The sequence below is a fragment of the Heterocephalus glaber genome, unplaced genomic scaffold, assembly GCF_053883595.1.
Source record: "Heterocephalus glaber isolate CG9 unplaced genomic scaffold, H.glaber_assembly_v1.0 deba00001429, whole genome shotgun sequence".
Classification (NCBI taxonomy): Eukaryota; Metazoa; Chordata; class Mammalia; order Rodentia; family Bathyergidae; genus Heterocephalus; species Heterocephalus glaber.
Genome location: NW_028258294.1, coordinates 6,748,262 through 6,892,440, shown reverse-complemented (window position 1 = coordinate 6,892,440; position 144,179 = coordinate 6,748,262). Strand labels below are relative to the sequence as shown.

The 144,179-nt window shown below is 38.5% G+C and overlaps 2 protein-coding genes, 1 long non-coding RNA gene, 1 other non-coding gene and 1 pseudogene across 8 annotated transcripts; 2 read left to right on the top strand and 3 right to left on the bottom strand.

Moving 5' to 3' along the window:
- Positions 1-24,991: 24,991 nt before the first annotated feature.
- On the bottom strand, positions 24,992-26,106 carry LOC101724420 (L-lactate dehydrogenase A chain). The gene has a single exon (XR_002390357.2). It is a non-coding gene; the product is annotated as an L-lactate dehydrogenase A chain (transcript).
- Positions 26,107-45,240: 19,134 nt separating this feature from the next.
- On the bottom strand, positions 45,241-46,757 carry LOC101722187 (PRAME family member 12-like). Its single transcript, XM_021247210.1, has 2 exons — positions 45,901-46,757; positions 45,241-45,820 (listed from the first exon to the last, which is right to left on the bottom strand). Exons 1-2 carry the CDS (start codon positions 46,755-46,757, stop codon positions 45,241-45,243), a joined length of 1,437 nt encoding a protein of 478 aa, XP_021102869.1.
- A 7,740-nt stretch (positions 46,758-54,497) lies between these two features.
- LOC147827859 (uncharacterized) lies at positions 54,498-67,533 on the top strand. 2 transcript variants are annotated; one of them, XR_015451602.1, is made up of 3 exons: positions 54,498-54,771; positions 55,598-55,652; positions 60,810-67,533. It is a non-coding gene; the product is annotated as an uncharacterized LOC147827859 (long non-coding RNA). The 2 variants fall into 2 exon arrangements; XR_015451601.1 differs by having other exon boundaries at positions 55,598-55,664.
- Positions 67,534-80,329: 12,796 nt separating this feature from the next.
- On the bottom strand, positions 80,330-138,557 carry Folh1 (folate hydrolase 1). 4 transcript variants are annotated; one of them, XM_087212264.1, is made up of 21 exons: positions 138,386-138,557; positions 135,889-135,997; positions 134,460-134,646; positions 129,112-129,194; positions 126,172-126,273; positions 125,423-125,447; positions 119,107-119,232; positions 118,187-118,373; positions 115,701-115,794; positions 109,925-110,023; positions 109,565-109,650; positions 108,170-108,289; positions 105,947-106,029; positions 104,309-104,372; positions 99,578-99,645; positions 96,669-96,760; positions 88,690-88,780; positions 86,283-86,547; positions 85,925-86,006; positions 83,203-83,295; positions 80,330-81,582 (listed from the first exon to the last, which is right to left on the bottom strand). In XM_087212264.1, the coding sequence occupies exons 1-21, from the start codon at positions 138,501-138,503 to the stop codon at positions 81,393-81,395; spliced, it is 2,364 nt and encodes a 787-aa protein (XP_087068390.1). In that variant the 5' UTR covers positions 138,504-138,557; the 3' UTR covers positions 80,330-81,392. The 4 variants fall into 4 exon arrangements, with proteins under 4 accessions (XP_087068390.1, XP_087068391.1, XP_087068392.1 ...); XM_087212265.1 differs by lacking the exon at positions 129,112-129,194 and having other exon boundaries at positions 138,386-138,540; XM_087212266.1 differs by lacking the exon at positions 125,423-125,447 and having other exon boundaries at positions 138,386-138,501.
- LOC147827858 (small nucleolar RNA U3) lies at positions 97,305-97,391 on the top strand (annotated as a pseudogene).
- Positions 138,558-144,179: the final 5,622 nt, after the last annotated feature.

Sequence of the window (144,179 nt, the reverse complement as noted above, 5' to 3'; positions counted from 1 at the left end):
TCCTGTAATGATGATTGAACACAAATCGCTTAAGAAGCTACACAAATGCTCTGACACCAAGCAAAAGAATTCCTATTTCACTCTTTCTTATTTGGACAGATCTCATTACCTTGTCCAGCTACCTTCAAAATGGCAAACCCACTGCTTCAGCTTGCCCAGGAGACAGGATTATAAGCATGTACCACCACACCCTGGTGTACTTTATTTTTTTTCCTGAAAAGTGTTAAATTTAGGCTTTTGGCATACTTCCCTGGTAGAAGAATCACACAACCTACAGTAGGCATAGAATTACTAGTGTATAGGGCCACTTCTGGCATATAAAACTTTATGTAATGAAATAACTGATTGAGTTCATTTTTTTTTTTTTTTTGGTGCAATCTGTGTGCTTTGGTTTAGGCCTGTATTTTCTCCAAAGCCTGAGGCACTCACAAGTGGGGCCTTTGAGAGGTGACTGGATGATAGGGTGTGATCATCACCACTCCTGAGTCTACAGTGAACTGTGATCTTGGGAGGTGGAACCTGGCTCAAAGAGATGGGGCACTGAGGCTGTGTCCTGGGAGACACAGCTCCCTCCCTCGCTCCACCCCTGATGCTCTTTGCTTCTGGTCCACCAAGTCTGGAGCATAGTTCCTCTATTGTGCCCCTCTCCCATGCTGTCCTGCTTCAATGCCACAGGACTATGGCCTGAAATGTGAGCTAAAATAAACCTCTCTGTCTTGAAGTTGTAGGTATTGGGTACTGTGTCTCTACAACTTGAAAATTGACTGTCTGTCATCTTATTTGCATCTCACACCAAATCAATGTATTCCATGGTGTCTCTTGAACTCATTCACCAAAGTGTAATCTTTAGTCATTCCCATTCTGCTGAAGACCAGAGCTAATCTCCTGACAAAACTGGGTATGGTGTCTTGTCAATTTCTCAAAGTGGGAGTGGCTTCCTGTCAATTAGCATAATAGGGCGATGCTGGGGGGCGGTTCCTCTACTTAAAGAGCACCTTTGCCCTCATACAGCACTACTCCTCCCAGGTTGACTTGGCAGCTGTTGAGCTTTGGAAACCTGAGAGCTTCTGCGGACCTGATACTGAGATCCTGCAGAGCACCAGTCCAGAGAACACCCTTAGGAGACTGTGGTCAGTATACAATATTTAAAATGTATCTTGTGCTTTCTTTCTTTTACAAAAATGCATTTGATTTACTTTTTTGTCTCCATGGCTGTTGTCTAAGTCAACAAGCACTTTTTCTTCTTAGAGAATATACCATCAATGTTCAAAATTTACATACACAACTAGAGCATTGGTAATATTATTTCTTTGTGTTACAGCTGAGAAATTTTTATTTTCCCCCCCTCACTGTACTGGGGATGGAACCCAGAGGTCCTCTACCACTGAATTGCATCCCCAGGCCTTTTAAATTACTTTTAGTAGGGGTTTGCTAGGTTGTTCATTCTGGCCTCGAAATTGCCAACTTCTTGCTTCAACCTCTTAAGTAGCTGGAAGTACTGGAACTCATCATAAAACCTATATAGGAAGTTTCATGCTACTGTTTTATGTGCTGTGTGATTTTGAAGATCGTGATCAATGTATTTCTGCAAATTGTTTTTTTTTTTTTTTTTTTTTGGTTTGGTTTTAATCCAGGGGTTGAGCCTATCATCTTTGCACTAAATTTTATGTAAGCACCTTCTTCTTTTTCTGTTTCATCTTTCATTTTATTTCTTTCTTTTTTCTGATATGTCACATTTTTCCTAAGCTGGGCTCAAACTTGTGTTCCTCCTACCTCAGCCTCACAGAGTGCTGGGTTTATAAGTATGCAACATCCTATTGACCTATCAAAGTTTAATATAGTCTACACAAGAAAAATGATGATATTGCAGTTAGTTCACTAACAGGAAATATTAGAAATAAAGATGAATCTACCTTGCCTCCATTAACTCTCTGTCTGAGTATTCCAAATTAGAAAGCAAAGCCAATTCTCATTATTACTTTTGTTTTCCTTTAAATAATGATAGCGTAAGTGTGGCTGATGACTGCTGCAGAAAAATGAACCATTGAGAAACATGAAGCTGCTGTGATGTTCTGAAATGATTCTGGGAATGTTTATTTTCTTTAAGAGACATAATTGATCATTTATGTGTGCATCTGTATGTGTGTGTGTCTCTCCCTGTGATTTTGGCAGTGGTGAGTCTTACTTATTTTTGTTTTTTGGTACTGGGGATTGAACTTGGGACCTTGCACTTGCAAGGCAGGTGTCAGAACAACTGAGCTAAATCCCCGGCCCAGTGGTGAATCTCAAAGACAAGCCCTTGGCTTTCAAGGAAAGTGCTTTATCTCTCTGATAAAATCCAAGCCACATATTTTCTTTCTTTCTTTTTCCTTGATTCATTCTTTTTTTCTTTTTTTCAGTAGTGGGAGTTGAACCCAGAGTGTTTATATTGAGCTATACCCCAGACTTCTTTATTTTTTTGCATTGGGAACAGATTATTCCTACCACACTAAATTGTACAGGATGAGCTCCAACCTTGAATTCTTTCCCCTAAGCCTCCCCTTTCCTACTGCTGGAATGACTAGCATGCATCACCATACCCAGATGTACATTTTATTTTGTGAAAAAGACTGACAATTAAATATAAAAATATGTATTCCAGTGTAAGTAGAATGTCATACTGATGAAATTAATCCATCTTCGAATATTCTTAATCATTATTACTTGTTGTGTTAGTTACTTTTCTCATTGCTGAAATAAAATACCCAACACCCAAAGTAAAAGGGAGAAGGGTTTATTGAGCTCACATTTTGTAGAGGTTTCAGTCCATCATGGTCTGGATCCAAGGTTGGGTGGCATGGAAGACAGGCATCACAGAGGAGAACCAGTTCAGGGCAGGCAGAAGGTAGCAAAGCAAGCAAGAAATGACCACTGCTCTTTCTATGCCTTATATCTGATCCCTGTTACCTAGGCCAGGTAGCACCCACAGTCTGAATCCTAGTGCCCTTGATCTTAGCATTGCACCATGAATCATTACTAGTGCTACAGGCTCTAGTTTCAGCCACCTCTGAAAAAGCCCCAACTATGACTGCATGAAGCTTTATAGTAAACTAGATACATCTAGATACAACAGTTGTTTTTGGAAAAGATAGTGTATATGTTGGGAGACAGAGGGTACAGACATTTGTCATGAAGTTGAAACATCTTCAAGATGATTATAGGCCCTGGATAGATGGGGTGTTTTGGAGTTGGGGTAATGGGGACTGAACCAAAGTACTTTGCACTAATGTGCAGCACTAGAACTTTTTATCTTTCATGAGGAACTGTTTTGCTAAGTCCCTGTCTTGCACAAGATACTCTCTAAATTTTGATCCACAGGATACAACCTCCCACAATACTGGCATAACAGCCATGTGCCACAAAACCCACTTAAAGAAAGATAGTTTATGTGGAATTCCAGAATAAATGTGAGACTTTGGTACCACGTTAATCTGTTCTTCTATCCCAATCTTCAACTTTTGAAAAGGATTGTAGTTATAATTAGGAAACTGTTTTTTAATTTTTTTTTTTTTTTTTGGTACTGGGGATCAAACTCAGGTCCTTGCACTTGTGAGGCAGGCAGCAGAACCACTGAGCTAAATCCCTGGCCCCATAGGAAAATTTTTTAAAAACAATAATAACTGTCTCATTTTCCCAAAAAATGTCTTGGTTTTTAATCTGCCTGCCTGTATTTACCTGGTCTACATTTGTACTGCATCTTATGTCTTAGCATAAGATAATAAAAGATGAGATATAGCCCCAGAAGACAAGTATGCCAGTGTCCAGGCTTTGTTGTTGTTGTTTCTGTTGTTGTTTTGGTTTTTTTCCTCTCATCAGAACTGAATAATAAATATCTTCCACTGGTCCTCAGGTCTGTTTCTTTGCCAGTACCATGCTGTTTTTATCACAGTAGCTTTGTAGTAGAGTTGCAGGTTGGGGATTGTGATACCCCCTGGAATTGTCTGTTATCTAGAATTGCTTTTGCTATTCTGGGTCTCTTCTTATTCCAGATGAATTTTTGGATTGTTTTCTCAAGGTCCATGAAGTATGGTGCTGTGATCTCAATTGGAATTGCATTAAACCTATATAGCAGTTTTGGAAGTATGGCCATTTTCACTATATTAATCCTTCCTACCCAGGAGCAGGGGATGTCTGTCCATTTTCTGACATCCTCTTCAATCTCTCTTTTCAGAATGCCATAGTTTTCAGAGAAGAGGTCTTTGATTTCTTTCATTAGGTTGATTCCTAGGTATTTCAGCTTTTTGGATGCTATTGTGAAAGGAGTTATTTGCCCTATTTCTCTCTCAGTGAGTCTGTCATTGGTGTAGAGGAAAGCTATTGATTTTTGTATGTTGACCTTGGAACCAGCTACTTGACTGAATTTGGTTATTAAGTCTAGAAGACTTTTGGTGGAGTTCTTGGGGTCTTCTATATAGAGTATCATGTCATCTGCAAATAATGAAAATTTGACTTCTTCATTTCCTATCTTTACTTCTTTTATTTCTTTCTCTTGTCTAATTGCCATGGCTAATGTTTCCAGAACTAAATTGAACAAGAGTGGTGATAGTAGACATCCTTGTTTTGTTCCTGATTTTAGTGTGAATGATTTCAGTTTTTGACCATTTAGTATGATATTGGCTGTTGGTTTTTCATAGAGAGCTTCCATCAGTTTGAGGTAGAGACCATCTATTCCAACGGATTAGAAGATGCAGAAAGAACTCCAGACACACTCAGCCATCTCATCTTCGATAAAGGAGCCAAACACCCTCACTGAAGGAAAGATAGCCTCTTTAATAAATGGTGCTGGAAAAATTGGGCTTCAACTTGCCAAAGATTAAAACTAGACCTATATCTCTTGCCATGCACTAAACTAAAATAAAAATGGATTAAAGATCTAAATATTAAAATAGAAACTCTGAACAAGTTGGAACAGAGGTTAGGTAGAACCCTTGAAGACATCAGTGTAGGAAAAGATTTTATGAACAAAACCTCAGTTGCCCATGAACTAGCACAAACAATCAACAAGTGGGATCTCTTCTTATTAAAAGACTTCTGTACAACAAGAGAAACCACCAGCAGTGTGGAGAGACAACCCACAATGTGGGAAAAAATCTTCACCTGTTCTTCCTCAGACAAAAGTCTACTATCTCGAATCTATAAAGAACTTAAAAAGATCAGACCTCCCAAATTTAAAGACCCAATCCAAAAATGGGCATCTGAAATGAACAGACATTTCTCAGACAAAGAAGTAGAAATAGCAAATAAATACATGAAAAAATGTTCAACATCACTGGTCATTCGAGAGATGCAAATGAAAACAAGGCTGAGATTCCACTTCACTCCAGAAACAATGGTTGCTATCATGAAATCAACCAACGACAAATGCTGGTGGGGCTGTGGGGAAAGAGGAACCCTGCTCCACTGCTGGTGGGAGTGTAGACTGGTGCAAGCACTGTGGAAATCAGTATGGAGATACCTGAAAGAACTAGGACTGGAAGTCCCATTTGACCCTGCTATTCCACTGGTGGGGATCTTCCCCAAAGAATTAAAAGAATCATACCACAGTGATATATGTGCACCCATGTTCATAGCAGCACAGTTTGTGATAGCTAAAACTTGGAAACAGCCCAAATGCCCATCAACTGGAGACTGGATAAAGAAAATGTGTGTTTTTTTCATTTATAAAATGGAGTACTACTCAGCCATAAAAAATGAGAAATTAGAGACGTTTATAGCTAAGTGGATGCACATTGAGGTGATACTCAAGTGAATTAAGTAGGACACAAATGTATAAATACTGAATAGTTTCTCTGGTGTGAGAAAATGAAAGTATAAATAAGGACTAAATATATAATAGGTAATGTGAAATAGGAAGAAAAGGGGCAAAGGGGAAGGACGTGGGAGGGCTAGGGGAAAAGATAGAAGGGAATGGGATTAATATGAGAAAGTGGAAAAAGAGGAACAAAATTTTGTAAATAGGGAGGAATGGAGGGGTTGAAGGGAGGGCTGGGCAAGGGTGAAAAATAAGAACCAAGAGAGACTATGTAAAGGTGCAAATTTCCAATGATGAATGTCATTATATTGTATACCTAAAATGTAGCAGTGGTTAGAATGAATAATCGATAATGTAAAATAGGAAGAAAAGCTCCAAAGGGGTAGGGGTAGTGGGAGGGGCAGGGGAAAAGAAAGAAGGGAAAGGAAAAATGCTGAGAAATGGAAAAAATGGAAATAAAGTCTTTGTAAATAGGGAATGGTGGAGGGGGTGAAGGGAGGACTAGGAATGGGGAAAAAATAAGAACCAAGATGCATTATGTAAAGGAACAATTCCCAATGAGAAATGTAATTGTGTTGTATACCTACAATGTACCAATAAATGAATTTAATAAAACAAAAAATAAATAAGTAAATAAATGTCTTCTTCTCACCCTGTCTGTCTGATTTTGTTTTCAGAAATATGAATTCAGATATGTTGAGTGCCTGGGAGAAAGCATTAAGATGTTCTATCTGTAGGAACCTCCCCATCAACCCTGTCACCGTATCCTGTGGGGACAGTGTTTGCCATTCCTGCCTCTTCTGCTGGGAGGGAAAAGCCCAGACTCAAAAGCGCTGTCCTCTCTGCAGGGCCATAATAAACCCTCTGAACATTCGAACTGACTCTGTCCTCGACCACTTGGCTTCCATCATCAGAAAGACCAGACCCAAATATGCCACTATCTGTGGGGAGCAGGCCTGTGTGGCACACAGGTAGGAGAAGAGGCTCTTCCATGAGGTGGAGCAGAAGCTGCCATGCCGAGCCTGCTCACAGTCACCGCACAGGCTACTCCCAGCCACAGCCCAGTGCAGAGGGCTGCTGAGGAACACAGGGTACAGGGTGCTTGTCTCAAAGAGAAAAATAAATAGAAAGGACCTTGCAATGTTGTTCATTGTAAAGGATTTCAGTAAAATTCCCACTGTAAACCCTGAATTGTATCATAATATATTCCCAGTTCGGAAAAATGGAAAACATCTCTTGATATGGCTTTAATTAGTTTTATATTCTTAGTATTTTTATCTGGCATGAGACAAATAGTATTTCTAATCTTTAAAGTCAAATATTTGAGCATTGAAAAGAAAGAAAGTGACTGAGTTTACATGAGAACAGTGCTAATGTCTTGAGATAGATTTAAAACAACTGAATACTGAATGATCTACAGAAATGGCTCACCGTGGTTAGGAACTTAAATCCGACAGGTGTCTGCAACAGAGCTCTAAAACCTGGCTCACAGTGAATCCACAGTCTGAACAGATGATAAATATCTTTCCATTAAAGCTTTTGATATATGAAACTGTGTCAGGAACAGATCATATCCTAGTTACTATCCACATCATATTAAAGTAATGCTAATTTGTTAATAGTGTTAAAGGCGAGTAACCCAAGAATGGTTTTCTACTAAAGAAGGAAAAGGTTTAAGGGTTTCCTTAACCATACGATCTAGAGCTACACAATGAATCACAGCTTCACCACATTTATGATATAACCAAGCAAGGTTTTTTGTTCTTCTTCACCCTATGATCTTACCATTTCTGTGTGTGGTTGAGGTCATAATAATCCTCCTTCAGATATGAATGAGTCTAAACTCCATGTCTGCTGAGAAGAGGGTCAAATGAAGTGATTCTTGGGCTAGAAACCATCTGTCTGTCAGGACATGGAAATCTCATTTGCTGATGGGACTTTTGTCTCTCTTTTGCAGTGAATAATGGAGTGATTCAGGGATGGGCCAGTGACTGTGTGCGCCTTTCTGAGGAAGACAGGAGGATGATGTTTGGAAATGACCATTACGGTGCACCTGCAGAGCCCCAGACAATGGACACTTGCTCTGTGGGACACTGAAGCCTTCACCTATGGCCAGCAGTACTGGGACGTGGATGTGGCCTGCAGCTCCCACTGGATTCTGAGTGTTTGTAACAATTGTGGTAGAAGTCACATGGACAACAGTATTGATTTCAGTGAAGCATTTCTCCTATTTTCATTGAAGGGAAACAATCATTGCAGACTTTCCTTCAACTCCCCATTTTTAACTCGTCATGTTCAAAGGTCTGTGGATCAGTTGGGTTGGGGTGACTCTGAACTATGACAATGGAACTGTGAGCATCTATGATGTCTCCAATTCTTCCCTCCTGTACAGCTTCCCTTTTACCTCCTTTTCTTTCCTGTGAGAGCTTTTCGTTGCCTTAGTTGCCCAGCAAAACACAAGTTCCATGAGTTGTCAATGATGAATACCTACATTGGAGGAAACTGTGGTCCAGACACCTTCTCGGTAAGGAATGGGGCTCTGCCTGACATCTGTGTGCACATTGGGACTTAAGAAAGCATCATCACTGTAGGGTTATAAAATGGAATAAGGGTACTGAATGTATACATTTGTTTTTTAAATTTCACTTTAAGAAAGTACCATACAACCGTCATAACTCTGTGATTTCAGGACACTTCTGGCACCTCAGAATGAAACCTAATACCTATTAACTTTTCTTCCTCACACATTCTCCATCCCTTACCACCTGGAATTCTCTGTTTTATAAGTCTTTAAACCTCCTGGCTGCAGGAGGATCCCTGCAGGCCAGGTATTGTGGTCAGCCTGGGAAACATAGCAGAGCCTGTCACTCATCCATCCCCATGAGATCTCATTCTCAAATTTGTAGCTGCCAAGTCCTCAAAAACATGTTATCTCTACTTAAAATAAAATGCAGAGTGTCTCCAATATTTTTTCTCACAAAAGTGTCTTTCATTACAAGAAAACAAAGAACTGGAGATCTGAATTTAAATATCCATGAGTTGGACAGTGTTTAGTCTTATTATAAAATGTTTCATAATTTTTCAATAAAATTCCTGTGGTAAATGCAAACCATCAATGTGGCAGCTATAGAGTAGGTTAAATGAATGAAATGATGAGGAATAATATATAGGAAATTTTAATAGAAAAATTGAATAATGCTATTAAGAAATTTGACAAAAGTAAAACACTGGATCAACAGCTATAGGATAAACATTCTTAATAAACACACCTAAGAGGTTTTTAAAATAATGACAACTTACAATTATTAAGCACTTACTAGTGCTCTATGGACATGATTCTACTGAATCCTCCCGAAAGTGAAATGTGTCTTCTCCTTCCCTCTGTTTTTCCTCCTGTACCAGTGAGGAAAGAGACTCTGTCAGTCTGCATAAGTTCTCTCCCTCACGCTGCTAGTAGGTGAGAGCACCAAATCTTTCTTTAACTCCAAGGCCAGTATTTATAATTTGCAAGTCACATGACTTCCCTATTGAAGTATTCAGTTTTCCATAGCACAAGCATGGCCATTGCTAACTAAACCCTGATGAATAACTTTGTCAAGGAACAGAGTGAAATCACTCAACCAGTTCCCACGGAGCAACTGTTCCTGTGATATTGGGACAGGGGAGAGGTCTGAAGGGTTTTCTCTCAGTTGCTTTTGCCATCACAACACTGGTGGCACCTGGCAACTTCTTTCTCTTCAGGCAGCTGTAGGCTGCCAATGCAGTCAGTCAGAATAAACTTACTATTAGAATATCTTATTTAAAAAAAAAACCTTATGACCTTGTAAGATTTTCCTATGTCTACATTTCCCTCCATTTAATATAATCATGCAATTTTCTTTTGACAAATCACCTTCATAATCTTTCAAAAAATAAATTATGGAAGAATTTTTACCACAGTTCACACTTCCTAGCCAACCAATGAAACTTTTTTTCCCCCCATCCATTCAGGCTTCAAAATGTCTTGTGTTTATTATGTATTTTCCAGCATTTACATATATATATATATATATATATGCACATAGTTTTTAGGATGAAGTTCCTAGAAAAACAATCTTGTTTGCTGGGATGCAGATGAATAGTTTTCTTGGCCCTATGGAGTGGGTAGAGGTTAGTTGATAATTTGTATGACATAAATTTTCACAGTGCCAAGTAAAAACCAAGAAGAAAAACCAAGTTAGGACCTTATTGTCAATCATATAACATTAACAAGTGAATCCAGTGAAAAAATGTTCAAAATTTTTTCAAAAGCATTTGAAGCAATATATTCTTGTTCAAAAACCAAGAAGAAAAACTTTATCTCATCCAAAGAACTAAGTTTGGGTTTGAACTTTTTCAGAGACACAATGCCAACTATTAAAATTAATTTATCTTACCAGGCATGGTGGCATGGGCCTGTGATCCCAAAACGCAAGAGGCTGAGGCAAGAGGATCACCATGGGTTTAAGACCATCCTGGGCTACATAGTGAGTTCAAGGACAGCCTGCACTACATAGAAAGACTTTGTCTCATAAAACTTAAATAAATAAATAATAAAAATAAAAATTTTATTTTCTGGGAGTGTGATTAGTAAGTAAATAGATATACTAGAAGCCAAAAAACAGCTCATGCTTGGTTTTTTTTATCATGAATCTATCAAGCTTTGAAAAACTGCTCCAAATACTAACAGCCTTTAAATGTCTGGTTAGTAATTTTATCTGCATTTATAATGGCTTCAGGTAATAGAAGCATAAGCTATAAAGTACATGCAATGTTAATATCTATTCCATTAACTTCTTGCCATGCTACATATATACGTATTTGGCTCCTGTTATACTCCGGATATATGAAACCTTGTAAACTTCAATTTTCTTTGAAAACAGGTAGTGTTCCTGTAGACCCAGATGGAGCTTTTACAGGAAGACTAATGCGAGTGTCAGAAAGAGTCTATTTTCAGGGTGTGATTTGTTTCTTTTAAATTATTTATATTATTAAGGATTGCATGTGTTTTTCTATTTTATATGTTGAAATCAGAATGCTTAGGAAATTTCATGTTTTGGAGAATCAAAATCTACTTGATATCTCAAAAATACGTTGCTGTACTTGTTGTTCTTAAAAGGTGCAGTTATCAGCTATGACCAGTAGGTGGAGATAGCCTACAAGAGAACTTGATCATATCCTTATTTAACTTCATACATTTCTCGGGCCCTGAATTTGAAATTGCTCGTTCCTTGTGAACCAAGGAAGGTTTTCTGCTTAAACGATGTTATGTTTGTGGGAAGATTTCCACTGAAAAGTTTCTTAGGATATTCACCTTTGTTGAGCCAATTGTTTGAAAGATAAAGTATATGTGGCAAAAATAATTGCATTTCTATTTACTATCAGGTGGATAATTTTATTTTAAACTCTAGATTTAAAAGTTCTGTTTGTTGTTTAGCACTGGTAACTTTCATTGAAATTTTTTCAAATCAACTGTCTTGTGAATCCTATTTGCCAAATTTGTGGTTTAGTTGAGCCAGCTTAATTTAGAACTCTTCATGTAGCAATCATAGATGTGCTTCCACCAGGCTGCATGAATATATGTTTATAGTTTTCTGTCTTTCTTTTATAGGAGAATTCCAGGCTCCTTCAAGAGCGTGGTGTGGCCCATATTAATGCGGATTCTTCTATAGAAGGTAAATATCATTGGCCTCATTTAAAGAACACATGTTCATGTTAGAAGCAGCAGTTTCATTAGTAAACCAGGTCCTCACAGAGGCAGTAACCTCTTAACTTGTGGTTAGGGAATCCGCTGCTGCCTTTGACTCAGGTGTGTGAGCCTTAGAAGACTTTCTCTGTTTTTTTTTTTTTAATTTCCCATTTGCTTTTTCCTGTAGAAAGTTGATCAGGAAAGCAGTATTTCTTTGATTTCTTCCTCAGCCAGATTATCTGAAATATGGCAGAAATTTAGTGAACACCATAGAATGAGTAAGTCTGGAGCTTAAAGAGTTGTATGATTTAGAGTGGAATATCTAAAATGTATCCTTTAAATTTAACTCTCTCATCATGATATCATGCATACCAAATTTATAAAAATACTGATTTCCAAGATGTTATCACTCATCAAATGTTGTGACTTTTACGTTTTTCTTTAATTTAACCAATGTTCTCCAAGTTCATTTCTGGGGCGATGTAACTTTCCAGGGATCAGGAGAGTCAGCGGTTAGCAAGGACTGGTCTGGAATTTGGAGTTTATGCTTCAGCACAGATGGTAAAATAAATCAGTCTTGCAGTACAGTCTATGCAGGCATTGCAGAGGGATTTAATCAAGCTGCTCTGGATTTCAGAGGAGAGAATAAGAGCAGCTCCAGGCTAGACTGAAGGCAAGGGAAGGATCTTGGGGAATGAATACACCTTGAAGAAGCAGAAGGTCAGAGGAGCAGAATGTGGGGTTGATTTGCACTGAAACATAACAGTCCTTTGTCACTGCACCAGCCCTACAGCTCTCTTCTGTTCCTTGGTGCAGTGCAGCCCTCTAGGAGTTGCAGCTGCCATTCTCTACACTCAGACTGCCCTGCGTACACTCCTCCAGTGCGATTCTTACCTTCCTTGAAATTCTACCATGCAGCAAAGCTGTAACTTTGTAGCACTCATCACTGCAGGTATCAAATCAGTATTTGCTTTACAAACAGCCTTCCTTGCTAAACTGTGTTATTCATCAAGGAAAAAGCAGTGTGTTTCTTGTCTACTCCTGGATTATTAATATGTCACTAAATAACTGTCTATGGCCTGGATGCCAATAACAAATGGATAATAAATGAGGTTAGGATGTTAAGAGTATTTCCTTTAGAGTATTAGGAATGTATTCATGTAAACTTATTAGTGTAAATTTGGAGTCAGCTCAGTATTCACATTTTCTTCTTTGTCCCAGTCTGAGCTTTGTTGTCCTGAAAGTTAGTTTACCCAGCACATCTCAGTTCTCCTTAGGGAGAACTTATGTTAGATTTGTGGCTGATGTCCCAGCCCTTCAGGCCACACTGCCTGCCTTTACTCCTGGCCTTGCTATTTCCTATGTGTGTGACTTTTCTCACCTCTAGAGTTACTAAGAGCACCTGACTCAAAGGCTGAGGTAAGTATAGTTCGCATTTGCAAAGCTCCCTATCCTTAGCCTTATGCAGAGTAAATGTTCGAAAGTGTTCATTTTCATTGTTATTATTACTCCTACTTAAACTGAATGCCCCCCCAGCTCTATGGCGAACTTGTGGCATGCACTGCAGTGGACATGCAGAGCCCTCTCTGTGTTGATGTCATGAGTTGTATGAGTTTTTTCTTCCAAACTTAAACCTCAGTGTTCAGCTTTCATTGCAGTGCTGCACTTTGCGATAAATAAATGTGTTTGGGTTGCAGTGTAAGACTGTTGGCCTTACCAAACGCTCCGAGAAGCTGACTGCAGCAAAGAACACCCAGGAAGGAACACACTGGACAAGTTGGAAAGTAAAACAGACCTTTATTAGTCTGGCCAGGCTGCACTCCCAAAGCAAAATAGCTTAGAGGGGCTACTGGCTCAGAGTCTGAGGCTGTTTTTATAGGGGGTTGAGGGGGAAGTTAACATATAGAATTAAAGAAAAGGGGACAAAGGTTAGTGGTCGACTGTCATGTATTGATGGTCAGCAGACATTTGCAGCTTGTTCTATAGATTGTGGTGTCCGGAACATCAGTTCTGGGCAAACAAGGAGTTGAGTAGTTTACTTTGGGACTTTAGGTCTATTACAGATTTTTATCTAGTGTCCCAAAACTAACAAGCATCTTTATCCATTAACTCACATTTAATCACAATGGGGCTGGAGAAAAGGAACAAAGGTTATGCAGTCCCACATTCCCCACTGATTTTTGGAACTTAAGTAATCTTATGCACAAATGTAGGTATCCATTGTATACAACAACATGACAATAATAAGCATGTACACACAACTATGATGACAAGAAAAAGTTGTTTTAACCATTGTAGGTTGGGCAACCATGAAGTTAACCATTTGAACAAGTCCCCGCCATCCTCATTATATATTTTTTTAGCCAGATCTTCTAATTGTTTTACTTTTTCTTCGATCTTTGGACCATTATCGGTAAGATTGAAACAACACATATTTTTTACTCTTTCACAACCTTGGTGGTGGAGGAGCAACAAATAGTCTATTGCTGCTCTATTTTCTAAGATTGCCTGTCTCTGTTCCTGTAACTCTTGGTTAATTAATGCCAAGGCTGATGAGGTAGCATTTAACCCTTTGACCACCTTGCAAGGTAATTTTCATACTGCCTTTTCAGCATGGATTCCTATAGAAGGCAGGGCAACAAAAGATGCTATCATGGTTATTACTTCAGCATCTGTTAACAGACCTATGTCATCATTGCATCCTGGTGCAGTGTAAGGTGACCAGCGTTTAGTTCTGTTAGGCACAATCAAATCAGTTCTGTCTGGCAACACTACAGCTAGATGACTCAAACAGCAATGGGTCTTGGTTAAATTTGCTGGAATATAATTAAAGGTTATTCCTTCACAGGTATAAAACCATCCTGTGGGCAGGGAGATATGGCAATTGTTACACACAATTTTTTTGTTTTATATGGCAGGACATCCCTTTTGACCGTTTTATCCTCAGACATTTGGTTGTACAATTTTCATACATAGCACATTCAGTTTTGTTTGACATAATTACCTTGAGTGTATATAATTTGACAGCATTTTTAGGTTTATGGAAGGTGTCATGCCCCCAATTATAACTCTCCATGTAAGTAAGATTTTTCCCTGGGATGTCCTTAAATAGGGTATAGGGTCATATTAATTCTAAAGAGGTGCATACCAGAATGAGACAGCTTCCCAGCACATAATGGAAATTTACATCAACATTTAAGCAGAATTCAGACAAGTTAAGTGAGTTTGCCCATTGAATCCATACATTTTTTGTGTGATCTAATCCTCTTGGGGGCAATAATGCCAGTGTCCCCGAGAATATTATCATTAAGGTGAAACAACTCCAACCCATTCCAGTCTTAGCTTTTGGTCACCTGGTTGGCTGATAACCTTCCATTTGTCCTTTTTGACGTCCGTGGGGGGGTCCTGTTTTTAGATGGTTGCGATGTATCCAGGCAGAATGTCCAGCCACCTTCACTGCCAAGGGAGTTGACAGGACAACAGGAACCGGTCCCTTCCAATGAGGTTCCAGGGTCTTGGAATCAAACCTGCAAATAAAAACCAAATCTCCTGGCTTATAGGGTAAAGGTTGTAAAGGTTTTTCATTTGGACTGGTCATTTTCTTTGGTAATGTCTCATGTAGCTCTGACTGAAGCTGATGAACTGCTTTTAAGGATTCAAGGAGTCGAAGGTGGGAAAATTTTTCCTTCAATTCTACATCTATTAATGGAATGATTGGGGGAGATTGCCCATAAACAATCTGGAAGGGGGACAGATTGAGGGGAGGCTTGGGAGTGCACTTCATTCGGAGGAGGGCAAAAGGGAGAAGCTCTACCCAACCTAGTTCAGTCTCCAAGCATAATTTAGGCAGAATCTCCTTTAAAGTTTGATTTGTTCTTTCTACCTGTCCTGAACTTTGAGGCCTATAGGCACAGTGTAGATTCCACTTTATTCCAAGGATATTACTAATTAACTTAGATATCTTAGCCGTAAAGGCTGGACCATTGTCAGACCCCAGAGCTAAGGGCAAACCAAAACGGGGAACTATTTCTGTCAGGAGCTTTTTAACTGTTACTTCTGCTGTCTCCCTCTTGGTGGGGTGTGCTTCTACCCATCCTGAAAATGTATTCACAAAAACCAGCAGGTATATGTACCCATACATGCCAGGCTTTATTTCAGTAAAGTCCAACTCCCAATGTTCTCCTGGAGTTAGTCCTCTGTGTTGGACCCCAGGGGGCCCGGTTAACCAATTAGCATTTACCTTGAGGCAGGTGGGGCATCATCTCACCATGTCCTGGGCCTTTTGGGCTAATCCCTGGCTGATGAAATGGGGTTGTAAGGCAGCCGTCATCCTTTTCTCACCAAGGTGGGTAGACTCATGTAGTTCTCACAGCAATGTGTCTGCTACAGCAGCTGGGAACACCACCTTTCCCTCCTTAGTCATCCACCACCCATGTCTTCCTCAAGTCCAACGTGTCTTGTTCATTTCCATTATTTCCTTGTCTGTATATTTAGGTTTTTCTGGGAGTACTGGTGTGGGAAGCAGAACCATTTGCTTCCCCACTGATTTTTGGGCGGCTTGTCTTGCTGCCTGATCAGCAGCATTATTACCAATCACCTCGGGGCTTGACCCCTTTTGGTGCCCATGGCAATGGATGACGGCAACCTCTTGGGGCAACCAGATGGCTTGTAGCAGTGCCAATATCTCAGTCTTATTTTTAATTTCTTTCCCTTTGGAGGTTACCAGCACTCTGTTCTGATAAATCTCCCCATGTACATGGGTGGTGGCAAAAGCATAACGGCTATCAGTGAATATATTTTTCCTTTTTCCTTTTCCCAATTCCAGAGCCTTAGTTAAAGCAATCAGCTTAGCCCTCTGTGCTGATGTCCCTTGAGGTAGCCCCTGCTCCCATTCCACCTGTTGGTCCTGATTGACCACCGCCGCTCCAGCATACCATACATCATCACGAACGAAACTGCACCCATCAGTATAGAACGTTATCTCTGCACGGGGGAGGGCCTGGTCCGTCAAGTCCGGATGTCCTCCTCTCGAGGTTTCAAGAGTCTTGAGGCAATCATGGATGGGCATTTGTTCGTCAGATTCTGGGAGTAGAGTAGCCAGATTGAGGCCAGCGGTGGTGGCAAACTTAATGCGTGGCTGTTCTAATAAGAGTCCTTGATATTGTAACAGTCTGGCATTAGACAGCCATTTGCTAGGTGAACTATTCAACAAGGGCTCAATGGCATGGGGAGTGATCAAAGTTAAATGCTGTCCAAAGGTCAATTTGTCAGCCTCTAGGGTTAAAGCAGCTGCTGCTGCTACTGTCCTCAAACAAGTAGGCCACCCTCAGGCCACTGGGTCGAGCTTCTTTGAGAGGTATGCCACAAGCCACTTCCATGGCCCCAAAAGCTGAGTAATCACTCCCTTAGCCACCCCATTTTTCTCTGTCACATACAAGGTAAAGGGCTTGTTTAAGTCTGGCAATGCCAGGGCTGGTGCCGATGCAAGTGCAGTCTTAAGCAATTGAAATGCCTGCTGGCAAGCCTCAGTCCATTCAAGGGGTGTATTTCCTCCCACAGTGGCCTAGTGCAGGGGTTTGGCAATCTCAGCAAAGCCAGGAATCCAAATCCTGCAATAGCCAACCGCCCCTAGGAACTCTTGCACCTGTTTCTTTGAGCCTGGCTTCAGAATCTGGAGAATTCCAGATACTCTCAATTCTGCCAGCCTCCTCTTTCCCTTTTCAAGAATATAGCCCAAGTAGGTTACCTTGGTTCGGCAGATTTGGGCTTTCTTCCAGGACACCCGATATCCCAGTTCCTGGAGGGCTTTCAGGAGGCCCTCGGTGGCTGGAATGCATTCTTTATCAGTTGAAGTCGACACCAGGAGGTCATCAACATACTGAAGAATAGTCTCCTGGGGAAACACTTTTCTTACCTCTTGCAGATCTTTGCTGAGAGCTTCCACCAACAGAGTGGGGGAGTTTTTGAATCCCTGCAGCAGCCGGGTCCATGTCAGCTGTCCGGTTGTTCCGGTGGTGTCTGGGTCAGTCCATTCGAAGGCAAAGAGGGGCTGGCTCACAGGTGCTAGAGGCAGGCTGAAAAACACATCTTTAAGGTCTAATAGTGAGTACCACCCATGACCGGGAGGGATGAGACTCAACAGAGTATAGGGGTTTGGTACTGTTGGGTGAATGGTCTCCACCTGGCTGTTTACTTCCTGCAAATCCTGTACTGGTCTGAAGTCTGAGGTGCCAGGCTTCCTCACAGGAAGCAGGGCTGTATTCCAGGCTGACTGGCAAGGGACCAGGATGCTGGCTTCAAGGAGTTGGTGGATGTGTTTGGATATCCCTACCTTGGCCTCCAGCCGAAGGGGGTACTGCCGCACATGGGCGGGGGTGGCAGAGGCCAACAGTTGAACCACCACTGGGGCATGGTGTTTGGCCAATCTGGGTGAATTGGTTTCAGCCCATACTAGGGGAAACTTTTTCTGAAGGTAGTCCCATTCTTGTTCAGGAGGTTCTGTGCCCTCCTTCAGCAGCTTAAATTCATCTTCAAGGAGAACCATTACCATAATGGCAGAGGGTGGCTTGAGTTTGAGAGTCCCTCCTTCAGGCTCAAAGGAAATAACAGCCCCCAATTTTCATAGTAGATCTCTTCCCAACAATGGGTATGGGCACTCTGGGATGACTAAGAAGGAAAGAGTAACAGTGCCTTTTCCCAGATTTACAGTTCATTTAGTGGTCCAAGGGTAAGAGGCCGACTGTCCTGTGGCCCCGGTAATGGAGGACTTAAGGTAGAAAGGGATCCAAGGGGTGTCTTTAGGACAGAATGGGTCGCACCAGTATCCACAAGGAATTGGACATCTGTTCCCCCTATTTCCAAAGTCACCATAGGCTCATTAGGGTCAAGCAGCCATGAGCCTCAGCCCCGTCAATCTTCCTCATCTACCAGGAAAACTCCATCTCTTTCTTTCTTTGTCTCTTTCTCTCTCTTTCTTTTCAACTTTTCACAATCCCTCTTGTAACGGCCCTTCTCTTTGCAATGTGCACATTGATCCTTCTCTAACAAGGGCCATACTTTACTTTTATCTTCTTTTTTATTCTCTCTGTATTTCTTTTGGATAAAACTTCCATCTGCCAAGGCTGCAATGTTCGCCTTTCCTATCTTTTTAGCCATTTTATCCTCAAAAGGATCCCTATTGTTAAACACCTTCATTGCCACACTCATCAATTTTTCCCTATTCTCTCCCTCAAATCCTTCCATCTGCTGCAGTTTCTTTCTAATATCTGGGGCTGACTGAGTAACAAAAGCCAAATTAATTGCCTGTCGATTTGCAGGGGCATCTGGGTCAATTGGAGTATATGTACGGTATGCTTCCAACAGATGCTTCAGAAAGGCAGAAGGGGATTCCTCAGGTCCTTGAAGGACCTCGCTTACCTTGCTCAAATTGGTAGGCTTTTGAGCGGCTCCCCTCAAGCCAGCTAGGAGATGCTGACGGTAGTTTTGGAGAGCTTCTCTCCTGCCCAAGGAATTAGCTTGCCACGGGGGATGGGTGGACAGAAGTTGCACCTCAATACAGGCCCACTGTTGTTCATTGAGGGGGCCCTCTGTTCCCCCTAACACTGACTTTATGGCTTGCCCTCGGATTCTTTCTCTTTCCTTGGAAGTAAAAAGAGCCTGGAGAAGTTGTTGACAATCATCCCAAGTTGGGTCATGGGTATGAAAAACAGATTCTAGGAGGGAGATCAAAGCCTGGGATTTTTCTGAAAAAGGAGGATTTTGATGTTTCCAATTATACAAATCACTGGTAGAGAAAGGGATATAGACATAATGACCCTGTTCTATTTCCCTAAGAGGCAGAAGAGGAACTGAACTAGTCCCTTCAGTGAGAGCTCTGTGGGGACCATAAGCTGCCCCTGTTCTCATGTGGGAGGGGGAGGTAATAGAATCTGGAGATTTTCCTTCTTCAGAAGGAGGAGGAGAGAGAGAGTTTCGAGATCTGGGGCCAGCTTTATCAGAGGAGGAGGATGGCTCCACATAGGGTGGAGGTCTTATAACAAGATCTAAGGGGTCAGGATCTTGTGAGAGCACCAGCTTGGGAGCCCAGATTTTGGCCTCTTGGGGTTCCCTTGGGGCCATAACCAGAATGTGAGAGTTTGTTCACAGGGAACAATGCTGCAACCATGCTGGAGGCTCTTGACAAGCCCGGACCCAGATATTTATATAAGGAAACTGATCAGGATGGCTAGGGTGCCCAGTGACCCTTTTCCATACCACCCTGCAGAGACTTGGGTCAAAAGAGCCCTCAGCTGGCCATCCAACTCCAAAGGCTGGCCATTCCAATTGACACAGGGAGTGAAGTTTTCCACGAGAAAATTTAACCCCATATTTGTTCTCCTGTTCGGGGGAAAAAGCTAATTTAAAACTAGTGAGAAAACAATCCAATGGGGTATTTCTGGAGCAGGATCCTCCCATCTCCACCCTGATGGTTTGGAAAGAAATACAAAGTTAAATACACAACGGACAGGACACTAACGTATGAATGACAAGACAAACAGGCACCACAACAAAACTGAAACTAAATCTTCCCTTATTCCTCGTCAGGAACCTTGGGGTCAGGGGAGGCTTACTGGCCTGTCAGCCACCTCACTCCTGACAACAAACGGTTGCAACCGGCCAAAAACTTACCTCCAGAGGTTTTCTGAGGTCTGTGCCTGAGAGTCTCCTGCTGAATCCTGCCACAGAGTCTGGGCTGAACCGGGGTTCCTTACCCAGGGATCTCACTGGGGCCAACAAAATGTAAGACCATTGGCCTTACCAAACGCTCTGAGGAGCTGACTGCAGCAAAGAACACCCAGGAAGGAACACACCGGACAAGTTGGAAAGTAAAACAGACCTTTATTAGTCTGGCCAGACTGCACTCCCAAAGCAAAATAGCTTAGAGAGGCAACTGGCTCAGAGTCCGAGGCTGTTTTTATTGGGGGTTGAGGGGGAAGTTAACATATAGAATTAAAGAAAAGGGGACAAAGGTTAGTGGTCGACTGTCATGTATTGATGGTCAGCAGACATTTGCAGCTTGTTCTATAGATTGTGGTGTCTGGAACATCAGTTCTGGGCAAACAAGGAGTTGAGTAGTTTACTTTGGGACTTTAGGTCTGTTACAGATTTTTATCTAGTGTCCCAAAACTAACAAGCATCTTTATCCCTTAACTCACATTTAATCACAATGGGGCTGGAGAAAAGGAACAAAGGTTATGCAGTCCCACAGCAGGTTGGGCACTCCATCTGTAGAGGGCTCTCCATCACTGCCCTACAGCATAACTCTCTGAACGTGTATTCTAGAAATAAAGAGGAATAATATTCTCAGTACTGCTAGTTTTAAGGTCTTGACTTTTCATGCAGCTTTAACTATCCCTGAGTTACCTTCTTATGTCATATCCCAAAATTGTGTCCTCATAACTTTCGAGGTCAAAAACAAAGAAAATGCAACCTACCATATGATTGGGACACCATTTGCTTCACTTTCTTTTATATTTTAAAAATTGTTAAATAATCATTTTTCCACACAGTATACAATTTTTTCTTGAATTTATTACATTAAAAATTTACATGTGGGCCAGGGATTTAGCTCAGTGGCCCTGCACCTACCTCGAAAGCACAACATCCTGAGTTCGATCCCCAGAACCAAAAAAAAAAAATTTACAAGTAAATACTCCCTGCATAAACCATTCTTAATCCCCTCTGCAAAGCAAAATAAGTCCTACTGTGGCTCTCAGCTAGTGGTGTTTCCTCATGTTGAAATTAGGACACACAGTGTAGCTCACACAGGGTACCAGCAGTACAGAAGTTGCCCTCTTTAGTGTTTTACCTGTTAAATGTTATTTAACACTCACAGTCACCCTGTGAGGTTAAGTGCTTCTATCATCTGCATTGTATAGAAAAGGAAATAGACTCAGAGAGATTAAGCAACTTTCCCAAGGCCACACAGCTAGCAAGGGTTTAGCTTTTACTCAAAACTAGTCTGCTTCAACTCTGTCCTTCTAACTTCTACCTGCCATTGCCTGTTACTCCTCATTTGGCTGTCTGGTCTCATGTCATAGCTAAATGTTTACACAGCTTCTTTTTGAGCTTCAGTGGTGTGTTGCAGACCTATTGTAGAATACTGTCCATGCCCCCGTACCTGCTAATCTACTTCACTTGCCAAGCAAAACAAGCTGGGCACAATGCACACAGCTGTCATCCCAGCTACTCAGAAGGCTGAGGCAGAAGGATGGCAAATTTGAGTCTAGCCAAGCAAATTAGTGAGATCCTGTCTCAACATAAAAACAGTAAAAGGGCTCAATGCTCACTGGTTTCAAATCCTAGTACTGAAAATAAAAGATGAAAAAAGCAAACCAGAATGTAAACAAAGCAAAAAAAATTTCTGCAGTATATTCTGTAGACCAAGTATATATTAATTCTCTGACTGATTATTTCAGGGTTTTTTCCAGTAAATATCTTTTTATTTGCATGTCTTAATGTCTTAGTCTGTGTAAGGTAAGAGGAGGGTAGAGAACTAAAAACATGATTCCTTAATCCTAAAATATATGCATTTAAATTGTAAATTCTGCCAAACTACTTCCCTTCCCAATTTACACTCTTTTAAAATAATTTTTATTCTTTCATTCTTTATTAGTACCTATTTATAAAACATAATGATTGCATTCAGCATGGGGAGTTGGTACATGTACATAACACTTTTTACTCTTTTTTTATGTCTCTTTCCCCTCCCCTTCTCCCACCTTCTGTATTTAAAAATTGCATTGGCTACTTCTTCAAATTTATTCTTCCAAGTGAAATTTAGAATTTTAAAATCAACTTTCTAAGTTCTATAAATGTGCTGGATTGTTACCAAGTATTTTCCAAGCCTAATTTATTGTTCTTTCCAGATATGGTTCCAAGCTTTGGATAAAGTCACTTGCCATCCTTGGAGTGAGTCATGTGCTTGTACATTTCTCGGCATTGGTGTAGAGGCTGTGTCCCAAGTTGGGAATGCCATTTCTTTTTGGCACAGCTACAAAAACCTTCTGGTTCTAGGAAACTCAGTTGGAGAGTCAGGCTCAACTAAGTTCTTGTTCCTATGGTCTAACTCCTTAATTTCATAACTGGATAATACTCCTTGATATCTAATAATTCAGGGCACAGAAATACACAAATGATTTAAATGAGAGTATGCATAAAAACACTGCCACTTCATCTTAATTGCCAATTTGGCTGAATCAAGAGATCCTGGAGAGGTGACTGGATCATGGGGCACTACACTCATGAGTGGATCAATCCACTGGTGTTCATAGCTGAATGTGCAGCCAGGAGGTGAGGCCCAGTCTGAGATGGGTCACTGGAGAGTGTGCCTTTGGAGGGCTATCTCTCACTGGACCTCTTCCCCTGTGCCCTGCTTCCTGGCCTCCATGAACTAAGCAGCTATGCTCCACCACACCCTTCCACCATGATGTTCCTGCCTTGGAGCCAGTTGACAGGCACTGAAACCTCTGATAATGTGAGCCAGAATAAACTTCTCCTCCTTAAAGTTGTGGGTGACAGCTATTTCAGCCCAGCTATAAGAAAGCTGACTAACAAAAACAGCAAATTACTTTGGGGCAGAATTCAAGTGAGACCTTTTAGTTCCTTTCTAAACTTATGCCGTGGACTTCAGTCCTCCAGCCCCATGGAGGCTGGCTTTGCAGTTCATCATTAACCTTGATTCTCACAGCACCAGAAGGTACTGAACCTGGCTGAGAGGTGAGACATCAATTCCTATAGGACAGCACCTCTTTACTTTAGTTCTTCATACTCCACAGTTCAAGTTTTACTGGTCCAAAAGTTAGGCAAAACTATGGAGTTTTTGCATGTCAGAGTTTTTAACACTAATTATGTGAAACTGACTTGAATTAGAAAAATAACAGCAGAAAACCTGTTTTTTGATTAGAACTACCAATTGAAGTATAATTTCCAAGGACACAATTATAGTCCTTCAGAGAAGGATTATAAAGAAAACCTACATGTCATTAAGCTTTGGTTTCAAAAGCATGGAATTTAATCACATGTTTTCTCCTTCTGAAGTGGAGAATTGTAATTTACTTAAAAACATCTATTCACTTAGTTACTTAAGAGATCCGCTATTTTTCTGCAATTTTATCAATGACTATCAAACCTAAAAATTTAAATATGTGAAACCATGCTATTTCAGAGAATTCTCACTATTCAGTTAATTTAAAATAAATGCTGAGGAAGCTTGGAAATTATTTTATTTACTAGCTGATTTGGTAGCATCCTGTTAAAATTTGCAAAATTTTGCTCTCTAAGTGAGACATCAAATATTCAATGCTTGAAAATTTTTGTTTTGTTTGAGAAAAATGATTTGCAGTATTTCAAATTTTGCTGGCGAATTGACAATTTAGTAATATGTACTTGACAATATTTCAGTGATACATTTCTCCCACTGTTCCTGATAACAAAGATGTGTGTGAATATATAACTTGAGTGAAGTAACTGTTTCTTTCTTTTTTCCTATTTTACAAGCTAGGAAATTGGCATAAGTTCCAACTTCCGACTGTCTTCCTGCTCTGCAAATTTAATTTATCTCCCTGTAAATCTTTGCAGTTGCATCTGTTATAGCACATAGCACACTGGTTTCCATATTTTTTGCTGAAGGTTCCCATGCAAAGAGCATCTTATGTGTCTTACTAATGGGCTCTGTGTCCCTGGCATCTACAAAAAAATCTTTTTTTTTTAATATCTCTCTTTATTTATTTATTTATTTATTTTGGTACTGGGGATTGAACTTGGGTCCTTGCACTTGTGCAGCAGGCAGCGAAACCACTGAGCTAAATCCCCAGCCCTATGACTTAATATCTCAATAAATTAACAGAGTAGTCACTGTTCAAGGTTTATTTGGTGATGTAGTTGGTTTGACACTTGGTTACATTGTGCACAGGTAGATGTTTCCTTTTTACATTATATGGCAATGTACACTACTGATATATAGATATAATACACAAAATAAAATCCTTTAACAGTTATACATAAGACATGCAACATTGGATTTACACACTGAATCCCAGGCAGTGACCAACTGGGGAAAGAGACTAGGCTGGTTGGTGAAGTTACATAACAGAGCAACATACATCTGACTTGAAGGGGAACTGGAGCCTGTGCCATGTTGGCTGTGGTGTCTGAGATGGTGGGGCTGCTTTATACTAACCAGGTTAAGACTATACAAGTGCCATCTGGCATCAGGACAGAACTGTGGGGTTCTGTGAACAATTTCTATTCTTTTTTTCTTTTTTTTGGTACTGGGGATCAAACTCGGATCCTTGCGCTTCCTCAGCAAGCAGTGAAACCACTGAGCTAAATCCCCAGCCCACCACTTCTATTTCTAACTTGGGGAACTGATGTTTTTTCCAGGCCATCTTAATACTACTGCTCCAACCACAGAGCAGGTAAAAAGGACAACATGCACAACCTCCAACCAAATCCTCTTGCAGCCTGACAGCAAAGTGGTGTGACACTGGAAGACTTTAAAACTGCAGCTCTTTCTGGATTGCCCACAGCGTATCTGGACTCTTCTTCAGACAGACCTCTTCCTCAGGAGTCAGGGTCACCTTCACAACATCTGAGATCCCATTTTGTCCCAAGATACAAGGAACACTAAGGAAGACTTCATCCTTTATTCCATAGAGACCCTTAATCATGGTAGAAATTGGATGCACTCTCCTGAGATTCTTCATTATACTTTCTCCCAAATCTGCCACAGACAGTCTGATGGCCCAGGATGTGTAGCCTTTGAGTTTGATCACTTCATAAGCACTGTCAATCACCTGTTTGTGAACCTCTTTCCAATGCTCTTTATCCCCATCAGTTCCTAACTCGGGGTGCAGATTCTTCAGGGAGATGCCAGCAACATTTACTCCACTCCACACAGGCACACTGGAGTCTCCATGCTCCCCGAGGACCCATCCATGGCAGCTCAGGGGGTGAAACCCCAGCCTTTCCCCCATCAGGTACTGGAACCGGGCTGAATCCACATTGCAGCCACTGCCAATCACACGGTTTTTGGGAAAGCCACTTATCTTCCAAGCCACATAGGTCAAGATATCCACTGGAATGGAAACAATAAGCAACTTGTAGTTTGGGCTGTACTTTACAATATTAGGAATGATGAACTTAAAGATGTTCACATTACGCTGTACCAAATTAAGACGGCTTTCTCCCTCTTGCTGATGTGCCCCAGCTGTGATAATAACCAGTTTAGAGTTTGCAGTTATATTATAGTCTTTGCTAGAGACAATCTTTGGTGTTCTAAGGAAAAGGCTGCCATGTTGGAGATCCATCATCTCTCCTTTCAATTTGTCTTCTATGACATCAACAAGAGGAAGTTCATCTGCCAAGTCCTTCATTAAGATACTGATGGTGCAGGCCATGCCCACAGCACCAACCCCGACAACTGTAATCTTATTCTGGGGGACCTGCTCTTCCTTAAGGAGATTCATGATCAGCTGATCCTTGAGGCTGGCCATCTTGGACTTCGAACCAAAAGGAACCGGGAGTGCACGTTGGGCGGGCGTCGGGGCACGTTGCTGCAAAGTCCGGACTCAGCGGCAGCTGCTCAAGCACACCAAAAAAATCTTAAGTAGTGTAGGTACTTTGAACTTTTTGAATTGAATTAGATCAAACAGTACATTCAACTTTTATTAAATTTTCATATCTAATTTATTTCATAAAAACATTTCAAACCATGAATTACTTAAGTACTTACAGATAATTATTGGACATTATTCAATTTTGCTAAGTATTTTTGGTACATGTACTCTTCTGAGTCTAGAATTCAATAATCAGTTATTTTAATTCCTTAGTATTCTATCTGTAAAACCAGAAAATGAATTTAAAGACAAGTGGGTAACACAATAACAACAGATAACTGTTTGATTAAGTAAAATACTAATTACAATGCATTTTATTATGCATTATTTAAGAATTTGACAGTCTTTTTTTTTTTTTTTGGTACCAGGGATCAAACTCAGGTCCTTGTGCTTGCAAGGCAGGCAGCAGAACCACTGAGCCAAATCCCTGGCCCTAGAATTTGACAGTCTTACTGACAAGAAGCAGTAGTAAAAGGAATATTTTGTCTTTACCAGCTTGCTTCTTTTATTTTATTTTTTATGTAAAGCAGAAATATGTCTGTAAATGGAATACCCTTCAATTTAGAAAACGATATATACACAATCATAAATATGACCAACATATCTAAAGACAATGGTTTGGTAGTATCATTATGCCTTCTTTGGTTCTTTTTAATTTTTTTTCCTGAGGATGAGAATGCAGCCCAGGGCCTTGAACATATTTGGCAAGGGCTCTACAGCTGAACCATACCCTGAGCTTCATAATTCTTAATTGACAGCTGCTATAGAGATCACATCCTGTTGTCTTGTTGAACTCTAGCTTAGCTGTTCACTCCCTGTTTAATGGACACTTAAGTTTTAATTCATCTCATCTGTAAGTACTCTCTTTGCTTCCTTTTTATGTGAAGCCCTGTTGAAGGCTTCAAAGGCAAATCTTTTATGAGAGCTGGAGTGAAAAGAGCCCTTCACCAGAGCTCAGTGGCACATCCAGGTAAACAACCACCCACACCTCCCACCAAATTTCACTGTTGTGTGGAATGATTTTGAAAATAAAAGTATTTTCTTTCAATCACTTTTGCAAAAAAATTTTCAAAATGCTTCAAAATCTGCTAAAGTCAATTAGTGCTTAGTTAATTCTGTAGGCAATCAAAAAAAGATTCTCACTACAATAATTAATACTTATGAGGTATAATAAAAATATAGTGAATGTTTAAATGTTTTAAAAAATTATTATTGTATAAGACACTTTGACTTTAATCTCCCTCAAAAAACTCCACCTCACTCCAAACCCACTTGTTCTGTCAGTCTTACCACCTCCTTCCATAGTTCTGGAAATCCTCTTTTGTGAGTGTCATTATTTGCACTGTTGTGGCTGCCTTGATGTCCTGAATCAGTTGAAAATGTTTTCCTGTCATAGTCACTTTATCTTCAGGAAGAGCCAAAAGTGGCCTGGTGAGAAAGGTGGATGAGGACACTGCAATGTTTTTAAGAGCCTGCCTTTCTGTTGGATGGTACTCAGCAACAGTATCCACTTTGTTGTCACATCTTGTAAAAATTCTCTTAAAAAAGGACTTCCATAACTGCTTCAGAAAGTGGCAAGAATGATGGGCTAATAGGATAAAAATGTTGTGAGGGAGGAGGGATATTGTGAGGGGTAGGAATGACAATGTGTCTTTTACAGTAATTTTAATTTAAATACATACAGTATTTTTTAATCATTCTTTTCACACTTTAAAAAAACTTATAATGAAGATAATGATAATTCTTGAATTTATGTTATCTTGTTACTGTATACTTATTCTTTTTCCCCAACAGTTAAAATATTTTGGTTATTTTAATAAAAATATGAGCATCACTTCAGCAAAAGAAGTGGCACAGATATCTCAGTAGTTTGTAAATATAGTAATCAATAGTATGAGTTATTTGAATGATGAAACAGAATTTCCTTCTGAATTATTAGAAAGGAGGTTGCTTCTTTTCACTGTATAACATACAACAAAGATAGATGATACACAGAATGAGCTAATCTGAAGGAAAATATTTTCCAACTTCAGGAATATTCTTTAAAATCGGACTTAAAATAGTCACCCCACAGAATATTCTTATACAAGTGAATATTTTATTAGACCTTTAGTCTATATTTTATGAAAAACTTATTCTCAAATAATTCTGCTCTTTTATCCCTTAAGAATTAGAGAGTTGATTTTGAAGTGTTCTTCTAAAGACTTAGAATTGCTTCTGACAGGGCCCAGTGTACTAAAAATTGGCTGAGTCTCTATTTCAATAAATTCTTCAAAAATTTTGAACATATTTTAACTATAAATAATTTTTACCTCAAAAAATTGCTTATGCATTAGCAGAATAGAGGAATTTGAAAGGAGAAGGGAGATGTCTTATGGTTAGTAGTTCTAATACTACATGGGATAGTTCTTGCATATGGTGTCTTAAGCATCATATTCAAAGCCACTTGTCACCAGTACTCCTGCCTACAAGCTTCAACTTCTTCATGTAATTTCTGCATTATTTGGTAACTCTATGTTCACTCAGTCATTTAAGTTAAATATAGGAATTGTTTTTGACTTTCTCTTATTGTCGTTCAGAATCAACCCACATCAAGACCTGAAAATATTTGTATGTTTATCTCTTATTACAGCTCCATTCACTAAAATAATAACAAATATTTAACAAATGAAATAATACATAGGGAGTACTTAAAAGGGATGAGATTTTTTTGAAGTGTTCATGTTGATGGTTTTAGTTTTCATTTTCATCAAAGTAACATAAATACATGGTTTATGAAATCTTGTAATTCTATAAGATCTTATAATGAAAAACAGTGGTTTCTTATGTCATTTCAATGTTCACCATTATCAGATGCAGTCTTTCATTTTTTGTTTTTTCTGTTATCTACCTACCTCCATGTTTATAAACAGAAGCTTATACTACTACTTTTTATATTTCATGTTGAGTTAAGAAGAAAGTATTCTGCTGTTTGTTAAAATAAGAGGGAGACTTTATTCAAGACTGTTGCACCTTAGGAATATTGCAGTAGGGGAATGAGAATGAACTCTTTGAAAATTTCCACTGAGCTCACACCCCCAAAGGAAACAGAATTGACAGCCAATAATATTAAATATCTGTGAGTCTGTTCTTTGGATTAGTTACTCTTCTCAGACAGGAAATCTTTAATCTCCTGTCTTTGGGGTAGGATGTTAGGCAGGATTATGTGGGGTGATGATGAGAATAGATATTAATATTATCTACATTTTCCTTATGAGAAAATTAGCAAAGAAAGGTCAAGTGGCCACCACAAGTTTTTGGTAATAAATCCCAAAGTCTGGATTCAAACCTTGGCAGACTAATTCTAGAATATGTCTCTTCAGCATACACAAAATGTTCTTTTGTATCAATTACAAAATAAGCACCTTGAAATCTGATCAAAAAGCACAAATTAGCAATGCATAGTTTGAATTGGTGAGACTTTTATGTATGTTGACAGTTTTCCTTATACTTGTATGAACAACCCCTTCTGTCTCCTTGGTGAGAGTTTGGCTTCATTATTATTATTTTTTTGTATTAAATTCTTGTATTGGTATATTGTAGGTATACAACACAATTACATTTCTCATTGGGAATTGTACATTTACATAGTGCATCTTGGTTCTTATTTTTTCCCCATTCCTAGCCCTCCTTTCACACCCTCCACCCTTCCCTATTTACAAAGACTTTATTTCCATTTTTTCCATTTCTCAGCATTTTTCCTTTCCCTTCTTTCCTTTCCCCTGCCCCTCCCACTACCCCTACCCCTTTGGACCTTTTCTTCCTACTTTGCATTGTCAATTATTCATTCTAATCATTGGTACATTTTAGGTATACAATATAATGACATTCATCATTGGAAATTTGCACCTTTACATAGTCTCTCTTGGTTCTTATTTTTCACCATTGCCCAGCCCTCCCTTCAACCCCTCCAGTCCTCCCTATTTACAAAGATTTTGTTCCTATTTTCCATTTTCTCATATTAATCCCATTCCCTTCTATCCTTTTCCCTAGCCCTCCCACTTCTTTCCCCTTTGCCCCTTTTCTTCCTATTTCACATTACCTATTATACATTTAGTCCTTATTTACACTTTCAGTTTCTCACACCAGAGAAACTATTCGGTATTTATACATGTGTGTCCTATTTATTTCACTTCAGAGTATTGCCTCAATGTGCATCCACTTAGCTATCAATGTGTCTAATTTCTCATTTTTTATGGCTGAGTAGTACTCCATTTTATTAAAAAACCACATTTTCTTTATCCAGTCTCCAGTTGATGGGCATTTGGGCTGTTTCCAAGTTTTAGATGTTGCAAACTGCTTTGTTATGAACATGGGTGCACATATATCACTGTGGTATGATTCTTTTAATTCTTTGGGGAAGATCTCGAGCAGTGGAATAGTGGGGTGAAATGGGATTTCCAGTCCTAGTTCTTTGAGATATCTCCATACTGATTTCCACAGTGCTTGCACCAGTCTACACTCCCACCAGCAGTGGAGCAGGGTTCCTCTTTCCCCACAGCCCTGCCAGCATTTGTTACTGGTTGATTTCATGATAGCAGCCATTCTTTCTGGAGTGAAGTGAAATATTAGCGTTGTTTTCTTTTTCATCTCTAGAATGACGAGTGACATTGAACATTTTTTCATGTATTTATTTGCTATTTCTACTTCTTTGTCTGAGAAATGTCTGTTCATTTCAGATGCCCATTTTCAGATTGGGTCTTTAAATTTGGGAGGTCTGATCTTTTTAAGTTCTTTATAGATTCGAGATAGTAGACCTTTGTCTGAGGAAGAGGAGGTGAAGATTTTTTCCCACATTGTGGATTGTCTCTTCACACTGCTGGTGGTTTCTCTTGCTGTGCAGAAGCCTTTTAATAAGAAGAGATCCCATTTGTTGATTGTTTGTGCTAGTTCACGGGCAACTGAGGTTTTGTTCATAAAATCGTTTCCTACACTGATGTCTTCAAGGGTTCTACCTAACCTCTGTTCCAACTGGTTCAGAGTTTCTATTTTAATATTTAGATCTTTAATCCATTTTGATTTTAGTTTAGTGCATGGTGAGAGATACAGGTCTAGTTTTAATCTTTGGCAAGTTGAAGCCCAATTTTTCCAGCACCATTTATTAAACAGGCTATCTTTCCTCCAGTGAGGGTGTTTGGCTCCTTTGTTGAAGATGAGATGGCTGAGTGTGTCTGGAGTTGTTTCTGCATCTTCTAATCTGTTCCACTGGTCCTCAAGCCTATTTCTTTGCCAGTACCATGCTGTTTTTATCACAGTAGCTTTGTAGTATAGTTGTAGGTTGGGGACTTTGATACCCCCTGCCATGTCTCTGTTACCTAGAATTGCTTTTACTATTCTGGGTCTCTTCTTGTTCCAAATGAATTTTTGGATTGTTTTCTTGAGTTCTGTGAAGTATGCTTCTGGGATCTCAACTGGAATTGCATTAAATCTATATAGCAGTTTTGGAAGTATGGCCATTTTCACTATATTAATCCTTCCTACCCAGGAGCAGGGGATGTCTGTCCATTTTCTGATATCATCTTCAATCTCTCTTTTGAGAGTGCTATAGTTTTCAGAGAAGAGGTCTTTGATTTCTTTCATTAGGTTGGTTCCTAGGTATTTCAGTTTTTTGGATGCTATTGTGAAAGGAATTATTTGCCCTATTTCTCTCTCAGTGAGTCTGTCATTGGTGTAGAGGAAAGCTATTGATTTTTGTATGTTGACCTTGGAACCAGCTACTTGACTGAATTTGGTTATTAAGTCTAGAAGACTTTTGGTGGAGTTCTTGGGGTCTTCTATATAGAGTATCATGTCATCTGCAAATAATGACAATTTGACTTCTTCATTACCTATCTTTATTCTTTTTATTTCTTTCTCTTGTCTAATTGCTGTGGCTAATGTTTCCAGAACTATATTGAACAAGAGTGGTGATAGTGGACATCCTTGTCTTGTTCCTGATTTTAGTGTGAAGGATTTCAGTTTTTGACCATTTAGTATGATATTGGCTGTTGGTTTTTCATAGATGGCTTCTATCAGTTTGAGGTAGAGACCATCTATTCCAATTCTTTGTAGGGTTTTTATCATAAATGCATGTTGCATTTTGTCAAATGCTTTTTCTGCATCTATGGAGATAATCATATGGTTTTTGTCCTTGGCTCTATTGATATAGTGTATTACATTAATTGATTTTGGTATATTGAACCATCCCTGCATCCCTGGGATGAATCCCACTTGATTAGGGTGTATGATCTTCTTGATGATATTCTGTATTCTGTTTGCCAGCATCTTAGTAAGGATTTTTGCATCTATGTTCATTAGTGAGATTGGCCTATAGTTCTCTTTCTCAGTTGGGTCTTTCTCTGCTTTGGGGATCAAGGTGATGCTTGCTTGCAGGAATGAATTTGGGAGTATTGCTTCTCTTTCAATTTCATTGAAGAGCTTAAACAGTAGTGGCAGCAGTTCCTCTCTAAATGTCTTGTAGAATTCAGCAGTGAAGCCATCAGGGACCGGGCTTTTCTTAGTTGATAAGTTTTTAATTACATTTTCAATTTCATTGGTTGATATTGGGTTCTTCAGAATTTTTAGGTCTTCTTTGTTCAACTTTGGTAATTCATATGTATCTAGGAATCTGTCCGTTTCTCCTGTGTTTTCCATCTTATTGGCGTATAGGTTCTGGAAGTAGGTGTTGATGATCCTCTTTATTCATGCTGCATCTGTTGTAATTTCACCCTTTTCATTCCTAATTTCACGGATTTGGGCCTTTTCTTCCCTTTTTCTGACAAGGTTGGTTAAAAGTTTGTCAATTTTGTTGATTCTTTCGAAGAACCAACTCTTGGCTTCATTGATTTCTTGTATTATTCTCTTAGTCTCCATTGCATTGATTTCTCTTCTGATGTTTATAATTTCCTCCCTTGTATGAGCTTTGGGGTTGTCCTGGTCTTCTTTTTCTAGAAGCTTGAGGTTCAGCATCAGGTTGTTTAATTGGGATCATTCTGTTTTCCTAACATGTGTATTCACTGCTATGGATTTCCCTCTTAAGACTGCTTTCATTGTGTCCCATAGATTCCGATATATTGTATTGTCATTGTCATTTAATTGAAGGAACTGTCTGATTTCTTCTTTAATTTCCTCTGTGACTCATTGGTTATTCAGAAGTGTGTTGTTCAATTTCCACGTGTTTATGAAATTTTTTGAGTTTCTTTTGCTATGGATCTCCAATTTCATCGCATTATGGTCTGATAATGTACAGGGGATAACTTCAATTCCTTTGCACTTACTTAAACATGTTCTATGTGTGAGTAGGTGGTCTAATTTGGAGAATGACCCATGTGCAGCTGAGAAGAATGTGTATTCTGATTTTTGGGGGTGGAAGACTCTGTAAACATCTGTTAAGTTCATTTGTTCAAGAGTTTGATTGAGTTCTAGTATTTCATTACTTATTTTTAGTCTAGTTGATCTATCTATTTGTGACAGTGGGGTGTTGAGGTCCCCCACTATAATTGTATTAGTGCATATATGACTTTTCATGTCCGTTAATATTTATTTTATATAGTTGGGTGCACTAGTGTTTGGTGCATAGATATTTATGATTGTCATCTCTTCCTCTTGGATTCTTCCCTTTACAAGGATGTAGTGTCCTTCTTCATCTCTCTTCATCAGTGTTGGTTTGAAATCTACCTGATCTGCCAAGAGGATAGCTACTCCTGCTTTTTTTCGGGTTCCTGTCACATGGAGTATTGTTTTCCACCCTTTAACTTTCAGTCTATGAATTTCCTTTTGAATTAAGTGTGTTTCTTGTATGCAGCATATTGTTGGATTTTGCTTCTTGACCCATTCTGCCAGTCTATTTCTTTTGATTGGTGAATTGAGACCATTAACGTTGATGGTTATAACTGAAATGTATTGACTTCTCATTGCCATGACTTTTTCTTTTTGTTGGGTTCCCCCCCTTTACATTTAATTTCTTGTCATGCCAGATGGGTTCATTCTGTTTTGCTTCCTGGGGTTGTGATCCTCAATGTCTGTTCCTAGGTTATTGTGTAAAATTCTTTGGAGTGCTGGTTTGGTATTCACGAAGTTCCTAAGGTGCTCTTTGTCATGAAAGTATCTTATTTCTCCATCCATTTTGAAAGATAGTTTTGCAGGGTACATCAATCTGGGTTGGAGGCTGTTTTCTTTTAGGGCTTGAAATATGTCCCTCCAAGCTCTTCTTGACTTGATTGTTTGTGTTGAGAAGTCTGCTGTGATTCTGATGGGCTTTCCTTTGTATGTGATTTGTTTCTTTTCTCTAACTGCTTGTAGAACTTTATTCTTCTTTTGAGTTTCTGGGATCTTAACAATTATATGCCTATGTGTAGTTTTTTTTTATCAAGGCTATTTGGAGTCCTATATGCCTCACTTATCTGTATGTCAAGCTCTTTTCCCCTGCTTGGCAAGTTTTCTGCCATTATTTCTGTGAAGAGGTTTTTTATGTCATCTGGACTCTCTCCTGTTTCTTCATTGAGCCCAATCAGTCCTATGTTATTCTTTTTTGCATCATCTAGCAGCTGCTGGATTGATTTCTCATGTTCCCTTATAATTTTGAAGCACTTTTTCTTTTCCTGGTCACTAATTGCAATCTTATCTTCTCTAACTGAAATTCTGTCCTCACATTGGCTCATTCTGATGTGTAGACTTTCAGTGGAGTTTTTTATGTCCTGGAAATCTATTTGCATCTGTTTTTTGGATTCCATTTGTTTCCTATGTTGGGATTCCATCATGTTTCTGAGCTCCTCTCTAGATTTATTAATCATGTCTTGCACTAGGGGCACAATTTCTCCTGTTCTCTGAGAAATTATTTCCAATTTCATTTTTTCCAGATCCCTTTTGTTGCCAGTTCAGTGGGTCCAGGTGGTTGAGTATCAGAGTGTTCCATCTCATTTCCCTTTGGGGTTGCTGTAGGTGACCTGGAAGTTTGGTTTTGAGACTTACTTACATGTTTTCTCATTTTGACTGGGCGGGGGGCTGTTAGAGCCTGCACAGATTACCTCCTCTGAGCTGGGTGAGGTGGGACAGGGGACGGGAGCAGTGGTAGGGATGGTGACCCAAAAGCCCTTTCCTGTGGGCTGGGATCAGCGGGAGGGATGGTGACTGGGAAGCCCCTTCTTCTGGACCAGGAGCAGTGGGATTGCAGCTCAGAAGCCCCTTCCTCTGGGCCAGGAGCAGTGGGACAGAAAGTGGCCCAAAAGCCCTTTCCTCTGGGCTGGGAGCAGCGGGAGGGATGGTGACCAGGAAGCCCCTTCCTCTGGACCAGGAGCAGTGGGATGATGGCTCAGAAACCCCTACCTCGGGGCTGGGAACTGCAGTACTCAGTACCTTGGTCTGGTAGTCTGGTGTCCTCTGCATTTTTGTAGTGTAGAACCAGATGGCTGTCTATCTGCAGCGGGGTGATTCGGTGTCTTCTGTGGGACTCAGGACCTTGGTAGGGCATGCACAGACCTTCCTGTGTGCAGCAGGCTCTGGCTTCATTATTGAACCCCTAACTGCTGCAATTCTCTCAGTGCACTGGTGCTCAGAGAATCATTAATCTGCAGAACTTCTGTTATTAAATAATTTGGCATACTTCCTATACAATACTGCTTCATGCTTACTCACTTGCCCCTGAGAATTCTCTGGCTTTGAAAAATTATTTTTATTCAAATGCAGCATTGTCATGTCTTTTTTCAGACTTCTAAAACATTTCCACGTCTCTCAAATTCTGTGTGTGTGTGTGTGTGTGTGTGAGAGAGAGAGAGAGAGAGAGAGAGAGAGAGAGAGAGAGATTTGGGGATTGAACCAAGAGAATTTACATTGAGGTACATCCTCAGCCCATTTTAGAGTATTTTGTTTTGATACAGAGTCATTGCACAAGTTGGACTCGGTCTTGTGGTCCTGCCTCAGCTTCCCAGGGTGCTACAATTACATGCACCTGCCACTGCACCTGAAAATGTCTTCTATTCTTAAAGGCAAGTTGGTTAGGTTGGTCCAAAATAATGTTTTAATAGTATTGTTTATATCATATAGAAATATAGTTTACTTGCAAAATCCTGGGATATATTAAAGAACTATAACATTAGCCCTTTGCTAAGTAGCTTATTGAAGTGCTCAAATGTTTTTTCTTTATTCATCATTGATCAAACAGTCTTACAAATACTAATAATAAATACAATGCTGTGCATTTTGTTATGAGCTATGTTATTTATGATGCTTTTGGGGTTTTTTTTTGGTAGGAAACAAACAAATTCAGCAATGACCCACTATATCATAGTGTCTATGAAACTTATGAGTTGGTGGAAAAATTTTATGATCCAACATTTAAATATCACCTTGCTGTGGCCCAGGTTCGAGGAGGGATGGTGTTTGAATTGGCCAGTTCCATGGTGCTCCCTGTCAACTGTCAAGATTGTGCTGTAGTTTTAAAAAAGTATGCTGATAAAATCTATAATATTTCAATGAAGTACCCACAGGAAATGGAAAGATACAGAGTATCATTTGGTATGTTACACTTCCTCTTTGCAAATTCATTATTTGTATGTTCCCATTAATTTCTAAAATACAATGGCATACATTAGGTCACATGTTATTTACAGCTATCCTGGGTGACCAAATAATCTGTTTCTCTCTATGAATATATTTTCCATTTCATAGATACTAATATATAATGCTTTGTAAAACACAAAAGAATATGCTTTCTTTATTCTGATTTTAAAACTATAGAATACTATTAGAAATTATGTTTTTAGTTTTTGATGATTCCAATTTCTATTTCAGACTCATTGTTTTCTGCAGTACATAATTTTACAGAAATAGCTTCTAAGTTCAGCAAGAGACTTCAAGACTTAGACAAAAGCAAGTATGTTCTGTGTTTCTTTATGTCTATAACAGATATAATTAAAAGGAAATACGAATTGACATCTCTGTTACCAAAATGTCCTCAAACAAGTTGTTGCTGTTTTCTGTCTTCCTCTACCCGGACGCACCCTATAGGAGGTTGCCCTTCTTTCTCTCCAAGACCTGGATCTAAACTCTGAGTGCTGCCCTGCTACTCAGAGATGCAGCGCCCCCTCACAGCCAACGGAGGAGTTGCAGCATCCACATCTTAGCCAGGACTGTTCTCTGCTCTGTGACCCTGGCTTTTTCCACTTTTATTTCTTGCTCTTTCACTGTCTGTACATCACAGCTCACATAATCTTATTCCTAGAGCATAGCTTTTTCTACCTCTTCTTGAAGTCATTACTTCCACATGGAAATACAGTGGCGCCTCAGTTCACGAACTTAATTCTTTCCATGATTCTGCTCCCAAATGAGATTGAAAGAGAACCAAATCAAATTTCCCCATAAGGTCAACATTGAACCTAACCATTGGATTTGATTTGATTCTTGTCAAATTCGGTTTGTGACCAGAATGGTGGAAAGACTGAAGTTCGTGAACCTAGATACCACTGTACTGTCCTCATTTCTGCCCCCACCTGGCAAAATTTGACTTATCCAGAATAGTAAATATTGTGAAGCCATTGACTTTGGAAGTTAAACATTTAGGATTGATTCTGTATAAGATCATAAATATAAACTATAATTTGAGCATAATTTTAAAGGTACAAAGGCAACACTAAGGAAAATGTGGCAATACTAAGGAGATGTCAGTCTGGTACAAGCTGCTACAAGATCTGTGATTGCTATGGTAACCATAAAAGCCCAGATCCCCCAAGACTTCCCAAGGCTTCCACTGGCAGCCAGTTAGAGCTCTGCCAGGCATGGTTTGTCAGGGTGAGGGTTGTGACCTGCGATCCAGCCAGGTCTGTGTCCAGCGGAACTCCACTCTTGATGGCTCTTCCAGGGCAGCAGAGGCTGTAGCCCAGCTGTCAGACCTGGAGAGAGCATGAGGCTCCCACTGGCCCCAGGCAGCTTGGGCTGTCTAAACAAAGAGAAGTAAAAGTACCTCTGGGGGAAGGTCAGCCCTCCTGTTCTGTCTCTGAGCATTTACCTCCGTGGTGTAGTTCAAATTGCACTCTGCTCCATACAAGGAACATAGGAGGGTTTTTAAATGGTAGCCACAGGATCCAAAATCCAGCAAGAGAGCCAGAGAGGCAGAGACAGAGAAATGTGAAGGAGTGAGGGAGAAAAGAGGATAGGAGGAGGGGAAAAGAGAGAGGGACAGATGTGTGTGTTTATGTGTTTGTGCATTTCTATGTAGGCGTGTCCATGAGAATTCTTGTTATGTAGCAATACTTCAGAAATTTGATTCAGAAGCCAATAGCTACTTACTGAAATTATCTTCCATTCAATTATCTCTTTGCTTATAGGAGCTGGTAACAGTCTATGCCTCTTTCATACAATTACCTAAACTGGTAAATGATGTTAAATAACTAACTGTTAAAAATAGCTTACTTGAGAGGCTGAGCCAGGAGGAGCACTGTGGCAAGGCCACCCTGGAATACATAAAGAGACTCTGTCTTGACAGAAAAAGAAAGAAGCTCAAGTATAAATTGTGAGGTCTTTAGTTATTTCTATTTTCCTTTTGTCAACATAGTGCAATTAAAAGGAGAATATGTACTTCATTTACTCTAAGACCTTATGTTTGTGACCTTGGGCAAGTTGATTAACGACACATTCTTCATTATTTATGAAGTGGAGCTATCACCCTGTTCAACTTGCAGGATTGTTCTGAAGATTAAAAATAACGCATTATGTAAGCCTAACAAATGGTAGGTGATCACTATGAGCTATTACTAAAACTAATGCAGAAATTGAGATCTGATTAATGGATTAAAATATTCCTTATTTCAATGATTATTTCTCATTAAGTATGCAGAGTTAATGTACTGAATTCAATAACTCATTGCTGACAAAGGTCGGGTGACAATATTTCAATTATATTGACTCATTTTTAGTATAATAACAACTTCACCATCAGCCTTTGGAACTGTGAGTCAGCTCTGTGGGAATATTTGGATACTTGAATATTGTTGAAAGGATGAAGTTAATGCCATAGCTTATGTTCACGACAGGCTTATGTTTAAGAAGAAAAATGTAAGGCTGGGGATTTAGCTCAGTGGTTCTGCCGCCTGCCTCGCAAGCGTAAGGACCCAAGTTCGATCCTCGGTATCAAAAAAAAAAAAAAAAAAAGAAGAAGAAGAATGTTACTGTTTGTCATTTGGTAAATATTTATAACTTGCCAGGAACCTAACATAATAGTGCAGAATCATGCCTAGACTCTTAGCACACGGGAGGCTGATTAGGGAGGATTGCAAGTGTGAGGTCAGCCTGGGCTGCAAACTGATTTCAGGTCAGAAGTGGGTTATAGATAGGAGGAACATGTTTTAAAAACATCATAAGATCCATTAATTCCACATCTATTTATATATCCAGATGAATAGAAATCAGTTCAAGACCAATAGCTGCAACACTCATGTCCATTGTAATGTTATTCATTACAGCCAAGTTATAGAATCAAGTTAGGTGTCCATCTGTGGATACATGGAGGAAAAACTATGGTATATATACATAATGGAATATTACTTTGTCATAAAAAATAAAATCCTAGCCACTCATGGTGGTGCATGCCTATAATCTCAGCATCAAGGGACAAGTTTGATGCCAGTTTAGGCTACATAGTAAGTTCAAGGCCAGCCTGGAATACATGATGAGATAATGTCTCAAAAACAAAAACATACACACAAAAAATACGCTCACCCCCCAAAAAATAAATAAAATTAAGAAACCAAAATACCCTGTTATTTGCAGCTATATGGATGCAGATAGAGAGCACTAAGTTTTGTGAAATAATTCAGGAACAGAAAGACAATTACTTCGTGCTTTCACACACATGAAAGGTAAAATAATAGATCTTATAGAAGTTGAGAATGGGAACAGAAGGGGGAGAATTAGAAAACAGTGGAGTCACTTTATATTGACCAGATTTCCCATACCTGAGGCAAATTACCCTAATGCAAGTACACTGGTACCTCGGTTCATGAACTGAATTTATTTTATTGTTTTGGGAAAGATGGCTCTGTTTGTGTGGGGAAGATGGTCATGGTCATATTTGTCACCCAATGTGGAGTTTGCTAATTGAAGCAAAATTTTGTTGAGTGCTTTTGTTTCCAAAGTGAATTGTTGCAAAGAGAAGCAATCTTGAACCGAGGTATTACTGTAATTAAAGGAAGAGGTTTTTTGACTCACAGCTATAGGTGATTCAGTCCATAGTTGGCTGGTTCCAAGGCAGGAGCATCATGCTAGCAGCTGCATAACTCATGGCCACGAGTAAGCAGGGCCAGAGTGGAAGGGGCCCTGGAGCAGATGTAGGTGTGATCTGGGCTCACAGCTCTATGGCCCCCTAGACACACCTAGAAATGTGCTTTACTAGTCTGCTGCTGATGTCTTAATCCAGATAAACTGAAGTGTTAAGGTACATAAATGGTCATTCAGAGGTACAAAATATTGTTACTTAGGAGTTATTTCTAATGTTCTACAGCACAGTCGGTTGATCGTCGTTCACAAGGATTTATTATATATTTTATAAAAGATGCAGAAGACAGAATATGGATTGTTCCCAAAGTGAGAAAATGAAAATGTTTAGAAAAGTGTAATTGTCTGTTACTTTGGTTTGACCATTACACAGAGGTGGTTCATTTCCAACCACCAGTAACAGATGCATTGAGCTTGTTATTTAAAGAAGAAATATTGCTAGGCATGGTGTTGCAAGCCTATAATCCTAGAACTCTGGAGGTTGAGGCAGGAGGATTGCCATGAGTTTGAGGCCAACCTGGGTTACATCATGAGTTCAAAGCCATCCTGAACTACATAGTGAGATCCTGTCTCAAAAAATAAAAATGTAAAACAAAAGGAAAGAAAAGAAAAATTTAATTCAGGCATGATGTGTAATGCCTTAATCTTCCTGCCCTGGGAGGCTGAGGCAGGAGGATGGCAAGTTCAAGCACAGAATTGGCAAATTAGCAAGATCTTGTCTCAAAAATAAAAGAGCTAGACAGGCAGCTCAATGTGAAGGCCCCAAGTTTAATGACTAATAATGAAAATAAAATATATAAAATAATGTCATATATATTTTCACTTCCTGTAACCACAATGTTGATGAAATATTTTGACCTAGTTATCTCATTACTGTAATTTCCCATAGTTTATGAGAAATTCAATAGAAGACCCAGCATTTTTCTTTGCTTTTTGGTTTGTTTGTTTGTTTGTTTTTGTCTTTTTTAGTACGGAGATTTAATCTAGGGACTTCCTAATAAGCTGTATCAAGAACCCCACAGCACAGCCCTTTTTTAAATTGGTAGTGTATCCCTAAGTTGCTGACTTGTTCAGCCTGGACTGGAACTTGCTATTCTCCTGCCCCAGCCTTTCAGAGTGCTAGGATCACAGATGTGCACCACCATGCCTGGCTAGAGGCTGCAAATGTTGTAGGATAAAACCTTACTTGATTCCAAATAAGTCACTTTATTAAATAAATAAATAATTTGAATCACTTTATTGCTTGAAGACACCCTCTTGAAAAATAAGTAGCTGGAATCCAATGATGACTACAGATACTTTTACAAACTTTTATTTATTTTTTCCTGAGACAGGGTTTTGCTATGTAGTTCAGGCTGGTTTTGAGCTCAGTATGTAGCCCAGGCTGGCCTTGAACCCGCAGTGATCCTCCTGCTTCAGTCCTCTGAGTGCTGGGGTTACAGACATATGCCACCAGCCTTGGCCACAAACAAATTTTTTGAAGGAAGTATTTTTTTTTCTTTTTTGAGACAGAATCTCACTAGGTAGTTCAGGATAGCCTCAAAATCACTCTGGAGACCAGGCTAGCCTCAAACTCACAGTGATCCTCCTGCCTCAGCCTCTCAAATGCTAGGATTACAGGCATGTGGCACCACACTAGGCAGAAGATTTTTTAAGACATAGAACTGTCCCCAGATTTTCAGTGATATGGAACAGCAATCCATTTTGATACATGTTCAGAATAAAGTAACATCATAAAAGAGAATTCTAAACTAATGCATGAAATTGAAATTACTGGCCTAGAATTCATTATGAATACAATCATTTCTAGGAGGATAATATTCAGAATTATTTAAATGAGGATATTAGACATTCATTGTATTCTTACTAATTTTAGGCAATAGACCAACCCATTTGACTGGGTTCCCTATACTAGTTGTATCAACAATAGTAACAACTCATTTCTTGGTGTTTTTTGGATGTTTGTCTTGTTTGGAGACAGAATTTCATTATGTTGTCTATGCTGCCTTTAACTTGCCATCCTCCAGCACCACCTCTGGAGTGGCAGGATCGCAGGCATGTTCCACTATAACTGGCATGTTTTATGTTTTTACTAATATTTTATAAGCTGGAAATCTGATGGAGTTAAGTAAGTTCCCTTAGAGTTAGGGTTAGGATTAGAGTTAGGATTAGGGTTAGGGTTTGGGTTAGGGTTAGAGTTAGAGTTAGGATTAGGGTTAGGGTTAGAGTTAATCTTAAGGTTAGGGTTAGGGTAACCCTTTTAAGGTGAATGTGGTCGCACAGAGACAGGGGCAAAGGTGGTATGATCAGAAGTTGAAGCTGAGCCTGGTCAACTTATTGAGTGAAAGAGACCTTGTCTCAAAATAGAAAAGTGAAAAAAGAGCAGGGATGTAGCTCAGTGCAAAGGCCTTGGTTCAATTCCCAGTAAAACTTTTAAAAATTTCTTTAAAAATTTTTACTATATACAATTTATAATTGAGTGCATTTATAGGGCACAAAGTGATATTATGATGTGTGATTACAATTTAAATAATTAAATCCAACATTGTAGGGGTGAGAACATTTGAAATTGCTATTAGTAATTATTTATAACTTCCTTTCCATATTGAATTATAGGTCTCACCTAGTACAGTTTATAATAGTGATGAGCAAGGAAGTATACAAAGGAGAAAAATAAAAAAATTGAAAGGAAAATATAAACCATTGATAGGTCAACGATCTGAAGGAAATGATTCATCTTTTTTTAAAAGAAAAACTATATAACTTTCAGCACTCTGAGAGGCTGTAGAGGAGGATCACAAGTTCCAGTCTAACCTGGGCAACTTAGCAAGACTGTACTTCAAAATAAAAATTAAATGCAAGGGCTAGATTTGTACTTCAGGCCCTGGGTTTAATCCCCAGGATGGCAAAAAAGGAAAAGAAAAAACAACAATGCTACATACTAGCAAAGTATTAAACAAAGAGATAAGAAAATGTATTTAAGATTAAGTGATTAATTATATAATTCAAAAGGTCTAGAAGAGCGTGAAAGTTCCCAACACATCAAAATTATCATATGTGATACTAGAAGACACAGAAATGCTAATTATCGGAATTATCATTACACATTTATATGTGTATGAAATTAGGATATTGTATTCTATGCATACAAATATGTTAATTTTAAAAATAATTATTAAATTTTTTTTTCTGGAACTGAGGATTGAAGCGGACATTTCTACCAAGCTGTATTCCTAGTCCTTTTATAATACTTTGTTGTCTAAACAGGCCTTGAAATTGTGATTTTCCTGCCTCATATTAGTTTTGTTCTTCTTCAACTTTGGATGCGTCCCAGGCATTCCAGTGTCACCACCACCACTTATCCATACATGAAAGGAAAGTGCTGAAAACTGACCGTGTGGTAATGCACGTCAGTAATCCCAGCACTTGGGAGGCTGAGGCAGGAGGATCGCTGGGAGCTCCAGGCCAGCTTGGGTACATAGTGAGTGCAAGGTCAGCCTGAATTTACAGACAGAATTTATCAAAAGAAAGCAAAACCAAACAAAACCAAACAAATGAAAAAAAAACCCCTTACTTACATGTTAAGCTCCTTTACTTATGATTTATTATAAATCTAGTCAATAGTTTTCAACAATAGAATGATTTTTAGCTATTGGATATTTCTGTTTCATTTTGGTGGGACTGTTCTATGTCTTCTGAGGTCTTTAGCAGAATTCCTGGTTTCTACTCATCAAAGCCAGTAGTAACTAGCAGATGTGATAACATAATATTCCTAAACAGTGACAAATGTCTCTAGAAGGAAAAAAAAAAAAATTACCACCAAATAAAATTACCCCAAATAAAATTACCACCCTTGTCATTGGAGAAAGAATTGAGATATTTATAAGATCCTCAAAACAATTCAGACATGCTAGTCTTTAAATCAATATGACTATACAAGGCAGTAACATGTAAAATTGATTATAAAAATATAATATTATGGTGGACAGTTTGCCTCTAAAACAGAAGTGTTGTGGTTTGTGTCTAGATGTCCCTCCAAAGCCTCACATGATCATAGGGCTTTTTCAGAGGTGGCTGAATCTAGAGTGTGTGATGCTGGGATTCAGGATGTGTGATTACTACCTCAATACACTAATTGGCTTGGCACTGCCCTGGTCCCCATAGTCTGGATAAGATAGAAGGGGCAGAAGACATTGTTAAGGTCCCTTGTTGGTTTTGCTCCCCTGTGGGGGCCATGAACTGTTTCTCCTCTCTGATGCTCCTCTGCCATGTGCCACTCTGCCTTGGAGGCAGACGTTCATGGACTGAAACCTCTACAAACTGTTAGCTAAATAAAACCTTTCCCCTTTAACTTTGAGTGTTGGGTATTTTGTCTCAGCAATGAGAGAAAAGTAACTAACACAAAAAGTATACCAGTAAATATGTATTATTGCAATGAAAAATAAAAAATAGTCATTTACCTACTAAAAGTACACTTTTTTATAGCAAAACATTTATTAGTACATCATAGGGTTACATTTTCATAAATTAGAATTACAGCTGCTTTACATCCAAGTCTCTTCTCATCATTTCTTTATATTCATCAGGCAGGAGCTAGGCCCTCTTACCCCTCAAGCATGAATTTATATTTCAAATTCCTATTCTGACCCCATCACCCAAGTCCATGAAGGTGACTTCTACTCTCAAGTCAATGATTTTCCAAGGTTGCTGCTTGCTGTCCAAAATGTCCTTTCTCATTCACACTGAGACAATGGCTCTGTGTTCCTGGTGCTCAGAAGGAAGCATAGGACATATGCATCTAACTAGACAGAGATACAGGAAGAGCATGGAGAAGAGTGCATAGGGTAACAGAATCTTGAGGTATTATTATACATTTCACCATGACCAACACAGAACCGGACAATCCTGGGATGTTTTAATGAATCCACAATCCTCGTTAGCACATCAGAAATCTGGTCCCATCTCTGATTGGCACCATGATGGGAAACATAAATCCTTTGAGGAACAGAGTACATCTCCAGGCGCAAGTTGCTCAGCCTGGCTGTGTGACACAGCAAGCTCTCCAGCATGGCTACCGACATGGAGTTCATGTAGCTGAAGATCTTGAGCTGGGAGCATCGGCTCAGTGCAGGAAGAATGACATGGAGATAGGCATCTGGGATCCCGAATTCGTGTAAGTGCAGAGTGGTCAGAGTGGTTGCAATATTATCCAGTAGAACTCGGAGTGGGTCGGGACTAAAGTTAGTCATTCTGGCACTACAAGCTCCAAGTGCTTTAGCTGCCTTGTGCTCAAACACTGGGGCAGCTGATTCCAGTCTGAGCCTGAAGGCTTGCAGCAAGAAATTGAGAGTTTCTCCAAGGGGGATGTCAGGGACTTGAGCACTGGGAAGGAGACAGAGTCCAAATAAACTTCCTGCAGGCAGTGAAGCTTAGGAAATTGAGAGGTAAGTTCAGGGACTAACTGCTTTATCTGCTCCTTGGAAAAGAACAGTACAGATAAGTTGTGGAGAGTTAGCTTTTGAAGATTTTTCATCTGTCCTACGTAAGAAGGGAACTGAGCCAGTATGGAATGTGTCGAGGTTAAATATACCCTCAACTCTTGCACAGAATCAAGGTTTGCCATTTTTAGGACATCTGTGATATTTTGTGTGTGTGTCAGGTCAGTGTCCAGCTCCCTACACTCCAGCTGCACCAAACCTTTCTTCTCCTGGACCCACTTGAGGAGGTAGGATTTGAGTGGATCCTGTAGATCCTGAGAGAACATGAAGTCTAAAACCAACTGGAAGGGCTGCTTCTCTGCTATCCTTGGCCCATTGTCTATTTTTCTCCTCTTCATGGCCTCTGAGGAGCTGGCTGAAATCATTCTCCTAAACCAGAATCTGCAGTGGTTCTCAAACATCTTTCCAGCCCAGACTCTCCAGAAGCTCTTGTGCATGGCCCGAAAATTTAGCGCTTGTAATTTCACCCTCCTGGGGCAAACCTTTTGGGCCAGCAGCCCATCAAGCCCATCTAGCACATCTAGCACAGCTTGTAACATCCACAGGCTCCTGTTCTGCCACAGCACATCATCCAGCTCAAGTTGTGATGTCCCTGGTTTCAGCAAGTTCATCAGTGGCTTCAAGGGTAGACAAGGAAAGGTCCAGGACTGCACCACGGCCTTCAGGACCTCAGTGTGTCCCCTGGTGAAGGCCTCCATGAACACTTCTGGGAAGAGCTCCCCTGGCAAATCTTCCAAAGCCCCCATGGCCAAGTCTTTGTCCTCTAGCAGATTCTGAACTGCCAGCTGCAGGAGCGTGGGTAGGGCCCTCTTGCGCCTCATGGTGAATTTGCAAGGCCAAGGTTCCAGGGTTAGATGGAGTTGGTGAGGTGCTCAGGCCTCCCAGGAAACCAGGCAGTGACTCCAGGCTCCAGGCTCCAGCTGACTTTAGAGGAAAAATTTTAGAGGAAAAGGTTTCAGAAGGAAGTAATTAGCCCTGCAGTCTGTTCTTACCTGGCACCAAAGGACCAGTGTTACTAGAGATACACTGAAAAATGAAGTGAGCTTACTCCAAACTGCTGGGGAAGTAGTGCTACCTTTAGCCAACATAAGAAGCTTCCCTGGGCGGGGAGTGGTGGTGCACACCTAAGATCCCAGCACTTGGGAAGCTAAGGCAGAAGGATCACCGTGAGTTCGAGGCCAGCCTAGGCTACATAGTGAGTTTAAGGCCAGCCTAAATTACAGACCTTGGCTCAAAAAACAAAACAAAACAATCAATCAGCCAATCAATCAATCAATCAATTAGAGTAATGTAGTATTAGTTTCAAATATTTCTCAAATATCCATGGAAATGGAGTATAGATAACTGAATCAAATAAGAAACAAAAATTTCCAAGTAGCAGAGAAGAAAATGGTCAGGTAAATTAAAGAATAATCTTTTTCCACAGTTGGAATGAAGGAAGCCATCACATTGATCTCCTTTCTATATCATAATTAACTTTCTACTCCCAGATATTTCCTGAATTTTCACCTAGCTTTTACAAGGATATTTACCCTATGATTTTTTAACTAAGAAAATTATTGATTTTGTTATCCTGACTTAAACCAAGATGAATTTGGTAGACTTCTGAGTCCTCCAAGTATAAAAGTAATGGCAGTCTCAACTATCAATACATTGTAGATACCTGGACCTGCAGCTGCCTTTTTTTTCTTTCTCTTCTTCTCTTCTCCCTCTGCCTGCCTCCTCCTCCTACTTCTTACCTCAATCTGTTTTGCTTTCTTTTGTTTAACACCGGGTCTCACTGTGTAGCTCAAGCCTTTTGAAAATCTGTTTTTTTCTTCTTCTTTTTTTTTTTTGTTTGAGACACTGTCTAACTCTGTAGTTCAGCCTGGCTTTGAACTCACTATGTAGGCTAGACTGGCCTTGAACTTGCTGAGACCCTCCTGTCTCAGCCTCATGAGTGCTGGAATTAAGGGTGTTTGCCAACATGCCTGCCATACAAATGACCCCAAGGAGTGTATTTCCAAATGGTTTTTTTTTTTTGAGACAGGTTCTTGCTATGTAGTTCAGGCTGGCTGCTGGCCTTCAACCCACTAGGCAGCATAGGCTGGCCTGGAACTCATGGCAATCCTCCTGCCTCAGCCTCCAAAATGCTGAGATTTCAGGCAAGCAACACCTTGTCTGGCTATTTCCAAATCCTATCCAATTTTCTAGCACTATCCTTTCTTATTAAAGTGTAAAATCTATATTTGTGAATAAAATAATACATATTTTCCAAAATATTCATAAAGCTTTTCCAGGAATGATGAGCTTAAAGTGATTTCACTTTATTCTTTTCCTTTCCTGTATTTTACAAAATGTAGAAAAGTAGCTTATAGTACCCGTGTAATCACAAAGTAAAATCTAAATACCTTTTTGTGTGTCTCAGCAGTTTGGGAGAAAATTTGATGGCTCTCTCTGACAATTTTCAAGGTCTTTTTAGGCAACTTCTAGTTGTGCATGGAGAATTAAGGACCAGAACCTTGCATAAGAAAAATCTGCAGAAGAACTTTCAGTGTTCACACTAACAGGTCTGGTGGTAGCAAGGTGAGAAGAAAAGTTCCATTTCAGTTCTTTCTTTGCCCTTTTCACCAGTATCTCTAGCACCATCTAGCTGAAAACGATAGGGAGCTTTGATGGTAATGTTTTCAGCAAGCCCTGGTCCACTGCATTTTCCCATCAGGGAACCTGGGACACTGAAACCAAGATTGGTTAAGATTTTTGGGGAGATGGAAAGAAGAAACCAAAAATGAACAAGATTTGGTTTGGCAGTTGCCTTTGACTCACTCGTGTTCATGCTTTCACACAGGTGACCTGAGGTTGCAATTGGCAACTGTGCCTTAAACCCAGCCAAGAAGAGCAGCCCAGGCAGTTCCCTGTTCCTGCAGGAGATGTGGCCCTGCTTCTCCAACTTGCACGCTGTAGCGCACGGGGTTCTGGATCTGTCTCCAGGGCAGGCAGTCTGGATCCCATGGTCCTTCAGACCAGTCCAAGTCCTGCCCAGGCCCTGGCAGGAACAGGAGCAGGCAAGCAGTGTTCTCTCCCACCCTCTGTTCTACTCCAGCATTGTCTTGAAACCATAAATAAAAACAAGTCTGCCTACTAATACAGCTTCTATTCAATATTGTACTAGGTGATACACTTTAAAAAATTGTGCGGGACAAGGACCCGAGTTCGATCCCCGGTACTAAAAAAAAAAAAAAATTGTGCGGGAGGGCCGGGGATTTAGCTCAGGGGTTCCGCCGCCTGCCTCACAACTGCAACGTGCAAAGTGCCATCCCCAGTACCAAAAAAAAAAAAAAAAAAAATCTTAATCACATCTGCAAAAAAATTGTGCGGGAGTTGTACTTGGTGGCACATAAGTGTAATCCCAGATACTAAGGAGGCTGAGGCAGGGGGATTGAAAATTTGAGGTCGGCTTGGGCAAGTTATGGGCATCAGAATAAAATATAAAAGGGCTGGGGATGAACGTCAGTGGTCTCTATCTTTTTTTTTTTTTTGGTACCAGGGATCGAACTCTGGTCCTTGTGCTTGCGCAGCAGGCGGCAAAACCACTGAGCTAAATCCCGGGCCCAGTGGTCTCTATTTTAATCTTCAGTACTAAAAACTTATTTTTAATTAAAAAACAATTTTATGTGGGGCATGGCGGTTTAAAAAGACAAAATTACAGTATTAAAAATAAGAAACTAAAAAGAATTGATATTTGCAAGAACTAAGATTATCTGATAGAGGGGAGCCAGGTCGCGAATGTACAGAGGTAGAGCGCTGAGGACGGGGAGGGGAGGTGGGCAGCGGCTTGGCCGCATCAGCCGCCAGTTTGTCACTGTGGCTGTTGGGAACCAGCGCTCCTTGGAGGGGAGCTTCCAGTCACAGTAGGGATCAGTGGAAATCCATGGGGCTGGGGAGCTAGCAGTTTCCAGGCTGGGAGTCACAAAACCTACACCGGTATGCAGGGGAGCCTAAGGTCCACAAGGGCAAGAGGATGGGCTCTCCACAGCTCCTCTGCTTCTCCAGTAGAAAGATCTGTGAAGAGTGCCAGAACTTTCAGCTATGTTGGAAAGCTGAAGCAGGAGGTTGGCAATTTTCAGGCCATACTGAACAACCCAGCAGAACCTACCTAATAGTGGGGTACCCCCTTCCTTGGTTATGGTTTTTTGAGACAGGGTCTCCCTATGTAGTTCAGACTCAACATTGAACTCACTATGTAGGCCAAGCTGGCCTTGAACTCACAGTGATCCTCCTGCCTCAGCCTTCCCAGTGTTGGGACCACCACGCCCAGCCAACTTGCCAAAAAGTAAGGGATACAAAGGCCCCAGGATCCAGCTCAGTGCTAAAAGACCACTGAGTTGCATCCCCAGTACAGTGGAAGAAAAAATAAAAACCTCTCAGCTGTAACATGGAACAATAATATTACCAATGCTCTGGTTGTATATATAAATTCTGAAAGTTGATAGTGCATTTAATAAGCAGAAAAAAGCTTGTCGACTTAGACAACAACCATGTAGTCTAAAAAGAAAATTGAAAGCTTTTTTATAGGAAAAAATAAGTGCAAAAGCCATGATACCTTGCTTGTTGACCAGGGTTTGTAATCTGTGTTCTCACGTCTGGTGCTCTGAAGGATCTCCCAAAATCCAGGTCGGCAGAAACTCTAAGGTCTCCAAAGCTCAGCAGCTGCCTCAGAGTCAGCCTCGGAGAAGTGGTGCTGTGTGAGGGGAAGAGGGCTCTTTAAGTAGAGAAACCCACCTACCATCACACTATTATGTTAATTGACAGGAAACCACTCCCACTTTGAGAAATGTCTGACAAGCCATGATGTCCAGTTGGAGGAGACTGGCTCTAGTCTTCAGCAGAATTGGAAATGACTGATGTATACCTTTGGTGAGCAAGTGCAGGAGAAACCATGGAATACATTAGTTTGGGGTGAGATGCAAACAAGATGACAGACACTGTGCCTTAGTCATCTTCCTGGTTGTGGAGACAAATTACCCAATACCTACCACTTCAAGACAGATTTATTTTGGCTCAATTTTTAGGTCATAATCCTGTGGCTCTGAAGCAGGGCAGCACGGCAAAGGGACACAGTAGAGGAATTCTGATCAAGACCTGGTGGACAGGAAGCAAGGAGCATCAAGAATGGAGCAGGGGAGGGCGCTGTGCCTCCCAGGACACAGCCCCATCACCCCACTGCCTGGGTCCAGCTTCCACCTCTCAAGTTCACTTTGACTCTAAACAAGGCAGTGGTGATGATCACACCCTATCATCCAGTCACCTCCCAAAGGCCCCACCTGTGAGTACCTGAGCCTTCGGGGAAGGTACAGACCTAAACCAAACTACACAGATGGTGCAAAAATGCACATTAAACTCAGTCAGTTATTTCACTATATAATTTTTATATGTGAGGAGTATCCCCACACACTAGTAATTCTATGCCTACTATAGGTTGTGTGATCCTTGTACCAGTGAGGTATACCCACAGCCAGAATTTAACACTTTTTGAGGAAAAAGAAATTAACGTTTGACAACAGTGTATAACTTGTAGACCAAGAGTGGGATGTGGTGGCACATACCTGTTGTAATCACCTCTACTGGGGAAGCTGAAGCAGTAGGATTGCAGTTTTGAGGGCAGCCTGACAAGGTAATAAGATCTATCTAAGTAAGAGTGTGAAATAGGAGTGATTTTTTTTGCTTGGTTCCAGCGTATTTGTGTAGCTTGCTAAAGGATTTGGGTTCAGTCCTCATTATAAGAGAGGGAGGGAGGGGAGAGAGAGAGAGAGAGAGAGAGGGAGAGAGAAGTGAAGGAGATTGGGGTGGTGCAAATGAAGGAGGGAGGGAGGGAGAGGAGGAAAAAGGAAAAAAGACAGGAGGAAGAAAGAGGTTGGAATGGTACAAAAGAAGGAAAGGGAGAGAGAGGAGCAAAACAATGAAATAAAGAAGAAAGAAAAAGAGAGGAAGAAGAAGGAAAGATTGTGTATCAGTCATTGCTTACTAGAGAAACAGAGTTAATACAAGATATAGGAATATATAAGAATGTATCAGATTGGCTCACAGTGGCTGTGCACAGAGTCAGGTATGGAAGAATGCACAAGTTCTCTCTGTGTGCTGTAGATCCTAAGGATCAGGTGGAAGACCTGGAGCTCAGTGTAGTGTCCCATGAGAGCCCTTATCAAGAGGCTGAAGGGTCTGTGCTGGAATCCAGGACATGATGTCCAAGGTGAATGAAAAGACTGGAGCTCCTGTGAAGAAACAGAGGCAATCCTTCCTTCTTCCTTCCCCCTTTATACCACTCAGGTGACAAGGCGCCCTAGGCTGGGTCTTCTGTCTTCAGTAAAACCCCTCAGCCACACTCAGGACTATGCTGACCCAGTTTACCTGGGCTTCCTAACCCAGGTTGACACAATCAGTTGACTATCACAGGTTGAGAGGGGTGAGGGGAAGTGGATAGGAAATCAAGAGGGAGAAAGGAAGGGGAGGAAAGAAAAGAAAGGGAGGAAGGCTGGGGGAGGGAGGGGAGAGAGGGGAGGGGAAAAAAAGAGAAAGAAAAATCCATAAAGGAAAAATAGAGGGGCAGGGCAAGAAAGGGAGGAAAGGGAAAGAAGGGAGTGAAGGAGAAAGGAATGGCTGGAAAAAAGTAGATGGAAGGTAAAAAAGGAAGAAAGAAAAAGGAAAGAGAGAAAGAGAAATAATTTGAATTTAAAGATGAAGTATGATTAGTGTGAATTTTTAATGGGAATCATTTTAACATGAAAAGACTGAACAAAACTGTTGAGTCTAGAAAGAGCCTGACAAAATACTGGAATGATATATGGACACAGACTTAGACAGAGATCAGAATGTGCATTATCAGGGTTACCATACCTATCATCTTCATGGTTCACTCACTTTCTTTCCTTCTTGCCCCTACCCAAGTTTTGAAAATTTAAGCCAGTTTCTCCTGCAATCTAGGCAAGTGCTTGCTCTACCACTGAGATACATTCAGCCTAGTTATACTCATTTTACCAAACATCGCAAAAGACTTTATAGGACTGTTTAAATTGTAGACATGAGCTGGACATGGGAGCATCAACCTGGAATCGCAGTCAGATTGAAATGTCACATTTTCTCCTAAACAAATAAGCCACATAAGCATTTAGATTTTCCTTTGTACTTACACCAATTTCAGAGGCTACTTAGCAATATTTCATTACACATAGAAAAGCAAAAAACAAAGTAAAATAATTTGAACCTCATTACCCCTAGATAAACTTTATTTTGAAAAATATGTATTATTTTGTTAATAAATTCACATCACACTTTACTGAAAAAAGGGATGGTGTGTAAACCCAGGAGGCTCAGGTAGGAAGATAGTGAGTCCCCCCAACCCCCCAGCCAATCTGGGCTACACCAGGAGCTCCTGGCCAGCCTGAGATGTGTCAGATGAGAGAGAGAGAGAGAGAGAGAGAGAGAGAGAGAGAGAGAGAGAGAGAGAGAGAGAGAGAAAATGATAGAAATTTTAGAAAAAGGAGATGATTATGGCCAGGTACCTAAAGTATTGTGGTTTTCTCCCCCCTCCAAAATGTTCTTTTGGAGACTTTTAAACCTTTACATCTTTGAACACTCAGAAATGCACAAGAATATTTTTACTTTTATAACCGTTTTTATTTGACTTGGAGTAAGGACCTCAGGAATTTCTCTGAATTTGTGATGCTGCTGGACACAGCCTCCTGCTTACCTGGAATTACACAGGTGTCACCATCTTGAAGTTTGTTTTGTGGTGCAGAGATCAAACGGAGGGCCTCAAATGCTGCACTCCTGAGCTGTGTTCTCAGCCCCTCCATTTACACTGTGAATTTGGTCTCTTTTTGGGTCTAGAGCAAGATCTCTGTCCAAAAAGATAGCTATGATTTTTATTTAACACCCAGGATGAGAGTAACTTCCCCACTCCTACCCACCTCCATACCCACTAGGGATTGAACCCAAGCCTTAGCATTAACCTCCATCCCTACTCCTTCTAATTTTATATTCTGAGATAGTCTCTAAGTTGGGCAGACTGAGTTCAAACACTTTATCTTTCTGCCTCAGCCTCCCCGAGTGCTGGGCTTAGAGGCATGGGCCACCATAGCTAGCTAGATTAAGCAACATTGGACTAAGATTGATATAGGATTTCATAAAGTCACTCCATGCAATTTATATATTTATATAAATTGTAAGTTCAAAGAAGCAGGGCCACATCGACCCACCTCATCTTGTTAAGTCACTCAGTTGCTTTAGGTGTGGCCAAAACTTGTGGTGATTCTGCTGCCTCAGCCTCCCACATGGTTCACTCTATATAAATCATTGCTATATATATATATATATATATATATATATATATAATATAGAATGATACTTGAACTTGTGATGATTGCACCTTCGTTTGAAACTCTCTGCCTTTAGTCTATGAATCTATTTTCAGTTCTGTGAATGATTCTGTCAGTGTTACCAAATTATTTCCCTGCTTCTTTACTAGGAACTTCTAAGTACTGAAAAGCAGCCAGGCATAAAACAGGCACATTCCTTGCCTCAAGGAAGCTAAAGTCTAGTCAGGGAGAAAGGAAGCCTCTGAGCACACCCATACAGGGATTTTTGTCAGAATTCCAGTGAGCACTATGAAAAATGAGGGTGAGTGGACTGAGACAGCCATGAGAAGTATAAACTTAGAGTAGAGTGCGGAAGTGGCATTTGAAGATGGACTTGAACGGTAATGAAATTGTGGTAGTGGTGATTACAAGGTGGGAAGGCTTCCAAATGAATGACCAAAACCACGGAATGAAAGAGAACCTAAATCACAAGTGGACCGAGGTAAGCAGAGACCAGCACATCTCAGGTTTTATAGAACTCATAATTGCTTTTCCAAAACTATACACTGTATTTGCATCTACTTTGAAGCCCAAGGCAGACGAATCCCACATTAAGGCTTGTGTGGGCAGCATAGCAAGTCCATGTTTTGAAATAATGAGGAAAAGCCTGCTGGAGATGTAGTTCAATGGGAAGCCCTGGTTTCTATCTTCAGTACCAAAGCCCAACAACAAACATCAAATGAAAAAGCAAGAATGTCAAAAATAAAATCCACAAAAAATACAGAAACATTTTTTAAAATAATTCTTTTTATAGTCACAGATATTGTTTGTACATTTTTATTGAGTATAAATTCTTAATTTGATACATGTATAGAGAATGAGATAATCAAATTAATGAGTATTTCTGTGTTTTCAAATTTGAACATGACAATTTTTATGTGTTTGAAACAGTCGTCTTCTAGATTTTTTTCTTATGTTTTAATTTTGAAAACATTTTCTTATTTGTTTTGGTCATGCTTGTTTTTATATAGGTTTTATTTGTTCATTTGTTGTTGTTGTTGTTTTGGAGTTCCAGTGATTGAAACAAGAGTCTGCCCTGAGCTGCATCCTCAGGTTTTTAAAAAGTATTTTTATTTGGAGACATGATCTAGTTAAGTGGCTAAGTTGTTTGAGGTGTGGCTGAAAGTCATGATCCTCCTGGCTCAGCTTTCTAGAATGATGCTGAAAAACTTAAAACCTAAAATTTCCCTTCAGTGTATCCATAGTAATCTGTATTTCTTTCCAATCTTATTCCATTTTCCTTTCTTCTACATTTCTTCTTGCAACAGTTTTATACATTGTGTTAGCTAAGACCTCCAGTACACTGCAGAATGGAAGCAATGAGTAAGTAAATAAGTAAGTAAATCAATCAATAAATGAGTAAATAAAATCATCAAGAGTTATTTCAAATGTCTCTACCTCCAAATTTTTTCATTTACTTATGCCAATCATATTCATAAATCAAAATATCTCTGTAATGCATACATATATATAATTACAAATTGTCATTTTCCAATATAATGTATTTAAGGTTTTTTAAAAATTTTTGATTTTTTTCTTTATATTTGCATGTGTGGTACTGGAGTTTGAATCCAGGGCTGTAAAACTGAGTTCAAGTACTAGCTCTGTTTTTATGTTTTTGTTGTTGTTGTTATTGTTGGTAGTGGTGGTGTTTTTGAGAACTGGTCACACTAAGTCTCTAAATTGCCCAGTGTGGCTGAATGTGAATTCTCTTCCATTTGCCTCACACAATACCTGGATTACAGGCTTGTTTTCATCCAAAAAATATCCTAGGATTCTTAGATCTAGAATTACTGGGTCAGGGTCAGTCAGACTTCAGAATTTTTGTGCCTAATTTCAAACTATTGTCTCATAAACTCAAACACGTCAGTGGCATATGGAGGCACTCATTTAATGCTGTCAACTGTATTGAATATAATACTCAATAGTTGTCAGTTTACTAGTTTAAGAATGTTTGAAGCTTATTTACTTTCTAGTGGAGTTAAAAATTACTTCATAACTGTAATGGAAGAGCATGATTTTTGATAACAGGTAATAGGTTAAATTTAAAATACTTAAAATGTTGCATTATAAATATGCATGACAAAGATTTATTGATTTGCTTAATCACTTTTTGTTGATTATTAAATAGAATATACATAACTCCTTATAACTACAGACACCTAGATAATGTTTACATGAGTTATATGAGAATGACATCTGTATTTATGTATATCCATTATTTAAATTTTTTTCTAAAATTAAGTCATATTTATTTACTTGTTAAAAGGCTAATCATTTTTTCAAACATTTCCTTAATCTAGGATTTTCCAAATAATAACCTCTTGTTAGTTATATTCAGGTAATTACTAGTTGATATGTAATGTGGATACAAAATTTTGAAATGGAAAAAATATTTGCAAACTTTTAAAGCATGATGTTTGTTCATATGTCAGTATTTAAATCAAATTATCTTATGACCAATTTGAGGTGAGTGGATCACACGTGAGGTGAACGCATGGGTAGATTGGCCCACTGAAGGGCTTATACCTGATGTGCTTTCAGGAAGTGTCAGAAAGCAAGGGTCACTGGGGGCAGGATCTGGAAGGGTGTATGTATGTCCTTCTCTGGCAGGTCGGCTCTCTGCTTCATGGCCACCATGACAAGAGCAGTCTTCCCCAACAAGGCCTATCCACCATCTCATTGTGTGTGTTTGAGCCTGGTGAACACATATGGAAGCTTTTAAAACTCTGAGACAAGATAAATCCCTCTTCCTTTATGTTCTGCCCATTTCAAAGCCATCCAATTTTATGGCCTAACAAGTGACACAATGGGCTCATACTCATGGAATTCATCAGATTTACCATGTTCTTTACCATCCAGAAGCAGCCAGAGTGATGGAAAGGGTGATTGGCCTTTTGAAGATGCAGTCACAGGGACAGCTAGGTGGAAAGAGCTTGCAGGGCTGGGTCAAAGTTCTTCAAAAGGCTACGTATGCTTTTGTAGATATTGTTTCACCTTTGCATTCTTTCAAGACATGTCTGAAGTGTCATTTGAAGGTAGAATATTTGGGAGTATATGACATACAAAAACTGTTATTTTGAGTGGATGATAAAGATATTATGCATAGATTATAAAATCATGATGAAATTCCTCTAAAGATCGTGCCACAGCATCAGAAATTACCAAGAAAATGAAACTAAACATAACTCATGTAATTAAAAATAAGATCTTAAAATCTAGCAATATTTAGGCAAGCTTCAAATGTGTGTGACAACTGGGCATTGAAACTACCTGACAGCACTTTTTAAAAAAAATTTAAAAAATTTTTATTTATTTATTTTTTTTACCAATACATGACTGTTTTTTAATATAATGATAATTGCATTACATCAAGATTTCATACATGGTAAAATACAGACTTTATAATGATCAAAAGTTTCCAAATGTATGTACTTGCTACATGTTAAGGTCAAAATATAAGTTAAGGATTTTTTTTTTCTTTCTGTTTTTTTGTTTTGAATTTATATTAAATTTTTTTTAAAGGCTGTAACATGAAAAAAGAAGAACACAACACAGATTACATTATGATGACCAAGGCAGTGTTCTACATAACAGAAATCAAAACAAAACAAATGTATACAGTAAATATACCAGTGCTGATCACGGTACTTGAAATTTAACCCAAGCTGCATATGCATAAAATGATCTGACTACAGGATTATGCAAAATAAATTTTTTTAGAACACCAGAATGTCAACCATTCTGACTATAAAGTGACTTATTCTCCTAAAGAGTATTTTGAGACAATTTCTGTATGGCATGAAAAGAACTGACGTAACACTTAAAAATACTACAAAAATAGTTGAAAACATATTTGTAATGCAGTTTTCTATAAAATATACAGTTAAATCTTATTACTTAAAAAATTGAAAAGCTAAAGACCACCCTGAATAATGGTGAAAACCTCAACAAAGAAAAATGCTCATCATTTGGATGTCATTGGCAGAAAACTGATAAGATTTGTTTGAGGGCAACAAGGAAGGTATCTAATGAAGTCATTCATGTAAAATTCATTCAAAAATGTTCATAAAGTTGTAAATTTCTGCTTGTAACATCTTAAAATATTATACCATGAGCACACTTTCTACTATTTAACTGGAGGACAAAAGAATATCTTGAAGAAAGTGTTTCTCAAAATGAGGTTCAAAAGTCCAAAAAAGTTCTAATGTGGGCTCAGTAATAAACATGGTAAACAAACACCCTGGGTGATTATTCTACATTCTGAGATGCCCTATGGAAAAGAGCAATACTTAAAAGCAAGATCCTAAACATATTTCTGACATGTTAGAATTCTCTATAAGTTTATATTGTGAATACTGCTTTTTGTTTTAAAACAAGTTCCAGGCATTAAGAGAAACGTACATGCTTTGGAAATGAACAGGAGAATGTCTATAAACATTGTCATTTGATGTTTTCATTAGTTTCAAACTAAATTATATGAAGAAAAGACAATAAATGAGTACAAGCTTTGGGAAAGTAATATTTCTTGTGAAATGGGGCATCTAAAAATGGTTAAAAGACAATTTCTCAAATGTTTACAAATTTCATATCATTCTGAATTCAAAACTAGATCATTAACTAAAATTAGGATGCTATATATCATCCTTCTGTTTTAGTATCATTTTTATGCCAAGGATGTGAAAGGTAGCCATCATCATTTAAATGTAAATAAGTTATAATGGTTCAATCTTAGTTTAATTTAATTTTAGTTAACGCTCTAGTTTTAAATTCAGAACAATCCAAAATTTATAAACATTTAATAAACTATCCCTTAATCCCTTTCAGATGCCCCACTTCATGAGAACCATTACCTCTCCAAAGCCTGTAGTTGTATATTGTATTTTCTTCATATAAAAAGATACAAGTATATGTGTTTTTATTCACAATTGTTGGTATTTTTTGGATTTTCCTGAAGAGTATATAAATTGACCCCAAAAGGTGGTCAGTTTCAAAAGTGTGGTTGGAGAAAAACCAGCATAGGTAAGATATTTTACTGAAAAGACAAATTGTTTTACTGTATCATAAGTAAAAAGAAAAAATATTAGGCATTATGTCCCACTCAACAAATGGAATGTATATACAAGTGTGGTTAACAAGCAATTGCCTCATTGTTATTTAAATTAGTTCATAAAAATCTAATCTATGAACAAGAAATTCCATATTCTCTACTATAGACTATAAGAATCAAGTATTACATCTAAATATAGCTTCAAAACAATAAATTAAAATTAGCTTCCAGACATCTCTGAAATGGCTAATTCTATCTAGGCTGGTAACAAGTTTTTCCAAGCATTAAATGGAAACATAAGCAAAATGCACGGTTGAAAAATAAGGATTAGGCCCCTTCTTCTTCATACATCATAAGATGATTGATATACTCAAAATCTGCAAATTCATATCCATCAAGCTCCCTCACGATGTCATTATCATCTGGGGTGAGCCAGACAGGTTCATTAGTACATTCAGGATCAAAGTTGTCCAAACTGAATCACTCAGAGATATTTGGTTTAAATGGAGGCACCACCTGCTTTTGCTCCATCATGTCCCAGTCCACATTGTGAAAGAATGGATGCTCCTGAATATCAGCAAAGCCCCTGTGAGGATGACAACCCAGTTGTTCTTTTGGGTCCTTGTTCAGAAAATCCTCTAGGACACTTGCAGCTTTTACAGACAGAAAATGAGGTATGACAATGTCTCTTTCCAAAATTACTTGCAAGACATGCTCGATTGAGTTTTCATAAGGGTTATCAGTGCTGTCATCAAGATCGAATGGAGACTCTCTGATCATCATGATATATACGATGACTCCAAGATTCCACCAGTCTACACTGAAACTGTAATCTTCCCTTCTTATAAGTTCTGGAGCCATGAAATTAGGAGTGCCACAGAAAGTGCGGGTCATGTCTCCTGGCTGTAAGTCTTCCTTACACAAGCAAGAATTGATGAGTTTAATGTGTCCTTCTGAGTTGAGTAATATGTTTTCTAATTTTAAAATTCTGTAAAGTATTCCTTGCTGATGAAGGTAGTTGTCTGCTAAACTGATTTCTGCAGAGTAAAACCTGGCATGTTCTTCAGGAAGCTGTCTTTGTTGCTGCATATGAAACAGTAGATCTCCCCCATTGACATAGTCTAGAAGAAGGAAGAATCTGCTTTCTGTCTGGAAGCAAGCATACAGTCCAACTAGAAAAGGACAATTGAAGGCCTGCTCTAGAATGTACTTCTCTTTCTGTATCCAATCAATGTTGACATGCTCTTTTTTCACTGCTTTCACTGCATACATATGATTTGATTCTTTCTGTTGGACTAACAGTACTTTCTCATAACTTCCTCTGCCAATCACTTAGAGTAAATCAAAGTCCTCAAGACCTAGACCAGATGAAGCTTTGCCACCTTCCCTGGCATTCTCTGCCTCATTCTCTTCATCAATTTGTTCTACAGCCTCATGCATTGAAAGGTTATGTGGGATCGCTGTGTGTGCAGGGTCTGAAGACATGGATGATGGATCAACTGGCACCATGGGCTCTGATGGTAAAGAACGCTGCCCACATTCAATTGTGACAAGTTTGTGGCACTTCTTGTGAACTGAGAGTTTACAGTTGGTGCACTTATACACGTGGAGGCCAAGTCCCCCTACATGGTCTGTGCAGACAGCACAGTGAGCTTGCCTGCTGAAGCGTTTGGCCTGAAAAGTGTGGCCATTCACATAATACAGCTTTCTCCAGAGGCCTGCAGCTCTGTGGTCGATGGATTTCTCTTCTCCTGGATAAGGCACTTTAGGATGTTCTGGTATACGAGGTGATGAATGAATTAAGAGCTCAGAATCTTTCTTTAGCTCAGAAAGCCTAATGGCCTCTTCTAATTCCAACTGAGGTGAAACAGTATATGGGTCTCCTTCCTCCTCTACCCAGTGTGTGGTGAAAAGCTGTTTATTGTCCAAACACAACACATCTTGATCTTTATCACACAGGCCCTCAAACGGGATGGAATACTCTAGAGATCTTGTCATGATGTCTCTTCCCAAAATCAGGGCCAATTGGGTAGAGGTGTGGGTGGTGGAGGTGCCCGGGAAGAAGGGATCATAGATGGATTGGCTGGTCAGGGAAACAGGCAGGCAGGGCTCAGACAATGAGAGTGGCCTGACTGCCTGCAGGGACCACACTGGCCTGAATTCTGTAAGGCTCTTTGTAAAGTTGTTTCCAATAGTGGTGGCCAGGCCTGGATGGATGCACACTAGGCTTCTCAGTGTCTCTTGGGGGCCAGTGGCTGTGACTTTGGTCCCCCCCCCGGACTTTGACTCTCTAGGTTTTCTGTGCCCAGCTCTGGGGAGGCCTGCCCAGAGCTACTGGGTGTTTCTGGGCCTGGTGATACTTGCCCCACTCTCTTCCCAGTTTCTGTGCCATTGGTATTTGGGCTTAGGGAGACTTCACTGGGGTACTTTGATTTTGGTAGGTCACTGGTGGTCACTCCTGGGGAGACCATCCCTGGGGTGTATGTGACAGTCATGCGGCTGCTGCAGTATGGCCTGCAGCATCTAGATGGAGTCAGTCATCTTCTTAATCTTTCACAGATACTTTCTCTACCTGAGGTCCTGAGGCTGCGGCCTCTTGAAGTGGAGAAGCAGCTCAGCATGTTCGCTGTTGACCATCTCCGGCCAAGTGAGCTTTGGAGATGGCTGTTACTAGATTGTGACACCCATTAACAAGGGTTCCAAGTTGTGTTTGGAGATGTTGCCAAGGAAGTGAGCTCATGTCTTGGGGGTTCCATAACCTGAGTCTCCATGTAATAGAAAAGCCTATAGCCCTGTAGGGATAGAGACCCCTAGACAGGGAGAGATGAGCCCCTCCCCAAAGGAGTTCAGGTAGTTGGCAGAACAGGGTTAACCACCCATAAAAAGCTGACAGTCTGCTGAGGCTGCACCTCCTCTTCACACTGTACCCTGCAAAGCTTGGTTTGCTAAGATCAAAAGGAAAAAGAACCTTGGCCCTAAGATGTAAATGGCCCCTGAAAAGACCCTTCCCTGTTGTGCCTAGTAATGAACTAAGTTAATCATTAACCAATCAAGTAGGGGTGCCCTCAGCCCAGAGGCAGGATAAGTCCCCAACTACCAAAAAACCAGCATCTTGAGTCCCTCTTCAATGGTGGCTATGTTTTGGTCATGCTGGCCTATCTCTCTGTGAGAACTCAGCTGTGCTCTTGCATGCTTGCTGAATAAAAGTACAACTTTGCTTCTACACTTTTGGTCTCTATCTGATTCTTCCACAACCTTCTGCATCGTTGGGAGAGTCAGGCCCAGGACTGTGGGGACTCTCCCTCTGTCTCCGCCCGTGACAGCCATTTTTTCTTCATACTAAATAAATCAGTGGCCACTTCTTTTGTTATTTTTATCCAAGTATCTATGAATATTTTTTTCTATTTCTCATCTGTTAGTTTTTCACTTTTGCATTACTGGGGCTTTTACTCTGCATCTCCTCAGTGAACTATATCCTCAGATATTTTACTTCAGATACCCACTAAGGGTCTCACTAACTCATCAAATTGGTTGGGCTGGATTCCACCATGTGACCTTCTTACCTCAGCTGTCCAGAGTGCTAGGACTACAGTCACACCCAATCCTGCCTGATTCAATGTGCAACTACAGTGGTCTGGTGTGCCTTTATTGCAGATTTTCTTCACTTTTCCAATGGGCTTCCCTTTTCATCAAGGAGCTGGAGAGAGGCCCTCTTTCTGTTGCTCACTTCTGCTCTATCTTCTGGAGCTCAGAACAATGTCCTTAATGACCCCCTGTGCTTATGTGCTGTGGATCCAAATACTGTTTCAGCGTGGCCACTGGGGTGGGGGGAGAGTGGTGCTGCTGGCACCCGACAGCTCACCTCCTTGGCACTGGTGTGGGTGGGGCTCTGCTCCTCCAGTTTTTTGCTGTTTTTCACTGTGAAGTGCATCTGAGGATTTTATGTGTCTGTGGTGTCCCTGGGCCTACTCTAGAAAGTTGTATAACAAATTTCTTCTATGTGAGGGTCAACCTGATACCAGCAATGTCAAGCTATTGAAATCTTGATTTCAGGATCTGCAAAGAGATGAACCTGAAGAAGATAGCTTGTACAGGACAGTCCCCTTTAGAGCACTGCTTGTTTACCCTTCATGACTGTGTGGCTGGCTGGGAGCAGAAGCGTTTATCAGGAAAAGAGTATCAGCTCACATGTTGCCAGCAAATTGTTAACTGCTTCCAGATGTGGTGGAGGATGCTTGTAATCCCAGCACTGGAAGACTGAGGATATGCATTTGAAGTCAGCCTCAGCTACATACTGTTCAAGGCCAGCCCTAACTACACAGCAAGATCCTGTGCATAGGGCTGGTGTGGCTTCTGCACCTCCATCATGGGGTCACGGCCGCTGGGTCCCAGAGCCAGTGCACAGCCCCTGACAGAACATTGAAAAGTGAACTTATGCTGTGATCTTCTTAATTTAAATTTGATACCAGCACAAAGCCTTTGTAATTTCTCTCTCCAACACATTTTATCTTTTTAAATGATCCATACTTATATGTCAAACATAGTTTAAAAGAGTCAGTTATTGTACTTTACATTTAAACAGATGGCATGTGGTAAGATTACACAATATTTTCTTTCTTTCTTTTTTGATCTTTTGAGACAGGGTCTCACTATGTCATTCAGGCTGGACTTGAACTCACTATGTAGCCCATGCTAGCCTCAAACTGATGGCTACTCTCCTGCCTCAGCCTTCTGAGTGCTGGAATTATGGGAATGCACCACCATGCCCAGCCAAAACTCATTTTAGAAAGACACTTCTCAAGGTTAGATATCTTCCCTCTTAAGGTAATGCCTCCTTGAAGGCAGTAATTTGGTGATTCTCTATGTATTGACTACCTGGAAAGAATGTACAAAAGAATAACAAATGAAAAAAGTATAAGAGTGTATAAGAATGATTCTTTGTTATAGAATTTATCATGACCTCACACTATTCTTCTTAAAAGTTAGCATGTCTCTTACTCAGAAAGCATTTAAACAGTCTGTTACCAGAACTAGTGCAGCATTCTTCCAAGCAAGGCCTCTTTACAAGAAAAAAAAAGTCCATTTGCTTTTACAATGATATGATTTGGACAGTGGCTCATGTTGTGCCAAGTGATCTGGTAGATCACCAAACACTGGGACAAATGACAAAGTTAAAACTGAAAGGAGTTTATTCACATGCGTGGACTCTACTCTCTAATAGGAGTGAAGCCCTGAGTCTGGGAACAGCACAGCTTTTATATGTTGTTATTTAAAGAAGTTCAAGGGGGGGAGGTCAACATGTTTTCTTAGCCAGTTGCAAAATATTTTTTACAACTCAGCTATCTTGCTATCTTGTCAGGCCAGGACATTTTGTGGTTAGAGGGAGGCACCAGGCACCAACCTTTTCCGAGAAGTGATGAAGCAAGTTTACAGAAGCAGAGTGAGCAGTTACAAAAATAAGGGGAATTTCAGTACTCTGTAAGAGGAGGGGTATGAGAGGAGTTCATCTACAGGACAAGATGGTGCATTTTAGGTTCATCTTGGTCTCACAGCTCACAGTTTCCAGGGAAGCCACCCTGCCATACTCAGGCTATATTTCCTGTGCCTGAAAGAGAAGCTCTGGAGAGCACCAGCCTCTCAGGCACAAGCCCTCTGCATCGTGGGATCCTCTGGTTTGTGGTGCCTGACAAACTGCCATATTCCACATTAGCCACAGATCTATGGGCTCTGTCTCCAGCAGTCACCTTAGCTGTGTGTGGACTTGAAATGGCTGCTATTTAGTGGGACGAGCATAATAGGGCTCTCAAGGAACCACAAAATCTTCCATCTTCCCAGAAGCATCAGGCAGTGCCAAGGAAGGACACTAGGCATGGGTGGGAAAAGTTTTGACACCATCTGGGAATGGTGCCAAGGCTCCTTCCTGAAAACATGAGCTACAACCTGCAGGACATTAAGCCTGGCTGGGATTTGTGAGAATTTGCAAACTGTGATCCCATTTGCCCTTTCCTTCCTGGTAAGGTGCCTAACGGGTGGTGCCTCCAGTCTCCAGACTGGTTCCTCTGCTGGGCAAAGACAGAGACAATGTGCTCCCTGCACACACAATGTGCACCATGTATCACAGGAACCCACAGAGGGAGGACTCTGGCAAAGTCCCAAAGACCCAGGGAATACAGATCCTCAGGAGGTATTCAAAATGAAAGAGAAAGTCCTAGCATAGGTATATCTCCCTGGAGGGAACAGGCTTTTTGCCCCTGTCCCTTAAGACAACACACCTAGAAGAGCTGGATCAGAAGCAGTTGTGGACTATGGTGGGCACAGATCTCAAAAAAGCTTAGGAATACTTGCTCTTTGGCCCTAGGGAGGGAGGGCAATTCTCGGGCTCTCTTGAGCTAAAAAAAAAAATTGACATTTTTTTTTTCTCATAGGGTGGCAGAGAAAAATTGGAACTTCAACATGAGTATAATCTAAAACAGTAACTAGTTAGAACCTTCTCCAGATTTCCTCACAAAATACCACAAATACCTTTGAGGCTAGGCTATGTAATCCAGAGGTACAATTTTGTTCCTGTGAAGGAGAGGAGAAAACAAATTGTTGAATTGTTTTGTTTTCTGTCCTTCCTTGGGAGAGTTCTTTTGATGTACCTAATCAATCCTGATTTTGCAAGAGTTATGTCTCTGACTTCAAGAAGGTTCCTGTTGAAGTTGCCAAGTCTGCCAAGAAAGAGGCCAGTACCATCAGAGTCCAATAGAGAAAGGAAGGCAGCATCATTGACTGAAATTGTGATGAATTATGGAGAAAAATCTAGAATGAGGGGCCCAAGAGATACTTAAAGAGAAGAGGAAGAAACCTGCTAATACCCACATGATAGCATTCACTCTCTTTGATGAATTTCCATGGAATAATTCTAGAAGAATGGTTCTTTGGCAAAATTGACATATGAAATATCTGTCAAAAGGACCAAGATAGAAAAGTCTAAGAAAAGGTGAATATTATTTTAAAATATAACCAAAATGCATGAAGGAAAGTGTCAGGTAAAAGTGCCGAAGACCAAGACCAGACCAGGCCACAACAAGCCTTTATTAGGGGAATAGATCTGCCGGGCTGTCTCTGAACAAAGGAGAGACAAAAGCAATATGGCTGGGGCAGGGAGAGTCTTTTATAGAGACTGGGGTGGGGCTTGTAGGGGCTGAGGTGGGGTTGAGTGAGGTAGTGATCAGGGAGTGGAGGAGCCGGTGACGTCACTAGGTGGTAGGGGGTGAGCGAGTATTAGGTTACTCTCTAGGTGGGACCAGGGGCATGCTGGGAGGAAGGGTTTATTCTTTGGTGGGAGCAACCATCTTGGCATGACATCACCCAGGGGAGGGGCAAGGCACCATAGGAAGAGGGCAGCTACTATACATAATAGCTGCTGAGGTAGTGGAAGACCTATCAGAAAGCAGTTTATGGCCTGCAGGATGAATAAGTCCAAAGATATTAAAGAGTTCAAAAGAATCTTCTGTGAAGGGAAACTAGTTGATCTGACACAAATATTAACCAATCAGTGTAGGTAGAGGAAAAGAACTGCCACATCTGTGGTAGAAAATCAGATTGTATATGTAGGTATAAATTAATTTATATAGAACAGTGGTAAGGAATGAGAATTTTAAGAACAGAAGAAAAGATGTTGAATTATATTTAACTGATAGAGAGACTTGGATGTGTTAAGTGTCTGTAGCATGGAGGTAAGGAGTCAATGCTTTCCACACACTCCATCTTTGGGGATGAATGACAAGGTCTCCTATGGTGCCCAGGTTGGCCAGAACACTGGCCTGCAGGGATCCTCCTGCGTCTGCCAAATTGAAAGGAACAAAGTGCAAATAGCTACAGATTATACAATTCCACATGAATGTAGTTCTAGATTTCTCACATGTATAATGACCTACAAAGCAAAGAGATTACCAGGTGATAGGGGACAGGGACTGTCTGGAAAGCAAAAGTTAACAGGTATTGGGTTTCATCCTGAGGTGCTGAAAATGTCTTGAAATCACAATTATGATGGTTGCACAGCATTTATTAAAGAGAAATTTAATAAACAAATGTATACATTCAGTGCCCTTATTCCATTTTATAACCTTACAGTGATGATGCTTCCTTAAGTCCCAAAGTGCACACAGATATCAGGCAGAGCACTGTTCCTCGCAGAGAAGGTGTCTGGACCACAGTTTCCTCCAATGTAGCCATTCATTATTGAATGAATGAAACTCATGAAACTTGAGTTTTGATGGGCAACTAAGGCAAAGGAAAGCTCTCACGGGGAAGAGCAGGTAAAAGGGAAGCTGTACAGGAGGAAACCATTGTAAACATCATAGACATTCATAGTTCCATTGTCATTGTCCAGAATCACCCCAACCTGACTGACTCACGGGCCTTTGAATGTAATGAGTTAAGAATGGGCAGTTGGAGGAAAGTCCATAATGATTGTTCCCCTTCAATGAAAATAGGAGAAATGCTTCATTGAAATCAATACTGTTGGCCATATGACCTCTACCACAATTGTTACAAATACCCAAGAATCCAGTAGGAGGTGCAGGCCATGTCCACCTCCCAGTACTGCTGGCCAGAGGTGAAGGCTTCAGTGTCCCACAGAGCAACAGTGTCCATTGTCTGGGGCTCCACAGGCAGGCCGTGATGGTCATTTCTAAACATCATCCTCCTGTCTTCCTCAGAAAGGTGCATGCAGTGACTGATCCATCCTTGAATCACTCCATTATTCATTGAAAAAGAGGCAAAAGTCCCATCAGCAAATGAGATTTCTATGACCTGTTTCTAAAAGACCTAATTAAAAGATTTTGTTGGAATTAGGAAACTCAAATTTGAGCCCAATCTTTTTATCCTTCATTGCAGAAAATAAAAGGCTAGGGATATTTCCTCAAAGAATCTAAATAAAATCATAGAAAAAAATTATGTCAAAAGTAGGATCGCATAATCATCAGCTATGTTTTGAGGAGTAGATTTTCAAGAGACAAGTTCCATGAAGCAGCAAGAAAAAGCAAAGAGTCATTTCTGTAGCCATGTTATCTATTATTTTCCTCCAGGAATACTATTTAGATTTTTGTACTGGAGCCAAAATCTTATGTACATTTAATTTAGGAACATTTATTCACATTTTCATGTTCTTCATTGTCCTAAGCTGCAGAGTGCACATAACTATGAGATTTCTGAAATTCAGGTGCTCATTTTTAAAAATTAAGTTTAAAGTCAGAAGTCTCAGTGTTGGTGCTTCACATTGAGGTGCTGAGTGTAGTAATTTCAGTCCCAGGAAATAAAATTGATACAATTAGGAGTTGTCCACTCCAAAAATAGGTCATCGTGTTTATTTGTTTTTAGCAGCTGCCTTAACTCCCCCAACTTTTGCCTTTAAACAGTTTTTCCCACAGTTCTGGAGACTAGAAGTCAGAAATCAAGGGGTGGGCAGCTTCACACTCCCCAAAGGAGCCCAGCAGAAACCCTCCCTTAAGGCTCTTCTCCTTTAGGTGGCTCCTGAAGGTCCTTAGTTTGTGCTGAGTCATCAGCATTCCAACCTAGCTGTCCATTCGCATGGCCTGCTTCCTGTGTCTGTGTCTCAAATCTGTCCTTTCTCTCTTTTTTCTCCTATGAGATGCCAGTCATTGAGGCAAAGGCTCCTGATTCAGGGATGATCTCATTTTGAGATCCTCCAATTAGTGGCATTGGTAAAGACATCCTTACCAAATAAGGTCACATTTACAGGTGCCAAGTGTTAGATCTTGCATGCATATTTTTAGGGAACTCAACATAGGACACCATCTGCTGAAATTAAGCAAAATTATTTCAAACCCAAGGGATTCATTTTTTGTTGAAAATGAAAAAGAGAGGGCTGGTCAGGGGCACCATCCCTTCAGGGCAGAAAGGCAGCTGTGGGCAGGCCCAGGCAGGTGGTATCCAGGCCAGGCCAGGTGTGTCCTCAGGGGCACAGGTTCAGTGGGTGAGGAGGGTTGGATGTGGCACCAGGCATGGCCCCTGCCTAGATGCTGCTGCTGCTCCTGGCACAGTGGACCCAGGCCAGACCCTCTGTCCTGGGGAGTCACCTTCACAGAGGAGCCTGAGCACAGCTTGCAGGGAGGCACAGGATTTGGAAGGACTTGGGGCTATGGACCTGGTTCTTGGCCAGGGCAGCACCACTGGGGGCTGTGGGGAACCTGGTGAAAATAGTACATGATTTTCCAGTGCAGTTGTATCTCTCCCTGCTTCACACTACAGTAATCAAGACTGAACTAGCTCACAGAAAATGGAAAACAAGAAACACACTTCAGTTACCCTGACACACAGAGAGCACCAGAGGAAAGAACACTCAGATCATGTGCTTATGAGGAGACAATGCTTACTTCTCACAGAAGCAATCAATAGCTTGAATTTATGTAGTTCAGCCAAGTTTGATCATTTTAATATGGTATTCACCATTAAATTTACTCTCCATTCCTAATATTTTCCTGTGCTTTGGATGAATACACTTTCTTATTTATAAAGCAAACATTTGAGCATTCAAATGAAAAAGAAAGGCTGAATTTGCCAAGAGCAGATCAGTTCTGATTTCAGAAAGATAGATTTCAAAACAGCAAAGACATGAATGATGTGTGGACGTGTCCCAGCCAAAGTAGGTGCACAGTATAGAATAGGGGTACACGGCAGATGGAAAAGCTAATGTTCTATTGAGTCCATGATCTGAAAAGATAATGTCAGAATATTCCGTTTCACAAATAAAGTGTGCATATGTTCTTTTTCTTCATACCATTTGATATATAAAAATATAAAAAGTGCCACTTATATACTAATCAATAAGTACAACACAGTAAATTGATATCTGTTAGTTAACAGTATTACAAAAGAAAACAAGCTAAGAATTGTGTTCCAGTAACTAAAAACAAAAAGTTTATGTGCATCCTACAACCAACTATCCAGAGATAGAAGATAATACCCTTTCACACAGTTCATGATATATCCAGGGTCTTTTTTCCCTTTCATGCTAAGATCTGATGATTTCTGCGTGCTGTGGAGGTCATAAATAACCCCCTTTCTTCATGCAGAAGTGAATCTGATCTCTATTCCCTATATCACCTCAAAGGAAAGGTAAATGAAGGCATTCGTGGGTTAGAAAGCATCTGCTTGTCAGGAAGTATTCATGTGATTTTTGCCTCTTTCTCCCCCCCCCCCATTAAGTTTATTGGTACATTTTAGGTATAAAATACAGTTACATTCATCATTGGGATCTTGTACCTTTACATGATGCATCTTGGTTCTTATTTTCTTTCCCCTTCCCCTCCCCTCCCTTCACCCCCTTCACCCTTCCCTATTTGAAAAGACTTTGTTTCCATTTTTTTCCTTTTCTCATACTTTTTCATTTCCCTTCTTTCCTTTCCCCTACCCCTCCCACTTCCCCTGCTCCTTTAGATCTTTACATCCTACTACACAGTATCAATTATACATTTTTAAAATTAAAATATCAAGATCTAGGAGACATTACCACAGATTTTACAGAATTTAAAAGGACATAGAAAGCATATTACAAAAATCTTTTTTGAAATAAATTTGACAACTTCTAAGAAGTACCTTGGAAGACAAATTAATGAAACTAACTCTGGAGGAAATATAAAATTTGAATAGCACCTGTTAAAGAAAGTATATTCCTAGCTTGAAAACCTACCTATATGACAACAACAGGCTCATATACATTTTAACTGATAAATTATATCAAACAATTAAAGCAGACAAAAGAAGGAACACTTCTCCCCTCCTTTTAGGAAATCAACATTGTGCTAATCCTAAAACTGGATAGAGATAATAGAAGAAAAAAAGTATGAACATAGATAGAAATTTGTTTAACAAAACAAACTATTATAAGTCAGATCTGGCAGTATGTAGAAAGTGGTTTTATTATAGGAATGGCAGTGTTGGTTCAGCATTGGAAGATCCATCCCCAAAAGTCATCATTTTAACAGAGGAAAGGAAAAAGCCATATGAGCTGGTCACTAGTTGGAGAAAAAGTATTGGACTTAATTCTACAGCTGTTCATGGTGAAAGATATTAGGAGACTAGAAGTAGAACAGAACCTTCTCAACAGATAAAAGACATGTACTCCATACTTCCAGCAAAAACACCTTATATGAAAGGAGAAGATACAATGTTTTCTCCCTAAGGTGGGGAACAAGGGCAGATATGCCTGCTCTTCATCTGTTCATTAAACTTTGAAACATAGGCCTAAACCAAAATAGTCTGGCAATGAAATGACACAATTAGGATAGGATTGGCAAGGTAGAAGTAAAATCTTTATATGTAGATGAAATGATCATCTACAGAGAAAATACTAAGAAATCTCTAGGAGCCCCTAGAACTTGTACTTGAATTTAGCAGGATTAGAAAACACAAGGTATATATTTAAAAATTCAGGTCTATGTATACTTGCTATAAATGAAGTATTGGATATTGAAATTTAAAAGTTAAGTAGGAATACAAAGGATCCAGTAAAGTAAAAAGAAAAAGAAAAAGAAAAAAAAAACAGTGTTGGAAGATGTTTAGTACCCAATTTTAAGACTTCCTCTAAAGCTACAGTAATCAAGGCAGTGTTGGTGTAAGGAAAGACATATAGATCATTGGAACAAAACAGAGAATCTAGAAATAGAACCACACATATATGGTCCATGAAGTTTTGAAAGATTATTCAACATTAACATTTTATAGAATATAAACTCAATTCAAGAGCCAAGGAAAAGATAGTGTTTTCAGCAAATGGCACTAGAACACCTGGTATCTGTATATAAAAAATTAACCCCAACCACTTATTTCCATAGATAAAAATAGCTTGAAAGGATCTATGAACCTAAATATGAAAGCCTAAAACTATAAAAATTTAAGAAGAAATTATAAGGGAAAATGTTTATGAATTTAGGGTAGGCAAGAACTTCCTAAGATATGAAAAACATGATGTATAAAAGAAAAAAAATTGATAAATGAACTTTAGAACTTTAAATGACATCGTTAAAATGAAAAGTAGTCCTTAAACAGACCATATTTACAATGCATATAACCTATGACCAGAATATATGAAGAACTCTTACAGCTCATTAATAGATCATCCAATTAAAAAGTAGACACAAGAAGATGATAAATAGCCAGTATAGTACAAGGAAAGGTGTGCAACACCAGAATCAGAAAAATATTAACCAGTACAATAACAAGATTGAATTATACACTCATTAGGGAGATGAAATTAAAAGTTTTAAAAGCCTTGTCATGACTTTTTCTTTTTGTTGGATTCTCCCCCTTTGCGTTTAACTTGTCACGCTCAGTGGATTCATTCTGCTGGGCTTCCTGGGATTGTGATCCTCATTGTCTTTTCCTAGGAAATTGTCCAAAATTTTTCAGAGTGCTGGTTTGGTATTCATGAAGTTCCTAAGGTGCTTTTTGTCATGAAAGTATCTTATTTCTTCATCAATTTTGAAAGATAGTTTTGCAGGGTACATCAATCTGGGTTGGAGGCTGTTTTCCTTTAGGGCTTGAAATATGTCACTCTAAGCTCTTCTTGGCTTGAGGATTTGCATTGAGAAGTCTGCTGTGATTCTGATGGGCTTTCTTTTGTATGTGATTTGTTTCTTTTCTCTTGCTGCTTGTAGAATTTTGTTCTTCTGTTGGGTTTCTGGAATCCTAACTATTACATGCCTATGTGTAGATTTTTTTTGATCAAGGCTATTTGGAGTCCTAAATGCCTCACTTATCTGTATGTCAAGTTCTTTTCTCCTGCTTGGGAAGTTTTCTGCCATCACTTCTGTAAACAGTTTTTTTAATGTCATCTGTACTCTCTCCTGTTTCTTCATTGACTCCAGTCAGTCTTATGTTATTCTTCTTTGCATCATCCAGCAGCTGCTGGATTGATTTCTCATGGTCCCTTACAATTTTAAAGCAATTTTTCTCTTCCTGGTCACTAATTGCAATCTTATCTTCTATATCTGAAATTCTATCCTCACACTGGTTCATTCTGCTGCATATAGACTTTCAATGGAGTTTTTAATCTCTTGGAAATCTGTTTATATCTGTTTTATGGATTCCATATATTTCCTATGTTGGGATTCCATCATGTTCCTCAACTCCTCTATTTTTTTGGGGGGGGGTTCTTTTTTTTGGTACCAGGGATCGAATTTGGGTCCTTGCGCTTGCAAGGCAGGAGGTGGAACCACTGAGCTAAATCCCTGGCCTCTGAGCTCCTCTATTTTTTTTGATCAGTGTCCTCTCTAGATTTAGTAATCATTTTGCACTATGGGCACAATCTCTGCCGTTATCTGAGAAATTATTTCTTATTTCATTTTTTCCAGATTCTCTTTTGTTGCCTGTTCAGGGAGTCCAGGTGGTTGAGTAACAGATTGCTCCATCTCATTTCCCTTTAGGGTTGCTGTAGGTAATCTGGAAGTCTGTTTTTGAGGCTTGTTTATGTGTCTTCTCATTTCCACGGGTGGGGGGAGGGTGCTGCTGGCACCCACGTGGCTCACCTCCTCTGCCCTGGGAGTGGTGGAATGGTGGCCAGGGAGCCTCCTCCTGGGTGCTGGGATTGGCTCACCCCCTCTGCCCTGGGAGCAGTGGATTTTTGCCTCTTTCTGCAGTGCATAATGAAGTGATTTGGGGATGGGCCAGTCACTACATGAGCCTTTCTGAGGAAGACAGGAGGAGGATATTTGGAGGTGACCATCACAATGCACCTGTGGACACCCAGGAAACAGAAAGTTTTCTTCTGTGGTATACTGAGGCCTTCACCTCAGACCAGCTTTACTGGGCAGTGGATGTGCCCCACCCCTCCAGCTGGGTTCTCAGCTTCAGTAAAGATCCCACTACAAGTCATACTGACAACAGTATTAATCCCAATGAAACATTTCTTCTCTTTTCTTTGAAGATGAACAACCAATCTACTCTTCACCATTTCCCCTTTCCTAACTCATTATGCTCAAAGGCCTGCGGGTCAGGTTGGGGTGTTTCTGGACCATGATAATGGAACGGTGAGCTTCTATAATGTTCATCTTAGTTCCCTCAGTGTAGAGCTTCCTTCCTCCTTCTCTTGTCCTCTGAAAGCTTTCCTTTGCACTGTTCCCCATGAAAAGTCATGTTCCATGAAGATTCTGTGGTGAAGAATAATCACTGAAGAATCTGACCCTGAGACCTTGTCTGTCAAGCAACATGTCTGTGCCTGATGTCTGTGGGCACGTTGCAACTTAAGGAAACATGGAATACATTTGTGTATTACAGAAATTTCATGCAAGTTAAATTATACAAACTGTTGTTTTCATGGTGTGCTTGTTTAATTTGGCATAGGCAGGAATATCCCATGAATCCAGGAGTTTAGCCTGGTCAAGGTAGGAGCCTCTCACTTCTCTGCATGAGATGGAATATGTGCAAAGCATTGCTACCTTACCTACAGATCCAGAGGCCATTCACATATCTAAGAAGGCTATTGTCACTCCCATACATCAAAGTGATCCTATCTTTTTCTTTCTGCTCAAAAAAGAAAATCCATTTTTTTCCTGAGGTCCTAAATAATCCCATTCACATCTAAATATCTTCTTTGATTATGCCATTTCTGACCATTTTTATCATCTAGATAGCTTGGTTTCTTAATTATTGTCTTATCTATTATCATTCCTCACAGAATGTTCTTTTGATCTCTTTAATATCCTTGATCATGCACACCCTATTAGCTACCTCCTATTCCTTTGCTTCATGGGATTCAGGAACATTTAACAATAATATTAATCTGTTCTTGAAATATTATATCCTGTTCACTCAGAGGGATGATTATTTATGTGAATTTGGCCACTGTAAACCCATTCCTTCAAAATAATTTGAAGACAACGAATGCAAATGTGAATATATTGGGAGGACTTCTTTTCCTCCTTCTGACACTGTCTCTCTGGCCCACACTGGTCCTTTTTCTATATTCATCACCCTTCACCTAAGTATTTCTACCTCTTTTCTGTACTGGAATTGTGGATGAGGCCCATTTCTTGCAAAGAAAAATACCTATTTTCTCAGAATTCCTCATACTTTCACAGAAATAATTAATGCAAGATCAAGAGATACTGATTCATTGCACCAAAGTGTCTTACATAAGGAAGGAGATAAAGAAAAACAACCTGAATTCTGTGAATTCCTTCACAGAAACTAGATTGTAGCCCTGGACTGTGCAGCCTGACTCAGTAAGATTTCTGGCAATTTTCCAGGTGATGCAGCTGGGTTTAATCAGCTCAGGGCTTTGGGAACCTCTCAGGTAAGAGTTCAGGGTTTTTGTCTGATACCATGTGGCAAACCCAGGTGTCACTTTTTCAATCACAACATAACCTGGCAACTGTGCTCCTTCGTCTGTAGCTCTTGGAGCAGAGATCAAAGATCCCCAAGCTTTGGGAGAGCCCTGCCCAGCTGAGATCAACAGCCACACAGTAAAGCAGCTGCCACTGAACCAGCTACTGTGCACTTGGGTGACTTTAAGGACAGGGAGACAAATACCTGGTCTTAGGAGAAGAGACCTGAGCTGGGGACATCTCATCCCTCCGGGCCACCTACTCCTCACCCCCAGTTCCCTGGAACCTCTCCTCTGCCTGTGACCTCCTCTGCCCCTGGGCTCTCCTGTTAGACTTGGTGCAGAGAGACAGGGCCTCTCTCCTTGCCCAGCTCAGAAAGGAGCTCAGCTGGGCCGGGGATTTAGCTCAGTCCTGCCTCCCAAGTGCAAGGACCTGAGTTCGATCCCCAGTACCAAAAAAAAAAAAAGTCATTTGTTTTAGGGCCAGGGATTTAGCTCAGTGGTTTCACCGCCTGCTGCACAAGCGCAAGGACTGGAATTCAATCCCCCGTACCAAAAAAAAAAAAAAAGAAAGGAGCTCAGGGGACCAGCAAGTGGAGCTGTCAGCATTAGGCACCATGGCAACCAGGAAAGGGAGATGCAATCACAGCTAGAAAATTCCCCAAATCCAAGCCAGGTTTAGTGTCCTGAAAGCTTCTTTCTCTTATTTCCAGGAGTGAACCTTGGTGCTATTGGCAGATGGTGCCAAAAGAGGCCTTTGTGCTGAATCTCAAACTACCTCCCTCCTAGGACTATGGCCTTTACTTCACTCTAAAAAGTGCCTCTGAACAGATGGCACAGTTTTTTGAGAGCAGATCATTAAGGACTAGGGATATGAAGGGCTCCCGCTCAATCCAGCCTTTGCCCTCCGAACATAGCCAGGGACACTGCTAGGAAACAGAGTCAATGGGTCTGTGGCTTACATGCTCTCTGGCACTTTTCTAAGACAGCACACACCAGAGGATCCTGAAGTTTATTCGAGCAGTGTCCCATGTCATCATTCCCCACAGCTCCTCTTTTGGGCCCCAGGCACATGCACTGGGCCCTGGAAGACAGCCGCAGAACCTGGTGATTGCCTGGGGTCCTGTGACATTTCTTCACAGTACATCCTCTTGAAGGCACAGGGATTCTGTCCTAGAAAGCTGTTTTCTTAGAAAAATTCTACTCCACAGTGTGAAAACTGAAGTGAGCTGTCCTTCTAGTTTTAATTGGAGCTAGGACCTCTCTGTACCTGAAGGATGCCTGTACCAGGGAAGGAGTCTAAATTCCCCCCGGCTCAGAAAGGTCAGTCTCTAAGAGGTGACCTTGAACTGGAGGAACAGCTGGAGCCTGCACTCTCCCAGCTGCAAGGACAGAGGTGTCTGGGTGCAGCCTGGTGTCTTGTTGGCCCTGCATGGCATGGAATTCTGGCTTCTGCCACTCCCTGGACTCACATCCTTTATTCATTGATTGTTTTTTTTATAAATCCATTTATATCATGTTATGGCAAAACTGATCAAAGTGTAGGCTAAAGAGTAGCAAATGATATTGAATGTTACAGAAAAATTTCAAAAGCCATGCTACCATATTAAAATATATACAAAGTATAGAAATAAAGATATGGAAGAACAATCTTAAATGTCCATACAGAGAGAAAATTAAAGAAACAGTTTGCACTCATTTTAGAGTTTGAGGAACTTCATTGATTCTAGTCATTTTGCAATTTACAAATTAATTTTTATTAAAAAACCCTAAAACATTAGTTTATTTGTGATGATCTCACCACCAGCTTCAAGCACAGGAACAACAGCTTTGTGAAATAATTACAATTTTTCTTTACAGGAAAGCGAAGACGCAAAGAGGCTAAGGGAAGAACAACCTCCACAGTATGTCTAAGAAAGCCAAAAAACCCGCACTTGTTGCTAAGTCTTCCATCTTGCTAGATGTGAAACCTTGGGATGACGAGACAGATCTGATAAAATTAGAGGAGTGCGTCCACAGCATTCAAGCAGAGTGCTTGGTCTGGGGCTCCTCTAAACTAGTTCCAGTGGGATATGGAATTAACAACCTGCAAATAAGTGTATAGTTGAAGATGATAAAGTTGGAACAGATATGCTGGAGGAGCAGATCATTGCCTTTGAGGACTATGTGCAGTCCATGGACATGGCTGCTTTTAACAAGATCTAAGATTCATCCTGGATCATTACACTTCAATAAAAGCTTGAAGAACAACAAAAACAAAACAAATAAACTTTTTGTTATTTTAAATTTTTTTTAAATTAGTTGAAAACCTCATCCTACATTGGGCATGGTGGGGCATGCCTATAATCCCTGTACTTGAGAGGCTAAAGCAGGAGGACTGCTGGGAGTTCAAGGCCAGCCTAGGAGTGTGAGTTCAATGCCAGTCTGAACTACATAATGAGACCCTGTCTCAGTAAAACAAGAATAAATAATAAATAAAACCTCATCAGAGATATGGAGAGCAATTTTGTAACTTTTCTGAGAGACTATGGAAGAAATCCTGCCTAGTCCTGTCTGCTCCAGTACCTATGCAATTATAAGCAAAAAAGTTAGATATTTTTTCTCTCCGTTTTTATGTTTTATTGTGACATCACATAATCTTTCATTTTTTTGACTCTCTGAATCAATCTTTACAAGAACGTCAGCACCTTGATAAAAGTGGTGAAAATTCATGAAAATATGGAAGAAATGTTTCCAAACTGTAGACACTGAAACCTAAATCTACTTCCATATATGACTGAAGAGTGTTCTGACATGTACTTTGTTCTAAAGGAGTGTATTAGATATACATGGGAATTTTGCCTCAGTATTTATTATGTGTATAATAAAAACTCAAAAGTAATCACAAAGGTCCTTAGAGAACCACAAAAGGTCTTTTTTTAGAAATGATTAATTTCCTTTTCCTTTTTTTTCCCGTAATGTTTATTCTTTTCTTTTTTTGATATACTGGGAATTGAGCCCAGGGCATCACACTTAGCTACATTACCAGCTCTTTTTTAATCGTTTCATCTTGAGAGGCTGTCTACCTCATGCAGCCTAGGGTGGGCTTGAATTTGTGAACTTTCTGCCCCACCATCCACAGTGTGTGGCCAACAAGCACAAGAGACCACAAGTGTCCTTTTACCTTCTTTATACTGGGGATTGAACACACAACCTCACATGTGTTAGACATGCACTCTAATATTGATCTATATTCCCAGACATTTAAAAAATATCTTTTGATACAGTGTCTCACTTAATTTCTCAGATTAACATTCATCTTTTAGCTTTAGCCTCTGGAGTAGCTGGGATTACAGGTGTGTGAAATGAAATTTATAACCTTGTTATGGAACATTTAATAGAATATCAGCAATGGCTTTTTGAAAATCTGTTTAGTGAGATAGATTCTCATATCACCAAAATCACTTTTTTAAAGTATTCAGTGATTTTTAAGTATATTGAGAATTGTACAACAATCATCATTCTCTCTCCTAAGACATTTTCATCACTCCAAAAATCACTCTCAATACCCATTCATGTTTACCTTCCAGCAATCCTCCCCCATCCCCTGGCCACTCTCAGTCTACTTTTGGGTTCCTTCAACTTGGGCATCACCAATACGCTGGACAGCGTGAACTTGCATGAAGGAGCACAAGGTCTGTAGAAGTGGATTTTAAATGCACATTTGAAAGCATAGCACAGTTATCTTTAGACCAGAGTTACCATAGTGTATTTCCTAATGTGTCTGGGATGCAGGTACTCCTGATACTAGGGATGTAGTTGAAAAGCACTGTGCTTAGAAGTATTTCACTTTTAGAGACACTCAAGAAACCTAGTTAGGGGAGAGTGAGATGGGCAAGTGCTCGGGGGGAAAAGACCCTTTCTGACTTGGGGAAATGTGGCAGTTGTCTTGTGCGGTTGTTAATTTTGACTGTCAACTTGACTGGACTGAAAGACTTCTTAAATTTTTTCAAAGATCCCTATAGAAACTGAAGAACTAAAAATACCTGGAAGTACTTTACTTTATTGCCTGGGTTCCCAGTCAGTTCCATACAATCCTCCAATTTACAGGAAACACTGACTTTGACCTTAGAACAGTTTTAAATGTCTTCAGTAAAATATGATAAATGTCAGTAACGGACTTTGATGAAATTGTTTATAGTTTCTCTTTTTGCCTATTAATCATGTCATGTTATTTTTAAGTGCAACACTTCAACTTTTCATGATACCTACAAGAGAAGTTTCTGGGCAGCTCTAGAAGGTGGTGTGCAGCAAGCTTTCCCAGTTAAGACCACAGCACCTCTCGGCCATGGAGGGAGGCCCTCGCTGGGGGGCGCTCTTCACTGCTGCTGTACACAGCCCTCTGTGCTGTGGCCTCTCCTCCTATCCTTCATCTGTACAGAGAATTCTCTTTACCTGCTAGCAGACAATACTTCACTGCTGTATTAACTTTGTGTTAACTTTCTCTGTTCACATTGATTTTTTCTCTTTCTTGGTGGCTCTTGACTGATAAGGGTGACTGTCATGCACAGGAATGCTTGGTATGACAGAATATGATACATGGATGAACCCTCAAATGTGAATGGAAAAACAAGCATCAGGAAAAATGCAAGTAGTATGACTTTAATTATAAAATGTTACAATATGTACAAAGCCAAAACATGTAAGGGATACAGTCACATGTGATAAAAATCATAAAAACTAGAAAGAAATACAAAATTATAAAAAGTGACTATTTCTGGCATAAACAGCACACTGGTGGTCAGTAGCACATGAAGATCCAAAATAACTGAAAACAGTCCTTTCTCAATAGGGTTATTCAGTTTAGAAGTATTTATTTTACACTACACATTTATGTTATATATTCTTTTTGTTTGTTTGTTTGTTGGAGACCGTGTCTCACTATGCAGTTCAGGCTGGCCTTGAACTCATGGTAATCCTCCTGCCTCAGTCTCCGGAGTGCTGGGATTACAGGTGTGTGCACCATACCTGGCTAGATGGTTCTAAAAAAATGAAAGGGATCAAGAGATGACTGGAGGGGATAGGGAAGGAAGGGAAAGGAGATGAAAAAAGGAATTAAGATGTGTTATGTACATGCATCAACTCCACATAAGGAATGGAAACATTATGTACTACATACATGTACAAAGAAATAAAATAAAATAAACAAATAACAAAAAAAACAATTACTTTTACAATACAAAGTGGCTACATTTACTAGAAGTGGATTTAGCTCACAACTTCCCAAAAAATGTGGTAGGGCGAGATCTTCCCAGGCTGGGGTGGCCAGGAAGGCCTTGGTCTCTAGGAGGCGCTGTCCTGTGCCCTGCCCCACTGTGCTGCAGAATGGGGGCTTTGCTACATGTTCAATGACATGCTTAGATCTGGAAGTGCTGTATTAGACTTGATGTTGATAGTGCTAGATAAGTGTTACTATATTAAGATGTTCTTCTTAGTTGTAGCATTTAGTTCAACTTTTCAACTTCAGAATAACATTCAATAATTATAAAATAAAAATTGTCCATTTTTCTTTCTTGGTTCACAATGAGAAGAAAAAGTATATGTATACACATACATACTTATACTCACATATATACCTAGAATCTCACACTTTTATTTTTCAGTGTATCATAGCAGTTCAACAGGACCTTTTTTCAGTTCCCTCCTAGGCTACTTCTGTCAATGTCCCTGCTGCAGCCTGCACTGTGAAGGCTGCAACAGAAATCTGCCTCTTCACTTCTTCCCAGGCCTTGGATGGGTCTGCTTTGCTTTTAATATCAAAGAGAGCATCATAAATTCCTGGGAATGACTCCCCTACATACTTATTGTGGCTGCTTGGGGCATAGATGATGTGCCTGTTAATAAAACAGTTTTCTATTAATTAGCTGCATGAACAATATACAAGATAAAAACAAGAGCACTCTGCAGTCCTGGATAGCACATTCATAATTTATGACCTGAATAATCCACTTGTCAATTGAACTTACAAATTCAATAGTCTCCAAAAACTGGTCTGTGATATCCCAGTATGTATTATATTTTTACATTAAACAAATAATTCAAAGTGATTCAGAGATATAATGCTAACAATGACAGTGAGAGCTGTTTACCTAGTACTGATCATGCATGATGTTAAAAGATTAACTTATTTAAAAAGAAAAGAATTATAAAAATTGTAAATCTTAATCTTTGCTTTTTTTGTGTGGTACTGGAGATTAAACACAGGTTTGGGTATGCTGGCCAAGAATTCTACCACTGAGCTGCATCCCAAGCCACATTTTTTTTTGGTACCGGGGATCAAACTCGGGTCCTTCTGCTTGCGAGGCAGGCGGCGGAACCACTGAGCTAAATCCCTGGAGCCCCGAGCCACATTCTTAAAAAATTCTTAATAAATTTTACAAAGTTAATATTGGTACTTCACAAGGGAGGAAACTGAGGTCTGAGAGCTTAAATGATTAAATTATTTGCTGCAATAAGCACTGCAAGTGTTCACTTCACCTGCCCCTTAATTACACCACTGTGATCATTAAGTCCTGTTGCAGCCAACCCACTTACTACTGAATTTTATCTCCTTTTTGAAAAAGGTATATTATTATGTTACAATGCTTTGCTGAAAGCACAAAGAATCATTAAAAACAAATTTGTAGGGGCCAGGGATTTAGTTCAGTGGTTCCGCTGCCTGCCTCGCAAACGCAAGGTCCCAAGTTTGATCCCCGGTACCAAACAAAAAAACAAAACCAAAAATCAAATTTGTAACATTCCACATGATTTAGGTAGAAGACTGCTTTATTGAAGGGGCAAGGCAGTTCAGTGTACCAGCCCTGGAAGAGGACAAGTATCCAAGTAAAGTGGTGAACAAGTACAGAGCACAGAAATGCTGCTGTTAGCAAATCAGTCACCCTGTCAGCAAATCAGTCACCCCCAATGCAGCCTTTAGGTGCTTCCCACACAGAAAGACAGGGCTGTTTGATGCTCTAACTCATTTTTCAAAACTTGGTACAATCTGTCAGATATAAGCATGCTTGTAAAAATTTAGGGGGAAAAACCTTACATTTCAGCATCACAGGATTACATTACATATATAAATAAATATATATTTCATATTACACATATCCATATATAGATTTATTATATTTACAAATAAACATAAATATGTTTAAAATAGGAGAAGGATAATGCTAAAATATAAAAATGATTTAGCACTTGGCTGATGGGATTGGGGAAATTTTTGTTTCCTGCTGAGTCTTTTTGACTCTTCTAAATTTCCTAAAAAAATTCTTTTGTAATCAGAGATGAAAAAAAAATACTAGAATGATATGTATAGATCATATTACATGATATAAAATATATTTATAATTTATTAGATTTAGTTTTAAATTTTCTGTTTGGGTGAAGGAAATCAACGATGGTATATCTTCCACAGTACAAAAACATTTTAAAATAAAACTAGAATAAACAGTCCTATTTTTCCTTACCTATAGAAAGGCCTCTGTGGTAACCCTAAAGGATCAATAAATGCTCGTTCCAGAAACATCAGTTGATCATTCATAATTCTTAATAATATTGGGCTAAAAAGGAAATAAATATAATGATTATAACTTCATGAGAATTTATGTATTACCCAGAAAATTTAAAAATCAGCAAAAATAACAATAACAATAGCATATATAATTATCCTATTTTATTTTATGTATTGCTTTTGTTTGGTACTGGGGATCAAACTCGGGTCCTTGCTCTTGCGCAGCGGGCGGCAAAACCACTGAGCTAAATCCCCGGCCCTAATTATCGTATTTTAAAAATCCTATAAAATACTATTCTCACAGACTTATGAAACACTGACCTGGCAGTGGAAAATATAGTGCATTTTATGTATACTGAAATAATAATTGATAAACCCAGGTACATAAGAGATTCTAATAATCTCATAGGCAATATTAATACTGAAATGAGCTAATCCCATTAGAGATATTATGTTAGGTTCCTGAAAAGTTATAAATATTTACCAAATGACAAACAGTAATATTCGTCTTCTTAAATATAAGCCTGCCATGAACATAAGCTATAGCATTAGCTTGATCCTTTCAACAATATTCAAGTATCCAAACATTCCCACAGAGCTCACTCCCAATTCCGAAGGCTGATGGTGAAGTTATTATACTAAAAATGACTCAATATAATTGAAATATTATCACCCGACCTTTGTCAACAATGAGTTATTGAATTCAGTACATTAACTCTGCATACTTAATGAGAAATAATCATTAAGGAATATTTTTAACCATTACTTAGATCTTAATTTTGTATTAATTTTAGTAATAGCTCATAGTGGTCACCTACCGTTCCTAAGGTTTACACAATGCATTATTTTTAATCTTCAGAACAATCCTACAGGTTGAACAGGGCAATAGCTCCACTTCATAAATAACAAAGGATGAGTTGTTAATCAACTTGCCCAAGGTCACAAACATAAGGTCTTAGAGTAAATGAAGTACATATTCTCCTTTTAATTGCACTATGTTGACAAAAGGAAAATAGAAATAACTAAAGACCTCACAATTTATACTTGAGCTATGTATATTCTTTCTTTTTCTGTCAAGACAGAGTCTCTTTATGTATTCCAGGGTGGCCTTGCCACAGTGCTCCTCCTGGCTCAGCCTCTCAAGTAAGCTATTTTTAACAGTTAGTTATTTAACATCATTTACCAGTTTAGGTAATTGTATGAAAGAGGCATAGACTGTTACCAGCTCCTATAAGCAAAGAGATAATTGAATGGAAGATAATTTCAGTAAGTAGCTATTGGCTTCTGAATCAAATTTCTGAAGTATTGCTACATAACAAGAATTCTCATGGACACGCCTACATAGAAATGCACAAACACATAAACACACACATCTGTCCCTCTCTCTTTTCCCCTCCTCCTATCCTCTTTTCTCCCTCACTCCTTCACATTTCTCTGTCTCTGCCTCTCTGGCTCTCTTGCTGGACTTTGGATCCTGTGGCTACCATTTAAAAACCCTCCTATGTTCCTTGTATGGAGCAGAGTGCAATTTGAACTACACCACGGAGGTAAATGCTCAGAGACAGAACAGGAGGGCTGACCTTCCCCCAGAGGTACTTTTACTTCTCTTTGTTTAGACAGCCCAAGCTGCCTGGGGCCAGTGGGAGCCTCATGCTCTCTCCAGGTCTGACAGCTGGGCTACAGCCTCTGCTGCCCTGGAAGAGCCATCAAGAGTGGAGTTCCGCTGGACACAGACCTGGCTGGATCGCAGGTCACAACCCTCACCCTGACAAACCATGCCTGGCAGAGCTCTAACTGGCTGCCAGTGGAAGCCTTGGGAAGTCTTGGGGGATCTGGGCTTTTATGGTTACCATAGCAATCACAGATCTTGTAGCAGCTTGTACCAGACTGACATCTCCTTAGTATTGCCACATTTTCCTTAGTGTTGCCTTTGTACCTTTAAAATTATGCTCAAATTATAGTTTATATTTATGATCTTATACAGAATCAATCCTAAATGTTTAACTTCCAAAGTCAATGGCTTCACAATATTTGCTATTCTGGATAAGTCAAATTTTACCAGGTGGGGGCAGAAATGAGGACAGTACAGTGGTATCTAGGTTCACGAACTTCAGTCTTTCCACCATTCTGGTCACAAACCGAATTTGACAAGAATCAAATCAAATCCAATGGTTAGGTTCAATGTTGACCTTATGGGGAAATTTGATTTGGTTCTCTTTCAATCTCATTTGGGAGCAGAATCATGGAAAGAATTAAGTTCGTGAACTGAGGCGCCACTGTATTTCCATGTGGAAGTAATGACTTCAAGAAGAGGTAGAAAAAGCTATGCTCTAGGAATAAGATTATGTGAGCTGTGATGTACAGACAGTGAAAGAGCAAGAAATAAAAGTGGAAAAAGCCAGGGTCACAGAGCAGAGAACAATCCTGGCTAAGATGTGGATGCTGCAACTCCTCCGTTGGCTGTGAGGGGGCGCTGCATCTCTGAGTAGCAGGGCAGCACTCAGAGTTTAGATCCAGGTCTTGGAGAGAAAGAAGGGCAACCTCCTATAGGGTGCGTCCGGGTAGAGGAAGACAGAAAACAGCAACAACTTGTTTGAGGACATTTTGGTAACAGAGATGTCAATTCGTATTTCCTTTTAATTATATCTGTTATAGACATAAAGAAACACAGAACATACTTGCTTTTGTCTAAGTCTTGAAGTCTCTTGCTGAACTTAGAAGCTATTTCTGTAAAATTATGTACTGCAGAAAACAATGAGTCTGAAATAGAAATTGGAATCATCAAAAACTAAAAACATAATTTCTAATAGTATTCTATAGTTTTAAAATCAGAATAAAGAAAGCATATTCTTTTGTGTTTTACAAAGCATTATATATTAGTATCTATGAAATGGAAAATATATTCATAGAGAGAAACAGATTATTTGGTCACCCAGAATAGCTGTAAATAACATGTGACCTAATGTATGCCATTGTATTTTAGAAATTAATGGGAACATACAAATAATGAATTTGCAAAGAGGAAGTGTAACATACCAAATGATACTCTGTATCTTTCCATTTCCTGTGGGTACTTCATTGAAATATTATAGATTTTATCAGCATACTTCTTTAAAACTACAGCATAATCCTGACAGCTGAAAGGGAGCACCATGGAACTGGCCAGTTCAAACACCATCCCTCCTCGAACCTGGGCCACAGCAAGGTGATATTTAAATGTTGGATCATAAAATTTTTCCACCAACTCATAAGTTTCATAGACACTATGATATAGTGGGTAGTTGCTGAATTTGTTTGTTTCCTACAAAAAAACAAAACAAAACATATCTTTCATAAAACAGCTTATAACAAAATGCCTAGCACTGTATTTACTATCAATATTAGTAAGAATGTTTGATCAGTGATGAATAAAGATAAAACACTTGAGCACTTCAATAAGCTACGTAGTAAAGGGCTAACGTTATAGTACTTTAGTATATTACAGGGTTGTACCAAGTAACATATATATCTATATGATATAAACAATACTATTAAAACATTATTTTGGAGAGACCTAACTGACTTCCCTTTCAGAATATGAGAGATAGCCATGTGCAGTGGCATACACCTATACTCCTAGCACCCTGGGAAGCTGAGGCAGGGAAATCACAAGTCCAAGCCCAGAGTGCACAACAACTCTTGTCTCAAAACAAAAAACTATTGAAAGGGCTGAGGATGTATCTCAGTGTAAAGGCTCTGGGTTCAATTCCCAAATACCACACACACACAAACACACACAAAGAATTTGAGAGATGTGAAAATATTTTAGAAGTCTGAAAAAAGACATGACAATGCTGCATTTGCATAAAAATTATTTTAAAGATCCAGAGAATTCTCAGGGGTAAGTCAGTAAGCATTATACAATATTGTGTAGGAAAGTATGCCAAATTATTTAATAATGGAAATTCTGTAGATTGATTTTCTGACCAACAGTGCACTGAGAGAATCGCAGCTGTTAGGGGTTCAGTAGTGAATTCAAACTCTCACCAAGGAGACAGAAGGGGGTGTTCATACAAGTATAAGGAAAACCAACAACATACATAAAAGTTGGGTGAAATCAAACTATACATTGCTAAATTGTGCCTTTTGATAATTTTTCAACGTGCTTATTTTTGTAATTGATACAAAAGAACACTTCTTTATGTACTAGTTTGTTGAAGAGGCATATTCTAGCATTAGCCATGTTTTGAATCCAGGTTTTGGGATTTATTACCAGAACTGGTGGTGGGGTCACTTGATCTTTCTTTGCTGTAATTTTATCATTAGGAAAATGTAGATAATATTAATATCTATTCTTATCATCACTCCACACAATCCTGCCTAACATCCTACCCCAAGAGCTGGAGATTAAATACTTCCTGTCTTTAAGACAGGAGAAGAATAACTAGTCCAAAGAAAAGACCTGCAGGTACTTAATATTGGCTGTCAATTCCCAATTTTCTTTGAGGATGTGAGCTCAGTGGAAATTTGCAAAGGGCTCATTCTCATTCCCCTATTGCAATATATTTAGGTGCAACAGTCTTGAATAAAATCTCCCTCTTATTTTAACAAGTAGCAGAATACTTTCTCATTAACACAAAATGAAATATAAAAAGTAATAGTATAAGCTACTGTTTATAACATGGAGGTAGGTAGGTAGGTATTAGAAAAAACAAAAACTGAAAGACTGCATTTGATGAACAGAGATCAAGTGTGTGGTGAGCATTGAAATGAGATAAAACACTGTTTTTCTATATAAGCTCCTATAGAATTAGGAGATTTTATAAACCATGTATTTATTTTACTTTAATGAAAATGAAAACTAAAACCAAACACAAACACATCAACAAAAAAACCAACCCACCATTTTTACGTGTTCCCTGTGTATTGTTTCATTTGTTGTTTAAATATTTGTTACTGTTTTAACGAATGGACCCATAATAAGAGATAAACATCCAAATATTTTCAGGTCTTGTTTGGGTTGATTCTGAATGATAACAAGAGAAAAATTAAAAACAATTCTAAATTAAATGACTGAATGTAGTGTTACCAAATAATGCAGAAACAACATAAAGAAGTTGAAGCTTGGGCCGGGGAGGTAGCTCAGTAGTGCCATGCCTGCCTGGCAAGCACAAAGTCCTGAGTTTGATCCCCAGTACCACAAGAAAACAAAGACAAACAAAGAAAAAAACCAAACTGAAGTTGAAACTTGTAAACAGAAGTATTGGTGACAAGTGGAACTTAAATATGATGCTTAAGACACCATATAAAGGAACTATCCCATGTAGTATTAGCCACAAGACATCTCCCTTCTGCTTTCAAATTTCTCTATTCTGCTAATGCATGAGCCACTTTTCACAGTAAAAGTCATTTATACAGTTAAAATACATTCATAGCTTTGAAGAATTTATTGAAATAAACTCACCCAATTTTTAGTATACCGTGCTCTGCCTGAAGCAATCCCAAGTCTTTGGAAGAACACTTCAAAATCATTACCAGACCCCAACTTGCTAATCCTTAAGGGATAAAAGAACAGAATTATTTCAGAATAAGTTTTTCATCAAATATAGACTAAAGATCTCACAAAATATTCACTTCTATAAGAATATTCTGTGGGGTGACTATTTTAAGTCCTATTTTTAAGAATGGTCTTGAAGTTGGAAAATGTTTTCCTTCAGATTAGCTCATTCTATGTATCATTTATCTTTGCTATATGTTATAAAGTGAAAAGAAGCAAGCTTCTTTCAAATAATTCAGACGGAAATTCTGTTAAATCATTCAAATTACTCATACTGTTGGTAATTACATTTACAAACTACTGATATCTGTGCCTTTTCTTTTGCTGAAGTGATGCTCATATTTTTATTAGAACAACCAAAATATTTTAACTTAAATGTTAAGAAAAAAAGAGTGATAACAGAGGGACAAGATAACAGAAATATAAGGGGAATTATCATTATCTACATTAAAAGATTTTTTAATTGCACAAGAATGAGCAAAAAATAATGTGCTTAAATAGAAATTTATTACTATAAAAGACACATTGTCATTAATACCCCTCACAATAGTCCCCCTCCCTCAGAACATTCTTATCCCATTAATCCATCATTTTTGCCACTTTTCAAAGTAGTTCTGGGAGGCCTCTTTCAAGAGTGTTTTTACAAGATGTGACAAAAAACAAAGTGAATGCTGCTGCTGAGTAACATCCAAAAGACATGCAGGCTCTTAAAAACATTAGTGTCTCCTCATCCACCTTACTCACCAGGCAAATTCTGGCTTTTCCCTGAAGTTAAAATGACCATGAAAGGTAAACATTTTCAACTGATTCAAGACATCAAGGCAGCCACAACTGTACATCTGAAGATAATCATTGTTGAGGACCAAGCTATATGAAGAATTATTGGGGGACAGATTGTGTCCCATGGTCTTGAGACCAATGTGATCAACCTTGGGAAATAGAAAAGACTACGGAAAGCTGTGTGCTTTCTGGCTGTGTGGGAATGCTAATGATCAGTACTCCTATGGAAGGATAACATCTGTTGAGGACAATATAAAGAATGCTAGTTCCTTATTAACTTGGGCAGGCATCCGGGTACAGGGAAGAACCTGTTCCCTTTCACACACTCCCCTAATAATATTTAATCTGTTCCCTATTTTTCAAAGTATCTTTTCAAGCATTTTTGTTCCTTGAATGACACATGACCTGCTTCCCCCTATGCCTCTTGCTGGCTAAAAAAGCATGTCAATCATGGAGATTGTTGAGTCTATCTGCTAGAGGCAGGCTTCACTTGGTTCGCTTGCACCTTGAATATTTTGTTTCTCCTTTTCCCTGTCATACCCCACTCACAGGTATCTTATGGTCTGATCAGCCCACAGAAACTGGTGCCTAAACAGGAGACTTGAGATTTGGAGAGGAAGACCCACCTGAGTGGGACAGAATGACACAGTTGTAGGGAAATGCTTCAGGATGATTTTGGAGATGGCTATACAAAAGTGAAAGCAAGCGCCAAGGATTTAGCTTAGTGGCACCATCCTGCCTCACAAGCGCAAGGTCCTGAGATCAATCTCTGGTACTAGAAAAAAAAAAAAAAAAAGTGAAAGTAAGCACTAGTGCCATGGAAAAGTTTTCTTAACTGGGATGATGGGGCAGAATTTGTCAGTAGAGTAGCAAAGGTATGTGCAGTTACTAAAGATGCTATTAAAACAGGCCGGGGCAGTCTGGGGATTTAGCTCAGTGGTTTCGCCGCCTGCTGCACAAGCGCAAGGACCCGAGTTTCATCCCCGGTACCAAAAAACCCAAAAAAACAGGCCAGGGCTCAGGTTAACACCCACATGCAGGTTGGAAAGGATTAAAATTTAAAAAAATACATGAGTACATGTAAATAAATGGATTATTAATAAATTAAATTATTAATATTAACTAATAAATAGTTATTAACTAGTTAACAACTAGGCTCACCTTAATACTGTTTTTGCATTTACAGGAGTAAAGGGTTTTTCAGTCCTTCTGATTCTAATTACAAGATATCTCTGTTAATTGACTACAAAATGTTCTGACTAGTCTTATTTATAGTTACTAGCCTAAAAAGTATAAAAGCATTATTATAATTCAACTTGGCCAAATATACCTGAGTATACTCTGGTTTTATAAACAAAGTATCTTATATGTGTGTCTGCCTATCTGTCTGTCCAATCTTACAGATGTTTTGTTTGAGCTCAACAACATTTTTTCTCCATTTTTTCACCTTTTTGGGTTTTTTAAATATTTGCCTATAACTTAAGTTGGCTTATAGATAAATGTCATTAAAATTAAAGACATGCTTCCCTCCCCCACATTGCCAGCTGATCAAAATGATGTCAAGACTGGTTTTACAAATACAATGCATGTTGTTGTCTGCATAATAACTCATAAATATTTCATTGGTCAAAAATAATGTGTTAATTGTTATGATCTGGTTCTCATAGGTCATCTAAAATTTGTTAAGATAATTAAATGGGGATCCTTAGGCTTGGGGGAGACTGCTAGGCAGAACTCCACTTGGTGAATAAAGGAGCAGCTACATGGAAATATTTTCTAGACTATTCACTAGGGATACCCCAGTGGTTTCCATAACCTTGTGGGAGACATACCCCAATATGTACTGCTAAACATTATTGAGATATGTTTACATTGGTCATTGTCAAAAGGTTAAATTTTCTGTAGAAAAAAATAATAAGGTTTTATTAAAAAGATGCTCTTGGTACAAAACTAAAAGATAAAGAGATTCATATAGCTGTGATACTCATTATTGGTAATTTCTTGGTGTACTAAATGTATTCATGCTTCCTGGGTATACAGGTTATGGTGATAACCTTTTTCAGACTCAGATACTCAGATACTCAGTTTTACCTCAGAGAGTGATAAACAGTCCCACTTTGTGTCAGCATTTAGTAAGCCAAGCCTTACAATTTGCCTGAAAAAAATATCAAGCTTGTATCATTCATTATATGGATGACATTTTGTTGGCCATGACTACAAGGCTACAGCTACATCCTTTATTTGCTACAGTAAAGAGGGACCTTAATTATGGCCTTTGCATAGCTCCTGACAAGGTACAAACCTCTATTTCTATTTAGGCACTTTGCTTATAGAATGGGCAGTAAGACCTCAAAAAATAAAAATAAGATGGTATTGTTTATTGACCTTAAATAATTTTCAAAAATTATTAGGAGATATTAATTAGATTTGGCCAAAATTGGGTATTGCCACATATCAATTAAAACACCTCTATAATACACTTCAAGGTGACTTTCAGATTAATTTTCCTCAATAATTAACCCCTGAGGCACTGGAGGAAAAATTAGTAGAAAAAAATTCTATGAGTGGCAAGTGTATCAGGTCAATAATAACCAACCTCTCATTCTATGTATTTTAAGTACTCCTCACTTCCCTACTGGGCTTTTAGGACAATTTTATGATTCCCAATTATTCCCTATTGAATTGCTGTACCTTCCTAATCAAATAGTATAAACTTTACAGGTGTACACTAAATAAATAGCAAAAATTTTAGTGGCTGGCAGAACTCATTGTAATCAGCTATTTGGCAATGATCCATCTTCTACTATTTTACCCTTAGAACCACCTCAATATTCAACCTTGTTACAACAACCCACTTATTGGCAAAGATGCTTTCATAGCATTTATAAGTTAAATTGTTAGTCATTTTCCCAGTGACCCCATCTTACTATTCTTTCTCAGACATCCATGCATAATTCCTCAGGTTACATGATTAGATCCTATTCCTGATATACAGACTTATTTTACAGATAGCTCCTCCGAGGGAAAGGCAGACATCTAGAGTGTTTTTCAACATATTATTTTAACCTCTGGGCTTTTAGCCCAGAAATAACTGCTATTGTATATATCATAGAACTTACTAAGTTGATACCAATAAATATTATCAGTGACTCAGCCTATGTGGTGTTTCTTACCCAAAAAGAAAGTAGAAAGCACTACTTTAAAAGCAGTGCTTTTTAAAGTAGAAAGCACTACTTTAAAAGCCACCCTGGATTTCCCTTTAGTTAATTTGTTTCTTAGATTGCAACGGGCAATCCAGAATCACTCTGTTCCCTTTCATATTGGACATATTAGGTCCTATTCTAATTTCCTGGGACCCTTAGTCTACAGTAATCAACAAGCTAATTCTTTGGTGGCTTATGTTGCTCCCTTTTATTTGGTGAGACAATCCCACCCATATCACCATCAAAATAGTAGGGCCCTAACAAAAGAGTCAATTGTATCATTTGCAAGCTAAAAAAATTGTTTTATCATGTCCTACATGCCAACACATCCTTTGCCCTACTCCTGCTCAGGGATGCAACCCTCAAGGCCTTCAACAAAATGAAATTCGGCAAGTGGAAATTACTCATATTCCATCATTTGGATGATTACAATATGTCCATGTACATCTTTATAGATCCATGCTACCTATCATAGAGGTGAAAAAGTGGGACATGTTCAACTTCGTTTGTCTGCCTTCACTGCTATGGGAGTCCTACACACAATTAAAACATAATTGTTCTTCATATGTTTGTAAAGCTTTGTCCTTTTTTCAGCTCTTGCATATTAATCATATTACAGGCATTCCCTATAATCCATAAGGCCAAGCAATAGTAGAGCATAACCATCTTTACTTAAAAATTCAATTACAAAACCAAAAAGGGAGAGTATGGTTACCTCCATAAGCTCAACAGGATCTTGCTACTTTCACTGTAAATGTTTTAAATCCACATGCAGAAACTAAATATACACCTTCAGAACTCCATTAGCAAAAGGACAGATCTTCAGATGCACCTAGAGCACGAGTTTTAAGGAAAAATGTCCAAACAGGAAAATGGAATGGCCCAATGCAACTAATAACATGGGGACAAGGGTATGCTTATGTATTGACAGATAATGGAACTCCATTGTGGGTACCATCACTGATTGTGTGACCATGGAGAGAGGAACAGCCCAGCCCCATGGTAGAGCCTGTTAATCCAGCCCACCAATGCAAGCATTCTCATAGATGACCCTGGAGGAGATGCTCCGGCTGATGGCTCAGCCACTAATGACTATGTAGGTAGCAAAACTCATAGCATGGGGACAAATGAAAAAGACAACCCTGAAAGCTGAAAAGCTGCTGGCAATACAGGGCTTCCTGTATACTCCAGAAAATATATTTGTTACCATGATGGCTGTCATTACCTGTGCTGTATGTATAAGCCCAGTGTCTGGGAAAGAGTATTGGGCATATGTGCCTAAGCCCCCTGTGTAAGAACCCTTTACATGGGCTGATTTTCCCACAGAAACAATCATGATCAATTAGACTGGGCTCTCTTTATGGACCCTAGGTTTATGGATTCTAATACTACCTTAAATTATACATTACGTTTTCTATATCCATCTTTATGCACTAAGCCTCAATCCTTAAAATCTAATTACAGCCTGCTTCCTTACCTGGATGTCTGGATGGCCCATTGTAGAAAACAATTCATATTTTTGGAAATAGGATCTATTAACATTACAGGGGAAAGGACTAACTTTTCTTCATCCAATGTCCCTCCTTGTCCACAATATACATCTTGGAATGAACATCATGAGGGCACACCCCTACCTTAGGCCTTATGTATAGGAGACAGGGGGCAGAAAATGTATCTAAACAAATATGAATACACTGACTGGGGCCCTTGTGGAAAATTAGAGGGAAGGGATAATAACTGTTCAGCTGGCATTAGGCCTGTTGGCACTGGGTCACCACCTATTATGGAAGAAACACCTCTGCTATGTACTAATTGCCTGAGGAACAACTGGCATAGCACAGCTCCAGTTTTAACTCCCTGTTTCCACAGGCCATTATCAATGACAGGCCTGGGACCCTTCGGAGGATGTTTTGGAAATTAGTCCTTCCTTGTTATATTGGAAAAGCAATGGAAAAGGAACATAACCAAATTCTCTGCAAATATTTCCTTCATCCAAATTTGGAAAAACAAAATCACATGGTTTTCTATATGCACATATAACTCTTTTGTTTTCCTGTATAGAACTGTTGGATAGAATCTCATATGTAGAGAATGTATGTTGAGCCATTGTGTATCAAATGGAACCCTAGTAAATAAGAACTTATTGGTTCTAGGGTGCATGCCTAGAGTCTAGGTGACCATGAACCTTATAGAACCACAGGCCAATACTCCCACTATTCACTTACTACAATCATTAATTGACCATCTTGTGGATAGGACAAAAAGAATATTAGGACTGATTAATGCTGGAATTGCTAATTTCTAGAGTTACTGTATCCTCTGTAGCTCTTGCTCACTCTATACAGACTGCTTATTTTGTAGATTATTGGACCAGAACTGTAGATAAGGCCTGGAATATACAGTATTCTTAATGAAAAATTACAATCATAAATTAATGTCTTAGAAACTACTCTTATGTGGAGGAGGGATCAGATAAAAAGCCTCCAGTTATAGCAAGGCCTTTGGTGTCATTTTAATACTACTTGGTAGGGCTAGGGATTTAGCTCAGTGGTTCTGCCACCTGCCTCACAACGTGCAAGGTTCTGAGTTTGATCCCTGATACCAAATAATAATAATAATAATAATAATAAATACTACTTAGCATTGTATATCTCCTCTCATGTATAATCAATCCACCCATCCTTTGGAACACATCAAAAAGCACATTCAAGGTGCTATTAATAATAATAATAATAATAATAATAATAACTATAGATTTGGAAGTCTTAAGAAAAGAAGTATTATTTGTGTCTCAAAAAACTCAAAATTTTGATGAACAAATTCAGGATTGGAATAAATTTGCTAACACTCTTGATCAACTTAATCCATGGAATTATCTCAAGGCCCATTTTGGATTTTATACTGGATTAGCTGTACTAACATGTATGTTTCTCTTGTTTTGCTCCTGGTCTGTCACAGGGGAAACAAAACCCAACAACACCTATATGCTCTACATCCTCAAGTCATATTGTTTCAACTTCTGCAATTACAGAAACAAAAAGGGGGAACTGTTAGAAGACCAGGCTATGTGAGGAATTATTGGGGGCCAGATTGTGTCCCTTGGTCCCAAGGCTGATGTGATCTACCTTGGGAAACAGAAAAGAATATGAAAAGCTGTGTACTTTCTGGCTGTGTGTGGGAATGCTAATAATCACAGTTCTCCCACGGAAGTATAACATCTACTGAGGACAATGTAAAGAATGCTAGTTCCTTATTAACTTGGGCAGGCATTTGGGTATAGGGAAAAACCTGTTGCCTTTCACACACATCCCTAGTAAAAGGTTAATCTGTTCCCTATTTTTTCAAAATATCTTTTCAACTGTTATTGTTCTACAAATGCCACACACTGCTACTGTTCTACAAATGATGAATGGCCCACTTTCTCCTATGCTTCTTGGTGGCTAACAAAAATGAGTCAACTGTGGAGATTGTTGAGTCTGTCCACTGAAGCCAAGCTTCACTTGGTCTCCTTGCACCTTGAATATTATCTCTTTTCTCTTTATTCCTCATCATTGCCCCCTCACAGGTATCTGGTACGATCAGCCCCCGGGAATTCATGAATGACAGAGCAAGTGGGTTTGAACTGAGGTGAGGTATTGTGAGGGAGATTAATGGCAATGTGTCTTTTACAGTAATAATTTTTAATTTTAAATTCACCACAATTTTGATCACATTTCATGAGTATTATTATAGTGAGAATCTTTTTTGATTCCTACAGATTTAACTAAGCAATGATTTATTTTAGCAGATTCTGAAGCATTTTGAAATTTTTTTTTTTACAAATAATTGAAAGAAAACACTTTTATTTTCAAAACCATTCTACATAACAATGAAATTTGGTGGGAAATGTGGGTGGTTGTTTACCTGGGTGTGCCACTAAACTCTGGTGAAGGGCTCTTTTCACTCCAGCTCTCATAAAGAGATTTGCCTTCAAAGCCTTCATCAGGGCTTTGTAGCTGCACACATCAAAAGGAAGCAAAGAGAGTACTTACAGATCAGATGAATTAAAACTTAAGCGTCCACTAAACAGGTAGAGAACAGCTAAGCTAGAGTTCAAGCAAGACAACAGGATGTGATCTCTACACCAGCTATCAATTAAGAATTATGTGGCTCAGCAGTAGAGCTCTTGCCCCACATAGGTTGCAAGGCCCTGGGCTCCATTTCCAGCATCAGGAAAAAAATTAGAAAAAAAAGAAGGCACAAAATTATTACCAAACCAAGGTCTTTAGATATGTTGGTCATATTTATGATTTTGTGTGTGGAGTTTTCTAAACTGAAGGATATTCCTTTTACAGACATATTTCTGCTTTGCATAAAAAATAAAAGAAAAGAAGCAAGCTAGTAAAGGCAAAATATTCCTTTTACTACTGCTTCTTGTCAATAACATTGTCAAATTCCTTAAATAATACATAATAAAATACATTGTAATTAATATTTTACTTAATCAAGCAGTTATCCGTTATAATTATGTTACCTACTTAGCTTTAAATTCATTTTATGAAGGCTATACTTTCAGGGTTCATTTCCATAGTTTGTTACTAGAGAATTTTCTCTGATTGTGTAAAAAAAAAAAATTCATTTTATGGTTTTATAGATAGAATACCAAGGAAATACGATAACTGATTATTGAATTCTAGACTCAGAGTATTACGTATACCACAAATACTAGCATAATTAAACAATGTTCCATAATTACATTTAAGTAATTAAGTGATGCATGCTATGAAATATTTTTATGAAATAAATATGATACAAAAATTTAATAAAACTCAAATGTACTATGTTTGATCAAATTCAATTAAAAAAGTTCAAAGTACCTACACTATTTAAGATTTTTTGTAGATGCCAGGGACACAGAGTCCATTAGTGAGACACATATGATGCTCTTTGCATGGGAACCTTCAGCAAAAAATGTGGAAACCAGTGTGCTATGTGCTATAACAGGTGCAACTGCAAAGATTTACAGGGAGATAAATTAAATTTGCAGAGCAGGAAGAGAGTTGGAAGTTGGAACTTATGTCATTTCCCTAGCTTGTAAAATCTGCATAAAGAAAGAAACAATTACTTAACTCGAGTTTATACATTCACAAATATTTGCTATCAGGGACAGTATACTCTAGTGAGAAATATATTGTTGAAATATTGTCAAATATGTATTACTAAATTGTCAATTTACCAGCCAAATTTGAAATATTGCAAATCATTTTTCTCAAACAAAACAAAAATGAAACAAAACAAAAATTTTCAAGCATAACATATTTCAAGTCTAACCTAGAGACCAAAGCTTTGCCAATTTTAACAGGATGCTACCAAGTCAGCTAGTAAACAAAATAATTTCCAAGCTTCCTTGGCATTTATTTTAAATTACCTGAATAGTGAGAATTCTCTGAAATAGCATGGTTTCACATAAATTATGTTATATAATATTTCATAAAATTGCAGGAAAATGATGGATCACTTAGTAACTAGGTAAATAGATGTTTTCAAATTAATTAAATTATTCCATTCCAAATGAGAAAATGTGATTAAATTCCATGCTTTTGAAACCAAAGCTTAATGACATGTAAGTTTTCTTTATAATCCTTCTCTAAAGGACTATAATTGTGTTCTTGAAAATTACACTTTAATTTGTAGTTCTAATCAAAAAACAGGTTTTCTGCTATTGTTTTTCTTTATAGTTCACATAATTAGCAGTAAAAAAAAAAAGTGACATACAAAAACTCCTTAGATTTGGCTAATTTGGACCAGGACCAATGGAGTTATAGAGTATGAAGAACTAATGTAAAGAGGTGCTGTCCTATAGGAATTGATGTCTCACCTCTCAGCCAGGTTCAGTACCTTCTGGTGCTGTGAGAATCAAAGTTAATGATGAACTGTGAAGCCAGCCTCCGTGGGGCTGGAGGACTGAAGTCCAAGGCATAAGTTTAGAAAGGAACTAAAAGGTCTCACTTGAATTCTGCCCCAAAGTAATTTGCTGTTTTTGTTAGTCAGCTTTCTTATAGCTGGGCTGAAATAGCTGTCACCCACAACTTTAAGGAGGAGAAGTTTATTCTGGCTCACATTATCAGAGGTTTAAGTGCCTGTCAACTGGCTCCAAGGCAGGAACATCATGGTGGAAGGGTGCGGTGGAGCATAGCTGCTCAGTTCATGGAGGCCAGGAAGCAGGGTACAGAGGAAGAGGTCCAGTGAGAGAAAGCCTTCCAAGGGCACACCCCCCAGTGTCCCATCTCAGACTGGACCTCACCTCCTGGCTGCACATTCAGTTATGAACACCAGTGGATTGATCCACTCATGAGTGTAGTGCCCCGTGATCCAGTCACCTCTCCAGGATCTCTTGATTCAGCCAAATTGGCAATTAAGATGAAGTGGCAGTGTTTTTATGCATACTCTCATTTAGATCATTTGTATATTTTTGTGCCCTGAATTATTAGGTATCAAGGAGTATTATCCAGTTATGAAACTAAGGAGTTAGACCATAGGACCAAAAATTGGTTCAGCTACAGAATAAGTTGTGTGACTTTGGTGGCTGATGTTTTTTGGGCTTGGTATCCTCGTTTTCAAATGGGAGATGGTAGATGTAACACTACCCGAAGGCTGCCTCACAGTGTAGGAAGAGAGGAAGCAGTGTCTGTAAATCGTCTGAGGTGGGTTCTGTGGATATTTGTTATATGGAAAAAGACAAGATCTAAAGAACATCAATGTTTAAAAAATAATGACATCTCAAAAAGCATCACTTTTAGAAGACAGATTTTCTTAAATATAATTGTTTTTACCTCTTTTGTTAGATTGTATACCAAGCTGTACATCAGAGGTGTACAATCAACCCTTAGAGTGTAGTTTCCTGAAAGATAAGGAAAAAATAGATAATTTTTATTGCATTTCTCTGTTATGTTTTGTTATTCTAAGACCAGTGCTAACTCTCAGGGCAAAATGATCCTTTAAAACCTAAATTTAATTAAACCCTCAAAGTGTTCTCACCTCACTCTGTAAAAACCATGATCTTCATCATGGTCTACTGTGTCATATGGGAAACAACCACTTCATCTCTCCAAAGCTTTATTTCCCATTCTGCCTAAGAACACTTCCTTGAGATCTTTGCACACAGTTTCTTCATCTTGCATAACTTACTGCTTCTTTGGTCTCATGTTGGCTGAGATGTTTCCCCTGACCAGCCTACATGAAACGGCACACTTTCTCTACTCCTTATCCAGGATACTTCCTTATTCCATTATCCTTGGTGTTTTTTTTCTCCACACTACTCATCTATCTAATGTATTAAATACTTGTCTTCTTGTTATTCACCCTCCCGAAAAACTAAAAGTTCCATGGAGCGGGTGCTTTTTTTTTGCTGCCATCTCCCTCCCATGTTTACAACAGTCTCAGCATTTAGCATTTACCCAGTAAATACATTAAGTCCTTGATTTACAGATGAGTTCCATTCTAGGAGAACGTTCCTAAATTGGATTCCTTCATAAGTATGACAAAAGGAGTTTTATACAACTTTGACACAAATATACAATGTAAAGCATGAAAAAACTAAATGCACACACATACAGTAAAACCCCAATTGTACTGTACTTTGTACACTGTCACACTGGACAGTAAGCACACAGGAGCACAACTGTGACAATGTCTGGCAGATGCGTCTACCTTATAAATGTCTGGCATCTATGAGGGTTTGCAACTCGAGGTCCATTCGTATGTGTGGAAGGGGGCTTAGTGTATCTGTTGTGACAATAAATGTGTGAGCCACCTGCTCTCTAGCTGGTTCGGAAGGGAGAGCAGAGTGGGGAGAGGGCAGCCCCACTGCTCAGGAGGGCAGGGATGGAGGGGGCAGGGTCAGAGAAGCATCCTTGGAGCCCTGCAGTCTGTGGAGGTATGCAGGGGAAGGGCAGCTGCATCTGCAGGGTCTTAGGTCATGTGACACCTCAGTTTCCTAGAACCACAAGGTTGTGGTAGCTGGGCCAAAAAGAAATGATGTTCCCAACTAAGGACACAGCCTCTACATCAATGCCCAGAAATGCACAAGCACATGCCTCACTCCGAGAATGGAAGTGGCTTTATCCAAAGCTTTCTACCATATCTGGAAAGAGCAAAAGATAAGGCTTTAAAAATAATTAGTGACAACCCAGCAGATTTACAGAACTTGAAAAGTTGATTTTCAAATTCCAAAATTCACCTGGAAAAATAGATACACAAATAGCCAAAGCTGTTTTTAAATGCAGAAGTGCTCTTATAAGAGAAGGCAGGGGAGAAAGGGAAGGGGAAGGAGATATAAAAAAGAATTAAAATGTACATGTGCCACCTTCTCATGGTGAATGCAATCTCTGTGTTTTATAAACATGTACTAATAAAAAATGACAGAATAAAATTGTTTTCAAGAGTGTAAACTGGAAAGGGGGTTAGATTGGCAGTATTTACTACAATTTAAGTGTACATATCCTAGGATCAAATAATTACAGCTCTCTACCCTCTGCTTACCTTATAGACTAAGACATTAAGACATGCAAATAAAAAGATATTTTCTGAAAAATCTGAAATACTCAAAGAATTAATACATACTTGGTCTACAGAATATATGCAGAAGTTCTTTTACTGATTTGTTTTATTTTTGTTTTCATTTTGGTTTGCTGTTTTCCTTTCTCTCTCTCTCTCTCTCTGTGTCTCTCTCTCTCTGTCTCTCTCTTTAGTACTAGGACTTGAAACCAGTGAGCACTGAGGTAATCTCAGTCCTTTTACGGTTTTTATGTTGAGACAGGATCCACTAATTTGCTCGGCTAGACTCAAATTTGCCATCCTTCTGCCTCAGCCTTCTGAGTAGCTGGGATGACAGCTGTGTGCATTGTGCCCAGCTTGTTTTGCTTGGCAAGTGAAGTAGATTAGCAGGTACGGGGGCATGGACAGTATTCTACAATAGGTCTGCAACACACCCCTGAAGCTCAAAAAGAAGCTGTGTAAACATTTAGCTATGACATGAGACCAGACAGCCAAATGAGGAGTAACAGGCAATGGCAGGTAGAAGTTAGAAGGACAGAGTTGAAGCAGACTAGTTTTGAGTAAAAGCTAAACCCTTGCTAGCTGTGTGGCCTTGGGAAAGTTGCTTAATCTCTCTGAGTCTATTTCCTTTTCTATACAATGCAGATGATAGAAGCACTTAACCTCACAGGGTGACTGTGAGTGTTAAATAACATTTAACAGGTAAAACACTAAAGAGGGCAACTTCTGTACTGCTGGTACCCTGTGTGAGCTACACTGTGTGTCCTAATTTCAACATGAGGAAACACCACTAGCTGAGAGCCACAGTAGGACTTATTTTGCTTTGCAGAGGGGATTAAGAATGGTTTATGCAGGGAGTATTTACTTGTAAATTTTTTTTTTTTGGTTCTGGGGATCGAACTCAGGATGTCGTGCTTTCGAGGTAGGTGCAGGGCCACTGAGCTAAATCCCTGGCCCACATGTAAATTTTTAATGTAATAAATTCAAGAAAAAATTGTATACTGTGTGGAAAAATGATTATTTAACAATTTTTAAAATATAAAAGAAAGTGAAGCAAATGGTGTCCCAATCATGTGGTAGGTTGCATTTTCTTTGTTTTTGACCTCGAAAGTTATGAGGACACAATTTTGGGATATGACGTAAGAAGGTAACTCAGGGATAGTTAAAGCTGCATGAAAAGTCAAGACCTTAAAACTAGCAGTACTGAGAATATTATTCCTCTTTATTTCTAGAATACACGTTCAGAGAATTATGCTGTAGGGCAGTGATGGAGAGCCCTCTACAGATGGAGTGCCCAACCTGCAAGCCAAGCACATTTATTTATTGTGAAGTGCAGCACCGCAATGAAAGCTGAACACTGAGGTTTTAGTTTAGAAGAAAAAATTCATACAACTCGTGACATCAGCACAGAGAGGGCTCTGCATGTCCACTGCAGCGCATGCCACGAGTTCGCCACAGAGCTGGGGGGCATTCAGTTTAAGTAGGAGTAATAATAACAATGAAAATGAACACTTTAGAACATTTACTCTGCATAAGGGTAAGGAAAGGGAGCTTTGCAAATGCGAACTGTCCTTACCTCTCAGTCTTTGAAACAGGTGCTCTTAGTAATTCTGGAGGTGAGAAAAGTCACACACGTAGGAAACAGCAGGGCCAGGAGTAAACGCAGGCAGGGTCGCCTGAAGGGCTGAGACATCAGCCACCAATCTAACATAAGTTCTCCCTGGAGAACTGAGATGTGCTGGGTAAACTAACTTTCAGGACAACATAGCTCAGACTGGGACAAAGAAGAAAATGTGAATACTGGGCTGACTCCAAATTTACACTAGTAAGTTTACACGAATACATTCCTAATACTCTAAAGGAAATACTCTTAACATCCTAACCTCATTCATTATCCATTTGTTAATGGCATCCAGGCCATAGACAGTTATTTAGTGACATATTAATAATCCAGGAGTAGACAAAGCAACACACTGCTTGTTCCTTGATGAAGAACACAGTTTAACAAGGAAGGCCGTTTGTAAAGCAAATACTGATTTGATACCTGCAGTGATGAGTGCTACAAAGTTACAGCTTTGCTGCATGGTAGAATTTCAAGGAAGGTAAGAATCGCACTGGAGGAGTGTACACAGGGCAGTCTGAGTGTAGAGAATGGCAGCTGCAACTCCTAGAGGGCTGCACTGCACCAAGGAACAGAAGAGAGCTGTAGGGCTGGTGCAGTGACAAAGGACTGTTATGTTTCAGTGCAAATCAACCCCACATTCTGCTCCTCTGACCTTCTGCTTCCTCAAGGCGTATTCATTCCCCAAGATCCTTCCCTTGCCTTCAGTCTAGCCTGGAGCTGCTCTTATTCTCTCCTCTGAAATCCAGAGCAGCTTGATTAAATCCCTCTGCAATGCCTGCATAGACTGTACTCCAAGACTGATTTATTTTACCATCTGTGCTGAAGCATAAACTCCAAATTCCAGACCAATCCTTGCTAACCGCTGACTCTCCTGAACTCCTGGAAAGTTACATCGCCTAGGAGATGGACTCGGAGACCATTGGTTAAACTAAAGAAAAGCGTAAAAGCATTTGGTGAAAGGGAAAATTATTGGAACCAGTATTTTTACAAAATTTTTATGCATGATATCAGGATGAGAGAGGGTTAAATTTATTTTTTTTAATTGTTTTGAGACAGGGTTAAATTTAAAGGATACTTTCTAAATATTCCATTCTAAATGACAAAACTTTTTTAAGTTCATGACTTACTCATTCAACAGGTAAAGTAAACCAAGGAAAAGCTGTTTTCCTGAACCAGCTTTCTACAGGGAAAAGCGAATGGGAAATTTTAAAAAACAAAACCAGAAAAACTCTTCTAGAGCTCACACACAGCTGAGTCAAAGGCAGCAGCAGATTCCCTAACCACAAGTTAAGGGGTTACTGCCTCTGTGAGGACCTGGTTTACTAATGAAACTGCTGCTTCTAACATGACCATATGTTCATTAAATGAGGCCAATGATATTTACCTTCTATAGAAGAATCCGCATTAATATAGGCCACACCACGCTCTTGAAGGAGCCTGGAATTCTCCTATAAAAGAAAGACAGGAAACTGTAAACATATATTCATGCAGCCCGGCAGAGGCACATCTATGATTGCTGCATGGAGAGTTCTAAATTAAGCTGGCTCAACTGAACCACAAATTTGGCATATAGGATTCACAAGAGAGTTGATTCGAAAAAAATTTCAATGAAAGTAAATAGTGGTAAACAACAACAAAACTTTTGAAACTAACATCTAAATAAAACTATCCACCTGATAGTAAATGGAAAAGGAGTTTTTTAACCACACTGTAGTTTGTCCTTCAAACAATTCGCTCAACCTATGTGAATGCCCTAAGAGAATTCTCAGTGGAAATCTTCCCAGAAGCATATCATTATTTAAGCAGAAAACCTTGCTTGTTTCACAAGGAATAAACTATTTCAAAGGACTGAAAAATGTAGAAAGTTAAAGCCTAAGGACGTGGTCAAGTTCTATTGTAGGACACTGCCACCTACTGGTCATAAGTGATAATTGCACCTTTTAAGAACACTAAACATAATGTAGCAAGAATTTTTTGGATATCATGTAGATTTTGATTCTCCAAACCATGCAATTTCCTAAGCATTCTGACTGTAAGATTAAAAAATGGGAAAATATATGCAATCCTTAATGATATAAATAATTTAAAAAGAACAAACCACACTCTAAAAATAGGCTCTTCCTGATTCTCACGAGTCTTGTTTGTAAAAGCTTCAGCTAGATCTAGAGGAACACTAACTTTTTTCAAAGAAAATTGAAGTTATATAATATCTGGAGTAATAAGTATATACAGCACGACAGAAAGTTAATGGAATAACTACCAACACCACATTTTCTTACTTTACAGATTATGCTTCTATTACATAAAGCCATGATAAATGCAGATAAAATTACTATTCAAGGGACCTATATACTGTGGTGGGACATTCTACCGCACTTTTAGCATTACTTAATATATAGTAGGTAATTATGATAAAGAAGATACTGTAATTGTAAAAATTAGATCTTACTGTACAAGCTTAAGGGGCATTTGAAGGTGGTTAGTATTTGGAGCAATTTTTCAAAGTGTAATAGACTTATGATAGAAAGCAAGCACGAGCTGTTGTTTGGCTTATAGTATCTAATTATTTACTATCACATTCCCAGAAAATAAAATAACTTTATTTTTAATATTTATTTAAGTTTTATGAGAAAGTCTTGCTATGTAGTGCAGGCTGTCCTTGAACTCACTATGCGCCCAGGATGGTCTTAAACCCATGGTAATCCTCCTGCCTCAGCCTCTTGAGTTTTGGGATTACAGGCACATGCCACCATGCCTGGTAAGATAAATTAATTTTAACAGTTGGCATTATGTCTCTAAAAGAGTTCAAAACCAAACTTAGTTCTTTAGATTAGATAAAGGTTTTTGTTGATTTTTGAACAAGAATATATTGCTTCAAATGTTTTTGAAAAAACTTTGAACAGTTTTTCATTGGATTCACTTATTACTGTTATATGATTGACAATAAGGTCCTAACTTGGTTTTTCTTTTTGGTTTTTACTTGGCACTGTGAAAATTTATGTTGTACAAATTATCGACTAACCTCTGCCCACTCCGTAGAGCCAAGAAGACCATATTCTTCTGCATCCCAGCTTGCAAACAAAATTGTTCTTCTAGGCCTCCATCCTAAAAAGTATGTGTATATATACATATATAAGTAAATGATGGAAAATGCATAATAAACACAAGACATTTTGAAGCCTAAATGTGTGAAAACATTGAAAAATCAAAAACTTCATTTGTTGGCTAGGAAATGTGAATTGTGGTAAAAACCTTAACTGCCATAATTTCTTTCTTTCTTTCTTTCTTTCTTTCTTTCTTTCTTTCTTTCTTTCTTTTTGAGGGGGGGTACTGGGGATCTAACTCAGGTCCTTGTACTTGCAAGGCAGGTGCAGTGCCATTGGGGTAATTGGCCCCATAATTTCTTTTTTGAAAGATGGTAAAGATGATTTGTCAAAAGAAAAAAAACTGCATGGCTGTATTAAACAGAGGGAAATGTAGACATAGGAAAATCTTGCAAGGTCATAAGATATTCTAATAGTAGGTTTATTCTGACTGACTGCATCGGCAGGCACTGCAGCCTACAGCTGCCTGAAGAGAAAGAAGTCGCCAGGTGCCACCAGTGTTGTGATGGCAAAAGCAACTGAGAGAAAACCCTTCAGACCCCTCCCCTGTCCCGATATCACAGGAACAGTTGCTCAGTGGGAACTGGTTGAGTGATTTCACTCTGTTCTTTGACAAAGCTATTCATCGGGGTTTAGTTAGCAATGGCCATGCTTGTGCTATGGAAAACTGAATACTTCAATAGGGAAGTCATGTGACTTGCAAATTGTAAACACTGGCCTTGGAGTTAAAGAAAGATTTGGCGCTCTCACCTAATAGCAGTGTGAGAGAGGGAACTTATGCAGACTGACAGAGTCTCTTTCCTCACCAGTACAGGAGGAGGAACAGAGGGAAGGAGAAGACACGTTTCACTGTTGGGAGGATTCAGTAGAATCATGTCTATAGGGCACTAGTCAGTGCTTCATAATTGTAAGTTGTCATTATGTTAAAAGTCTCTTCAGTGTGTTTATTAAGAATGTTATCCTATAGCTGCTGATCCAGTGTTTTACTTTTGTCAAATTTCTTAATAGTATTATTCAAATTTCCTATATATTATTCCTCATCATTTCATTCATTTAACCTACTCTATAGTTGCCATATTGATGGTTTGCATTTACAACAGGAATTTTCTTGCAAAATTATGAAACTTTTTTAAACAAGATTAAACATTACCTAACTCATGAATATGTAAATTCAGATCTCCAATTCTTTATTTTCTTATAATGTAAGACAGCTTTGTGAGCAAAAATAATGGAGACACTCTACATTTTATTTTAAATAGAAACAACATGTTTTTGTGGCCTGGCAGCTACAAATTTGAGTGTGAAATCTGTTTTTCTCACTCTGCCACACAATATGGGAACTTACATAATGCTGGGCAAATTAATTTTTTGTATCTTGCTTAACTTATCTGTAAAATGAGAATAGAAATAACTATGCAGACCTCTCTCTAGTTGCTACAATTTCAAAATAGTTTACACATACAAACATACCGTTTTTCTAAGAAAATGACTACTGTGCAAACTAAATATATTTTCACTGTTTTTATGGTTGTTCAAAATATATGGTTTACATTTTATAGCCCCACACACCTTGTTTACAGAGTCAGTAAAGAGAATAGATTTTCCCCTCTCACTGTGTAATGATCATTTTAAAAAGCAATCATTTGAACTAAGTTTTTATTTTGGTTTTCATATGGAGATTCTAGGATGGCGGAGTCAACAGTGTAGAGAGGATGGAATGTGTGAATATGGACCCCAAACCTGGCACAGAATCCCATGGGCAGCAAGACCAGGATTTTTCTGGAAGAGTTTCTCAGTCCCTCAGCCCATGTGGCCCGAGGAACCTGGTGTGTGGGCTGAGGGGGAGCAACGGCTTTCACCTGAGGGGTTACGTCCCCTTCAGCTTTCTTCTTCTTGGTTGGTCAGAGTAGCTCATTCCTTCCTTTATTTCAGACTGTCACTTAGTATATACATACCAAAATATAAATATTTTATAAGTGAATGAAAAAATAAGTAAACAATGTAATTAACTGACGCTGATGCCTGTGTTGGTATTTTCACCAGACATGGTAATGTTTGAGGTGGTATTTTTAGACCCACTTTACAGAAGACTAAACTGAGACTCAAAAGGAAGTTAGTTCTTTCCTCTTTGTTTCCATTACCTTCCTTTTTCAATGTTCCAAAGCTTCTCACAATTTCATGAACCACAGCTGCTCCACTCTGAGGGTCAATGCCACCGAACACCCACGAGTCTCGGTGACCCCCAAGGATGACATATCTATCTAAAAAGCAACATCTTAAGGTTATTTGTTATTTTGGGTTAACCATCTAACAAATTGAAAATGATTCAATAGCATCTCAACATAGGGCACTCAGAACTTTAAAAAAACAGCCAGGTTCCAAGAGGCTTGTGCAAACTTCTCATTTGCTTCTGCTGGGGGCATGCTTCCTCCACCTGAAGAAAGTATGAATGTCAGAAAGGAAAATTATACTTCAGGACTAAGTGCAGGAGTAACTGCAGGAACGTATGAAATGACCCTGACCTGCCTCTTCATGTAGTTTCCCTTTTCTCTCTCACCCCACCACACTGTTTCCAACGGTTTCAGAGTAAGAGAACGCAGTTCACTTTCTACTCTGATTTGATTTTCAAGGTACAGCTCAAAAACTTTCCCTCTCTTTGAACTTTTTTCTATTTCCCATAGGAAGGGAGAATGGTTCTGCCTGCCCAGCTCTCAGATTTTTCCACATCTTTTCACATGTAAGTGGGGTATATTCCCAGACTGTGAGCTCTCTGTCCCTTTGTCCCAGTCTTCTTAAAATCCCAACACATCCAGTGTTGGGCACAAACGATCCTGTATCAGTAACCATACATGTCTGGTTACATATTGCTTGGCAGCCACCATAAGGATACCAATATCCTTGATCCTTAAATGAAAGTGTGTGCTATAAGAAACAGGCAATTTAATTATATCTGATTTTGGAAGACATATAAAACCAACTACTTCTTAAGGAACTGAAACATAATGAACTAAGACTACATATAAAGTGTATTAATTAGCACATCATCTGAAATCACATGAAAATCATGTGTCTATACAATATTAATGGATTTAGTGTGTAAAATAAAACTATATAAAGAATTCCTTAATTCAAGTTTACCCTAATTTTCTGAGTGCTATCTTTTGTACAGGTGTTTATAGTCATCATGAAGATATTTCATTATGCAAAATATATGGTAAGCAAATCCAGAAAATTCAGAGAAAATGCCTCAAAACTGTCTCCCGGCCCCTCTTCCCTTGATCTTTCAACTGAAATACACACTGCTATCACTCACCTTGGTCATCTGCCCAGCCCTGCCCAAACATTCACTTTTCTTTTTGGTTTTACATGTGTGACAATACAAGAATACCTTATATATATATCTATTTTGTGCTTAGGTCGATTTGTTAGAGCAAAGATTGGCTTTTCTTTGTTCGCTTTACACTGCAGAGCTTAGAGCAGGACATGGCACATGCGAGTTGCTCAATCAATATTCGCTAAGCACATAATTCACTCACCTGGTTCCACTGCTCCTCTGAGGGTCCCAATCACATTGTAAATTCTGGTCACTTTACTGTTGGAATGGATGTGCATCCTGACCTTCCTAATGCAAAAATAAGGGACACAGTCTTAAACATATTGGCTAAGAGATTAACAACACAAATTTTGAAATCTTTCATCGTTTAAAAACTTTCTAATTGTACAAAAGCAAAACTTACATTGGCCATTTTAATGACCTAAAATGATTGCTCTCTTCAATTTCTGGTTCTGTTTCCTGCTGGTACTAGGGAAATTTTACATTTTTTGTCATTCTCTATAGTTTTATTTTTTTTTAAAGATTTCACATAGGAGAATTAAAATTAAAAGAGTCTCTTAACTGTGTAGAAAAGTTCCCAGTAAAGCCAGGTCCCACATTGTATGGTACTTTGAGACTTCCTTTCCAGCTGCTATCTGGTGGTGCTGAGCCGCCCATGTGTCTGTTGAACACAAAAACTGTTATTAGCTGAAGAAGCACTTACATGTAACAAATTAAAATATCAATTAATTTACTTCCTTGAGCATCTGCTTATAACAGCTTCTATGAGTGATGGACAGTGCAAAGAGCTTTAGATATGCCTTTTAATCCTTACTAAACCTCTTGATAGGGTCTATTATTACTCCCCTCTTACAGATGAGCAACATGAGGCTACGAATGATTAGGTAACACCCCTAAAGTCATGCATCTGGTAAGTGGCATCGCTTAGATTCAAGACCTGAATTGGCAAGAATTTGAACTCTGTATTACCAGTGTCCAATAATAAATTATGTTAAAAGTGCTGTGCAGAGCATGCTCTAAAGAAAGAGCTCAATGTCTGCACTACTTTGGAATTTTCCATTTTGTCATTTCTCCCACTGATAACCATATTCTCAAATCTGTACGTGGCCAACCTTTATAAAGTACTTTCTCACACATGTGCTAGGAAGAGAAGAGCAAAGGAAAGGACTTCGATTCAACTAACAACTGCTTAAAGCTTCGTTATTTTCTTCTAAATTTGAAAATGTTGACTCAGGTGATCAGCTGCTATACATCACTGGCCCCCAGTAATGTCTTAGCAGGCAACTAAGAAACATAACATGAAAGGTTTGCCATGGAGGGATAGAGTTCTTGTTATCTCACTTTACCGTGTCTGTCTTCATTGTGTTCAGAACATGGATCAACTAATTCTTGGTTAGGGCATGAACATCCAAACATGCCTTCACTGAACAGCAGCAGACAAATAAATATGGTTCCAGACAAACTTAGGAAACTAACTGAAGGTTCAAAGTGAATAATTTCTACCTTAACTACATTTAATTGCTGATGAAAGCCCAGCTGTAAGGCAGACACAGACTCGTTTGGGCCTGTGGAGCCCTTTCATTGCCATTATGAATGAATATTCCAAACCTTAAACTCATTTCCATAAATAATGCCTGGACAATGTTATTTGAAACTACACTGAGATGTTTAAATACAAAATGCAGAGTTGAAATATTCAGTGTATCTTTCCTGGCTTTCTCTCGGGTCACAAATCTCTATACTCTATGCTTTGTAGAGGGACATGCTCTACAGTCTCCTGGTTTCTCTTCTCCCTATACACAGGTGCTTGAGGCAATGTGAATAGTTCAGCCTGACCCAGAATAATTAGTCAGTTTACCTTTCCTGGGAAAATAGCTGGACATAATATACTACCTTTAAGAGCTCCCTTGGAGAGTAAATTTGTCCTCTTTTTGTTTTTTCCTGTCTCACTAGTGAGTTTGGCTAAAAATCAGAATTTCAAGTAAATAACTATAAAGTTATTTATTTATTTATAATACATTTTCACATAAAGCATCAAGTATTATTAAAGAGGCATTTTACAGCTAGAAAGTGTAATCCAGTCAAACCATTGAGCATTAAATATTCAAAGTTGTACAAGGCAAGTGAAGAATATATACATATGTGATTACACATAAAATATTTCTGCAATATTATCAGCTAATAAGATTGGTTTCTTTTTTTAATACATAAAATGTAAACTTTTCCTGCAAATCTCTTCAAATTTTAGCTTTGTAAATGCATTTCCTTTTCAAAATGAAACATGAAAAGCAAAATAAATTAATTAGGAAGAATAAGCAACTATGTATTATAAACAAGAAGGGCAATGAGCCATCACTACTGTCACAAAACAATTAAATATAATGCTGAGATTATAATGGTCCCACAAAGAAAGGTAAAGAGGTGATTAGAATACAAATAATAGTTATATGCAATAATCTAATATACGAATGAAGGAAATAAAACCATGTATGGAAAAATGGAGGTTTTAATCAATAAATGTTACTGAGATAGAAATGTACTTAGGTCCTTCCATCACTCCATCAATTGAAAAAAATGAAGCCAGGCACAGCAGTACACATCTGTAATCTCAGCACTGAGGAAGGCTGAGGCAAGAGGATCATAATTTTGAGTCCTACTTAGGCAACTTAGTGAAATTTTGTCTCAAAATGAAAAATAAAAATGGCTGGAGAAAGAATACAAAGGTTAAGCATCCCAGGTTACAATACCCAGTGATGCAAAAGAAGTAAATAAAAACCATGAAAATTAAAGTGCTGAATATTAAATTATCAAACCCTAAAAAATCAGCTAATATAAATAAAGTTTAGATACATTTCTGACAGGACTTGATAGACTGATGCTCCACAAATATGTATAAACACTATTGGATTTAAAAACCTGTAATTGGCAGCATATTAATTTTGATTTGACCTTGGCAAAGACTTATTGTCTACTATGCCAAGTGGGCTGTGTTCTACTCAACAAGGAATAAAAATATGTACAAGAATTGATATTTTCACCCAAGAGTTTATAAGTCACTCAAGTAGAAGATACATATAAAACCAACAATAATATATGAAAAAGAACATATAGATGACACATAAGTTCTACAGAATATGTACTAAGGAGTGCTTAATTCAGCTTGGGATTAGGGACAACTTTCTAATGGAGGTTTATTTTAATTTGGATTTTAAAGGATAAGTAAGACTTGGGCATGGGGAGATGGAGTTGAAATGCATCCCAGGAACAGGGTTTGATGTAAAGAGGTAGGGAGACAGAAAAACATAGAGGAAGTGTCAGCTATGATGACTAACTGATTAGTTACCATGCCTTGAGAGAAAAGCTTAAAAAGGAGTAGAACTGTGCTTCCGGGAAGATGCAGAAATGTGTTTTACTGTTAAGTACAAGTAAAATTCCTGGGGGAGGTTGTACACAAATGACTCTGAAGGTTGGAGAGAAGAAATAAAGCAGTTAGGGATCTCACAACCCAAGGAATGATCCAATGACGAGTTCCTCCTGATGCGCCAAAACCAGAAATGCCAAGTGGCACACACAGAGCACTCTACTCAAATGCATGCAAGTTCCATAGTCTTCTCAAGTACACATGGAACGTATTTCAAGACAGACCATATATTAGGTGGAAAACAAGTATGAATAAACTAAAAAGGTTGAAATCATTAGCTTTTCCAGTAGGCATGCATTCTTTCATTAATCTAGCCACAATAAAATAATTGTGACCAACAAATCATAAATGGAAATTTGAAAAATTCGCAAATACATCAAAATCAAACTGACCTCTCAATAACAATAAGTCAAAGGAAAAATCATAAGTGCAATTAAAAATATTCTGAGATGAATGAAAAGGATGACACATCATTAAAAAACACACATTAAAAGCAGTACACAGAAGAAAATGCATTGTTGTAAACATGTATATTTTAAAAAGTAGATCAGTAATCTAAATCAATAATCAATCTAAATCAAAAAATAATAAAAAATCTAATCTAAAAATAAAAAATAAGTATCTAAATAATAAAAATAATCTAAATAAATCAATAAAAGGTAATCAATAATCTTTCACCTTAAGAAATTGGACAAAGAAGAGCAAACTAAACCTATAAAGCACAGGAAGGAAATAATAAAGATTGGAACAGAAACAGTTATATAGAGAACAGAAGAAAAATACAGAAAATCAGTGAAACTAGAGTTATCTTTTTAAAGGTCAACAAAATTGACAAACCACTAATCTGACCATGTTAAAAAGGGGAGATGACTCCAAAGATTAAAAGTACACAAGAAAAGATATTATTATTGACTGTACAGATCCCAGTGTAAAGAGCAAAATAAAAGAAAATAGAAAGGAGGGAGATAGATCTTTCTCAAAGGGGAAGAGGATCCAGAGGGGAGGGAGAGAAAGGGGATGAAGAAAAGGAATAAAGATGAAAAGGGAATAAAGATGTATTATGTACATGTAACAACTCCACACAAGGAATGGAAACATTACGTACTGCAAATTAATAACATGAGAAATAAAGGGGTTTATAACAGAATACTATAAACATTTGCATATTCACAAATTAAATAACCTAGATGAAAAGAATAAATTCCAAAAGAGGCACTAACTATCAAAACTGACAAAAAGAGAAAAAAATAACAAGAGCCTATGACAAATAGAGAGATTGGATAAGGAATAGAAATTTCCTAGAAAGAGTAACTGAGTACTAGATGGCTTCAGTGTTCAGTTGTGGCAAATATTTAAAGGATAAATACCAAATCTTCACGTATTCTTCCAAGAAATAGAAGAGCAAAATTTCCAAAGTTATTCCCCATAGCAAACAATACCTTGACACCAAAACCAGACAAATCACAAGAAAACTATAGACTCATATCCCTTTTGAACATGGATGCAAAAATTCTCAACATAATACTAGAAACCAGCCTTATTATATTATAAGCAGTGTTACGCCTACTTTCATCCTTTTAAAATATAAATACTTAGACTTCATTTACTAATATGTTTGGACAAATACATAGTCCATGGCACCCTCAAAGGTGCACCCAGTCTTTTTTTTTTTTTTTTTTGGTACCGGGGATCAAACTCGGGTCCTTGCACTTGCGCAGCAGGCGGCAAAACCACTAAGCTAAATCCCCAGCCCAATTGCACCTAGTCTTGAATCTTAGCTCATTTGGAAGAATAAGAGCCTCAAAACAAAAAAGACCAGGATACTTCCTTAAACTGTCCTCAAAGTGGACATATACTTCCAACTTTCTGAGTATCAGCCCCCTCATCTGTAAACATGAGGGCCTTGCACTGACTAGGTCATAAAATGCTTTCTCATAGATCTAGAAAAATAGGACTAAGAATGCTTTGAACTCAAAGAAGAAAAAGGACAAACTGGACAGATGCTTTCAGAACAGTCTGTTCTCTCCTAAAGGATAGTGGAGAAGGAAGAACATACAGATAGAAGAAAGTAGGGCAGGAAAGAGGAAAATGCGCCCATGCCAGCTTAAACAGTAATGAATGTGTAGAAGTTTTACTATTAAAAGCAGAGAAGGAAGAAGAATAGAAATAAACACAAGGCGGGGGTTTAGCTCAGCGGCATCATGCCTGCCTTGCAAGCACAAGGTCCTGGGTTTGATCCCCGGTACCAAAAAGAAAGAAAGAAAGAAAGAAAGAAAGAAAGAAAGAAAGAAAGAAAGAAAGAAAAACAAAATATGAGTAGCTTTCACATTGTTTTATTCTGAGTCCTTCAAGAAATAGAAAATAAGAGAAATACGTAGATAAGAGATTTATTAGGGAAAAAGCCCGTGAAGGAACTAAGTAGGGAGCTAGAAAGCTATCAATACGCACTGGAGGTCTGATACAGAAGAAAGGGGAAAACAAAGGAAGAAAAGAAGATGGAGCCAGAGTGCACCATCCATTTAAGCAAGGTTGTTGAGGGCTCCACAAGCCAGTCTCACCCCTGAAAAGTCCTGTGGCTCCTGGAATAAGCCTGTCTTAGCATCCTTGCCACACTCAGTCACTGCCTGGGACCATCTACAGGAAGCACAGCTGGGGCACAAAGAGGATGCTGGGTTCCAAAGCACAGTAGCTGGAGAAATTGATCAATTATGCTCCCTGCAGGTGGAGAGGGCTGTCATACACGAGATACCCATCTATTAACTACACTACAGAACTTAATCACTATCCTATAAAATGATGACACAACTACATGTTCCACCTATCTCCAAGAATATCAGTACCCCCTCAAAAAGAAGATAAAAGCACAACATAATGAGAATTCCTCAAACTGTCATCTGTTTGTTTCTTACAAACTTACTCTAGCAGTCTCTGTGCATCATAGTATCCAATTGGATGAACAGGAATATTTGGAAGGCCAACAGCCTCTGCAATTCCATGCCTATAAGCATATTCTGAAAGTAAAATGAACACATTCCCAATTAAAACTCAACATCTTTCAAACAGATAACTGTAAATTACATTAAACACCATTTAATTTTGCTTCTACTTGTATTGGTAAAAAATTCATAATTCCAAATGTTACCAAGAATGTGTAGCAATTAAAATTCTCATATACCCCTCATCAGAGTTTGAAGAGCAACATTAAACTGAAATGTACACTATAGCACACCACAAGAAACAAGAAAACATATATACATAAAAGGATCTTACAAAACTGTTTAAATTGGCCACAATTATATTATCCAACAAATTTCTGACAATAGGACAAGTAACCAATCTATGTGTGGTGCCACAACACAGTGTACTCAACAATTAAAAGGAATAAAGTACTAACATGCGCTAACATGGAAAATCTCATAGTTATGCTGAGAGGCATATTAGGCCCAATAGAACATCTACCATTTATATTTGTGTGAAGTTCAAAGCCAGGAAAACAAATATATGGTGCCATACATAAAAAAGTGGTTGCTTTTAAGAGGTGCATTGAAAATTGACCAGAAAGAGACACAGAAGATCTTTCCAGAGTGATGGAAATGCCATTTTATTTTGAATGACATGAATTTCCAAAATCAACTGCAATTTTCAACTCTCATGCAATTTACAAACTTTATTAAACTGAACTCAAGAATTTGATTTTATTGCATGCAACTTTACTACAAAATAAGTATAGTCTGATATATTTTCCTCTAAATTCTTAAATTATCTAATAATAAATACTTAGGCAATTGCACAAGTTTATTTTTTATGAGTAAAATGATATAATGATATACTGGATGAAACTTTGTCTTCTAATTCTCTAAAGCAGTGGTGGCAAACCTACATATGCCACAGCAGTCTGTCTGTTATTACTGGAAGCTCTAAAATGTTCACCATCCCTGCTCTAGAGTAATACCAAAGAGGAGATGAATAGATGCAATAAAGTAGACAGAATGTTGATAGCTATCTCTACTTTTGTATATGTTAGAACTATTTAGTAATCAAAACTAAAAAATAGAAAAATTTAATGGGCACAAAAGGGAATTCAATAAATGTTAGCCCCATACAATAATATGATTTTCCCCCTAAAATCCTATTATTTAAATATAAAGATAATCAACAAATATTTCAGCTAATCTCATTGTAATTTCACAAGTTTAGCTCTTTATACCCAACCACTTAGAAGTTGCATTTAAAAAAAAATTGGGAATAAAATAGTAGAGTAAATTAAGTTCAGGAAGATTCATATTGTTTTATTCTAGGATAATATGTATTACATGAAAAAGGAAAATAATCCATGACAATCATCTTAGGAGGACTTATAAAGCCAAAAAGACACCTAAGCTTTAGAGGAATTGACAACTTGATAGAGAAACCAGATGAAGAATAAATATGTAAATGCCATAGTTACTCCGACAAACTTTTATCTAAGTTACACAAATTTTGTCTTGAAATACATGATCACATCTATTTGTAAACATCATCAGATAGTTGAGCACATCCAATATGATTTAGTTCCTTTTATTAGTGTTTTGCAAGGTATGATTTCAACACCAGACAAGTATGTGGACCCCCAAGCGACTGCCTGCGTTTAATCCCAGCTCTCCATGTGGCAGTGAGGTAATCTTGGGGATCCTGTTTGTTTCTCCTACTCTCACTTTTCTCCCATCAAATAGAGATAATAAGACCCCCACACTCACCCCGGACTTACGGAGTTCTTAATACATGTAGACTGCTGGCATTCAGGAAACACTCCTAGATAGTTACCACTGTTATCTTTATATAGCAACAAAAGCAATATGACTTTTGGGAGGCTGTATATTCTAAATGTGTCATTTAATGAATTTATAGAAGAATTTCTGTTCTCCTATTTCCTATGAACTAGAAAAGCAATCAAACAACAAGCACAAACAAAACCCAAAACTGTGAAAACTATTAATTTAGGTTGAATTTACTTGACAATAAAACCTTCATGTGACAGCAAAATCTGACTTGAGCAGACATGAGTTTTTATATTTCTTACCACCACTGTCAATATTCATACATGGCGCTGCAAACATTTTTATATAGTTGTTTCCTGTATTCTGTCCCATCCCCTTATGTAAGAATTATGAATTATATAGTATATGTACCATTTTACTTTATCTAGAAAAGAAAATCTGAATTTTAAAGCCTGTCAGGCCCAATGGTTCTATAAAATCAGGGATTAAACGATATGAATCAATACTTTAGAAAATTCGAAACTTTTATGTTCCAAAATACAATTTTTTAAAAAGATATCCTTAATCCATTGTGTCATAGGAAATCTAATACAATCACTGGAAAATGCTGCTACATTTTTGTAAAGGTTGAGGCCTGACCACTCACCATTTGCTGGGTAACCTGGTGTGAGAGGGTCCCCTGCCCCATTAAGATTTAAGACATTTCCACGCTGGACACCACCTCCAGGAAGATTCCAACCATCTGGATAGGATGCCACCCCAGGAGCAAAGTAATCAACAGGGTCTGAGTACAGAATGACTCCTTTGGCCCCTGCCAGCTGGGCATTTTTAACCTAGAAAAAAACACAGTGTCCTTTTCATAAACTGTTTGCCTAGATTTGATATCAATTTCCGAACATACACTTAAATGAGTAGCTGAGATTTATCTTCAACCCTTTGTTGTTCTACTTGCAACAAGGGACATATTACAGAGACCTGCCTCTTTCATTTTTTCTAATTCATGTTCTAAAAATGGATCAGCTGTCAGAGCAGCAGATTTGGAAAATTTCTGTGGCAGCTAGTACTTGCTGTTTTCTTCCTCAGGTCTAGAAACACAATAAGCAAGGAGACTCTCAGGTCAGATTCCTATTTGTTCTACAGTTGAGACAGAGTATTTCTGAAATTTCATTTCTCATAAGAGGAAAAAAACCAAATCAAGTGACAGAAACTTCAAAAACAGCTAGGTGAAAATTGGTTTCTTTCATTATTTATATTAACAATACATATTCAAATTTAATTTAGCATATTTTTGGAGATAATATTTAAAACAAAGAAATCAAATGTTAACAAGAAACCCAGTGCACGCTACTTTGTAGCCACAAGAAAAACTGCAGATTTGGAAAAAAAAAAATCTGCTGTGTTCACTGTGGCCTACACCGGCTGAATTCTGGGGACTCAGTTTAAAAGCACTGCCTATAAGCTGCTAAATGTGTTGTCGCTGAAATGTGGGGATTTACAAAATATGAGGGGACCATGGTCCTCAGAAATAACTTTTTATATTGATTGAGAAGAAAAGATGACCTTTACCTTATTTCCTCTGAAAATTTTCCCGTATCTGGCAATCACAATCTTCCCAGAGCAATTAATCTTCATGTCCCGCTCCAGTTTAAAGAAATCTTCAATCCGTGCATAATTAACATATACTAGATCCCCCTGTTGAGATCACGAGTGAGTTAGTGTAAAACAGGTCTCTCTGCAGGAGGCAAGTTTGATATCTTTGAAAGACCATGCAAAAAGGTCAGACAAACATGAACCTAAATAAGAGATTCAAGGGAGAAGTGAGTGTAAATTGAGAAAGCAGGTGATTTAGAGATGTAAGAATTAAATAATAAAATTTTGTTATTTTTTATTTTACAATCTAGCTCTATAAAGACTTTTTTCAGATCATTTTCTTTTCTTTTTTTTCTTTTTCTTTTTTTTTTTTTTTTGGTACCGGGGATCGAACTTGGGACCTTGTGCTTGCAAGGCAGGCATCGGAACCACTGAGCTAAATCCCTGGCCCCATTTTCTTTTTCAGTACATGTGTATAATACATAATGTGTACATTTCTTGTATGGAGTTGGTACATGTACAGAATGCATCTTAATTCCTTTTTTTCATCCCTTTTCCCTTCACTCCCTCCCCCTTCTCATCTCTTGATCCCCTTCTGTTTTTATGCATGCTGTTTTTAATCTTTTATTTAGTACCTATAATGATGCAGAAGCATTCTCCCAGAAAAATGCACATAAACATAAGCACTGCCACATGCAATTGGAAGAGGTCAAGCATCTAGGTAAAGAAGCCCTGATGACAGCTTTATTTTCTTCAGGGTGCTTTTATAAATAGCAGTGTAATTGGGTGTTCACAGCCACTGGGGGAGGAAGAATGATCAGGTTTCCAGGTTTGGATTCTGTCATTAGTAAGATCATGTGCACCTATTAGAACACTTCTGAGTCTCAACATTCTCATTTGTAAAATGACATGCTGGGTTAGATCAGCGATCTTTCATCAATCTGGTTTCTCTAGTCTTTAATTTTGAAAAGTGATGTACGCATCCATATATTTTACACAGACATCTAAATTTTTTCATACTTTTAAGTATCTGCAAAGAATGTAATTTTAGCACACTATAAATATTAACATTTATAGAAGCACATATAATTTTAGAAGCATATAATTTTTACATGTATACAGAGGAATGTGAATACTGTGTGTACCTACGTACTGTTCAACATCATCCATTTAAAGAAATACATGGACACGTTCTTCTCTACTGTCAGAATGCTATCATTTCTTTTTGGCCTTGAACTTGTATTTTGTCTCCCTTCCCTTGCAGCATTTTACTGTAAAATGTATTTGTGATGGGCTCTAGGATACATTGCCCAGCTCCCCCTCAATGAAGGACTTCTTGCTTCAGCTGCAGGGAATCTCTCCATGAGTTGCCTCCAGCTATGAATCCTTTAGGGACTGCCTCAGCTGCAGCCAACTGGCCCAAGGTCATGCCAGTTTTTCAGATGCCAAACATTTAACAACTGATTGAGACGAGCAAATAAGGACCTGGACATCTCAGTCCAATGCAGGACAATTCTGAAGGCTATTCCAGAGCTCTGCTGTCCCTGAGCTGGCACTTCAGTGTGACTTCTTCCCCTGCCTAATCCAGCATCCTTTCCCTCCCTGTCACAGACATAGATTACACAGGAACATTCCTCAATTACCATATAACATACCAAATCCCATTTCAAATTTTATTATATTGAATCTAGGTATACTTGAAAGTCTTCCGTTAATCACTCAAATTTCCTTGGGTATATGTATATAAATAAAACGTTTTAAAATATATTTCCTGTGACAGGCTGTGTGTTAAGAAAATGCTTCAGCAGTATATTATCATTATTATATCAAAATGAATTTAAGGTTCCCTGAATATTTTTATAAGTAATAGATAAGAAAATTTAACTAGAAATCTCTTAATGCAATGAATGGAAACATAAAGCATTTTCTTATAAATCTGTACATGAATGCGTTAATGCTAGAGTAAGACAAGGATCAAAAACAGTCTATACACATTTCTTGTTTCTACATGTAATTTCTGAGAAAACTTGGACAGAAATGAAAAAAGTTTTGTTATGGAATTGTCATTACATGTAGCCAAGTTTCAACCCAAACATCACACGCTGACTTGTCATCCTAGTTATTCTTAACATATCAGCTGGAAACTTAATTGGATTCACCTTTTATTTGCAAAATAAATGCAAAATGTCAGACCAGCTAAAGAATTTTGTGACCCAGCTATTAGAATTATTCACTCTGTCAACATCGAGTACAACATTTCTAATAGTCTCTTTTTTTCTGGAGTCTCAGAGATTCTTACAAGGCAAAGAAATGCTTCATGTGTGCTATAGGATGGAAGGGGAGACATCTTCCATTTCCAAACAAGAGAAAAGGTCACTGTAAATAGGGAGGTAGGGACAAAGTAGCAGCGGGGCCTCATCACAAGCCAATTCTCAATTGCAAGAAGAGTACACTGGGCAACTGATGACCCATAAATGGATTCCCTTAATGGGTCCGAAGCATACCCTTGGGAAGTTTTCATGCTCTCCATGTTGAAGCCCTGTCCCAGATGCTTTCCAATATCTTGTGATTTTATTTTAGTTACAGTTTTCCTTTTTGACTACATTTCGCATAGTGTGCACATAATAAATTTAGACCAAATACTAAAACAGAGTTGTTTCCAAATTGAGACTAAGATTCATTTGCCAAATTTGTTGAAGACTTATTATTATGTGTCACAGTTCCAGGCAGTACAACAAATCCCTGCACTTGAGGAATGTACATCAAGGTGGATGGAGGACAATAAGAAGATAATAAACACTACATTTAATATCTAAGCAAGTTATATATTAAAAGTTGATGAATTCTATAGAAAAACTAAAATTAGTTTAAAGAGAATATGCAAACAATGAAATAGTACTTGAGTTGATGTTAACTTTTTAATTAAGAAGGAAACATTCCAAAAATGAGATTTGAATCTTTGATTCTGTAAAAGAAATTGTTTGTTGTTCAGATATAGGGTCTCTCTATGTAGCCCAGGCTGGCCTTGAACTCACTATGTAGCCCAGGCTGGCCTCCAACTCACAGCAATCTTCTCGTCTCGGCCTCCCATGTGACGGTATTACAGGCTCGTACCATCACACCTGGCAGGAATATTTTTAGCTACTGCATCTTGTCCTAAAAACAATGTAATATTACTGCAGTATTAATGACAACAGTGTAAGTCTGATTTATAATTGTTAGCCCACTCTAGAGTTCCCTCTTTTCCTATATTAACAAAATTGTTAACCAATTAGATTTCAGAAAAAGAGTAAGTTTCCTACTTGAAATTTATCCTGGATGAATACGCTGACTTTTTGATTTCTTTACATCTTACTAAAGTGGCTATCTCTTGATAAACTGACAATCCTCACAAAACAAATATGAAAGAGAAGGGACTAGAAAAGACATTAGTTTGAAAATGACAGTAAACTCTGAAAATGAAAACATGGGATAGATAAGTCCTCTTGGCATTTCTCAAATGTCACTGTTCCTTAGAAAAACGCTTTGTTTGCAGACAATGGCCTTCTTGTAAGAGGCATACTGCACCATTGTTTCATGACTGTGAATAAATACAATCATGTAAAACTGACTTAGAATTTCTCTTGTTTCCTTCAAGCTTCCAACTTCCTGCCCTGTTAATAGAGACAAAACTGGGAGTCAAGAGCCGGTTTTCAAAGCCCCGTCCTGGCATCACCTAGGTAGGCCTTGTTAGACACAAACTCTTAGCCTCCACACAGACTACTGAAACTTAGCAGGCGGAAACCAGAATCTGTGGCTTAAAAATCCTCCAAATTATTATGATACACAGTAAAATCTGAGAACCACTAGATCAGACCATATCATCCCGTCAAAAGCAGAGCCCTGCATATAACACTCCAGAGAAGTCAGACATAGAGTCAAAGATAACTGACAGTGAAATGTTTTACACACATATAGAAATACATTATTTACAAGAGAAGTAGCACTGTACTGGCTGAAAGCATACAAGCCAGCAACCTCATAAGATACTTGAACATAAACAGCGATCCCACATAAAATAATATACAGTGGTACCTTGATTCACGAACTTAAGAATTGTGGAAAGAATTAAGTTCGTGCACTGAGGTACCACTGTACTCCTCTAATCCTGTCATTAATCTGAAACTATTTAAGCATATTTTTTTTTCGGTACCGGGGATCAAACTCGGGTCCTTGCTCTGGCGAGACAGGTGACGGAACCACTGAGCGAAATCCCTGGCTATTTAAGCATACTTGAAAGAAATGTGATAATGATCTCTATGATACTGTCTAATGTTTTAAAGTCTAAAAATTATTTGGTGGATGTTAATTGGTCACTTGGGAAACCTACAAACTAATCTAGATAGAATTTTGCCCTTATAACAACCTGTCTTCCTATCTGGAAGCATAATTCTATATACAGAATCTTTTCAGTGATCCATACACCTCCTAGTGTTTTTCTTTTTCTTTTTAACTTTTTTCTCAATACTGGGATTGAACCCAAGGGCTTCTCATTGAGCTACACCCCTAGCCCACTTTTAATTTTTTTATTTTGGGACAAAGTCTTGCTAAGTTCCCAGGCTGGGCTCTAACTAATGATTCTTCTGCCTCAGCCTCCCAGAGTACTGGGATTACAGGAGTATATTACCATGCCCAGCTGACTGCTCTCCAACAGGCTAGCATCATTTTTAAAGTGTATTTGATTTCATAGCTATTTTAAATAAAATTCCTTCTTTACATATTCTGAAATCATGTATTATTTATCCATATATGTTTATCCAGTCTGATAATATTACTTACATGAAGATTTTTTTATTAATATTTTTGTACATTCTATTTATAGAGATATATCACCGTATCTAATGGAGAGAATTAATGAAAACACCCAAAAGACAAAAATGTATGGAAATAATTGGGCAATATCATGATTAAGGATTTCTTTTCAATAAAAGTCAACAGACACAAAGTGAACAGAGAGCTGAAAAATGACAAGAAGATATTTACAATATCTTAAACCAATATGGAATAAATAATTAAAATATATAAGAAACATAACAGCTCAGAATTTTGACAAGAAAAAACATTTCACAAAATGACAAGCCAGAGTAGTTAATAAATATGTACATTTAGTGATGCATGCCCTCCTTTCTAATCAGAAACATATGAGTTAAAACAATAAAACAATTAAATGGGCAAAAATTCTAAAGTTGTATATTTTGAAGAGCTTATAAACCTTGAGGAAAGAAGAATGCTCATTCGCTGTCAGTGGAGTGTAAACTCCTATAGACTGGATCTTTGGAAATGAAGGGTTCCCTTCACTGTTGAGATAACAGGAATTTAGAGAAAGATGTGTGATCACCCCTAAGAGGACAGAAAGTTAACTGTGGTGTGCACAGAAGATGAAATAACATACAACAGTGGAAACTAATGACCTACTCCAACATAAAGCCACAGATAGATTCTGAAAGTACTGTTGATTGCATATAGTGAGAAATCATGTAAGGTCTAAAGTATAATGGCATTTACATACATTTAAAGTGCATTAAACACACTCACACATATACACCACACACACACACACACACACACACACACTTGTATTATGAAGGACACATACATATTTAAGGACCTAAATACCTGAGCCTAAGTGTATGGGGAAGAGGATTGGAGGAGTCAGATGGAGAATAAGCATAAGACATGGTGACGTCCTTAACACGTGGTGAGCCACCAGTGTGCCGTAACTAGAAGAATGAAGCTAGGTAACATCAACACACCTGAGATCTAAAATATACTCTCTTCATTTCCAACTGTTATACTTCTATTTCACTTCACCTCAATTATGAAATAATTACAATGATGCCAAGCATACTTAATCTACACCAATTTTTTATTTGAGGTACCAGAGATTGAACACAGGGTCTCCCACAAACTAGAGAAGCACCTTACCATTAAGGTACATCCCTAGCTCTTTTTATTTTATTTTGACATGGGGTCTTGCTAAGTTGTCCACACTGGGCTCAAACTTGCAATCCTCTGCCTCCATCTCCCAAGTAGCTGCCCCACATGGCAGGCTTATGTGATAATTTTTAAAGGACAAAAATCTTGATATTGTATTATTAAGTATAATGATAACTGTTCATTTGAAATAAATTTCATATAGCTAACAGAAAATATTCTATTGTTTGTGAGATTTTTATTAAATTAGAAATAAGTTACTCAATTAGACAGTCTGTAGTATTTTGTTAAGGAAGCAGAAACAAACTAATACACTCACCAAAAGCCAAGTACTGTGCAGGAATCTGGAGATTAATTTTAAAATTTCAGATGATACTCATACATAGGATTATTGAGGAAATTACATGCAATTTTCTAGAATGGACAATTGTGTTCTTAATTTACAAATGAAAATAGTATCATTATTCAAGCCCTTTGAAAATTAATCAGTTTTCACAATTATAGTAAAGTATGTAGGATATTCACAAAGCAGAAATTATTTAGCAATAAAATAGAACAAATTACTAATAAGTGTTAAAACATGGAAATTTCACAGATTCTATACTTACTTTAAAAAGCCAGACACAAAAAATAGATGTCATACAATGCCACTTATGTAAGTTTCTAGAATAGGTAAAAATTAATATATAGTGGCAAAAAAAATTAGAATAGTATTTGTTTTGGGGGGTGTGGAGTTGATTAAGAAGGGGCATAAGGGAATATTTGAAACAATGATAGTATTTTATATATTGAGGGGGTTTAAACAGGTACATCCATTTGTCAACAATCAACAAAAGTGTAGGTTTCTGTATCTCAATGTGGTAAATTTTACCTGAAAACAAACACTATGCACACAAAAAAAGGTCAATATTCCTTTTTCTTACTAAGAAGCTCTAGTTTCTTAAGTGTGGGAAAAGGGTGAATTTGAATTCTATAAAGAATCCTCTTCTTACCCTTTAATTATGGCTGCATGTATGAAGGGAGAGGGGCTTCCGCTTGCCATTTTACTTTCCTATACTGCATGCTTACCTCTGGCACTCCTTGTGCAGAGAAGGCGCTGAAAGGTGGTACGATATCTGAGACATTTTCATACCCTGGAGGAGGTGGTTCAAATAATGATGTGTTGAAAATCTAGTGAAAGAAATACCATCATCACAAAGTAAATCAGCTCAATCAAGCAAGGAAAAATGCACACTATCTCTTCTGTCTGTAGAAGGTGAATTAATCCTTCAGTATTCTGATAGCAGATATCAGATACCCAGCACTGTGCTGGAAGTGTGAGGAATGAAGGAGATGAATAAATTTAGACCTGTTCTCAAAATCTATTTAAGGAGACCCAGGTAAAGCAACAAAACAAACAAAAAACAACAACCAGAAAATAACTAAGTACAGTGGAAAGTTTATGAGTAACTGAAAAAGAAGTCCAGAAGAGATAACAATTATAATCTTCCAAAGAGAAGAACTGTGTCTTAAAGGAAGAATTAGCAGTAGATGGGGAGAAGAGCAGCAAACCTCCCTCTCCGATATAGATACAAAGTGTTTCACAGAAGATAGGCAGTAAATTCCCCCAGGAAGTCCCTGAGAGAAGCTGAAAGCACTAGCTTTTGATTTAGTAAACAACAAAACAAAACAAATGCAGTATTGCACAGTAATCACAATCACATAATAGTGCCAAAATTATTCCTTAGGAACAAATTAAATATTAATTTCATCTTAACAAAAAAATTACGTAATTGACAGATCCATATCCAACAGTACCTGGACATACTAAATAACATTTACAATGATTTAAAGAAAACACAAAACAAAATATGTATCTTTTGAAGTGCAGTCTTGAACTGGAAATACAAAAAATTAGGAATACTCAGAATCCAAAAGAAAAAGGAAAAGAAGACATGAAAGGACTCCTGAGAGCTGGCACTGAAGTCTGTGCTGTCACCCGCATGTTGAGTGCCCCTCAAGGGCTGTGTGCTGAAGCCTTGGCTGTATTTGGAGGTGGTGGAACCCTAGGCCTCAGAGATGGGGACCTGAAGGTGGCGCCAGGTGACTGAAGGTGACTGTGCACCCCCAGCCTCTCTGGGTTGGTAGTTGCTTTCTGGGTTGGTACCACACTCCTACATTAGGTACTGGCTCATCGGAGGCCCAGAGCCATGGGATCCCTTCGTAATGGGCTGGAAACTCCAGCTCCATGAGCCAGAAGAAACCTTTTCTTTTGTAAGTTAATTACCTCAGATATTTTGTTATAGTAATAGAAAGCTGACTGGAACACTGTGCTCTGCCACTTGGTTGGATCCATCAAAGCTCTATACCCCATGCAAAGGACAGAGTAATTCAGATAATCTGAAGTCAGTCCAAATAATGGAGTCTAACATTCTCCTGTTAGATTGGTCTTCAAAGAAAAATGTTCTTTGCTCTTAATGACGAAATAAACCTGTTCTACAGAAAGTGATGGCTGAGGGTAGAGGGGGGAGAACCAGAGAATTCATAACCCTACAATTTTCAACTCACTATCTACGTGGAACAAAATGCCTCAAGCTGAAAAATACCTACTTTAAACCAGTACCAGGTTTGTGGTGTCCCTGGGGCCCAGCAAAAATGATCAAGGAGAACTAGCCTTAAACTTAGTCCTTAAAGAACCCTATGAAAGAACTCAGAGCTACAAATCACTAAATACATGCAAAGTTCTATGAAAAGAGTGGAGAGAAAGAACAGAGTAAAATCACATTTATAAAGACAAACATATCATAAACATCACATTGAATTAAAATTTAAATGAAAAATAATGTGTGGGTAAAAAATAGACAAAGCTGGGAAAAACTGAAGTATTTAGGAGATTTGAAGGAATAATACAGCATACAGCACAGAATCACAGCAATAAAAAATACGAAAAAAATATCTGGAGACCAAAAAATGAGACAAAATGAGAAGGGTCAGGATACATGTAGCTTTCTAAAGAAAAAGAAGAGAAAGAATACGGAAGGGCTACACCTGAATATATAATGAATAAAAATATTCCAAAACTGATAAAAATTATGTACTCTTAGATTAAGGAGGCCCAGTAAATTCTGGTCAAAATGAATAATACAAAATCTACCCCTGGTCCATCATAGAAAACAGCAATACTTACTATGGTAATTAACTTTAACTTTTCTTTAAAATTGATAAAGAATCAGACAGAATAAGGACACATTAAGGAAAAGGAGATTTCAGCCAAATAATTTACAAAATCATACAAATATAAAATATTTAAGCCAAAGCCAAATGCTAAACTTTTGTTTTCAGTGAAAAACAGAACATTTATAGTAACTGAGAAACATTAGGATCTAAAACAAATATCTACAATTGTCAAAGGTTGATGTCCTACATACCACACTATCTGATTACAATATACTTTATTTACAAAGTAGACCAAACCAAATGATGAGAACAGTCTTTAAATTCAGGAATTTAAAAAATCTAATAATTTCAGAATCAAAGTAAAAACATGGAAAATATAAGACAACTAGATATTAATGATAATTAAAATATTTCTTATGCAAACTCACGAGATCTAGTTGAAGTATTTCTTGGAGGAAAATTTATAGCCTTAGAATTCATTAGATGAAAGGCTGAACCTCAGTAAGTTTTAAAAAGGGGAAGCTAAAAAGAACAGCAAGGTACATACAAAGATGGTAGGAAAGCCAATTATAAAGTAAAAACAGAATTAATAAAACATAAAGCAAGGATATATAAAAATGATTGCCAAAGACAAATGTTTAATTACCAAAATAACATATCTTTTAAGATTAATGAGGAAAATAACAGCAAAAGCACAAAATATTAATTATAAAATAAAGCATATCTACAGCTACTACAGTTTTTAAAAATTAAGAAAATTTTAGGAATAATCATGGCCATAAATTTGACAAGAGATGAAATGGAAAATGAAATTTTAAAAACATGAAAACTATCAATTGTGGTGGAACCCACTTGTAGTCACAGCACTCAGGAAGCTCATGCAGGAGGATAGAGCCAGGTCCAAGGCCAGTCTGGACTACACAGTGAGACCGTATCTCAAGAAAACAACAAGCAAAAACAAAAAAGAAAGAAAGAAAACTGTCATAAAAACATATCTAAAAATAATTTTATTAACAATAAAGAAACTAAGTTTCTTAACATACATGTTCCACAAAACACAGTGTAAAGGCCAACTAATTTCCCTTGAGTTTGAAAGACTAAAGAAGAAATAAACATAATACTACCTTTTCAGAGATTACTAAAAACAATTCATTCATAAAACAAGCACAATATAGAAATTATAACATAAATTATAAAAAAGGGACTAGACATGTTATCAATACAAACCAAATATACATGAATATATTACTGTAAACTGAACACTGCTAATATTACAAGTTCCAACAATGTAAGGTTAGATTAACATTACAATATCACTTAATGTTACCAGATCAAGAAAGAAAAATTGCATGCTCATCTCATAACAAAGTGTATTGATAAAATTTGACATAAACCCATAGCAAAAAGTTTTACCAAATTTGGAAAGGAAGTGAATTAAGGAAACTTGATAAACATTATAGGAAATATCAAAATTAGTGGTAAAACATTAACACCCTTTCTTTGAGATCAGGAAAAAGGCTACCAGTTATCGCTACTTCTTTCCAACATTACCTATAGGCCCTGCCCAGTGCAGACTACAGGGGCAGGACTGAAGCTGGGCTGACATGACATTAGACTCAGCACAGTACCAGTTTTCTCCCTCTGGTGAGGCTGATAGGACCTCAAACAAAACCAGATCAACTACAGTCACTATAATCCCTCAAACCTCCAGATTCCTTATATTTTTCTATAATCCAGACAAGGTACAAAACACAAAGTCATCTGAATCATGGGATAAGATTACAAGAAAAACCATGCTAAGGTGCAGTAAAAACACATCTAGAAACAGTTACAGGAGGTGGTGTTTTAAGCAAGGGCGTATATAAGCTAGTTTCACTGGATTTGTGGTAATCTTCAATTTTACAGCACCACTGTGCAACAGTGAATTATTTTTTTAAGGTCAAAGAAATTATTTTCTGGGTGGCATTATCAAAGGTCGGGTATATACCAGTATTAGAGCATTACTCACTTTCCATAATTCTTTAATAGGCCCAAATTATGTATTTTGAGTATAATTAAAACAACTTTGGTTTACAAATTTCTATTTACTTTTTGTCACATAAAAGGGCAATATACAATGGCTGGTCAAAAAACAGAGTGAGTGCTTAAATTTTTAAAAACTTAAAGTACAGTAAAAGATGCATTACGCTTAATCTCCCTCAAAATACTTTTACCCACTTGCTGTGAAAACACTTATACCATTATTCTTGCCTTTTTCTGAAACAGTTCTGGAAGTCCTCTTCTGCAAGTATTTTTAAGAATGTTGCCATGGAATATCATCCAATGGAAAAGTGGGCTTGTAAAAGCATGAGTGTCCTCACTCACCTTATTCACCAGACTTCCGAGTCTGCCACAAAGTCAAAGTTGACATTGAAAGGTAAACGTTTTGAATCAATTCAGCATATTGAGGCAGCAGTGACAGTGCAACTAAAGACTCACATACACACACACATACACAAAACATTATAGAACTGCTTCAGAAAGTGGCATTCTCTATGGTACCTTATTCTCAATAAACAAAGATAAAACAATGTACATTAAGAATAGTGGATTTCTGTAGGTTGTTGTGTTGTGTGCTTGTAATCCCAGCATGCTGGGAAGCTGAGGCAAGAGGATCATATGTTTGAGCTCAGTCTGGAAAATTTAGTGACTTAGCAAGCCTCTACTCAAGAAACAATAAACAATACTCTACTCAAAAACAATAAACGAGCTGGGGCTATAGTTCAGTGTGAAGCCCTCAGCATAAAAACAAAAAACAACAACAAAAAAAGAAAGAATATTGGACTTCTGATAGGGTCCATAGATTACTAAACATATCTGATGCCTGTGTGTGTGGGAATTTGCATAACTGCGTTGTCCAAGAGAGTAGAAGGTATCATAGTTTACATTATAGCTCAGTCTGAATAGTCATAAACAACAAACTACACGGGCAGATGGGAGAGGGTTAAGAGAGCATCAGTAATTCGGACTGAGAGATGAACACAGAGCTGAACTGTCATAATGCCATTAAGGAGAGCCAGAACATGAAATGAGGACAAGGTAACTATGCTATTTAGAGAACAGAAGTAAACATCAAAAGGACCAAGTCATAGCTGAATAGTAACAGCTTGGGAAAAGGGAAAATAGAGCGGAAGCAAGGTACTCTGCAGAACCATGTAATTAAGTAAACAAGTAGTTTATGTTGAAAGAAAATGAACCAATGATGAAATTTAAAATAATTAAGGTCCTTTAGGTAACTAAGAGCATTCAGGAAAATTTCCAAAATAAAACTTCTTCATGATTCATTCTGTATTATGTGACAGGATTGAGAAACTTTATAAATCCATGTAATAGCAAAAATAATGAAATAATAAAAGCAATAGTTTAGTCAAAAATGAAAGGTGAAGAGGAAGCAGAGAAAAAACAAAGCATGTCTGCTGTTTTCCTCATCATAGATAGATAATCCCCGAATTTATTTGATATGTCAGGAGAAAGGTTTAAATATTTCCACCTGCAGTATTTTATGTCTTTAAATAATCTTCTTTTAAAAGTAAACTTGCTTTTAAGGGTCCCTGGTTACTTAACTATATATATAGATATGTCAAGATGTAGCATCACTTATTAATATTATGAAAATGTATGATATACATTGGTATTCCCCAAACTTTATTTTTTTAATTTCTACTTTTTATGGTACATATTTGCAGTACATAATGATCACATTCCTAGTGGGGAGTTGGTACATGTACATTATACAATCTCAGTTCTTTCCTTATCCTCTTCTCCCCTCCCTTTTCCCTTCTTCCATTCTTTGGTCCCATTCCCATATCCAAAATATCTATCTCTCTAGTTCCTATTATCTATCTTTTATTTTGCTATTTATACAAAATATAAGAGAAACCATGTAATACTTAAGCTTGTGTGCCTGATTTACTTCACTTAGGGACTGGGGGTTTAGCTCAGTGATTCCAGCACCTGCCCTGCAAGTGCAAGGTCCTGAGTTTGACTGCCAGCACAAAAAAAAAATTGCAAATGATTTATTTCACTTAATATTATGGTCTCAAGGTGCATCTATTTTCCTACAAATGACTCAACTGACTACAAATCACAATCCTTCTTTATGGCACAGTAATACTCCATTCTGTATAAATACCACAAATGTGGTATCTTTACCTATTCATTTGTTGATGGACACATAGGCCACTTTCAAGATTTAGCTATTACGAGTTGTACTACTACAAACATGGGTATGTATGTATTGCTGTAATTTGATATCTTTAGCCTTTTTGGAAGATAACTAGAAAAGGAATAGCTGGGTTGAATAGAATTTCTAGTTTTAGTTTTTTGAGTAATCTCCATATTGATTTCCACAGTAGTTGCACTAGTTTACACTCCCACCAACAATGGAGAAAGGTTTCTTTTTCCCTGAAGCCTCTCCAACATTTGTTATTATTTGGTGGTAGCCAAATGGTGATTTGTTATTATTTGACAACAGCCATTCTTTCTGGTATAAGATAGAATCTTAGTATTGCTGTAACTCGCATTTCTGTAATGGCTAGAAATGTTGAACATTTTTTTCATGTATTTATTGGCCATTCATACGTTTTCTGAGGAGTGTGTGTTCATTTCAATTTCCTGTTTCAAGACTGGGTCTTTTATTAGGGGGGCTCTAAATTTTTTTGAGTTCTTTATATATTCTAGGTATTAGTCCTTTGTCCAAAGAATAGCTGAAAAAAATTTTCCCAATTTTTAAAAGAATACTTTTATTTGAAAATTTTAAAGTTTCTTTTCTTTTCTTTGTTTTGTTTGTTTGGTTTTGGTTTTTTAGACAGGGCCTCAGTATTTGTTCACCTGGCTGGCTTGAACTTACTCTGCGGCCAATCTGATCTCAAACTCACAATGATCCTCCTGTCTCAACCTCTTCTTGCCATGTGCTGAGAGCTGGGATAACAGGCCTGTGCCACCATGGCCAGCATGAAACTGTTCATGTTTTTGTAAAGTTTAATTGTTAACTACTTTCATTTAAAGTAGCAGTTAATATGGAAAGCTCTAAATCGTATTAGGTAATTTTGCATGGGATTATATCAGTGATTGAAAAACATTAATTATCGAGATGAGACTGATACATTGTCAATAAAATGAGGATAGATGCATATTTTTTTGTTTCTTTTGTGTTTTTTTTTGTACCGGGGATCAAACTCGGGTCCTTGTGCTGATGCATATTTTGAAAATAATTGAATATTCAAAGCATATGACATTTTCAGTTCACTGATTAAGCTGGGAATGTTTGAAACTATATATAATTTAGAAGGTTTAGTAGCAAAAGGCATGAGGGAAGCTTTCTAGATGAAAAGGAACTGTGCTAAATAGATACTGAAGCCCTAAAACCAATTAGGGATGAATAGTTGAGTTACAGTTTATGAGTTTTCACAGAGAACATATATCATGATAAGAAGTATCTCAATTATCTGTAATCTTCTTTTTCTCTTCAATATGTGCCCTTACTTGCATTCAAGAGCATAAATTCTTTAGAGTAAATATCATTCTATAGGCCTTCCCTCAAAACTGCCTTCCAAATGCCGGCATACAAGTTTTTGGCACAGATATGAACACCAGGCCTCAGGAACATAATCACTGATTGCTTTTTTACTTTTTGGCTAAGGTTAAGTAGAAACATAATAATTAAGGACCAATAAAAATCTGCTGGCTGGACCTATACAATGGGTTCCTGGATAGTCTAGCAACTGCTAACCTATGCAGTCTTCAGAGTAAGCCTAACAAAGTATAACCCTATCCATTTTAGTTGCTTGGAAGCTTACATCATAATAAAAAGCTGGAAACAGTAACTATCATCAAGTATTAATTTCTCAGAATCTTACCAATATCACACTCAATGAAAATATCATGAGAGCAATGAGATATTAAGAGTAATGAGGTATTAATTATTATTCATGGGCTCCAATAATATTGATTTCCATTAATATTTTGAGGTGGGATAGGGTATTTTCTTTTTTTTTTTTTTTGGTACCAGGGATCGAACTCGGGTCCTTGCTCTTGCGCAGCAGGCGGCAAAACCACTGAGCTAAATCCCCAGCCCTAAGGATAGGGTATTTTCTTAACAAGCATCGAAAGAACAAAACTGAGGAAAGATCTTTTTTTATCCCTTTTGTTCTTCATCTTACCTCATGTCCACCTTCAGTGATTATTGAGATGTAATTTGGATACGTCTCATTTGGGTAGGACAACAGGACATCATAATGGGCTAACTCAACAGAATCCAGGCCAAATTCTTTCCACTGGGATTGAATTTGCTTTGCAAGCTGAAAGTTTTGTTCTGTTCCTGCCAAATGCGGTACTCGTGTAAAATTACTGGTGAACAAAAATTAATAGTTAAAAATTAATGTGTAGTCAGCCCTTAATCCAAATCAACAATAAAACAAAAGTTCCCCTTTTATTATATCTATTAGTGCAAGAGGCAGAGGAGGGTTTTCCACAAAGCAAAGAAGTTTAAGTTCAAGGCATCTCACTTCAAGTGTCCCTTCCAAACATCTGGGAGGTGCCATAGCAGATTTTTATGCACAGTTTTAATTCTGTTGAAAATTAATATAGGCAAGAGCATGTCTGTATGACTGCATGCTCACCTATGACACATACACGATATACATCATATATATATATATATAGAATGGGCTTTTCTATAAAATTACAACTTGTCTTCATTAGGGAATCTTTCAATCACTAAAAGGATTTCAAACATTTTTAGACATATGCACTAAGCTACTTTTTTTTTTTTGGTACCAGGGATCAAACTTGGGTCCTTGCACTTGTGCAAAAAAAAAGACGCCATGCTTTGAAATCTAAGCATTCTAATCAATTACATGCAAGTGTTTTTAGTTGCTTTGTAAATATTTTTTAAATTTACTAATTTATCTCTCCTGCTTTACACTATTCAGGAAGTGGGAATAATTTTTAAAATATGCTAAACATGCTCTCCAATTTCAGATTCATCACAGCAGTATCATTATTCCCATTTATAGATGTGGAAATGAAGGCTCAGGAAAGTGAAGTATTCACCCCAAGTTACTTTACTAATTAATGAATAAAGATGGAACTCAAAACTCATTTCTCTCCAACTCTAAAGTCCTTTTTTTTTTTTTTTTTTTTTTAACTAAAATACACTATCTTCCTTGAAAGTTCAAGTCAGCAAATGAAATTCCTCAACCATATCTGGTCAGCTGTCTCTTTCTGTTGTACTCAGCCTAAGAGTAGTTTTGACATTTAAATAAATAAAACAGAAGAATACCATTGTGTGGAATGCAAATATCTGAAATTCAAATTTCAATGAACATAAACAATATCTTATCAGATGTGACATACTTATTTGTTGATCTATTTCTCATTTGTTGATCTTATTTGTTGATTTATTTCTAGGGCTTCTCTGGGGGCTACAATAGCAAAGTCAAATAGTTATGTCAGAGATCAGCTCGTCCACAAAGAGAAAGAGTTTGCTGACTCTTGCTCCTGAATATAAAATATTAGATCCAAAGTTCTCAACCAAATGATAAATGTTCCAAATGAACTGTGCATATAAACTTTCAAGTATATACTTACTATAAGAATTCCTTGATGTTCTCAGCTTTCAACTCATTCAAAAATGCCTTCTTCATGCCATGCTGTGGAACATTATTGGTAGCTTCATTAGAAGACTTTATAAACCACCCTGTAAAATGAATCAAAATACAGAAATAAGATATGAGCACATAGGCAAATCTCATTTTTTCTTATTATTGACTCTAGCACATATAAAATATAAATTATCAATTACCTCTGATTTTCTGAAGTTTAATTTCCCTTTCCTATTTTCACTGAGCAAAGATAATACAGTTTTTTAAATTACAAAAACCAGTGCAACATATTTTAATCCAATTTCAATGATACATGTTGTTATTCTAAGAAATGTTTTATGAGGAAATCAGCATGTATGGTGCTGCTTGTTGAGCGTGGTGGTGCATGCCTGTAATATCAGCATTCAGGAGACTGAGGCAGAAAGATCACTAAAAGTTTGAGGTCAGCATGAACTACACGGCCAGGTTAAGGCCAGCCTGAACCACACAGCAAGGCCATATCTCAAAAAACCCAAATAAATAAATAAATAAGTTTCCACTTATGGAGATAAACAAGATCTTTGGAAAAATAAAGGCAGAAAGGAGATCTACCTTCTTTCCCCACCAATTGCTTGTTTGTGGACTTAGAATATGCATTTGATAAATGTTTATAATGAATTAATTGTGAATACATTTCAAGTTCATAAATTACTTCACAGTATTGGTAAAACTCAGACCTTTAATTTGCTTTGGTTCTTAAACTAAAACTAAATTGCTAAGATTTTGTGTTTCTAGTTGGAATAGGCTTGAGAAGTTGAAGTTCAGAAAGCCACAGTGAAGCTCCAATTTACCCAGCATCTTGGCACAGCATTCAGTGAGCACAGATGAGGCCAGAGGCAACAGAAACCCAGATCATGCAAACAATTAACTTCTGCAGTTTGCTTCTGATCTGAGGGACAGGGGCATTATTACAGGGTCTTCTAGATAAATTATGTGTTCTGGAAATAAAACTGTTACAAACTCAGCACCCAGTCAGCTTTCATGGAGCTTTCCAATTACTCCTCATTATACACAAACACACACATATAATCATGCAGACTGAAATACGTGATTGGACAGGAGGTGTGTATGATTCCACCTGTGTGTCAACTGAAGTACTCAGATGAGATTGTGGGATCAAGTAAGACACCAAGGATGAGATATCTAAACTGAGATCTGAAAAATGAACCTGAAGAAGAGCACAGAGAATTATGGGGCAGGAGAGAGCAGAGAATCCTAAGAAAACATGAAAAAAAAAAGATAAGGAATCTATTCTGCTTCAGCCACAGCAGTGGATCAGGGTGAGAGAAATACCAGGAAGCATTGGATGCCCTTAAGACATACACAGGAGATATGAATACCATGCCAACCTTGCCAAGTCTTAAGTCCCATTTTTCCATTTGATAAAATAAAAACTCAATTTGAAGCATATTCTTTTTTCAGTACTATCTCATTTAAGCCAGTAGCAACCTTAGGTGGTTAATAACCCAGGTGTTAGCTTTTTTTTCTTTGTTTGTTTGTTTTACCAGGGATCCAACTCAGGACCCTGTGCTTGCAGGCAGGCACGGTGCCACTGAGCTAAATCCTCACCCATATGTTAGTTTTGAGGCAGTGTTTGGCTCAAGTCTTTTTAGGATTCTGCAGTCACACCATTATCTAGCAGAAAAATGAATTTAAATTAACCTGACTAATTCAGGCCTTGGTCTTCCGCATCTGTGGGAAGATCCATATTCAAAGCAGTGGATTACCTGGTGCAACCTTAGACGACTGCTGTCACGAACAACTGCTTATCAAGAAGAAATGAAAGGCCAAGAACCTCAAAATGTTTTCAAGAGTGCTGCATGCTATTTCGTTTACTATGCTCAGTAAGTGGTAAATATTATCTTCATCACGAAGAGTGGGAGATTGAGGCTGAGACTCGGTACCCTGTTCAAGAAGTGGTGGAATCAAACTCAGAATCTAAGAGTCTGAGCTTGACTGGGCTGCTCAGGTTATCTTGCGGAGTTTTAACACAAACCCCCTGGTGATAAGGATCAGTTCTGAGCTCTGAGAACAACCCAACCCTCTTCTCAAAAGTGCCTCGGCTCCTCCCAAGGTCAGAAAGCAGCAGAAGCCCCCACTGCAGCAGCGCCCGGAGTTCCACCGCACCCCGAAAGCCGAGCTAAAACTCCCCAGAGAGGTCTGAGCCCCTCCAGGCAGAGCTCCCTGGACGACCTGGTTCCCCACCCCTAGAGATCCAGAGATCGCCCCTCGTCCTTCAGGCTCCAGCCCGGGGAACCTAAGTTCAGTTTCAGTCTTCTTTCTACTCCATAGTCTGCGCGGCTCTGTCCTACGAGCCGCTTGTACACAACTCTAGGGTGCTCGTCCCCGGCGACCCTGTGCCCACCTCGGGGGACGCGGCCTCCCCGCCGCCTCCCCAAAGCCGTCCCGGGGACCCCGCGGCAGGGCCCGCAAGACGCGCCTACCTAAGAGGAAGCCAAGCAGGAGGAGGCCGCACGCCAGCCCCAGCGCCCCGACGCACAGCCAGCGCGGGCGACGCCCGGAGCCCGTGGCCGCGTCGGCTTCACGCAGCGGGTTCCACATCTCCGCGAGACGCGCTCCCTGAGCGCTACCCCCTCGCGGCCGGCTCGCGCCCGCCCTAAAAGTATTTCTAGCTCGCTCTGGACCAATCCGCGCGAGGGGAGTAAACCTCAGCCTTCCGCCCCTGCCAAGCTGTGCTCGAGGACAACTAAGGTCTCTCTCAGGAACTTTCAGATCCTCCAAAAACATGACGGCGCGGGGAGAGGAACTCGGCAGACCCAGCAGACTAAATCATCTCTCAAGGCCTTCGTCTGAGCTCCGTAAGCCAATGAAATACTTCAGGGCACCAAGCAGAAACACTGGTGTTCAGTGCCTGTGTTGTTCCGGGTGGCCAGGGAGGGTTGGCATCAGCGTGAGCCACCTGCGACCACCTGTGCTTTCTCTTAATGAGTGCCATTGTTACTTATAAACATCCAGAGTATTACCACTGATTTACAGAACAAAACCATTATAAAAATGAGTAATAGACCCCGCTGCAGACAGGCAGGTCTGCCCACACCTCACCGAGGTCCCCAGTCGCGCGGGCGGAACACAGGCCAAATCAGCCCGCTGCAGACAGGCAGGTCTGTGCACGCCCTACCAAGGTCCTGAGTCGCGCAGAAGACACCGAATCACCCCACTGCAGACAGGCAGCCACCTGATTCCACAGTACAAAGACACAGAGGACAACAGACCACCAGACCAAGGTACTGAGTCCCACTGTTCCTGGCCCAGAGATAGGGGCTTCTGAGCTGTCGTCCCACTGCTCCTAGTCCAGAGGAAGGGGCTTCCTGGTCACCATCCCTCCCGTTGCTCCCAGCCCAGAGGAAAGGGCTTTTGGGCCACCTTCTGTCCCGCTGCTCCTGGCCCAGAGAAAGGGGCTTCTTAGCCACCATCCCACTGCTCCTGCTCCAGAGGAAGGGGTTTCCTGGCCACCATCCCTCCTGCTGCTCCCAGCCCACAGGAAAGGGCTTTTGGGTCACCATCACTACCGCTGCTACCGGCCCCTGTCCCACCTCACCCAGCTCAGAGGAGGTAATCCGTGCAGGCGATAACAGCCCCCCCCCCATTCGAAATGAGAAAACATGTAAATAAGTCTCAAAACCAGACTTCCAGATCACCTACAGCAACCCCAAAGGGAAATGAGAGGGAACACTCTGATACTCAACCACCTGGACCCACTGAACTGGCAACAAAAGGGGATCTGGAAAAAATGAAATTGGAAATAATTTCTCAGATAACAGGAGAAATTGTGCCCCTAGTGCAAGACATGATTAATAAATCTAGAGAGGAGCTCAGGAACATGATGGAATTCCAACATAGGAAACAAATGGAATCCATAAAACAGATGCAAATAGATTTCCAGGACATGAAAAACTCCATTGAAAGTCTACACAGCAGAATAAGCCAGTGTGGGGACAGAATTTCAGATATAGAAGATAAGATTGCAATTAGTAACCAGGAAAAGAAAAATTGCTTCAAAATTATAAGGGAACATGAGAAATCAATCCAGCAGCTGCTAGATGATGCAAAAAAGAATAACATGAGACTGATTGGTCTCAATGAAGAAACAGGAGAGAGTGCAGATGACATAAAAAATCTCTTCACAGAAATACTGGCAGAAAACTTGCCAAGCAGGGGAAAAGAGCTTGACATACAGATAAGTGAGGCATATCAGACTCCAAATAGCCTTGATCAAAAGTCTACACATAGGCATATAATTGTTAAGATTCCAGAAACACAACAGAAGAATAAAGTTCTCCAAGCAGTCAGAGAAAAGAAACAAATCACATACAAAGGAAAGCCCATCAGAATCACAGCAGACTTCTCAACACAAACCATCAAGGCAAGAAGAGCTTGGAGTGACATATTCCAAGCCCTAAAAGAAAACAGCCTCCAACCCAGATTGATGTACCCTGCAAAACTATCTTTCAAAATGGTTGGAGAAATAAGATACTTTCATGACAAAGAGCACCTTAGGAACTTCATGAATACCAAACCAGCACTCCAAAGAATTTTACACAATATCCTAGGAACAGACATTGAGGATTACAATCCCAGGAAGCAAAGCAGAATGATCCCATCTGGCATGACAAGAAATTAAATGTTAAGGGGGAGAACCCAACAAAAAGAAAAAGTCATGGCAATGACAAGTCAATATGTTTCAGTTATAACCATCAGCATTAATGGTCTCAATTCACCAATCAAAAGAAATAGACTGGCAGAATGTGTCAAGAAGCAAAATCCAACAATATGCTGCGTACAAGAAACACACTTAATTCAAAAGGAAACTCATAGACTGAAAGTTAAAGAGTGGAAAACAATACTGCATGCGACAGGAACCCGAAAAAAAAGCAGGAGTAGCTATCCTCTTAGCAGATCACGTAGATTTCAAACCTACACTGATTAAGAGAGACGAAGAAGGACATTACATCCTTGTAAAGGGAAGAATCCAAGAGGAAGAGATGACAATCATAAATATCTATGCACCAAACACTAGTGAACCCAACTATATAAAACAAATACATGAAAAGTCATATATGCACTAATACAATTGTAATGGGGGACCTCAACACCCCACTGTCACAAATAGATAGATCAACTAGACTAAAAATAAGTAATGAAATACTAGAACTCAATCGAACTCTTGAACAAATGAACTTAACAGATGTTTACAGAGTCTTCCACCCCACAAAATCAGAATACACATTCTTCTCAGCTGTACATGGGCCGTTCTCCAAAATAGACCACATACTCACACATAGAACATGTTTAAGTAAGTGCAAAGGAATTGAAGTTATCCCCTGTACATTATCAGACCATAATGCAATGAAATTGGAGATCCATAGCAATGGATCCATAGCAATGTGGAAATTGAACAACACACTTCTGAATAACCAATGGGTCACAGAGGAAATTAAAGAAGAAATGAGACAGTTCCTTCAATTAAATGACAATGACAATACAACATATCGGTATCTATGGGACACAATGAAAGCAGTCTTAAGAGGGAAATCCATAGCAGTGAATATGCATATTAGGAAAACAGAACAAGCCCAATTAAACAACCTGATGCTGCACCTCAAGCTTCTAGAAAAAGAAGAGCAGGACAACCCCTAAGCTCATACAAGGGAGGAAATTATAAATATCAGAGGAGAAATCAATGCAATGGAGACTAAGAGAACAATACAAAAAAATCAATGAAGCCAAGAGTTGGTTCTTCAAAAGAATCAACAAAATTGACAAACTTTTAGTCAACCTTGTCAGAAAAAGGGAAGAAAAGGCCGAAATCCATGCAATTAGGAATGAAAAGGGTGAAATTACAACAGACCCAGCAGAAATCCAGAGAATCATCAATACCTACTTCCAGAACCTATACGCCAATAAGATGGACAACACAGAAGAAATGGACAGATTCCTAGATACATATGAATTATCAAAGTTGAACGAAGAAGACCTAAAAATTCTGAAGAACCTAATATCAACCAATGAAATTGAAAATGTAATTAAAAACTTATCAACTAGAAAATCTTGGGCCCTGGTGGCTTCACTGCTGAATTCTACAAGACATTTAGAGAGGAACTGCTGCCACTACTGTTGAAACTCTTCAATGAAATTGAAAGGGAAGCAATACTCCCTAATTCATTCCTGGAACCAAGCATCACCTTGATCCCCAAAGCAGAGAAAGACCCAACCAAAAAAGAGAACTATAGGCCAATCTCACTAATAAACATGGATGCAAAAATCCTTAATAAGATACTGGCAAACAGAATGCAGAAGATCATGAAGATCATACACCCTGATCAAGTGGGATTCATCCCAGGGATGCAGGGATGGTTCAATATACCAAAATCAATTAATGTAATACACTATATCAATAGAGCCAAGGACAAAAACCATATGATTATCTCCATAGATGCAGAAAAAGCATTTGACAAAATCCAACATGCATTTATGATAAAAACCCTACAAAAAATTGGAATAGATGGTCTCTACCTCAAACTGATAGAAGCCATCTATGAAAAACCAACAGTCAATATCATACTAAATGGTCAAAAACTGAAATCCTTCACACTAAAATCAGGAACAAGACAAGGATGTCCACTATCACCACTCTTGTTCAATATAGTTCTGGAAACATTAGCCACAGCAATTAGACAAGAGAAAGAAATAAAAAGAATAAAGATAGGTAATGAAGAAGTCAAATTGTCATTATTTGCAGATGACATGATACTCTATATAGAAGACCCCAGGAACTCCACCAAAAGTCGTCGAGACTTAATAACTAAATTCAGTCAAGTAGCTGGTTACAAGGTCAACACACAAAAATCAATAGCTTTCCTCTACACCAATGACAGACTCACTGAGAGAGAAATAGGGCAAATAATTCCTTTCACAATAGCATCCAAAAAACTGAAATACCTAGGAATCATCCTAATGAAAGAAATCAAAGACCACTTCTCTGAAAACTATGGCATTCTGAAAAGAGAGATTGAAGATGATATCAGAAAATGGACAGACATCCCCTGCTCCTGGGTAGGAAGGATTAATATAGTGAAAATGGCCATACTTCCAAAACTGCTATATAGATTTAATGCAATTCCAGTTGAGATCCCAGCAGCATACTTCATAGACCTTGAGAAAACAATCCAAAAATTCATTTGGATCAAGAACAGACCCAGAATAGCAAAAGCAATTCTAGGTAACAGAGACATGGCTGGGGGTATCACAATCCCCAACCTGCAACTCTACTACAAAGCTACTGTGATAAAAACAGCATGGTACTGGCAAAGAAACAGACCTAAGGATCAGTGGAACAGATTAGAAGATGCAGAAACAATGCCAGACACACTCAGCCATCTCATCTTCAACAAAGGAGCCAAACACCCTCACTGGAGGAAAGATAGCTTCTTTAATAAATGGTGCTGGAAATACTGGGCTTCAACTTGCCAAAGATTAAAACTAGACCTATATCTCTCACCATGCACTAAACTAAAATCAAAATGGATTAAAGATCTAAATATTAAAATAGAAACTCTGAAGCAGTTGGAACAGAGGTTAGGTAGAACCCTTGAAGACATCGGTGTAGGAAAAGATTTTATGAACAAAACCTCAGTTGCCCGTGAACTAGCACAAACAATCAACAAATGGGATCTCTTCTTATTAAAAAAACTTCTGCACAGCAAGAGAAACCAGCAGCAGTGTGAAGAGACAACCCACAATGTGGGAAAAAATCTTCACCTGCTCTTCCTCAGACAAAGGTCTACTATCTCGAATCTATAAAGAACTTAAAAAGATCAGACCTCCCAAATTTAAAGACCTAATCCAAAAATGGGCATCTGAAATGAACACACATTTCTCAGACAAAGAAGTAGAAATAGCAAATAAATACATGAAAAAATGTTCAATGTCACTGGTCATTCGAGAGATGCAAATGAAAACAATGCTGAGATTCTACCTCACTCCAGAAAGAATGGCTGCTCTCATGAAATCAACCAATAACCAATGCTGGCGGGGCTGTGGGGAAAGAGGAACGCTGCTCCACTGCTGGTGGGAGTGTAGACTGGTGCAAGCACTGTGGAAATCAGTATGGAGATACCTCAAAGAACTAGGACTGGAAATCCCATTTCACCCCACTATTCCACTGCTCGAGATCTTCCCCAAAGAATTAAAAGCATCATACCACAGTGATATATGTGC

What these genes read in the sequence shown, in the direction of transcription:
- LOC101722187 (XM_021247210.1), bottom strand. Translation starts at nt 46,757, where the DNA reads ATGAGGCGCAAGAGGGCCCTACCCACGCTCCTGCAGCTGGCAGTTCAG. An exon ending in TCCAAGGAGCAGATAAAGCA is followed by an intron (nt 45,821 to 45,900) that starts GTTAGTCCCTGA and finishes TCTCCTTCCCAG; the next exon opens with TGCTCAAGTCCCTGACATCC.
- Folh1 (XM_087212264.1), bottom strand. Translation starts at nt 138,503, where the DNA reads ATGTGGAACCCGCTGCGTGAAGCCGACGCGGCCACGGGCTCCGGGCGT. An exon ending in ACCAGGTTACCCAGCAAATG is followed by an intron (nt 115,795 to 118,186) that starts GTGAGTGGTCAG and finishes TTTTACTTTCAG; the next exon opens with AATATGCTTATAGGCATGGA. An exon ending in TGCGGATTCTTCTATAGAAG is followed by an intron (nt 99,646 to 104,308) that starts GTAAATATCATT and finishes CTTATCTTTCAG; the next exon opens with GAAACTACACTCTAAGGGTT.